The sequence below is a fragment of the Manduca sexta genome, chromosome 18 (assembly GCF_014839805.1).
Source record: "Manduca sexta isolate Smith_Timp_Sample1 chromosome 18, JHU_Msex_v1.0, whole genome shotgun sequence".
Taxonomy (NCBI): domain Eukaryota; kingdom Metazoa; phylum Arthropoda; class Insecta; order Lepidoptera; family Sphingidae; genus Manduca; species Manduca sexta.
This window is the reverse complement of record NC_051132.1, coordinates 14,744,509-14,888,687: the sequence shown is the minus strand read 5'-3', so window position 1 is coordinate 14,888,687 and position 144,179 is coordinate 14,744,509. Positions and strand designations below refer to the sequence as shown.

At 34.7% G+C, this 144,179-nt stretch overlaps 6 protein-coding genes across 13 annotated transcripts in view; 4 read left to right on the top strand and 2 right to left on the bottom strand.

The window, feature by feature from the left end:
* Positions 1-19,297, top strand: part of LOC115440301 (phosphatidylinositol 4-phosphate 5-kinase type-1 alpha) — a 50,237-nt gene extending 30,940 nt beyond the window's left edge. For 2 of the 5 annotated variants that reach the window (XM_037439827.1, XM_037439826.1), the window contains 2 exons: positions 3,422-3,496; positions 4,302-6,552. In XM_037439827.1, coding sequence (XP_037295724.1) covers positions 3,422-3,496; positions 4,302-5,416 — 1,190 coding nt within the window. In that variant the 3' untranslated portion in view covers positions 5,417-6,552. Of the gene's footprint in view, positions 1-3,421; positions 3,497-4,301; positions 6,553-7,996; positions 8,036-9,337; positions 9,578-12,760; positions 12,984-13,371; positions 13,467-13,549; positions 13,660-19,076 lie in introns of those variants that run through there. The other 3 variants (XM_037439828.1, XM_037439830.1, XM_037439829.1) reach the window with 3 other exon arrangements.
* A 9,513-nt stretch (positions 19,298-28,810) lies between these two features.
* On the bottom strand, positions 28,811-36,351 carry LOC115440295. The gene is made up of 4 exons (XM_030164542.2): positions 36,215-36,351; positions 35,197-35,656; positions 32,933-34,982; positions 28,811-32,684 (listed from the first exon to the last, which is right to left on the bottom strand). Exons 2-4 carry the CDS (start codon positions 35,555-35,557, stop codon positions 28,811-28,813), a joined length of 6,285 nt encoding a protein of 2,094 aa, XP_030020402.2. The 5' UTR covers positions 35,558-35,656; positions 36,215-36,351.
* An 89-nt stretch (positions 36,352-36,440) lies between these two features.
* On the top strand, positions 36,441-37,746 carry LOC115440298. Its single transcript, XM_030164544.2, has 2 exons — positions 36,441-36,546; positions 36,749-37,746. Exon 2 carries the CDS (start codon positions 36,763-36,765, stop codon positions 37,744-37,746), a length of 984 nt encoding a protein of 327 aa, XP_030020404.2. The 5' UTR covers positions 36,441-36,546; positions 36,749-36,762.
* A 120-nt stretch (positions 37,747-37,866) lies between these two features.
* LOC119189740 lies at positions 37,867-42,531 on the bottom strand. Its single transcript, XM_037440232.1, has 7 exons — positions 42,446-42,531; positions 41,851-41,968; positions 41,196-41,274; positions 40,105-40,220; positions 39,426-39,559; positions 38,461-38,955; positions 37,867-38,023 (listed from the first exon to the last, which is right to left on the bottom strand). The coding sequence occupies exons 1-7, from the start codon at positions 42,454-42,456 to the stop codon at positions 37,909-37,911; spliced, it is 1,068 nt and encodes a 355-aa protein (XP_037296129.1). The 5' UTR covers positions 42,457-42,531; the 3' UTR covers positions 37,867-37,908.
* A 16,092-nt stretch (positions 42,532-58,623) lies between these two features.
* LOC115440312 (PTB domain-containing adapter protein ced-6) lies at positions 58,624-129,797 on the top strand. Its single transcript, XM_030164569.2, is given in 13 exon segments — positions 58,624-58,949; positions 117,115-117,131; positions 117,134-117,157; positions 117,160-117,230; positions 119,261-119,425; positions 122,183-122,415; positions 123,807-123,909; positions 124,713-124,881; positions 125,481-125,595; positions 126,094-126,182; positions 126,540-126,662; positions 126,901-127,280; positions 127,712-129,797. Coding segments are annotated over 13 exon segments (1,662 nt in total). The 5' UTR covers positions 58,624-58,854; the 3' UTR covers positions 127,790-129,797.
* A 4,892-nt stretch (positions 129,798-134,689) lies between these two features.
* Positions 134,690-143,047, top strand: LOC115440288. 4 transcript variants are annotated; one of them, XM_030164526.2, is made up of 3 exons: positions 137,747-137,945; positions 138,868-139,249; positions 141,553-143,047. In XM_030164526.2, the coding sequence occupies exons 2-3, from the start codon at positions 138,871-138,873 to the stop codon at positions 141,645-141,647; spliced, it is 474 nt and encodes a 157-aa protein (XP_030020386.1). In that variant the 5' UTR covers positions 137,747-137,945; positions 138,868-138,870; the 3' UTR covers positions 141,648-143,047. The 4 variants fall into 4 exon arrangements, with proteins under 4 accessions (XP_030020388.2, XP_030020386.1, XP_030020385.1 ...); XM_030164525.2 differs by having other exon boundaries at positions 137,747-137,972; XM_030164524.2 differs by lacking the exon at positions 137,747-137,945 and adding an exon at positions 137,979-138,164.
* The last annotated feature ends 1,132 nt before the right edge of the window (positions 143,048-144,179 follow it).

The following is a 144,179-nucleotide window of genomic DNA, read 5'->3' as shown; positions in this document are numbered from 1 at the left end:
ATTAACAGTTTTAAAATTGTTAAGTTGTGGCTCTTTTTTTTAAAGTAAAAGTTTTGCAGTGTATACATACACAATATTTTCATATCTACATCAATAAGACCAATCTGATCCTCGGGGATTTAAATATTATGCAGCTAATGTTACGTCTTCATTATGTAACAATATTTACACAAAAGATTAAAACAAACACTGCAGTATTTGTGCTGTCGAAGGAAGTTTTGTTTTGATAAAATAAATACATACAGTAACACAGCTGTTGTGTAATGTGCAAGGATTAATTACTTAAAAGTTTAAATATGAGGTTTTTAAGAAATCGTTAATGTTATTTTCTTGTAATTCTGGGTAATTAATATTACATGAAAAACATTGCATTGACGGATAAAACATTATATTATTATTCTGCCACGAGTATTCCATTGCCACTAAATAACATGTTTTGCGTCAATTTTCTTCATAGCTGTGTTACTGTATCGTTTATATATATGAATAATTAAAAAAACGAAACTCTCTTCAACTGTTAACTAAATAACCTGCCTTCTCCGGCCAGTGGACCTCCCCGAAATCAAGGGCAACCACAGGAAGTTCAGAACTCTCGTCACTAGCTACATAGGTACTGTAGGGGATGTGTGTGTTGTTATAGTGTGCGTGTTGATTTGTAGTTACGGGGATCAAGGGGGTGTTGGTGGGTAACTGAAAAAAATGAAAAAAAAATTAAATAAAAAAGTTCATTCGTTTTTTAAAAGTCGTTAAATGTGGGTTATAGCGTTTTGTTGCCATATGCCTAATAATGGGACAAAAAGACGTAAGAAATATAGGTGGTAAACTATCCAAAGTCTTATAAAAAATATGCTGTTTCTATATTAGGGTTTCATTTTGTAGTTAGGTAAGGAATTTCGGAATAAAAGTTGCAACAGTGAATATATGCATAAAGATAAAATAAACATTATATTTATAAAGATATTTGCTTATAATGTTCGCTTTATTAGAATTAGCTAATATAGGGAGCATAGAATTGTTTATAATTCTGCTAGTAGTGTAAAAAATTAAGTAATTCGCAAATATATATTACAATTATTTATTGGTTGCTTTTCATACTATGAATTTAAAGTAGCTCTATTGAAAGTAAGTAAATAAAATGTTCATGATTTCTTTACTCGAAACGTCGGAAGTAGAATGAAATTAAATACCTTGATAAATTCCGTTAAACTGGAATAAATAAATAATATTAATTCATCAGCATCAATTCGATTCAAAACTTTCGAAGTAAAAAAATACACCAACACCCTCGCCCCATATTGACTGCTGAGGAATGTATTTTGATTTCTTTCTTTTTTCAAAGTTAACAAATAAGTTTCAGTTGTTTATAAACTTATTTTGAAATTTATTTAATTAGGCATGTTTTATGTACAGAACACATATTTTTTTCTTTTATCGATTTTTTTTAGTATATTTGTAAGTGGCGAGCATAAGTTTTGTTTCAACCCAATATAAGTAATGGGAAATATTTAGACAATATGCCTAATACGGTGACACTGCTGCAAATATTGAATATGTGCCGAAAATAATCTTAATATTTTATAAAAACAGTTTACATAGCGCATTAGGTAAAGTGCTGTACATTTTTTAAGCTGTGCAAATAATTATACGTAAGAGTAATCTTCTTCTTTTGCCATATTAACTATATTTTAAAACCGGTTGCAATTTTTTTTTCCATTTAGTTGCTAATAATTTTACTAAATGAGCCAAGACATAAAAATCATTTGTACATTTTTTTTTAATTCGCTTCACTATAATGTAAATTCGCTAAAGCAGCAGTGTAATGGAACCAACACTATACAACAAAATGTATAATTATGATTTCTTATTGCATGACAATATTATTTTATTTGAAAACAGTCATGCACGTCCAACCCAGAGTCCCGATTTTTTATTGATCACCGACACTATGTGTATACGGAAATAATATCGTATTTTTTTTTCTATTTTTCCCTTCAATTGTCCGTAATCGGATACTCGCTCGCGTCCGTGGAGGTTTGAGTAAGTCCCCGTGTTGAGATGAGCATGATGCCCTGATTGTCTTGTACATCTTCCATTTTGTATGTCATTGTCGTTTTCGAACCCAGTTTGAGTGTATGGAGTTGGTATTTTCGTGAAATTGTTATAAACTGTAGTATAAATTTTTATGTTGATGTATCGATCGGTTTATCGATAAAGTTCAGTTTTTGGGACGTCCTTGTTTTACAGCTTTTTAATATTGTCTGTTTTATTAATAATTTAAATTAAATAAACATACCTCGAAATACTAGACAAAATTTTATAAATACAACGTTCAAATCTAGATTTTTATTTTCAACTATCAAACATAATATTAAAACTAGCAAGGATTATCATCATTTTGCACTAAACAGTCACACAGCACCGCACGAAAGTTTATAACAATTTCTCCGTCAAGTGTGTTGTGAGTCTTGAAGTAGACCCCTCAGTCCATAATTTGTCGCCAGTGGCTCCGCCTGTCGAGCTCACCACTTCAGTAGTTAGTGACATGTCTGTCGTCTCTACTCTGTCATGTTTTCCGAACTTCGTTCTGAATTTAAAAAGCACGGTTATTTTTTAGTTTTCTTTTTTTTTATTTTTTTTTTCTTCGTCTTGACAAGCGTGCGTGTGATTGAAATGTAGACATTTAATAAGATTGCGGCAATCGATTTTTTATATCGATTTTTAATATAGTTTTTATGAATAGAATTATATAAAATATCATTTCGCTCGGATTGTCAACCGGTATAAGTAAAATGTTTAAGGTTTCTTTTGACTAGTTTATATTTCATTCATACCCCATGCAGAATTGAAATTCAGTTATGTTTGTTTATTTTCATTGAATAATACTTCTTTTTTACATGACGATATACCTTTTCTCTCTTTTTTGTTTTAATACACTTACTATCTGTCTTACATTGAAATTTAAGATTAAAATTTATAACTTCGATAGATATTTGCGCTTTTGATATTTAAAAAGTATTTTTTTTTATTTGCAATTAAAAAAATGATTTTATTTGACGCTGTTCACACGCTGAAGTTAATTTCGAAGCTTATTGGATAGTGCAATTTTTTTATAAAACTATTTTTTTTTTTGGAAAATAAATTGCGTGGCATTGTGATGCGTTAATAAATATAAACAAAATGCAAGCAACGTACTATTATCTTTTTTTTAATATCAACTGCTAATAATCTTATAAAGAAATATTTAGTTTAAAATCGGTTACTTAATTCCTTAAAAAATTTCAACAAATAACTCATAAAAAAAAAATTATTCGCCTAAAACATGTTTAAAAAAATTCACTTCCGTCATCACTCTGCCACTGCAAAAATACGACACGTCTATGCAAAGTATGATAAGTATAAATTTGTATATTTTCCCCACTAGCATTGAAACACTCACCGTCGAAGAGAAAGAGCATCGCCAAACCGAGCCGGCCACAGGAAGATATCGATACTCCAGGTATGATTATAGTTTTATCTGTACTTCGTGTGGAAAGTGAGTTGATATTTTATAAAACTATCAATGGGAATTTGTATTAATAAAATTGAGCGTCGGTGGGGTAGTTTTAAAACGGTACGACTGTTGTGCTAAGGTCTCCGGTTCGATCTCCGGGTCAGGAAAAGTGTTATTGGATTATTCTATCCAGTATCAGCCCGAAGTTTGGAATTTGTAACCGATACGGTGATAGGCTCGCCCCCTAACAAATCATGGGGCGGAATAATCTTGGTGAAAATTTGCGCCCCAGTTGCGGCTCTGCCTACCCCTTCGGGTATAAAAGGCATGGCTGCGTGTAATAATATTTGTTAACTCACTTTCCACAATGTGCTCGATTTAAATTAACATTACTTATAGAATTAACTGTTTTTTTTTATTTTTTTATTTTTAATATACAGTAGCTATAACCCATTCCTAACACTGAATGCGAGAGTTATTTTTGGTACCTATATATTATTATACATTTCAGTTTATTTTTTACCCCCCTCTTCCTCCTTCCCAATCCGAATCCCTTCCGGTGTTTGTGACCTGTTGTTATGCGTCCTATATATTATCCTAGTAGACGTTAGAAAAAATTGAAAAAAAAAAAAAGTTTTTCTCCGCGTTTGTACGTTTGTCGTGTTTTTTCGTCGAGTGATGTGTAAAATGTGCTAACGGTGTCGGCGTCAAAATAACAGCACGATCTTACCGGGGCGAGGGGGGGCGACGAAATAAACTGAAATGTATGAGAAACGACCTAAAGCAATGTTAACAACCGCCTCTTGTCCAGGACGTGTCTACATCGGCAGACCGATAAAAGATTACAATCCAGATTATCTGAGACAGTCAAGACTATCGCCTAGATCTTCCGTAAGATCCAGCATGAGCGATTTCACCGACACGACTATATCGACGTGGAACCAACGACATCCGCAGCCCCCCGCCGAATACCCCTCGGTACTTTCAGACAGATTGAAAATCTTGGACAGGGATAGAATAAACTTCCAAAGGCGGATAGAATTTGACACGTCGAATCTGAACGTGAGAGAACCGGGCACTTCGTACGCTGACAACGTGTACCGCACGTCCATCCAAGACAGGATGGAGTCCTTGTCTGACCAATTAACAAAGGTATTGAGCACTGGTGCAGGCAGTTCTCATATTAATGGCAGTTTGGCGGACAGCGGCATACAAACAGACAATACCAGCACCAGCGTGCCGCAGATATACATAGCAGAATACGCGCCTACAAGGGTGCTGAAAAAGGACGCCGCAGTCGACACCAGGAATGAAAATAACCAACAAGACATACCTTTTATAGACGATGACGAAGAAGACAAGTGGAGAAGACGATCGAACATTCTAGAAAAACATAAAAGCATGTCGAACATACCTGAAAGAATCGAAGAAGTCAGTTCACAGGAGATCTCACCGGAGAGGTTAACGAACAGTCTTAACAGAGCCAAATCACCGACTTTCGTCGAGAAGTTCAAGAAATTCTTCGTCGATATCGGACTAGTCAAAACGGAGATTGGGAACGTCGAAAGAGACACGAATACGCTTCCCAAAAGTCTAAACTCCAGTTACAGAACAAGAAGCGTCACCCCTACAACGAGCTTGGAGCCAAGAGACGCGTCGACTTTGCCCAAAGACATGAGATTTCGTAAAGTCAGATCGACACAAACCGTATTCATAAAACAGGAATCTCCACTGTTAAAAGAGACGGAGTCATCAATGAAGACTCACGTGTCTGTGGTGCAACTGAATGGAGACGAATATAAAGATGACGAATCCGAAAAATTCATCAAAGAAGTAGTGTACGTCAAGAGTAGTATAGCTACAGCTGAAATCTACACTACTAATGATTCTGGCAGTACCATTATAAAAGTCCCTCCAGCAGATTGAGTTAACTTTAATTCACAACTTGTGTAAACTTTTGTTTCGATATCGATATAAATTTGTAATCAAGAAATGCTACAGCTATCGATAAAATTGTTTGTGCAATTTTTTATATTTTTCTTAGCGTTTTCTTTCGACATATTCTCGTACGAGAATAAAATATTCCAAAGTAAACGCTGAGGAAATCGATATATCGATATGTACTTTTATGTTTGAAATTGTATCGATTATCGTGTTTGATTTGTGATTCCTATGTGTAGAATAGGTATTAACAGTCCCGGTGGAAGTTATTTTAAACAGCGCATAAATATTACAGTATTTAGTTAATAAAATGATTGTGGTTCTTTTTGAGATTCAAAGTGGGTTCTGTCAGTGAGTGTTGGCGGCGAATATCGCCAATTTTGTGTGCGTCTACATTATAGACTTGTCGATAGGCATAGACTGAGTTTATCGATTTCCTTACTAAAAGTTTGATATTCGAAATACAATCGATATAAATATATATTTTATCGATATAACATATTATATACGATTTCATGTTCGATATTGAATACGAAGACCAACGAAACAAACAGAAAATAATCGATAGTATTCATTCGATACTTTTGAACAAACTTGTAGTTTTTGCTTTGATAAAATATATATCCCAGTAATAAATATCTATCCAATCATCGATAAAGTTATTCTGTGCTTACACTTTAATCTACGGCCACCTGTCCACAGTTTAAATACAGTATAGAATACAATTAGCTTTATTATATTATTTCTCTTCGAAAGTAGAGGAAATAGAAGTCACAATTATGTATTTAGTTTTGGTTACCTAGTGGACAGTTCTTCTCGAGTCGATATGTGTATATGTGAAAGATATAATTTATTTTAAAAGAGTAATATATTAAACAGATGTTATATGTACCTTGTATTGTCCGCATTTGTATCTTAGCGTAGTTTTGTATAGTGATGTGACTGGACGGTTTATCGACTTTTACGCTAATGTCGCGGCTTTGGGTATCGATATAGTGAATGTAGGGAAGTGTTTACGATATTATTTAATACGATTCAGACAGCTAATGAGCTTTTTTAGTATTGCGTCTTTCAACGATAGAGTAGATATTATATCGATTGTTAATATATCGATAGGAAAATATATTAATATTGGGAACATAACGTCCTTTAAAAACTGACTTACGCATCGAACATGTTCCAAATATAAGTATCTGCTAACCATGCATTATGTACTTTTGTATTAAAATATTATGTAGTGTCAATAAAATGCCTATTAATAGTGTTTTACTATGAAAAAAATGTTAACACACATAATATTATAGTAAATAAATTGCCAGCTGTTTAATGCCGTTAGCATATATTTAAAAAAACATGCATATAAGGTCGTGTAGGAAAATATATTTCTTAGAAAAAAAAACGATATAGTATAATAGTTTAAAGTACGTCAAAGAGTATTTAAAATGTCACAAAATAAAACAATGCATGTATACCGTTGTCTATGAAAACAGTGATACAATAATGAAAACAGTGGAAAATATAAAAATGAAAGATTTAATAATTTTATGTGATTTTTTATTTTTGTTTTCAAATCATTAATGATAACAAAGATTTTGTAAGAGAGTTTGGATCATGTATTCTCTTATTTTTTTAAAATAATATTATTCTTCAAATACTATATTCCGGTTTCAAGGTGTTGTTAGTGCTCTTTCGAACATTAAGTTCAAAACGATAATGCTTTGTGGGATATCCCTCCCTAAAACGTTTTCTCAATGTGCCACTGTTTTTGTAAAGCAATCTGTTTTTGGTATTAATCGCAGCGATGACGTCGTGTTGCGATTTTTTTGTATATTTATCAAAATTTGGAACTTAATATGCAATACAGAGTCTGTGGGGGTTCGAAGTAAAAAAAAAACGGTATAGTGTTGGAAAAATATCCATAAAATATATTTTTTTATGAAAATGACTGAGTGTTCTTGCGCCCGCGCCGTTTTTGTGAAAGACACTTGTTACAATGTGTTCAAGTGAAAGTAATTAAAATGCTTGAATTTAAATTTGTAAGCTAATTGCTGGTATCTAAAATTGAAAAGGTGACAAAATTAATTTCTAATAATTGATTATTGAGAAATGAAAATTCAATGAAATAAATTTTACATTTAATTAAAAAAAAAAACAGATTTAATGTTGACTTTGTATTGCTATTAATGATATGATATAAATCAATTTTGATATATTTTTTGTATATGTTTTAATATATTTATGAATTAAACGCGGTTACCTTTACACTGTTGTTTTAATCATCAAGGCATCTTGGAAATTATTTATGAAGCACGCACTCATATTTTTTTTACTTAGTATTAATAACAAAGCGAAAACGTCATAATAAAATTAAATTATACTTGTTGCCATACTGGTTATTTAAAAATTACTATTAAATTATTGTTTCGATTTTTCCATTCCACAATAGAGTAAAAATAAAAAAAAAAAAACACCTCAGCTACTTCTCTACAAAACCATCCCCTACCACCGTCTATAGCATAATGTATCTACATGTACCAATATATTTCACGCCCTCCCGACGGACAGGCGGCGCAAGCTCCAGCGGTGTCGCAAGCGTGAAAGCAGGTGAGACATGTCGCTTTGCATTGTACCGTGTACAAATGGTAGGGGCGTGTCGTGCGTGTGCGTTCCTTTTTTAATTTGAATTTTTTGTTTTTTTTTTCTCGCGTGTGTTTTGATTGGTGTGGTTAGTTTTTAACCCGTCATGACTTGTCAAACAGCTACGCGTGTGACGGAAAAATAACCTTATTATGTAGTATATAAGGTTATAATCCCGTGACACACGCAAATGTCATGTAGCTGTCTTGGCTCGCCGGCGAGAGACCAAGAGTTAAAGGTAGTGATATTTTTTTAAATAATAAAAAAGTAAATGTCATTTGATTGCCTAACATAACTTAGAGATTAGGTGAAATTCTCGAAAGCAGTAAATTATTATTTGTAGATGTAACAACAATAAAAATGAAAAGCGACATTCTATTTATTTGATTTATAACTTCTTTTAAAGAAATTCAATAAAAATACACAACATATATTTAAAAAATAAAAAAGTAGGACAGCTAGGAAAAATATACTTTTTTTACAATATATCAAAAAGTTTAGCAATGGAGCGCGTAGAAATGCCAAATTCTGCTTAAACACACGAGAATCGATTGGTTTTTGTATCAAAATTTAGTAGCTGATGCTTCACAGTCATCGCTTTCTGTGTTCCTACGCTCCCTTGCTACGCTTTTTGCTTATGTGATGTAACTACAGTAATGTCCCGGAATCAAGTTAGGTTGCGTCCAAATTCGCATCCACGAATAAATTTGAGCCCTTAGAAATAAAAATTGTATTGTTAAAAATTAACTTCTTTTTATTTTTAAATTATAAGTTATATTTTTGTCCTTTTCATAATGGAATTGCATTTTCATTTTGCGTGTTCGGGGACATTGCTGTACCTACTTAAATAAAATGAAACAATAATAAAACCATAAAACTTATTTTCACATATTTTCTACTCTTTTCATGCTGCTATGACCTACATCGGATCTTTTTCTATTGGGTACACCGCCGGCCACTTGGATTCTTTATTTCTCTTCCTCCCTACACCTTAAATCTGCATGCATTTATTTCTTTTGACGATTGAACGTTAAATGCTGCACCAATAAAAAATACGATGTTTTAAACGGTCAAGCTCCATATAAAAAATATAAATTTAAACATGCTATTTTGGACATATAAACTTCTATACTTCGCCGTCTATCGTAAACTTTGCTTCCATTTTACAACACAAATCTTTTTTAAACTGTGCCAAATTTTCTTTTTATACATGTATATGTATCTTAATAAACCTATGTATACAAATGCGAGTGTTATTTGTGCCATTAGTTTCGTTGTCTGACGTAACAGCGCACATAACTCCCACCTCAGTCACGTCGCCGGTTTCAACGGCGGCTAAAGTGACTGTATCGTCAGCCAAAACGTCAGTTCCGACGGAACCTGACGTCGCTTTCCCGGCTGTATTGAAAGGGTCGCAAAAACAGAGAGTGCCACCTCCCGTCCCTCCGAGAGGCTCGCCCAAAGCCAAGCGAGGAGGAGGCAACTCGCAAACTAGTGTCGAAACTAAAGGTGAATATCTAAATATAAACCTATCTGTATCGGACATACCTTCTCAGACACCGATTACGAGTAGTGACGATGACATCTCGTTCTTTGGGCATGATTTTAAATATAAGCCTGCTGCATGTTCCGTGTCTTCTATATCTCAATTGCCTGTTAAAATCGCCGCATCCAACGCTTACTTAAATTATGCTGATGAAGGAGACAGTATTACTGAAAGGGCTCATATCACTAAGGATCTTAGTTCACAGTCATCGATGATGGCTAGCTTTGATATTCAGAAAATTCTTAGAGAACATTTAGATTCTGGTGATTATAATGATACATCATTTACAGAATCTAGTAGCGAAGAAAAACTTGTTACACACGATATAAAAGATAGAATTAAGCCTGGAATGACTCAAGACGTTAAAGAAGGACTGTCAAAGAGTACATCTGAAATCAATAAAGGCATTGGAACGACAATAAAAGAAATAAAAGATACACCTAAGCCTGTTGTTTCTCAAGAAGTCAAAGGAGAACAATTAAAAGGTCTACCTGAGATGAATAAGGGTATGGCAACGACAACAAATGAAATCAAAGATGTGCCTAAGCCTGTGGTGACTCAAGAAGTCAAAGAAGGACAATTAAAAGGCCCATCTGAGATCAATAAAGGCATCGCAACGACAACAAAAGAAATCAAAGATGTACCAAAGCTTGTAGTGACTCAAGAAGTCAAAGGAGAACAATTAAAAGGCCCATCTGGGATCGATAAGGGCATCGCAACGGCAACAAAAGATATACCTAAGCCGCTAGTGACCCAAGAAGTCAAAGGAGGACAATTAAAAGGCCCACCTGAGGTCAGTAAGGGCATCTCAACGGCAACAAAAGATAAATCTAAGCCGGTAGTGACTCAAGAAGTCAAAGGAGGTCAATTAAAAGGCCCACCTGAGGTCAGTAAGGGCATCTCAACGACAACAAAAGATAAATCTAAGCCGGTAGTGACTCAAGAAGTCAAAGGAGGTCAATTAAAAGGCCCACCTGAGGTCAGTAAGGGCATCGCAACAGCAACAAAAGATATAAAAGATATACCTAAGCCGGCAGTGACTCAAGAAGTTAAAGGAGGACAATTAAAAGGCCCATCTGAGGTCGGTAAGGGCATCGCAACGGCAACAAAAGGAATAAAAGATATATCTAAGCCTGTAGCGGCTCAGGTAGTCAAAGGAGGTCAATTAAAAGGCCCATCTGAAGTCGGTAAGGGCATCGCAACGGCAACAAAAGGAATAAAAGATATATCTAAGCCTGTAGCGGCTCAAGTAGTCAAAACTGAGGAGTTAAAAATGCCATCTGAAAGAAACGAAGACATTACAACTACAATAAAAGTTGAAACAAAATCTGTAATAACACAAGAAGTCAAAGTAATGCAGTCAAAAACTCCACCTGAAGTCAATAAAGGCGTTGCAACTACAATAAAACATGAACATAAACCTGCAATAGCAGAAGAAGCCAAAGGAAAACAATCTAAAAGTCCTTCCGAATTTGTAAAAGGTTTTTCAACTGCAAAACAAGAAATGAAAGGAGAACATAGAAATGTAGTGACCGAAGAAGTCAGAGGAAGACACTCTAAAAGTCCATCTGAATTTATTAGGGGCATTGCAACCACAATAGGAGATAAATTTTCCAAGAAAACGCCTAGTAGTGTTGACGAGAAAACCAGTGTCCATAATGTCAAATCGTCTGATCTCATTTCTGCGGCTAAAACTTTTAAAAGAACTTCGAGGTTAGACAAAGAAATGAATCTCCAAAGCGGGATTGATACCATAAAAACAGAGCCAAAAGTTGAAGACAAAGAAAAACCTGGTATCATATCAGGTATCACTAAGAAACTCAACATAAACCAATCAAAAAAAGAAAAGGCATCACATGAAAAGAAATCGAAACCTAAAGTAGAAATAAGGACGTATACTGAAGGGCGTCTAAAGGGTGGCATGACTAAAGATGAAGTCGTATGCCATAAGAAGGCTAAATCTCGGATTGACATGTTCCAAAAACAAATTTGGAAAGTGCAATCGGATTCCGAGAATAGTTCTAGACGAAGTTCTTTTTCGTCGACACAGGAAACCAAAAAACCTATGGACCTTGAGAAGTCGATCGCAAAAGATACTAAAAAGATTTTCGAACCTATAGAGTTTACTTATGAAAGTACAAGCTCTGTTGACAGAAAGCATTTCTGTCTAAAAACAACCGCAGTCCAACCAATTGTAGCAAAAAGTATAAGCGGCAATGTCCATGAGAAAATTAAACAATTTTCTGAAACTCCGATACACATGACTCCAAACAAAATACCAAGACAGAAGAAAAAGGGAAGCCTAAAGAAGAAGAATGAGAAGAAAAAGATTTTATTAATGAAAAAAGATATTGAAGAGAGTTTGTAAAGACTTGATATATACCGAACGAAGTATTTGAAACTATTATTGTAAGACGGCAAATATGTCGTATCGATGCAAATTTTACACTAATTAAAATGTTACGAAGGGTTTGTTGAGATGGTGATGACTAGATTATAGTCGTGACTAATTTATAAGAACCCTTTTCAATCAATCAGTATTTACTCGCGTACTTAATGTACATTTAAAAATGATTTCTATATTTTGTATTACTATTACGTACAGCGTATCTTAGCATCGTAGATGCATTCGCGTAAACATAATTCGGAATGTACATTTCGTTTGGAGCTTTTTTGTTTATCTGTATAAAGGTTTTGAACCACTAGGCAATGCTAGTTGTAGCATGAAGTAGCTGTGAATGTCCTTTTGTTGTGTTCGTACTACTGCCATTTTGTACTTTAACTATTTACAAGTTCATACCTGTAGTAATTTTATTGAAAATCCCGTTTGTCAATTTCGATAATCTGAATGCAGGTATCAATTGTGTTTTTTAAGATTTTAGTACTTTCTGGTGTTTAGAATGCGTCCGATTGTTTTGGTATAACGGGATTTGTTAATGCGTCTCGTATTTATGTTTTATCATTAACTACTAATATTTTTATATCTTACCGTTTATATTTGTATTTTTTTAGCGTGTGTGAAACTAGCAGTTTCATAAGTTTTGTTTGCTCGTTTGCATCCAGTATTGCACTTGTAAAAGAACCTTTGGTAGCAATAGTGTTTGCTCGATCCTGTTTGCTAAGTAGTAATGCTAGCCCGTCCTCAGCCGCGGCATCGTTGTCGTGCTGTTCGACGCCGCCGCCGCCATTCGAGGAGGCGCCACCTCCGCGCACCAGTCGGACCAACTCTTCATCCACGACGTCGTCGAGCGCGTCGGGCAGGCGGCGCGGGGCATCCAGTGCTGCTAGTGTTATGACCACGTCTTCTGCGTCGTCGCTGGCTCTTACGCCAGCAGCGCTGAGCAGTGCCAAGAGCAACGAGGCGAGGTAGTAGTTTTGATTTGTGGATTTTTTCTCGTCTTCATTTCGCACTTAATTATTTTAATATGTTTACATAGTAGTTGTCTTTATAAGGATCTCGTATTAATTCTGATGGTAAGTAAAAATTCTAAATATAGGAATGACAATTGACCGTCTTGAATGTAAGTTAAACAAAACAAACACGAATTGGGAATCTCCTTTTTTTATGAATATCTTAGCTTTGATTTTATATAACCTGTCTTCATAATTTAACCCACATTCAAATTGAACTATGATACGCTATGACAGAATGATAAATGTTTATTAAAATCTTAGCTACAAAGTAAGGAAGTTCATCAGTTCTTGGAATAAAGAAGCTATATTCTTTACCTATAAATATGATTTATAAATGTTATAGCGTATGCTGGACGCCACCGGCGTCAGTGGAAGGCTCCACGCCGACATGGACGGAGGGCACGCCGAGTTTCACGGAGTCTAGTAGTAGTGAACAAGGTATGAAGCCAAATCTCCATGTACCAGTCTTGGACAGACTGACTTGGTATGTAATATCAATTCACACTACCACAATATTCCAGGCTACCCAATAACTCCGGCGCGGTCGGAAGGCGGCCGCTCGCCGCGCCCGCCGCCGCCCCCCGCGCGCATCGCCCCCCCGACCACCATCAACTGTCTCACCAGCGAAGTGGTAAGTCATTGTGGACGAGCGGTGAAGCGGTTGGAAGGAGCTTTAATTTTAGTACAAGTAGATTCGCAACATTATGATTGGATGTATGTTTTTATTGGCGTGTCCCATTGTTTCGACGGTCCGACATTTCATTATTATGGTAATTTGAACCGAGACACCACATCGGTGTGAACCACATAAGGGTGATTGTTGTCCGGCAAAGGACTGGCATAATTGCTTATGGTTCATTTAAGCCTCACGGCTTTTTTTAGTTTATATCTGTAGTGGTCACCCATTACGATAATACTCTTTGTGAAGGTCTAATATTAAAGCTCCAATCAACTATTTCACTACATTGCTCTCTGAATACACAGCACATTTGGTACGTAATGTATCGGTGGAGGCATCCACAGTTAGTAACATATGCAATCGCTTCGTACTAACTTCATATTTTATGGTATAAATTTTAAATACTATGGCAACACCAAAATTCAATTTCAGTCTCTTATAACATAAATGTAGCCTTGTTGTCAGTATATAAATAAAATTTTTACTATAAAATATTTAATATTGTTAAACACCAGAAATTATTCATCGACCTAAAAACGACCACACTCTTACATCTCCAGTATTTATGGTAAATTTTATATAGAAGAAAAATATAAAAAAAAAAATATTTTGTCGCACGACATGAAAACATTTAAAATTTCTGGTGTTTTACAAAAACGGTCGAAAGTACTAAAGTTAGTAAGTCTTTTTAATAACGCGGTATGTATGAGCTATTTAGTACTAACCAACTATTTCTTTAAATGGACGTTTTCAATAAACAATCCCAACATTAGTTTTTATACGACCCGAGAATAAAGCAATCAAAATAAGTTATTTTTAAGCATGTCAAAAAACCTTTTATCTGATTGGTCAATTTCGACGATCGATAGAGAAACGCGATTGGGATCGTCTATTGAAATCAGCGGTGAGCCGTTTCGACTGTAAACTAGACAGCATAACACAGCTTAACCTAACACAATTTATTTACATATATATATTAATGCTGGCCATTTTCCTTTGGACGCTGCTTTGACGGTGGGTTACGCAGATGCATTTGAAAGAGCGAGTAGAGAGGGACTACAAATGATTAGAAACGCCACGGTTACGCTTGCCTAAGTTTGATTGACTGACCGAAGCCTCGTTCATCTGTACGCTACCTTAGAAAAAAATACAAACTAAATAAAAACCTTCTTTTTCAAAGTCGGTTAAATGTCGCTGAATGTCAGTGCATTGCCGATATAATTCAATAGAATACTGATTTAACATCGTATACAGCTGGATTCGATATTCAAATGCTCAATTTCTACAGTTATTAGTTATTGTACATATCAGTATTGTATTTTTGTTTGCGGAGGTTTTATTGCTGAGTTAAATGTTTGGTGTTTTCGACGAAAAAGGATCTGTGTCGTGCTCAATTAAATTAGCTGGTTTGTGGAAAAACATCATAGCCTATGATCAGTCAATGGTTATGTTATTTGACTATAATAATTTGTTACACTACAGAACTGGTAAAGTATAACGGGAAAAAATGAGCCTCAATATTTGTTTTGTCCAATTCTAAATTTAAAAAATCTCAATAAATACGATTCTGAATTCAAATTAATCTACGTATACTAAAAGTGAATAAATTGACGTGGCGTTAACATAAATCCAAAGATGACGAGGCTTGTCTAGTAAAGAATTAAAGGGCGGCGCGCCCGCCCAACCAAACTTCGGTGTTCATATTGATCTTTTATCGAAATTGTAAAATGTAATCTATGTTAAAATTTAGTCAGTCGGTATGTTTCAGCGCTAGCTTTTTTAGATGAGACACGAATCATTTGTCATGGCAACTTTGATACGTATTCGATGTTTCACTTACCGCGGTTTCCGTTAACACGGTTTCGATGTACGCGGGTACTTTACATACTAATTAGTGTTAATTATTAGCATTTTTCATTTAATAAAAACGTAAATCAAAACAGTCATTAAAAACACTGACTGAGGTTGATTTTTTTAATTTTTATTCCAAAACTAGTAAAATAAAGGTTGGGAATTATACACTTGTTTAATACCTGTGCATTTGTTATCTGTGATTTGTTGAGAGTTTGTCCGCGGTTAGTGAAACATTTCACAAACTTGCTTTCGTTATAAAGAAAGCGAAGTATTTTTTTTTTATAGTAAAATTAATATTTTAATAACATATTCGAGACCATAAGGTAAAAGTAGAGCAGAAATTAAAAAACAAATCGGCAAAAAAATATCAGGAATAGAATCAGCAAATTAGGCCTTTTTTTTTCCTTTTCAACTTGTTTTAGCACGTAAGGTAAGGATGGTTCCTTAAAGCCAATTTTTAAATATCTTGCGAAAAAATCCGCGGTAAAAATTCCTTCAATATAAAAAGTTTCCAAATCAAGTTAAGTCTCGAATGTGTTTTAAAATATGCGAATAATTCATAAAAAAATTCTAAGATTCCAATATGTTGGTAAATGAATAGGTGGCGCACACATAACTAATTATGCGACATCTTCTGCGACACACAAAATTATTCTCCATGAAGAAATAATATGAATTGTAAATGGCTTTTAGAAAATCAAAAAGTGCTCAAAACTTATTTAAGTTAAAGTAAAGTATTTTTTGCAATATTTCATAATTTACCTAAATTGGCGCCAAATCAAAACTAGCCTTAGAAAGTAAAAAAAACGCAATGTTGCCACAAAAATATATTTGGCGCGTCCATTACGTTTTGTTTTTACTAAAACCTTCTGTATTGAAACATTTTTTTTTCTAATTTTGACACATTTTATGGTCAAAATTATTGTTAATATTTTTTACAGTATCCATTATTCATTTAACAACATATTATTCCCATGTTATACTTACTGTTGATATCGTAAACTAACGCTAGATCTGTTGTATTATGGGAAACAATTGCCAAAATCGTGGACCCACATTATAAACTAATATAGGAAATTTTAAAGCTGATGGTAGGTGTAATATAATTTTTGGCCTTATACGTAATTAATATTTTTCTTAGTTCATATTTTTATTCCTATTATAGAGATAACTTTTTTGAATAGTACATACCAATTTCGAATCAAAATGACTGTCATTTTTTTGTTAGTCATTTGTATAAAAACATTTTACCGAAATTTACGATTTTCTAAGTAATGCAAATCAAAATTTTAAATTTAAAAAGTTTCTTCCTTTTGTATTCGTCTCCGATAACTTCCAAAATTTTATATCAAAATATAAAGTACGGGAAATATACTCATAATTTGATTTCAATACAAAAATGTTAAATGAAATTCGTTTGGTGTGTTATTTATTTAAATTTAGATAATAATATTTATTAGAAATATATTCGGTTAAATAGATTTTTCGTTGAACATCAGCTGCGTTAGTTGACGCCTATCTTGTAGTACAAATTCGGAAATAATTTTAAAATTGTTACATTCAGTGTTGCCAACTAAAACACCGGATTTCTATGATTTGCTGTACCTGTGAGGTAAACAATTATTTACACATTTATTTACGATTAAAGACTTATGCAATTGTGAAGGAAGATATGATAAAGGCATTTTTATGAATAGATTATTTTTTTAATTTTAATCATCATAAGTAAATATCCGAATATAAATATTCAATTTTGTAGGCTATTGTGATGACGCGAGTTAATTTGATTTTTCTTTAATGTGTTCTGTTTTTTCCATACCTCGAAGGTACAGACACATCTATAATTGCTATTATAATGTAATACAAAAATGGTTGTCTGAATAACGAAGCAATTAATCGCTTTTGAAATATGTGTAATCTGCTTTTGTGTGGGTGTGTGTGAAGTGTGCAAGAGATCTGCGAGTTTTTCTGAACTTTTGTAACAGACGTTGGTATTTGAAGTTGGGGAAATATATTATTTATAGGTTTTATTATTTTATATATTTTTAATGAGTGTTCGAGGTGCGGCGTCTCCTTATTTCCGCGCGTAAGGGAAGACGATCCAACCGTAGTAAAAATACAGGCTAATTATTCGTTTATAATAAAGTAATTGTAACAACAATCCTATTTCTTTACGATACATGTTCGTTTATTTTCTTGAACTTATACACTTTAAAAATTATTAAGCGAAGTAATTACATTTTTTTAAATATTTGACCAAGTTTTATTTGACAATATATGAAGATAATAATCGAAAGGAATTGTTATGTGAAATAAAATGTATAATTTGTATGCGTATTGAGAAATGCTTGCAGATCATTATTATAAATTTTCTTGTAAGTGGTGACCTGGTTTATAAATTGTCGAACTTTAGTATGAATATTGGCCCACATGTCAAAAACATTAATACTGAACCAAAAACTCTATTGTTAAATAGACATTACGATTTTATATTTTTCACAATCTTTGAATCTCAAATAACCTGCAGCATTTTGATGTTATTTTTTGTATCCGTATTATGATTAAATATAAGAATATCCGTGAAAATCCGCGTTTGGGATCCTAATCTTCTTAATAAATGTTACATAATTTGCCATACGTCGCCGGGACCTTAGGGTCCATCGGTGCATCCCAAGGTCACCCTTACAACGACGTGCGCCAGTGTATGAACTGTTATTCGGCGTTGTTACTATTACAATAATATTAATATATATTTTGTTGTTGTTAACTATTTAAGACCGACATGACTGTAGAATAAATATTTGAAATGGTACATATTTTGTTTTCATACCATGATAGTGTCATGCTTGTATGGGCGATTAATATTCTTAATTTTTTTCTGATTATAATTTTTACCTATAAATTATTTTTTTTAAAAATCTGTCGGGTCTGCTTATATTATATATCGTTATGAAAGTTAAGGTGTTTGATCCAAAACTTCATCGAAAACGAATGCATTGAAGTTTCAACATCATTTAACTAGATTTTAAAATATATTTTATTCTAAATAGAAAGTACGTGTAGCTAAATATCATTATCATGTAAACCAGCTTTTAGATAAATTATTTAGATTAACATGGAATTAATGAGAAAATCTACTAAAATAGTAGAAAGTGCTTTAAGCTTACAACATTGGATGGCTTTTAGCGATAAATAAGTAGATTTTAATTATTTGGAGTCTGCGGAATGTTTAAAAGGTAAGATATTCATAATTTCAGTAAAAATATTTAACAGTATCTATACTTAACAGTATTGTATAACATAACAAAATATTTTTAATCGTAAAAAATATCCAATATTTTAAGTGAAATTAAATGTAACAATATTTAATTAGTTGAAAACTATGTCATTTTTAATAAATAATATACATTTAACAACATATTGTTTACGCAATAATATATACCAATAATTATCAATACAAATAGAATACCGTTATTAATTATGAATAACTGTTATAAATAACGTTTTTTTAACAGGTTGAAATAACGCACCTCACGTCGGAGACGTCACGCATAACGATATCCACATACGAGGTCCAACAGCACATGGAGTCCGAGGATAAATACTGTTAATTATTTATTAAGCTAATAACGGTTATTCATTGCAATTGCATCAGTTTGTTTCTATAAATCCCACCAAATAAAATGACAAATATAACGCCATTAATCAAGCATATTATATAATAATCAATTGCATATAAAGACGTCTAGATACGTCAACGTAGAATCAATGTTGCAATGAATGACCGGGAAACCGTTATTTCCAGATTTTACAACTTGTTCAACTAGACGTTATGGATTTAGCTTTTCTACAATGTAACGTGCGCACGTGATTATGCAGTATTATAAGCGTATAGTGGTTTTAGGTGCTTCTATTGTGATGACGGGTACTGGAAAATAAGTTATTCCTAATAGCAGTTAAAAGTTGTGATTAAACTTTGAAATTGGAAATATTTTAAGCTTATTCAGTTAGCACATGGTCTTGGCTAAAAAATACACAAAATTATTTTTTTTAGTCTGAATTTTAGCAATGACGTATAAATACGTCGTGTCTAGCGAATCAATGATAGTTGCCTAAAATATACTATAGTGGATAATAGAACGTTGCTGGTTTTCATTCGATATGGGAGTCAGTTTACGGCTAGTTATTCCATATTCAGCATAATTTGATATGAGGCCATAAAATATATATTTTGTCAGTACCCGTTCACAAAGTATTTAATAGAGCACAGTAAGAGTTTCGAAATATATATAGAATCTCCACTGCCATTGTTGTATCTGATAAAGCTTTATGTTTAAGAAAATACTAACAGATATTTATACTTTTACTTACACTTTAACGAAGCGCAGAGAAAAGATTTGTATAAAGAAATATTAGGGTCCTAGGTTGAGTATAATAACTTGCTTCATGCGTGGTAGTGGAAAGGTATTAAATTTTCAGATTTTAATTAGGTATTTATTATACAAATACTATATGGAGTATAATATTCAGGTTTATTTAAAGCAAAAAATCATATAAGTGTCAAGGAATCTGTAGAAAATTGTTACAGCAGCAACGAACTTAGGAATTGTGTCAAAGTATTAATCAGTTACCTGCGCTTCGCTATGGTTATATACACTAGTAATTGGTTATCTTTCTTTAAGTTCAGCTCAATTTTTTTCATATGAAAATTTGCATGTTCGTTTGCCTCCGCAATCGATTTCAAAATATTTTCTTTTTTATAGACTGATTAATTTTAGATCTGATTTTATTTTCATTTTTATGTGCATGTCTCAAATTACTTAAATCGTTTTAGAATTTAAGTAGACCAATTTATAATCAATGCAATTTTATTTGAGAATAAACTTCTTGAACACGTGTATATCCGTCATGTCGTGACGTCATAATACGTCCACGTCAATATTGCACAATTTTGAAAGGATAATTTGAATAAACAAGTTATGACGTAATAGGGGACCGGACAAATTTTCAGAAGGTGTTTTAAATTGATCATTGTGGATATAAATAGCCAAGAAAAATAGTATTTTGCACAAATAAAGCTTAAAAAGTACATAAAACCATGCCTAAATGTTAAATAGCTATAATTCCCGCGCAAACGCTACATTATGTCATTTCGTCTCGTGTGACGTCATACGTGGATAAAGCAACTTTACAAGTCTTGTCATTTGAACAGTGATTCAATAATGCCAGATTAGTGTTATTTACCCGAGATTTAGGGTAAAACTGAATCAGCAAGGGTATTTTTATGGTAATTATTGCGGTAATTCTACGAGTTAAGGTATTAAAGCTATTGTTTCACGGTATTGTAATAAATATTGAGCTTAAAGAAAGATGTTTCCTACAAAAATTGTAGGCCATGAAACAATTATAATGTTTTATTCAATACAATTTTCGTGTACAGCTAGTTGTTCCTAATAAAATGAGATAATTAAATTAATAATTATTGAAGTGGAAGTGAAGAAAGAAGTGGCGTCTGCATAGATAAGGAAGTAGAAAAAAAAAGTACCGAATTATTTATGATTGGTTTAAGGGTAAAATTTCAAATTGCAAATAATCCTGGGGTAAGAGAAATTATGATCTGGCAACACTGCATAGACCGTGTTATCTCAGGCAATCTCAGGTTACTGTGTAACAACCAGAATTCTATATAAATAAATATTCTATTCCATATCATGTGGCAGCTAAAACATAAATAAATACATCTCATAACCATAACCTCCCTGGGTGTACAAATGATTTACTTAATTAATTGAAATATTCATCGATTTATTTTAAACCGAAACACTATTTTTTATTTACTTACATCAAAGTGATCCTCACAGAACTAAATCGGTGAGTCTGCAGACATTCCGTCGTAGGTTCGTCTTGCTAACTGCGGCCACTTTATTCGTATATCTGCTTTTCGTGGTAAGTACATCAATAAATAATTTGTTTGGTAAAGATATAGAAGTATTATTACATTCAGGTACGACGCACCAACGATATTTTTTGCGGTCCATTATGATTAACGATTAAACAATCTGTAAACGTTAAGCTGGAAGATAGTAACAACGTCCCGTATAAATTAATATTAATTATTAGAGCAGTTCTGTGTCAAAAAACACCTTTAAAGCATTAAAATAACACAACGCGGTATGACATCCAGATGACGTCTGTTTGTTTACATTTACCCACGTGTGACGTCATGCGCCGTGATTGGTGTTTCATTTGCCGTAAAGAATAGACTAAAAATATTATAATTATTGTATTTTATTTATTGATTTAAAAATACAAATCACAACTCTTTTACAAAAACAAATATGAGATAATATTTTTAATATTACAAACTTTACTTTAAACTGAATTTCAGATTTTTCGGTTATACCTGTCCGGTCCCCTATTATATCGCTGGCTAGAAATACAGGGTTCTATGAGTCTCACACTCTTTATATGACATAGAACCTTGTCATTTCCCGCCAGAGAGAAGACAATAAAGCGTTCAAGAGGCTAATTAATTGGAAAATTGGGTTTTATAATTTTCCTTACTTTGTAATTTAAAAACTATTTCTATCTAAAGCCAAATTGTAGCTTGCGTTTGGGTGTTCACTTACTATAGCGAAGTTTACTATGTAAACGAACCGAGTTGTTTTTGTATGTAGGGGTACGTATTATAGATAGTTCAATCAACATCTTAGTGATTTGCCTTTCCTATAACACTTCTTTAAACATTTTGACTTAATTCTACTGAAATGTATTGTTCTTATAATTCATCGTTCAATCAAATAAAATACAACTGAGTGTCTCTTATTTTGTGGATTCCGTAAATATTTGAAAATGGATTTCCTTCAACGTGAGAAAACATTTTTTTTTTGTATTAAACGTACCACTACATGCAAACGATTCGTTTCCTTATGCTAAACTGATTATGGTCGCATTTCGCGATGGTCAGTGATCAACCATGCCAATAATAGGATATGTCGAAGTATTAAGAATTCATGCTATTTATGGTACAAATGAGAAACTTGAAATATTTAATCGTGGCATTTATGGGCTTAATTTTTAAGGCTGGCGACACTATAACCAACACCATAGCGCGCAACACTGATTTAAATTTCAACGTTTTAAAAATGGAACGTGGATTGAGTGTTTTATTATTTCTATTTTATTGGATAATATTTGTATGTTATATACCATGAAACGAATTACTGTCATGATTAATTTTACATACAATTAATTTTGAACAAACAAAATGTTAGTGAAGAATGCCAGAGATATTAAAAGTATTTATTTTTGAGATATGTTGACGCTTAAGAAAACCTTGTTGATATGAATTATTTATACAAATGTTGGTTATAGTCCGCCATATTAGAATACTTTGGATCATGTTGCAAAAAAATTACAACCAACTACAAGTTGCAAAGTATAAACAAGTCTCTTTAGGATCTTTATATGATAGCTTCTTGTGTTTTTGCCACTAATGGGGTAAAGGTCTCCCCACTCATTAAGGGGTTAAGCCCATGCTGGGCCAATGGGTTGGTCGCCAGAGCTCCGCCTGCTATACCTCGTGCAAGTGAAGGTAGCTTTAGTTTATATTAAAATTAAATTGGGCATTATAGGAGTAATTATTTTACAATACAGTCGAAATTTTTTATTGAAAATATAACTGATATTCTATAAAACATTAGCAGCTTAGTGGTTTCTGTTTAGTTTTAAGCGAGTATTATTTGAAATTAAAAATATAAAGACGCTTATTAATGCCTACGTCATATTTAGAGAACGAAAACAAAATGTAACAAATACGTTTTTTTTTCTATTTAATAAAATCTTTAACTAATTCACTTATTTATGGACGTTATTTATCTAAGCTCTATCTTTGCTGTGATAACAAGTCTGTTTCTCAGTGCTGACGGCATGGAAGCCTTCACAGCGCGTAGACATAGGGCCGCTGTGATTGGCTAATATTGAGATACAACTTGAATCTAGTTGGCTGTCAGATAAACAAAGCTGAACAAACAGCAAGCTGTCAGTTAAACAAAGCTGAGAAACAGACTTGTTATCACAGCAGTGCTCCGTCCTTAGATAAATAAAGTCTATGAATAAGGGGGTAAATATTTTATTATCATTTAGTAATTAAGTTAAATGAGTTAGGGTAGATATTAGCTTAAATCTTATTTTGTCGTTCCCTGAACGCCATATACAGCTATCGAAGTTTATAAACTGAGTTATTCAAAGTGTACTAGATCTAACAGCTTTTCTGCAACGTGACCCGAGTTATTCAAACGAAGTATATTATGCGCTCTGGTGTGGCGAAGGGTGAAAAGGAACCCGGCACAACTTATTACTAATAATATGCATAAATGCAGTTTGCAAATCGTTCTCATGATAATTAGATTTTACATTATGCAAGGGAAGCCAGCAGTCGAGTTATACCCTTTGCCTTTGGCGCTGTGTCGTGTGTGGTACCATCAGTTCACATCTTCAACCGACATTCAATGTGTAGCAACTTAATGTGGAAATTTTGTTCCTGTACATTGTATGGGTTTGTCCTTTTTAAATTATCGCTATCATAACTACGTTATACTAACGAGCAATACACCAAAGCCGACAACCTATGTTACCAACTTTGTCGGTGGGCTAGTTGGCGGCTTCAGTCATTGCAAGTCGAAAAAACTTTGTCGGCTCGCGATGAGATGATCGCTGGACAACTGAGCTGAGCGGTTGCGCACGTAAGCCGTCGACGTGCTGTTTGCATGTTGGTGGGCACAACGCGCGGGCGCATGTTGCCGACCTGATTTTCTTCTTATAGGTTGTCGGTTTGTGTCGGCGTGTTTGGTGTATTTTGTGCAAACTTAAGCGTCATTTTTGAGATATTAAGTTATACATATATTTGGAGTCATTGTATTTTTTTAACTTTAAAAAAAAACAACTTAAGTATTGATTCAAGATCGTTTTTGATAACTGTAACCTTACAACCGTCAATTTATTATTTTTATTTACTATAAAAGATCTGTAGTTAATTAATCATTGAATTAATGCATGAAATCATGTTATGTTTATGAGAATAAGAGAGTTGTGGCTGCTTCACTATCTTGCTCTCGTCATACAATTTTAACTGACATTATCACCTTATACATTTAAAATAAAAGTCGAATACGATGTGAGCTGATACAATATTTTATTCGTATTTGAAATCCCGTATAAAGGTCAGTATTAAAAATATGATTATAATATAGTAAATCTAGAAACCGACATCAAAGATTCGTAATAAAATATAAAAAAAAATATAAAATTATCTATGACAATTTTAAAAATTCTGAAACTGATAGAGGCGCGACTTATGAGCACACTCGTAATTGGTCAGTTTGACGTTCAACGCGCCCGATTGGTTCCCTAGTCGACGCTCGTTGTCTATTGGCTTACATGAGTCATGCGGGTACTATATACTTGCGTCATTCGCCCCCACTTCATCTATGCTCATGACTTGTGCCGTTAACTCTATTTTAAAAACATAATTAAAAAAATACGATTATTAAAAATGCAATTTAATATATAGTGCCAGTATCAATAATGCTATTTAAAAATAGAATGGAATTAAAACCACCAGTTCTGAAACGGGATTTCATAAACGAACGTAGATATAAAATTGTTGTTTAATATTTAATGTACAGAGTTTTGTATTTCTCTTGTTGGACGTTTTGCTAGTGCTGTGAATTGTATTGTACTTCAACGTACTATACCTATTTGTATTGTATTGTGTATCGGTGTATTTGTATTGTCAATGTCACGTACTTATCTGTATATCGCGAGAAATAATCGAATTAAATGCGTATTTGAATGATTTTTGTGTTTTATTTTTACTAACCCTATGATATACACGTTAAATACAAGCATTATTCTCGATGTTTTAAAGAACTTGATAGCCCTAATTTGTATTTTGATTAATTACACCGTCTAATAATGTGTAATTTAGGAATATTTAAATAAAAATCTGCGATACTATTGTACCGTTTAAAAAAAATATATAATTTCTTTTTTAATTATTAAATTCATATAACTATTAAATCTTAATATAATTATTACATAATTTTGAAGCTTATAACTATTTATTCTATGATTATTTTTGTGTGGCACATTATTTTTGAAAGCACTTTGTGTTTTATGTGATATTGTGTGCTAATTGGTTTTGGTGAGTGTTGACAATTTCGGTTAAGGTGAGTTTTATGCATGATTATAAAATTAAATTCCATTTGAAATATTAAAGTTACTTGTACTTTAGGGGTGAGAATATTTAATACGCCCACTTTTTAAATTCCACGTAAAATATTATGTATGTCATTGGAGTAAACAGGCTGTTTGCTTGAAAAGGTTTGACTTGTTAATCTTTGCATTTTTACTCAATATAATTTTGAGGTCTCGGGTTCAATTCCCGGTCCGAGCAAAGTGATATTACGTTTATCTACTCATTATCAGCCCGGAGTCTGGAATTTCGTGCACCAGTTGCGCATCGGCCTACCCTTTCGAGGTAACAGGCGTGATGCGTGATTGTATGTGTGTATACTTAAATGTTGCCTCTATAATAAAAACAGTTTGTTTAAATCAACGGTGTTTCATTAATAATATTAAAAAGAGAATATAAAATAAAGGTTAATCGTAATTTATTCAAAAGCGTTCTTAGTTGATTTTTTAATGATTCACCGTCACGGGTGTGAACAGTAATCAGTTACCCAAAAAACAGAAAGTTAAAACTTTGACTTTAATCTTTATTCTCACGCATATTTATTATGTAACCTTCTCAACAACAATCTTTTGTTTAACTATTTTTTTTAATATTTCTTATTATAATAAAATTTAAAAAATAATACTTTTTTTAATTTATTTTGCAGACACGATTGTAGCTGGATAGCTGGTTGCAGAATTCAGTGTTATAGATATAAAGAATAGATTCAACAATACACCCCCAAATATTCCGCTCCTATAGAAAGCGACAAAACGACAGTGCGGCCAATAGCTGTCTCTTATCTGTAATCTTGTAGCATGTGTATGGGTCGATGGAAGCTGTAACTCTTTTACACTTCTGCCTGTATTCAGTTTAAGCTTCGCGTTAATTGTGACAGGTTGGGACGGGGCGGGCCGCTAAGACCCGTCTATAATGGACGCTCTTCTATACCATATGTAATGTAAATTAGATTTTTGTGCTATGACTCGACCCGCAGGGATATTAGCTAATTTGCAATACCTCCTCGCTCTTAGCCTCCCTCGGCTAGTATACGGAAAGGTCCAGTCCATACTCTATGTGATAGTAACAAGAAGCTTAAACTTATACGTAGACCACAAGCTTACACATAAGTGGAGTCAACTAAGAACTCAAATAACATTTACTGAGTCCTTCGTCTCTTTCTAAACATGACTGCTTTCATCAATTAGAAAGATTAAGATCGTCTACAGATTGGGACGGCAAATACGTTGTCTTTAGTTATCTATTCTGCTCTATATTTTTTTTTTATTTTGTGAATAGGAACTAATACCAAAGGAATTTCTTTAATTTCTGTGCTGTTTATTGTGCAGTTCCTTTACGTGCATTTATTACTTGAGATTTTTTTATGTTAGGATATTATTAAAAATAGTATAGTAAAAACCCTTTGTAACTTGTCCCGGTTGTCAGGCTGCCGCGCAAATTAAATGTTGTGTATACCCAAGTGTTTACTTTCAATGTTTCCTGAACTTAGGATATGTTTGCTGTTGGTGTACCTTATTAAATAAGTAAAATAGTTTATGATGTAGAATTCTAGTGAAAACACCATTGTGCTGTAAAATTACTGTAACAATTTTATTTTAATGAAATTTATATAAAACATGTATAAATACCCTTTAATTCTATACGAAGTAAGAAACCAAATACACCTTATTTTTTTGCAAATCGTATATTGAAAAAGGGTCTCGTAAAAATAGTGCACATCATTTTCTTTACATTTTCTGGAAGTTTTACACGAGATGTTACCACGGCACCTGCGCCGATTACCTAGCAACTGGGACCTGTCAAAATGGTTAGGCTAGTGCATTGCTGATTGCTGAATAGTTCTCTTATTTACGGAATTTACATTAGTGCGAAGAGGAAACGAGTTTAGCCCTTTTTTATATTCCGGCGTGGCAAATGATCCACTTTATCTGATGGTACGTAAGTGGTGTATGGTACAGATATTGATTCACGAGAGATGACCGATTATATAATTCCTCGCTAGTCAATATATTATGCCGATTCGTACAAACTTGTAAACACAGAATAATGAAGGTATTTTATATTATAATCGTATATTAAATCGTCCCCTGTTGAGCCCTCCCCGAGCAAACATCCTTGAGCATTCTCTCCGTACATTTACAGCGCATAAGTTACGGACGAGAATATACAAACTTTATGATGAATTTAAAAAAAGCTATTTTGTCTTTTTAAAATTTAAAATATTAAAGTGTTCTTTATTCCATTGTCTCATAGTTTTGGTTGCAAATTATGCGTAATTTAGGACGAGAAACAGGGAATCAACAATTTCAGTGGCATTTTCATTAAAAATGGACGAAAGAAATTCCACATTATAAATAAATTGAAAGAAACAAAGTAAAGATAATTAAAAATTGTAAAAATATTATATTATTTTTTCTATATATATTATAAATATCAAATAGTTTCTAAATATACGGCTAGCGCGCCCTTTTGCTGAGGATAGCGCCTTTAACATAGCATTCTCTACTAAAAAGAGAAAACATCTTTCAGAACTGTGTGGTTTTCCTACACTACTGTTAGGATATTATTCATTTCATAATGATACATGTAAGACTGTTTTACCTCACCGACCTATATATGTTTATTGCTGGGGTACTTTGATTTCTCATAATCAGGAATCCAACCAATCCTAACCTATCATACTAAATGTATAAATCATATCATTATAGATGATGAATGAGTTGAAAAATAAATAAAATTTTAATAAGCAATTATAGCGCATAAGTTCCAAAGATTTTGTAATTTGATATCAAATGGTGGTTTTATTTTTTTTATATTTTATATAAAAGTACAATAAATTATTTTATTAATGGGTGTTGTTTTATTTTGCCTTCGCCGCAAATTCACATATTATAAAATTTGGTACCTTATGTATTATTGAAATAATATTCATGTTAAATAAAAAATATATATTTGCATAAACATAAAAACAAAACAAATTGTGTGACAATATTTTTACCGCTCAACGGACATCATGACCACGTTCCTTTTTACACTATTGTAATGGCACAGTCTCTGCTGATATCTACGGATTTCACTTTCTTTATCATACACAAATTTAGGCAGTTTAGCGACCGTGTGTTCACCATCTTCTTCAATGGTTTTTTCAGCGTATATTTCCAATACAGCTTTCTTTGTTGCGTATGATTGTAATATGTGTGGTTTTCGAACAATTGTTGGTTTCCCTTTAACATTATTCGATTTTTTTACAGTCGCTGAAACATTAGTCGGAGTAGCTTTTAATAAAATAGCTCTATCATCTTCAGAAATATTAAGTGCAATGTTTCTGTTTAAAGTTTTCATGTTCATCTCTTTGCTATCTTTATACGATGATACAAACTTTTTTCTTGTTTCTATTTCAGTATTTTGACGTCTTATGTATCTAGTAGATATTTCTTGATAATGTGCTGATATTGTCGGCTCGTTTCTAATATTCGATTTTGTTTTATTGCAATTGGAATTGCTAGCGTTGGGTGGCCTATTCCAGAAATTTTTGGACTGTTGGGTTTCAACGTCGACTAATTCGGGAGTTGTCATGTTCATGAATAAAATATCGTTTTCAGTTTTTATATCGCAGCTGGTGTTTTCGCTTTTCATTTGCTTAACACGACAGCAGCATTTTCCCTCGCCTAGACCTCGGAGATTTAATCGTTCGGCAAATGTGCTACACATGCAACCTCTTTGCTTTTCTATTCTTTCTTGTTCTCCCTCACTCTTGCTGCATTCGCTATTTTGCTCCTCAGTTGGATAATACTTCGGTTCACTGTCCTCAACGAGTGACAAGATACTCCTAATATTATACGAGGTATTCATACTGTCTGTCTCATTTACAAAATTCGGCTGTAAAGACGCAAATGTGAGGTCTTTCAATAGTTCATTGCTAGTTACGGCCATTTCGTCGTGTTCACTGCTATCTGATGTCAAAATAACTTTCAACATATCACGTAACTGTTTTATTTTATCTTTAGATTTGTCTTTCGTCGCGTGTGCTTTCTCCATAACCTTCTTTAGTAATTCTTTCTTTTGTGCTTTACTTATTGGCTTTTCTATAAACGTGGTGCTGTCTGCATTACTAGAGGTGACTTCAAAGTTGTCAAGATCTTCTGAATTTGAATACAGTGACGCTCGTACTTCTTGGTTTGGAAGGTAACTTTTAAAATCTTCTTCATCTTCATTTTTTAGTTTCTTGTACGTCAAAGATTTTTCATCAAAATGATCAGTCTCTACTTTGTTTATAGATGGGTTGAATTTGGCATCAATCGATGGCGTAGTGATTTTAGAAACTTCTTCGACAAACTCAACTTTACTTTTGTTTTCGCTCGGGTTAGTCTGAGTTTTTAATTTTTCATTCGAACTTGTCAAATCTATTGTGGCCCGTTGTACTGAGAAAACATTGTCTAGAGTCGCTTCCGTACACACGTCACTATAACCTGTTGAGACTGTATGAAACTTATTAGATATATTTTGCGTGAAATCATCATTGTATTTGCCGTTTCTTTTTTTATCTGTTTTTGATTTAAAATTCTTTATTACTATTCGTATATTGACGTCATTTTTGGGACTTGGCTTTACACATAAATGGTTATCGTCGTCTTTAACTACAAATATGTCTTGTGGTGTCGGACTGATTTCACTTTTTTTTATTTGTCCCATGTGGTTATCATTTTTGTTTTTACCTATTTTTAATTCTGTGGTTTTATCGCCTTGCATTATTTTTAATTTAAATTGAATTTCAACTAAATTAGCAACGCTTGAGTCACTTTTGTTCTCTACTTCTTCGACTTTCTCTCGTTCCTGAGAAGTCTGCACATTCTTTATTGTGATTGGAGTTGAACAACGATTTACATCGGAAGTTTTGTACATGTCCCCTAACAGGGATGGTCGACAAGGCTTACAAGATTTTCTGTACTCTCTACGTTCATAAAGTGTATTTCCGTCGTCGTCTTTGACTTTAATGTTCATCCCTTCCCGTATCTCTTCTGTACTTGGTGTAAGTTCCTTCATTCTTATAGTAATTCTCTCCTTTGAGTTTAATTGTATTACACCATCTTCGATGTCATCGTCGTCGACGGCTGAACATTGTTTTGAACAGGTCTTTTTACTTGGTCGTTGCATCTTAAGGTTTTGATTATCCGGTAATATACGTTTATATTTAGATGGTTCTACGGGCAAGAGAGGTAAAACTGGAGACTCGGGTTTTTGGGGCGAAGCACATGGGCTAGTACATTTAAGGGGAGAAACTTTCTTGGGCGGTTTTACATCAATTCTATTCGCACAGTCGCCACTACATTCCCCTTCACTTTGTATGTTTTTAGGTGCTATAGTCTGCCTTGAATACTTTGGCGATAGTGGACAATCGTCATTACACTTGTACGACTTTGAACTTTGACTTTTCTTTGCTGGTGCTGGTGGTGGCAAAATGGGTAGATCCAACGTTGACTGATCCGATTTTTGGCTTTTTAATGGCCATGGAAATTGCTCGGAGTTCGATGGACTAGGTGGTTTCTTACATGATGGTCTATCACACGGTGAGGAAGAGCGTGATTCCATTTCTTCTTTTTTCTTTTTAACAAGACATGGTGGTACGGGGCAGACGAGTGGTTTGAGTTCCTCTTTAGCAACGCTTGGAATTTTTGGGCAATAGTTCGGAGTATTTTGTGCGTAATCCGTAGATTTTTGACATGATTGAGATTTCCTACATGGTGGGAAATGTGGACATAATATAGACGGCTGTTTTGTGGCTGGATTTGCCAGTGGTGGTGGTTTTTCGTCGGTTGGCGAACTGCTATCTTCGGTATCGACGTTAGGAGAATTTCCTTCTAGTATTGATCGACATTCTTGACATGGTGGTCCGTTTTCAAGATTATCGGCAGTCAGACAAGGAGGCATGACAGGTTCTTCAGGTTCAGGCGGAGGAGGTTCCATGCATTTATTTTTAATTGGCTGTAAGTCTTTCTTCATACTTGGTAAAGGAATGATAGGACTGCACGGTGGATTTGGATTGTCTAAGCACACAGGTCTGCAAGGTGGGTCAGGAATTTCACATGATACTGGATCCACAGTAGCATGTTTTGGACAAATTCCTGCAGCTTCTCTACAAACATCGCAGCCACTCGCACCCCTGAACATGAGTATGCCCGCTGGTGATCCCTCCGATTTGGATACGTATTCATACGTCCCGTCCTCTTTCATAGACACGTGCTTTTTACAAGGTCTTGGCCTTGTTTCCATCCCTCTACTGGCCATTGTTGACCTGGACATTTCCGCCGTCAGACCTTGCGCCTCCTTGTCTTCAATACTCGGTATTGAGTACGGTTTGACGTCACAATAGCTTGAGCACGTCCATTTCGACTTATCACTCGACGCATAAATCTTGCGTCTTTTAAATACTTCTAAAGAATCTTTAGGGAGAACTCTTTTGCCACAATTATTTATGGTAGATTTTTTTACTCTTAACTTTCTTAGCCATTTACATTTGAAAAATTCTATGTCTGCAGGCTTTAGTTCTTCGTAGTCCGTCAAGTCTTGACCGGGGCATACAGAGTCACAGCCGTTGCTTGAAGGAATTATAGCTGAAGTTTGAAAATCATCGTAAATATTTGGACATGACTTCGAACCGTCTCCTTGGTTATGATAACTGCGTTCAGATTCCTCTGAATTGCATCTTAGGTGAGAATCGCTGACGCACCACGAGAAAAGATCCATGCCTAGAGGAGTCCAGTGACGATAATAATCTTGTAAATAGCTCTCGGCAAATTCGCAAGTCTTTTGGTTCTTTTTTAAATTCGTTTCTGATTCTTCGTCGGTCAGGTAATCTTGAATTTTTAAGCTGGAATAACATTTGCAGTTGGTTTATTTTATTTTAAACATCGATGATTAATAGAAACTAAGGTTCTAGCTAGGGAGTATTACTATTTAACTTAGCTTCATTTCACTAGAATAAAAGTATAAATATCACATGAAATGAATTATTTTGATATGTGTTGTGGAAGCTGACTACCATATTCATACGAAACTTCTACACGAGATTTTGCGCGGGTTTAATTAGCTACGAGTAAGAGAGAATTCTTTACTTACATAGGCTTTCTAATTTCTCTCAAATCTCTCTGCGTTATAATACCAACACCTATAACGTCGCACCGCTTCGGTATATTTACATCGCTGCCCTGAATGACCACGTCTCTCCTCGCTGCCGGTCCTTTAATAACGGTCTCCAAAATATTTGGTTCCAAGACGTGACTCGTTTTTTGAACCATCAATTTAACATCGTCAGCCGGATGATCGCCTGTTGCCATATCTTTCTTATTTCGTTTAGAGTCAGCCACACTTTCATATTCTACGATTTTGAACACTTCTTCATCGCTTGAAGGTTTTCTATTTTCGTCACTGCTTGATTCGATAAAAAAGTCTTTCGGAATATCTATTCGCAAGTACTCTGAACTAGATTCTTTAGGAGAGTGAACTACATGTTTTGTGTGTAGAACAACTTCTATTTTCCGTGAAAATGCTTTAGCTTTATCGATGAACCATTTTTGTGCCGATGTTCTCATTTCTGTTGTTTGTTTTGATCTCATATTTTTTACTTTCCTACATTTTTGTTTAGGTGCATCTACAACAGTATTTGGTATCATCCAAGCCTCAATTTCTTGATGTGCAAAGTTTACGTGCTGTGTTTTGGACCTGTAAAATGATGATTCGCCAGTAGTTACTTCACTTCTTGATCTAAAAACAATACCAGTATCTTGGTAAACAGTATCCATTAGTTCAAAGATAGTGCTACTGCTGGTTGCATAGGTTTTGTTGTTCCATCTAATTTGGACACTGTTTTTGGATTCTATTGCATGAGTAAGGTACTTATGAAGCCACTGCTTGCGAAGCATGTCTTCTGATATATGAATTTTTTTCTTTGATTCATTGGGAGTAAATTCGTTTCCGTCTATTTTTATCGTAAGGCCGTCTCCAACTTCACAGCGTCCTGCTGTTAATCCTTTCTTTGATTTGTAAGGTTTAGATTTCTCTTTACTCTTCTTTTTGAAAAAGAAAAACTTTCTTCCGTCTTTCTTGACTGTTTTTTCTAATTTTAATTCTGCTTTCTTTTCTGGTTGTTTTGTAAACGTGTTTACTCTTTGATGAGAAGATATAGGAGATGATCGTTTTTTGTAGGTATCTTCTTCTAAATTAAATGTCTTACCCCACAATTTGAACATCCCTTTAACTCCTTGACAATCGCTGTCATCATTACCTATCTGAGACCATTGTAAGCTGTCTTTATCTTTCTTTTCAGTAGAGGATCTCTTACGCGAAGTACTTGGTTTGCAATTAGATTTTTCGGGTTCATTGTTGAAATGAAATGGACTATAAGTTTTTGTATTTGAGTAAGATCTTCCCTCTAAAGACGGAGGATCGGATGCTATAGATACGTCCTTTCTTATAGGAGCACCGACCTGATTGGACTCTTTATTAGGAATATTAGCATTCTTTTTAGAGTCTTCTTTCTTAACTTTACCTCGCCTTAAAGCTTCGAACCTACGGCGCAGTACTGAGGCACTCTTCATATCTGACATAGGTTTTTCATTGGGTCTTTTGTCTTTACCTTTTGCTGAAAACATTTTTCTATATTCTCTTTCCAATTTATTCTCCATTGGATCAACAGACGTACCACTCTGTTTATAATCGCTAGGATTTTCTAAGTTATGGACATGTTGTAGCAAAGAATCTGAGGAAACAGCTCTATTCACTAGATTTCCTTTTTTATCTTTCATTTGGGAATTTTCTGGTACAGGTGCTTGATCTTTGCTACATCTTGGATCTTGAGCATTATTAACTGGTTGTTTGATATCAGATATTTCTATATTGTCTGTATTTTTGGCATTCTCTTGAGCATTATCAATTTCAGTTTCAACTTGCGTTGTAATAGTTACCATGTCCTTACCAATGGTGTTGCTCGCGACTTCTGTGTTTATCCTCCAGTCGCTAGGACTTGTGGCTCCAGACCTTGTTTGTACTATAGGAGATAATTTCTCATTCAAAACGCATCCTGTATTGTATTCTATGTTGCCTCCAACGCATTTCGATGACGTTTTCTTCTGGTCATAATAACCACTTCTGGGGATAGGCCTTGTCTTACCTTGAAGGGGAAAAGTTTATATTTGCTATATCAATAAATTCCAAAAAATATTATAACGACTTATTTGGTATCGAAATTCATTGAACGTGAGCAACAAACAATATAAGTGCTGATATCTTAATTTTTTTTTAAGCTTGTAGAAAACACGTAGAGTTTTTTGAACAAAGTGTGTATAATTAACGTTGCAATTAGCGTGGTAAATGAAAATACTAACGTGTAACAAAAGCGGAAAGATCCTCACTGCCAATGCCTCTCTCATCAGTTTCAGGCAAATATATTCTTCTTACTCTCTTCCTTTGTAACGCCTTGATGCTTCCAACACCAATATCTGTAACACTTTTTGTTCCATGGTACGCGTAAACCTGTTTCGAATATCCGGTAAAGTACATGTCTCTCTTTTTTAATGTTCCTGCATTTTGACAAGCGCATTTCACGTTTCTTTTAACATCGTATTGGCAACCGAAGTCTTTGAAGTAGGGACGTCGCTCGTCTTGTATTTTATTATAATAAACTTCGTACACTCTCTCGGTGCGCTGCTCCTGTTTCGCAACAGAAACAGCTTTATTTTCTTTCATTTCTTCTTATTTATCATTATCATTTCATTTTGTATATTTTTCTCAATTTTCAACTGTTGTAAATACTCTTGTGAATTTTATATCGAATAGGTATTTAATCTTCCTTAAATAGAAAAAACTAACATTCAATTATTAATTCAAAGAAATAACCTAGCGCTAAACCAAAGTCAAGCATCATGTAACGACCGATTTTTTTGGGTGCGACTGCAACGTCCTTCATACCTGGCCAATGACCTAATAACTCAAGATCAGATCAAAGAGACTTATAGCCTTTAGCATGAATACCAAGCAGGTCGGTAGCTTAGTCGTAAGATTTACGTGTGTACGTTTGTACTGTGGCATTGGCATGCGCATATGTCCAGGAGACCTCAGAAGTTAAGCCTCATAATACTAGCAGATTGCACAAGGTACAATGTCTTTCAGACCGGCGAATAATAGAGCCGGTAGGTAGGTACAGGCTTCCGAGCAGTGCTACTCATTTACAGCCCTTTTCAACCTACATCCCAAAGTCCGTCTCACCACCTATGTATTAGCCTCTCTAGCAAGCCAAATATCTTTGATCTATTTTGCTACTGGACAAAGAACGTCTCGCTTACCACGTTTGGGATGAGATCAGAGCTACATATTCAATGATTTACATAAGTTTCTTTATCTTACCAATTTTCCAGAATCCTCTAAAATTAGATCTTGCAATTTTTATTTTTTCTAATACAGAGAATTTTTCTTTAGCTATCTGTCATTATATATGTGTCATGAAAGCGACATGAATGACAGCGTAGAAAAAAGAGAAATAAAATAATACATCTCAAAGAGTATTATAAATAGAGTTATAATTAGGTATGGTAACCTGTTTTCTTTCTACGAAAGACGCCTATGGAAAAACGGAAATAAAAAAAAATATTGTCGAATTTGACAATTTATTACACATTTTATATTCATGACAAACATTTATAAATGTTAATATACTGTAAATTCATGCCACATAAAAGGTAAGAAACTTAAAAATTAGAGTTTTTACATAAAATTTTTGGTTGAACTTTTACGTCGCAAAAGATGGTAGCTTTAAAGAATTTTGAGCAACTTTTTTCTTATTCAGAATTAAATTGAATTTAACATTACAATTATACGGATTACCTATTTGATTGCATTTTCGTTGTTAATTTTTATTTTTTTATTATCTTTGCATTTTAGGACTTAACACTCATATGACACCAAGAGAAATATACAAGAGTGTACACATAGAGATAACTACTTACAAAAGCAACATATATCAATCTACAGATATGAATGGACAAATATATCCCAAACCTTACTTTAACAGATTTATATGTGACCTGTGTCTAAATTCCAAACCAGAGAGAGAAACTGTACAGAATAGAAAGACAAAAACATGTCCAATTTGTCAAAGAAATATAACTGCGAATAAAATTACTAACGATATTGCAGAAAATAAAGAATTTAAGGTAAAAAAGAGTAACTCGAAAGAAGTCCAAACACAATCAGATACAAATCCAAATTTTGATTTGTTAGATGAAGTATTAAAAGCTTTTAAAAGCAAGAAAGAAATAGATGTGAAAACTAAACTTTCCAAAGATGTGGAGACATCCACAGACGATTTAAACGGCAAAGCAAAACTAACGTGCAGTAAAGTATTTTTGTACTCAATTGGTGACAATAAAACCGATTATAAAGTATGTACTGTAGTTAATAGCTACCCATCTGAAGGGAAAAAATCCATTGAATTAATCAAACATAAATCATCCTCCATACCTCAAATGAAAATGGATGAATTGAAACATGCATTAAGAGAGAAGACAAAATCCAAAGACGCAATAGAAGAAGTAAATAGAATGTTTGCTACCGTAAGAAAATATGATTTAGAAAACTCGAATGATAATAACAGACCCATGATCAGGCATGGACCTCGAGTGTTACCAGTCGTTAAAACTAAGCCGATAGTGGAGTGCAAGTATTGCCAAGTTAATTGCATGTCAAGCGGTGATTCGGCAAATGAGTGTTACCATAGAAAAAATGAGAATAAATGCGAGAAATGCGTTTATATGCTGTGTTGCCACTACAAAAATAACACGAAACTGATGCAAAATGATGTGGTACTGTGTGAAAATTGTAGAGAAAAACACTCTTGTGAAAAATGCATCGATTATAATAATTGGGAGGAAGCTAACTAATTTATTTTTGTATGTTTTTATTTTATTTCCTTTTACAATAAATAATTTATTGATTTGTTGTTTTTGAAAATCTGAAATTTTTTCCTAAATCACAAGTCATTTTATCAATGGAATAAGAAATAAAGAAATAATACAATTTATTAGTAAAACGTCTTAGAACATTTAAAAGTAAAAGCTCTCCGAAGATAATTTAGTCTTGTCTCCCCTGTTGTGTTTGGCTTTGTTTCTCTCTAATCTCTCGCTGTGCGCCTTTTCCCAGTCACGTGGTGTACCCCTACTGAAAAAAAAATCTATCATAAAATGATGTATCATGTATGTCGTTCCTAAAGGTGCATGTAATGCAGCTCAAATATAAAATTGATCAAGACGGTGATACTCTCTAGACTACTTGTACGACTCAGCGGTTGTCATTCAATTAGATTTCACCAGCAATAGTTAATTAATAACTGCTACATCGTCTATTGCAGTACAGCTTTGAATATTAAAGATTGCCTTTGTCGTCGTCGCTGTCATTTCGAACGTCTTTTCTCTTGCCTAAGGACATGGCATAATAGGGCGCGTCCATATCTGACGAATGATTGTGTATGCACGCACTAGCGCGCGCCTTGTGCGAAACATCTAGTAAAGACGCACGCAAACAGTTCAATTTGTTACAATAATCTCATACAAGCAAATTGGACGCACCCAAAATTAATCTAACAATCTTTAACTTACTCTCCAAGCCCCAGTTCGAAAAGCGTTTCATTGCCGCTCAAACGCTCCCGAGCACTCTTAGCATCGATTTCTTTTTTTAACACTTTCGTCAACGCATTTGAAGAATCAGCAAACTTGCACATACAAGCGTTCAACGTCTGCATCTTCGCCAATAACTCTTCTTTACCACTATCCGTTGGCCCATCTATCAACTTCTCCAGTTCTTTGGAAATCATCCTGCAGTTATTTTTCAAATCTGGTATATCAGACCACGTTATGTCAGTATTGGTTATTGCATGTTTCATTATTTTGATCTTTGGCGTGATTGTTTCTACTATAAATTCTCCATCTTCTATTACATCATCAAGCGGCTTGTAGTACGGTTGTCGGACTCCGTAAACTGTCGGCAAGGGATCTTCGGAAAGACCATCTTTTGTTTTAGCCATCACGAGTTTAAGAAGGATGTCGAGACCGATTTTATGGTCGTTTAGGAGATGACGATCTAGGGCTGTTATTCTGAAAATAAAGACCATTTTATTCATCTAACATCATTAAGTAAATTTATGAGACATATTTTAATGTTTGTGAATTTATCGTTCGCTTTAACGGTGAAGGATAACGTCGTGAGGAAACCTGCACATCTGAGAAGTTCTCTATAGGAATTTCGAAGGTGTGTGAAGTCTACCAATCCGCACTAGGCCAGCGTGGTGGACTAAGGCCTAATCCCTCTCAGTAGTAGAGGAGGGCCGTGCACAGCAGTGGGCAAGTATATAATACAGGGCTGATATTATTATTTTAATGTTATTATTAATATTTGTATCAGTATTGTTTTCACAATTCGACATCTGCCTAACGCCCAATCTAAGCGATGATCTATTTGATGTTGTGTGTCCGCATCAAATTGACTACGTCACTCCATGTCACTTAAATATACTGACAGCCTTCAAAGAGCTTATATAAAAGTAAGGTTACAACAAATTGCGTACCTGTCCGCATCAAAAGAGCACAAGTGACATCCATACGTTTCTTTATGTAGCTCCTTTGGGCTTGACACGCCACTCGTTCGAGAAGAATCTGATTTGAAAGCTTTTGAAGTGCATTCGCTGGGAACTGACAGTTCCTGAAAGGAATAGAGTTTATTACAATCAATAATTATGCCTGGAACAATTGGTAAAGGCGAATTAGTGTTCCCTGAGACTCGCCATCACCCCTCGGCGTTTAAAAATGGGTAGTACTGCCGATCCTGGTTTGCAGGAGTTGTGTGGGCGGGATAGTCTCTGTCCCACAATCTTCTTACGGAAATTGCTAAATAATCAATTTACCAATTTTTATAAACATGAACGAATCTTGGTAAGACTAGAAACGGACGTTTTCTTAAATCTTAAACTTATATTAAACAGTTTCATGTTGAGCTTTATAAGCCATTTATACTTGACACTCAATCTTAATTTTCAATCTGATCCCGAGAATAAACCAAAATAATTCATTTGAAAGTATTACAATAAAGCTTTAGTCTGATATTTCAGTTTTTGTCTTAGATCGAAAATAACTATTGGAAGTGTTTATTTAAATGAATGGTAAGCCGCCAATACGATATTCAAGCAAAATACTGTATAACAGCATTTTCAACTAAGATCACATATAATAAAAAAGAGCATAAAATACGTTTATATCAGTGGAGATGCTTCCACTCTCCTCTGGATGCGCGAACAACGTCCGACTGCGAGCAATCCGGGCACGAAGCTTGTCGAACAGCCGGATTGCAGACGAAGTCCGGGACACTGAAAAACAATTGTTTTTTTGCAGGAAGACTAAAAATCAAAAAAATAGAAAGCTTGGCAACATATATAAAAACATCAGACAGTGGTATCACGTATAAGACGCCTTAAGACTTTACCAATCTTACTTATAAAAATTTAGCAAAGCTTTGCTTAGTTAAAACACACATTTACTTGATCAGTGAAAATCAAAACCCGCCATCTTGCCTCTTAATAAGTTTTAAACTAACAAACCGGTGATGTTTTTGACAGCTATTTAAGCAATTCTTAACCACCTCTTAACGCTAAAACAAGTTTGTAAGCTAAGTACAATAGTGTAAGCAAAGTTAAGTAGGATTATATGCGTATATGCTTAGGGTCGTAGTAAAAGATATAATTAATTACGCTCTCAAGTGCTGTATCAGCTGAAACGCTGTCAAATTAAATTCAGTATTTTAAGATCGTCGCTTTAATGACAAATATCAACACCTCAAATATCTTAAGGCACAATATACAACGGATCTTTACAGCTAAGTTTCATCTATTAAACAACGCTGAGAACACGCTAAATTAAATAATTACATTGAATGTCTGCTTGAGATCTTACTCAAAGATGAGATCGATTTATGAATACGGCCCTAGGAGTCATAATGCCCAACAGTGGTGAAAGGTGAAATTTTCTGAAGAGGAATTCGACACAACAGATTGGTACTAATATGAACAAATGCTGTCTGCCAATCATTTTAACGCTAATAAGATTCTACATAAAAGGAGGCTGGTAGGAATGTGGTTATATGGATCATTCGCTACTGATACCCAGTGATTACCTACTCTGGCTATCAGTGCAGACCCCAACAATACTTGCTCTTTGCTGCCTTGCTGCAGATATATACATATCATGGTACATACTTGTAGCAATGCTAATATTCAAATATGTAAAAGACTTGTGTGTATTGTGGTGATAAAAGAAACACTTCAGATATAATTGTAACGTCTCACATTTTAATCCTTTGCCCTCCTTGTTGTCTAAATACGGCGAGTTCAAGGTAGAGGCCCGTGGCATGGTGTTGGATTTATCCTGAAAAATCAGGAAAATTTGATACCGTCACTCTTCTCTCATAAATAAGCATATACGGGGTGATAACATTGATTCGCAGAAAACTGACGTAACGGCAATTTTGCTATTGTGTTTCGCACGGCCTATGAGATTGGTGAACGCCACGAATTTCTACCCCCTGTATGTTTCCTAAAAATATCGAAAATTATTCCTCATATTGTATGAATAATGGATAGCGATGATTACTTAATCATCTGATGCAATAGCTCAAATTAATTAAGGTTTTTTGCTTAAAAAGAATGTTGCCACGAGAAATCTGTCAAAACCACACTGTTACCTCAATCATATTAAACGCAATTACATATATTCTATCGTAGACTTATGTAAATAAATTATTACTCTAACCGCACGTTTACTAACGTCGAATCTATCTGTGGAAGAGGTGTGGAAATGGGTTTTGGGCTTCTTAAATGGGACTAAAATAACGTTATCTAACGCCAATACTTATGATCTAAATATAAAAACTTATAGAATTATGTTGAATCATTTATTCAAAATGGCGGTTAACTTGCTACATACGCTTTAGATGACAATTACCGCTAATACATTAGTCTTGAGTGGAGCCAGCACGTCGTCCACTTCTCCCATGTGGTGAAGCTGCCGGTGCATCATGAGGGCGCTCTCGAACTGCGATGTGAACGTACATTGCGAACAACTGGAACCAAATCATGACCAATAGTTCGTGTTTTTGTTATTCTTTGTGTTGCAAAACCGAAATATACTACGATTTCTTGTAAGTTCTTATTTTATTATATTGTATAATATTTCGTTATAATTGATATATTGCAATTAATTCAAAGGTTATTTTTAAATTTTTCCATGAAACGATTTTATGATTTAAAATTAAGTGGACTTTCAAGAATTCCTTTACCTTGCTCTTAGATAGACAGAAACACGATTTTCGTACTAAGTTAAGGAAGCAAGAATATTCTACTTCTAAAAGCAATGCAAAAAGTAAGCAAAAAGCATTGATTGTATATAACAATAATAACAGCAGTTGAAATCATCGCAGCACTTCCTAAATGTGGTAATATCGCTTAGATAAATGTGCAAAACTAGGCTAAACGCCGCGGTTTCCATAAATGTTACACCACTTGATTCATTATGGACAAGACATGACAATTATACATACCTGTAAGACATAATTGTAAAGTTAAAAATAAAAATACAAATATTAAAGTTGACTATTTTGACAGCTTCGAGACGAAGTTTATATTGTCGTTGGTTGTCAAACGGATTGAGGAGGTGCAGTTTGATGTGGTGATCTCATTGGTGTAAATGAGGTTGCTGTGACCGTGAGGTTTTGCTTTCGATTTCCAGGTACAGTCACATAAATAGCTGAACAAATTCAAAACGTCAAACCTATATGATTGTGTTTTAACAACATTATTTTGTAAATAAAATTAAAATCGATTTACTTCACTCCAGAAAGAAGACAAATAATTTTAACGTGTATAGGCCATTTAAAACTTTCTATTTGATCGCTTACTTTTTTGCTGACTGTACAATAGTTAATTGTGACTTTTCGATTCGAATAAACACTAATCACTCTAGATAGAACTTTATGCGCCGTTTAAAAAAAAGCGTACTTCCTTACACAACATAGCACGGATACGCTCGGCGAAACGTGAATCCACTAGAATGCCTTACCCATTTGCGATATCAGCGTGAGCTTATGCATTTTTTATTATATTATGCCCAGTAGGCTTTAGACCTCAGCCTACCACGTTGACCCAGTGCGTGACATTTTACACACTCACAAAATTCTTTTGAAAAATTCTCAGATAGTTTGTTTGTTGACCCGATGTTCTATTTCACCGTTAAATCGTACGATACTTAATACACTCGCACCTTCAAAAGTGAGATGCGCATTGGGTTTTGAAACTAGACCATTGTCTTCGATTCCATTCTCAACTAGGCTATTGAGCTAAATGCATATAATAATAATCTCAGCCCTGTATTATACTCGTACACTGTACCATTTGACACGGGCTTCCTCTACTACTGAGAGGAATTAGGCCTTAGTCAACAACGCTGGTCTAATGCGGCTTGGTAGACTTCACGCACCCTGAAATTTTTTATAAAGAACTTCTCAGGTATGCCGGTTTCCTAACGATATTTTCTTCACCGTGAAAGCAAGCGATAATTCACACAGTGACACACACATTTTTTAGAAAAGTTAGAGGTGTGTGCTTTTGGGTTTGAACCTGCGGACGTTCGTCTCGGCAATCCGTTCCACTCCCAACTAGATTACCGCCTTCGCTATCTATCTACATATTCTAAAACAAAGTCCCCTTTTCTGTTCGTCTGTATGCTATCGTTTTGCTCAAAATCTACTGAAGGGATTTTTATGAAATTTGGTATAGAGATAATTTAAGACCCTGAGATGATTATAGGCTACTTTTTATCCCGGAAAAATATATAATCGGACTTTTATCCCGGAAAATACCTTCACGTGGGCGAAGCCACGAACAAAAGCTAGTGCTGATAATAAATGGTTCTAAACGGTAGTAAAACGCAGGTGCCACTATTTGTTTGGAATGTGTTATCGCGGCTTGATAGCGTTACTGAGTGAGAACAACGGAGATTTTATTATACAAAATAGTTTTTAGTTTTTTATTCATTTGAAAGGCAATATAGAGTGGTTTATATGATAATTTCAGGGATTTTAGGTGTGATATCATATCCAAATCAATTCGACGGTTTATATGCGTAGTTTTCATAAAGAAACAATGTTACAAAATATTACTATAATGAATACATCAGCTTCTACGTGCGACTCTACCCGAGTGAAAAAGTTCCGGGATACATTTTTATATGTAATTGTAATGATTCTAGTAGATATAAAGTAGTCTATAATACTCAGGAAAAATGTATCTACTTATCAATGACAAAAATTGAAAATCAGTTAGTAGTTCCTGAGATTAGCGCGTCCATACAAATTCTTCAGCTTTATATATTAATTTAGATGCAAATTACGATGTAATTTTTTCTCGTGAAATAATAAGAAGTAAGTATGTTAATAGGTTTGAGGAATCCGTATAATATAGCCATATGAGTTAAGTCTCAAATATAGGGACTCTACAAAATTTTAACAACTTACAAAACTGAAGTGTTAGGCAAGGGATTATCGGTTTCATAAAGATAGTCTTTATGTTATATAAATACCTAAGTATTCTCATAAACGGCATGAATGCATTTCAGTATAAGTGAAATAGATTTTTTAAACATTCAAATATTCTGATAAACCTGGGAACGCAACCGTTTCAATGCACATACAATGTCTTCACATTATTAAATACTCAAATTCAAATCTGGAAATTTTTAGGGGAGGTCTATGTTAAGCAGAGGATTTCCAAAGGCAGAAAAAAAATCTTACACAGGTAAACTTCTGTACGCAAAGTATTAGTTTAAGGATTGTTTTGCTACAATGTCCCTTAACCGGAACACAGCGGTGCTTAAACAAATCTGCTTAGCAGCAAAAATAGACATTACGGTGTAATACGGACTCCAGCACACGAGCCAATCCAATTCACAGCACATCCAGCCTTCTGCTAGATAAATGAGGCGAATAATAATATGTCCATACCGTTATTTATAGGACCATCGTATTGAAAAATATTGTATGACAAATTACCCGCATAAGTCCCTAAATTGGTTACAATTTCGACCCCTCGTAACCCCAATACATTTATATCCAGTCTATCGAAGTAAAACTTCCTTTAATATTTATTTTTGTTAAGAAACAACAATATAATACACCAGCTATGTAAATATTTTTGTACATAATTGCATTGTGTTAACTTAGGACAAAGCATCGCGACCTACTCTACCTGTTCGCGTTTTACCTTTTTTCATCCTCGCAGATTCATTTTTGTTATTTAACATTTACAATGTCATAGTTATCCAGCCGAGAATTAAACATAGCAATCTGTTAGCACGCCCTTATCGTTTAAGAACGTGTGGTATCTTTATTAGGTTCTTTTCTCATTGTAGCTTATGCATTGGCGACCGATAGTTCTTTTGTACGCGTTTTATCGTGATTTATCCTTGTACACAATCAGATTTCCACTCAGTATAAAACACAGTTAAAGCCTATTCAAATAGGGTTGCGAATGACTCGCGACAGAAAAGGTAACTTGGCTGAATGTAAAGCCTCTTTTTGCTCTGGCAACACCGGTGCACTCTGCATGGGGCCAGTTGCGGACGGGTGCCCGTTCTAAGCGCATGTGGTGGTTTTACATTTAATTATTCCCACAAGCAAACAATTTGGAACAGTAAAAAATCACAAAGCCGGTGACAACGCAGTTTTTTATAACGATAAAAACGTTTTTGTGACACAAAAAGTAAGTTTTTACGTTATAATAGCAACGTTCAGAAACCGGTTAAAGAGCGTTAAAAGGAAGTACGAACGTACAGTTATATAAATTTATTTACTGGTTACTTGTTGAGTGATTTTAAAACAAAGTTTATTGCGGAATAAAGGTGTTTGGAAACTGTTTTATTTTTGTTCTGTGTGAAATCGAGTTGTGAAAAACAGCCAGGTAAGTTTTTATAATGCTTTCTCCCTTCTCCGACAGGGTTGAATGGTTCTAGTGAATCATTTACGTGGAATTCTTTTGTGATTTTAAGTTTCGTTTTCGAACGCAGTATTTTAAAGGCAAAAAGGTTTTATTCAACGCAATGACAAAGCAATTTCTATGAAAATTATTTAGTTTATGAATATTAATTTTATAAATAAAAAATGTATAAATATTGTAATCCAAGATTAATGATAATGTTGTTATTTAGACACACTTCTACGATTTACATGATATAAATGCTATTTTTGTAATGATTTCTTAAATGTTTAAGATGAATAAATAAATTCTAGTTTTTCTTATTAGTTTATTTATCTATGCAAATATATATTCCATTTAAATAGTAGTAAGTATATTTGTTTGAAATTTTTAAGAAGTGATTTTATTTTTAATGGTGCGGATTCCGAATTTAAATTGACTTGAGGTGTAAATAATGCATTCAAATAGGAAAATCCAATGTGCAATTAAGCATAATATCAATAAGAAGGATAAAATAATAACGATTGTGTTACCAAGTGAAATTTACCTCTATCTAAAACATAGCGAGAATAATTACCAGCTTTAATATATTAAAATTAATGTTGTTCTCCAATCCAACAGTAAAATATGGATGAAAAAAAGACGATCATAAAGTAGACGACTGCAGATTTCGAGTTCCGTCATATTCCTTTTTTTATTTCCTTAACTTTGCTTTGATTGTTCTCTTAGGCAGTTAGACTTTAAGTCCATTTTCAAAATCTTGACTAACAGACGTAATTACTTGGTGGAATCACCTACTATAGATCAGTGGCGAAGGGTGAAGTTTTCCGAAAGAGAAGCAGACTCTACCTTAGGTACTAATTTGTATAAATGCCGTTTGCAAATCATTTTAATGATAATTAAATTTTATATGAAAGGGAAGCCGGCAGGAATCGGATCTTACGGATCCATCGCCATTGCTATAGATACCTATTAAACTAAATTTTAATTTCTTTTATTATAATTCTTATACGTTAGAGATATAAAAATTATATTGCAGACATTTTGTTACTTATGAATATAACTGTCTACAGATGACGTGTAGAAGTGCCTGCAAAGGTCTATTTACTGAATAAATAATTGATTTATTATTGTAGATTTATATATGTTTATCAACTCTATCTGGTACCACAGTGTCTTCTAAAAAACTGTGGTAACACTGATTGAAGCTAGAGCTAAATCTTTTACACCTCGACTCCACCATTTAGAAATTATAAAGAAAAGAAGCCATAATCAAATGACAATTGCATTTAGGACTTTCTAGTACTAGAATTGTTACATTTATAATCGTTTTTTTTTTAATAGGGTTGAAGGAGCCCTCGTACAACTAAATAAAGTTACGATCAACATGCTCAATTAGCCATTGTTAGGCGCTACAAGCTTAAAACAAAAGCATTGTAAATAGTGTCTTCACAACCTGACATAAGGTATAAAATATCTCCAAATCGTAACATTGTTAGCACACAACTTGACGGAATTAGAGACAACGGCACGTAATTGATATGTCGATTTTTTTTTCTTAAAAACTCATTTTTATTTCTCCATATAGCAATTCATGCTCATTAAAATATTTGCAAAGTTTAGCTAGTAGGAGCAGCGAGATTTCATTTATAACAAAAAAAAATGTTTAATCTTTTAATGTTTTTTAAACTACCAGTAAATTGACTAGCATACAGCCATAAAAATGAAATTACAATTGATTAAGAATTTTTCGATTCTGTTACTAACAAGCAAACACTTTCGCAACTCGGCTCGCAGGAAAAAAAATCGCCATCGCAAGGAGTTAGAGCTCATTTGATCTCTTCGCCAGTGACCTAATATGACCTATATGGATAGGTCCAGACAAACTAGCTGCTGTGGTTACTATATAAATAAATAATAATTTATTTCCAAAACAAAAGAATTGCACAGTCAGATTTACCAAAACATTCTACACTAGACACTGCCTGTATGACCTAAATAGTCTCAGTGGCTCAAAAGAATGTAAGCCGTAGATTATCGATGTATACTTTACGGCTTCAAAGTCTTTGCCTAGATCGGTACTTACTAAATAAAATATGGAATCCATTGTACTAAAGCAACTAATAATTAAATATAGTAGGCCTGCAGAATACATAACAATTATGTTCATAAAATGCATTGTTGCGTACATTTGAAGGATATTGGAGGCAGTATGATTATAGCGTATTATGAGGCTTAACATCAAATGTTTCTTGGGTGGAGCTATATAGAAACATAATATATGCATACCCACATATTATACACGAACTCCCGACTTTGTCCATGCAGGGGTAGGCAGAATCGTAAACACACCACTCAAGGGTAAAAATTTACCAACATTGAAATTCAGAAGGCTGCATAGTCTTCGAAACGTCGGGAGAAAACTAAAATATTAAAACCGCGATAAAATCCGAAAAATAGTTTAATTTTTAAACTGAAATTCAGTCAAATCTATTCAGAACTATTTCACGGCCATACGTTGCCATCAGCCACTTAAGTTAATTACTATATTATATAGTTATAATTCTAAGAAGCATTCGCCTATTAATGAACACAATACAAGAATAACTATTATGCATACGTTGCCAAAAAACAATAGAACTTAAGATGAGGGAATAAAGAGTTAATTCGACCTAAGCTATTTGCTAAAACATGCAAAAACAGAACTTTGTTAAATCTCGAATGTATTCAGTACATTGTAGATTAACGGTACAGTCGGCTTAGCGAAGCGTGCGAGAAAGACACGTATCAAAAAGTCAATGGGAGAGAAAGAGACAATGATAACCATATCTAAGGCCTTAGTAAACAAGATTCTGTACGGGCGGGTTATAGTATGCCTTTTGTATTTGACTTGAGATATGAGAGGATATGAGTTTGGATCTCTGAGCGGGCTTAGCGTTTTGAATATGAGGCATATTATCTTAGTACAATAGTAGCTCTATATTGATCATAATGCACTCCAAAAGGTATTTGAGGCGGCCCACAAATTACAGTACAAATTAAGAAAGGAGGAGGAGGTCAATGGAGTATACTTAAAATTATGTGACAACTGGGCAGGGTCATAAGTTACATGACGTCACATGGCAAAAATTACATCAAGGTGTCAAATGTGACCACGTCTAACTAGGACGCGGGGATGGGTCAAAAATCATGAAATGCGTATGACGTAATTTATGGATAGCCCCTTTACATTTTTTTTAACCGAATAGGCAGAAAAGGAAGTAAATATTTCATTACAAGTGTGTAACTGCCCATAAACATCATCAGTCTGAAAATCTGCTAAAGAAATAACTGAATGATAAAGATCTAAATAAGAATACTAACTTCGTCTATAGAACGGCGGAGGATCTATCGATCGATCTATTGTCTTGTTGATATTATTATAGGTACTATGGATAATGGATTACCAAACCAGGTATGGATAAGTTCCCTTTTTAGTAAAGTGAAAGTAATAAAGTCATGGGACAATATTCTAGGTTGTAAGTTTACTGAATGAGTCATGACAGAAAATATAGATTAAATTATTATATTTTACAATTTTCGGAAAACTAACAGCTAATACATGCATTTGGTAACTAAAGGCTAATTATAAGTTTCCATTTATAAAGACTCCTAAATTCTCATGGTTAAAGAATATATTTGTTTTTTTTTACTTTCCGTCTATGAATACAATTCCAAAAGAATTACGAACCTTAAAAATAGGTATAGGGATTTGTAGAGGATACTTGGGCTTTTACTGATTCTTATCCATTAAATCCAGTGTCCAGGAATACTTGCCCTAACAAAATACTATTACACTTCGGGTAACTTCAAACTGCACGTTAGGGAAAGACTGCGAGTACCTAACTCACAAAGGGTTTCACTTTTAGATTTAGCGCGTAAAAATTAGTAAATTCAAAACGTCGCAGACCAATCAACGGTCGCCAAAATTGGTGTCCGAGCACTGGCAAGCTACGTGATTGGCGTATAAATGTGCCCGGCGGGCTGTAATTGGTCACTACCGTAATGGCAAGCTTTCTCTAATTGTCTATACTTTCGCTGCGTGTCGCTCGGCTTTTTTGTTTTCTAAATCCCAAATATTTGCAAAGGTTGAAATCAATAGGGAAACAGTGATTTTTTGTAGACTACATAATTTTCCTTATATTTTCACACTACTAGATACTAGAAGCATATTTCTTACTGGACCCTTTGAAATGTTTAATTGGGGATTTTATAGGTGTAATGCTATTTATTATTAAATATTAGCCCGCGCATTCACCCGTGCAAACGTTTTCCGGATAAAAAGTCTGACTACAATTTTCCCCAAGCAGAGAGAACAGTACATATACAGTATTTACCGGTGTGAAATTTTCCGAAAGTGAAGCCGACACTAAATATTTTTAATAAAAATATAATTGATTTTGTGCTATAAATATGAATTATTTCTTTCTGAATAAGGTAGGTGCGTCTAAAAAGGGCCGGTTCCAAACAAGGTCCATCGTTTCAAACTTTACGCAGTTAATACTTAAATTAAAACGGATACCGCGCGTCGCCTCCCTAGTAACCAATCACAAAAGTGCACCGACGTTCATTGCTTTCGTGCCGACCATTTTGTCAGTGGCACTGTGTGTAGCCTTAGAAGCGGTCAAAGTGTCTCAATTTATAAAAGTTCTGATTCAATTTTCTGTGTTTTAGAAATAAAACCCTGTCGTTTTGTCATAATTCTAAAATAGTAATGTTAACATACTTTCAGAACATGGATTGGCAAGGTAAGTTACCAAATTTATTGCTTTTTTATCTTGATTTTGTTTGTTTTTTTCGGGACATATCTAAGTGCCTATGTAGGTCCACTTTTTCGGCCCAATAAGGGCCGGACTTTTATTAGGGGTACTTATTTTTAAAATAAGCATGATCAGTTACTTATATAAGTGCAAATAAGCACATGGCATTTTTTTGTCACGATAACGACAGTTCAGTACACTATGCACAAAAATACCACTTGTCTACACACCTTTTCTTCGTTGGATTTTTTCGCTTTCAAGTTTTTATAAAAATTTTATTTACGCAAATTAACAATACCTACCTTTTGTCAAAAGTATTTTTTATTTTATTTTAATTATTGTTCATCCATTAATATAAGTATATTGTTTTTAGTAAAGGCAAGAATAGAACCTTTGCAAAAGAAAATGGGGCGCAGGATGGTCTCAAACTGATTTTCAGGATGATATAAAAACAACTAAATATCTGAGTGTGCAACAGCGATAAACTACAACATACCACGGCGAACATTGAAGAAACATATAAAGTCTGGAAGCATGGTGATGAAAATGGGAAGAAAAGCTTTGATGATGTCATGCCACTATCAGAATAATAAAAAACGATCTGATATTCAAGAGTCTACTTTTAAAGAGTTTCTAACTAAGGCAAAGCCGAGACGAAAAGCATTAAATTACGTCAGACTGAAAATAACCAAAAATTTATTAAAAAAAAGTCATGCAATAATACAAAAAGCCCTGCCAGACTAAAAATTATAACAACAATACAAAAAGTAAGGTCAAAAATCAAAGGCAAGAGAAAAGTCACCTAAAGAAGTCTTAAGATTAAACCAGATGGAATCAAATCCAAGTAAAAAAATTAAACTGAAACATACGGTCCAAGCCAAAAATACAAAGAAGTAACAAATGATAATAATTATTGTTATATATTATGTTCTCTAACAACTTTAATTTAGTTTTTAGTTATTTGATGAACAAATTATAAGTGTAACGTTGCCATTGTTTAAGTTATTTAAGTTTATTTTAATTACATTTATGTTGATAACCAAGCAGAAAATATATAAGTACAATAAAAATATATATGCATATTTATTTTTAATGTTTAGGTTCCTAGGTGCAGTGGTTGTCATATTTGTTATTTTCAAGCACTTAATAAGGTCCAGACTGTGATTAAAGAAGTGTAATACCCAATAAGGTCCAAAGACAAAAACAAAAAAACTTGATTGATTAGTACATTTTATGATTTTCTTAGCTAGAATCAATAAAAATAGCATAAAACTACAATTTGTTTCATCTATAACTCGAAAATAAAATAGTTGTTACATATATACATTTCCTAATACTTTATAAGGCCCACGATACTAATTTATAATAATTTCCTTTTCATTATACGCAATCCACGAACTTAATAGTAGTTTAAAACCAATGCTTTCTTAAGATGTGATTTTTCTGGAATATAATGCCTTAGTTCCTGCTGTTCAATTATGGACCTTATTTAGAGCGCCAGTGCCCAATAAGGACTATAGACAAACTTTTAAAGAACTTTTTTTGTAAGCAACTGGCCACTGCTGCCTTGTTTTTGTACAATGTTTACTCTTCACATAAAAACGGTTTATTTGATCATAATGCCTTACATGGCAATTCACTTCCCAAAATTGATTTATAAGGATTTCCAAAAACCCGGCCCTTATTAGATGCAGTTACCTTAATATTTATTTTTATAGTTTGGTTACATAAATTACAAAAGTGAAGCCGGTAGGAATCTGATTATTTGGATCCTTCGTCACTAGTATTCAAATACATTCGAATTACGTACTATCATATGCCTTCTATATACGCCCTTACAATTTGGAGCATACGACCTAGTTCATAATAGAGCTTGTTATTCAGTCTTCTAATTTTTATTAAATTAAAAATAAATAATTTAATTTCCATAAATAAATACATTTTTTATGACGTTTTATGTTTACCCTAATGCTAGAGGTAAATTAGTAGACTTATCAGTCCGCCCCGTGACCTCGAAGGCTGCAAAGTCTTCGAAACGTCGGGAGAAAATAATAATATAAAAACTGCAATAAAAACTGCAAAATAGTTTTATTTTAATGTATTTTTTAATCTCTGGCAAAACACACGATTATTTTCCATGGTGCAGGTGACGTCACACCACTGTTGACAAACAAAGGCGCAGAAGTGTCAAGTGTGAGTGCTGTCTTGTTTATTTATTTCACTCTGTACGAATATTGAATTGTTTTTATCATGTGACGTCACTGGACATGTCATGTAACCAAGCGGTTATTTAAATAAAGCCCGTTATTTAAAGCCCATGAATAAAGCCCGTTATTTTAATCATCGGATGAAACTTATCTATCAAATAATTTAGGTATAAACGGAATATGTAAATCAAATGATATTCTATTTTATTCATGAAGCTGTAATTTTTTAATTGTTTGTGTTTTAATTTATCCTATAAATACATTTATGTAATAATTGAAATACCATCTCATTGGTAGTAAAAATTAAATTTTCCTTAAACGCATTTTCGTGCAAAAATTTATGCATATTTTAATCCATTTCCAAGATATCAACATCCTAAAAACTAAACACTCAAATAATCACATCCGTTTCCGTTTAATATTTTCAAAATAGGAATCAGCACCCACGCGCGGGATACGTTACTCTTTGAACCGGAAAATAGGGATGAGCTCACCGGGAATCGACCTCCGGAATACCGGTCTTATCTGAGCTACACTGTTCAAAGTTGTGACGCAGCACATCGTTATGACGTATAAGCAAAAACAAAGGAAATACACAAATAACAATGACTTTTTTCTGCGAACAAGAAACATACACAACAATCATGCAGATATTTTTATCTGAGTACAGGAAGTCAATTCAAATTGTTTATGCAAAGATCGACAATATCATTGTCCAGAAACATGAATGAAATTACTTTACTATCCTTTGAAGAAATTTTAAAAAAGGTGGGCTTTTGAACGTAGACGAACTGATATTGTATTGCGGAAAGTATTAGAACCTATTAGTATTTTCTGCTTTTAACTGACTCCATACATAAACAATAAACTGTTTACTATTTTCTATACATTATAGTTCGTATCGAATTATTTGTTTTTCTATAACCAAAATATTTTTCCCAAACTACCCTTTATCGACTATCTTTCAAAACAACGAATTATCAATACATTAAGATATTATACAGATATTTTGGCATGTAAGTGGAGTGAATTGGCTAAGATTTTGTTATTTATTCTCTGTTACACATAATAATTAGTATTTAATAATTTTATGTTTTATTTTGTTCAATGTTTATGATTGTTTTGTTTTTTGTTTTATACTTAATTGTTTTTTTTTTATTTTATTTTAATTAATGATAGTTACCCCACATTGTCGCATTGGAATAGTTCTGTAATGACTGTGTGTGAGAAAAATAAAAATAAATGAAATAAAATAAAAGATAATTAGGTCGTCGGATGTAGTATTGTATGCTTGTCCGTTCAAGTCGTTGTAGGAAATACCGAAATCTCGCAGATGTCGCCGCGTGGTACAGCCGATTAGCCGCCGCTGGCCAGCGACACTCGAATGGCGCCAAGAAAAAAACAAAACGCATTTACTTTTGTTACATATTATATGAAAATACTATCTTTTTTAGAAAAATATGAATTATATTGACGTGTTAAAAACTGAAATGAAACGCAAATAGGTAATATTATTGAATTATTTTACTAATTACAGTTCACATTATTAATGAAGACTACAGGTTTGTGCAGTACTTAAAGTGAATAAATATAAGTTTATACGCTAAGGAAACTATTTTTGATTATTCAAAACAAATTTCTGCCGGATTTATGGAAATAAAAATCTACTACAAGTTTTAAATCTTTTACTTGTAAACTCGTATGGGACAGTTTAGGTTCAAACTGCTAGAAAATTAATGACTATATAGTTTAATGTTTGATTAATGTATAGATTCCATTGGCTGAAGATATTTTTTGTTATGTATTTGATCAATATATCAATACGGATGAAATTAAATAATTTGTTTATATATAAGTATTTTTAAATATCTGGATGCAGGTTGCTTCCACTATATCGGCCTGGAAGTCTTTAGGGGAGGCCTGTTTTCACCAGTGGACTTCATATGGCTCATGAGGATAATGATGGTGGATTCGAAATTACTTCACTGTATTGTAAATAAATAAATATTATATTATAGACATGCCTTTGGTATACAGGTTAATTTTGACATTGCGTTACTAAATGAAATCACATACTTATGTACTTGAAAATAACAACTCACAATAAGTTACTTGAACCGTAGATGTAAAAAAATAGGATAGATCACGAAGAAAAAGGGTTATTTTTTATTCATAATTGGATAAAAAATAACCGTCATAAAGTCATGATGTGTTTTTGTTGGAGAGTATTGATACCGTGATAGGCCATGGCGTTACATAATGATTTATACCTTTTTTTCTCTATAAAATTTCCTTTGAATAGTCGATCCACATTGCACACACATAGAATTAGTAAATACACTGAATTTAATTCTTTTTTTGATAATATACAGGTTTTATCGCGGACATCTGGAGTCAGGAGCTACAAATTTCGATACTAGATCTATACTAATATATAAAGCTGAAGAGTTTGTTTGATCACGCTAATCTCAGGAACTACTGAATTGATTTTGAAATTTGTTTCACCAATAGGAAGCTACATTACTCCTGAGCGCTAGAGGCTACTTTTCCTCCCGGGAAAATTTAAAATAGGACTCCTAACTCGGAATAACTTTTCTACGAAGGCGGAGACGTGAGTAAAAGCTAGTATTTAATAATAGCATTACCTATAAAAATGTTCAACATTACCAAAGGTCATGAAGAAATCTGCTGCAATATCTATTAATATGAGAATACAAAGAATACAATATAGTCTACTGAACAAAAATTCACCATTTTTCATATTAATGAAATGAAAATGAGGAGCCACAAGTAAAAGATAAGTCAAGTCAGAGAGTACTAGTGCAGAAAACTTACATAGAAGTTCAAAAGGTTAAGGAAAATCAAAATATTTAAAGAAAGTGAAACCCTAAAAATAGTACACACTGATGTTTGCGGACCTGTTACTCCTACTGACAGTGGTTCTATCTTACACAAACCAAAATTAGGGATTTACGTAAATGGGCGTTATCTCCTCTACTTGAAAATGTTATTTTCCCTATCAGTTATTACCTGATTTTCCTGTTTTTCTGATATTATAATATAAAAACTAAAAAGCAATATATTTATCCCAGAAAAATAATTTCGGGCAGGCGGAGCAGCAGGTCAAAGTTATCTTAATAAAAATACCGGTAACAATAATTTGATACAGCATTGCATAATTTTCCGAAACTTGTTGAAATGCATAATGCTAATATGGCTGCTGTTTTAACTTCATTACTTAGATAAAATAATAATGTCTGGCAATAATACGACACTCTGCATTATTGCATAAATTAGTGCTGCTCTTATTAAATTATCTGAGCTAAATTTATATACTTTTAAAGTTAGTAATCCTAAAAATATGTTGTTAAGCCTGAAGTGTTAGTTTTTTTTATTGCTTTGAATGACTAGGCGAGCTTGCTGTTCGCCTGATGGTAAGCGATACGACCGCCCATAAAAAGTATAAATACCATCCAACACTTTGAATTACGAAATATTATTTGGTGTTCCTCTGCGGTCGCTATTCTGAGATATGAGATGTTGAGTCTTTTATGTCCAGTCGTTACACTGACTACAATGTCCTCCAAACCGGAACACAACAGTGACTACACACTGCTGAAACAGAAATTGGGGTAGTACCTACATAGGCGGACTCTCACATATGAGAGACCTACCACCAGTAAAGTTACTCTTGTTAGTAATTTAAAAAGGTATTAACTTCCATACCAGATGTTGCTATTTCCCCGTGAATAAATTTGCCCGAAATGAGAGTAGCGTCGTTTACTTTACGGGAAAAAAAGGTTCTATTAATCTAGGACATGTCTGTATGTCTGCACTGCAGACAAATAGCCATTGCAGGGCCCTGGAGGATGCTGGGAAATTTGGGGAGGAATGTGTGGGGGAAGAAGGAACCCTCTTAGGATAGGAGGAGAGGAGAAAGCCAGGAAATGATCGAGAGCCCTCATAGGCCTCAATGTGAATTGGCAACCATGAGGTATACACGCTTAACTGTATGCCTAGAGCCGCGGAAAATGTCCTCGTGCATGAGCGTGCATTCTGTGTGGAGACCGAATGCATAAGAATTGACTCGGGAGTAGGTTACATTAACTCTGGTGATATAAATATAAGCATACAATATGCTGATAGCTAAGTCGGCAAATGTCATCAACTGTGTACGTGGGAATGGAGTTTCAAGTTTCAATCAACTGTACGGTACCATTATAGCATATCAAGTTCATACTTATAATTATACAACAGTGATAAACAAAATATCTTCTTACACTTGCAAAAACCCCACTACAAGCCTTCACAGAGTCGCGTTAGTACCACATATTTCTTCAACCTTATTCCAGCAGTGCACTGCCTTAGTTCTTACAACTTCAAACCTCCTAACCTCATGAAGAAGACTGACTCTCTTGGGGGGATCTGATCTTGTCCCTCGTTGAATTGATTTATTATTTTAGGGTTGGAGACTAGAACTGTAAAAAACATAAAGAACAATAAAACTGGCTGTCTACAAGTTATATTCATTAATAGACAAGTGGCTAGATATTTTTCCAAGCCCAGTAAGTTCGTCTCATCAAGGTTATAAATTATAAGTTTACTTTGGAGCTTTCATTGCTTAGATCCCAGCCGTCGCGGGGGGCGTCTGGACAATTATGTTGGAGTCACTATGCCTACTACGACCCCTATTATTATTATTTACATCTGCCTACATTGATAGGTGAAGTCCAGCCAACATTTATCTAACGAATTGTCAATCCCCAGTTTTTGGTCACGCCAACGTAGACCTCCCTCAAGTCTTTCGTGGACCCCCTAAAGGTCTACTTCGACCTCTTTGGGAATCAATTGCTTAGGTAAACAAATTATTAAACATAACTGTTCGAAGATGTTTGTCTTAATTATTTATTATAATAATAATATCAGCCCACTGCTGAGAACGGGCCTCCTCTACTACTGAGAGGGATTAGGCCTTAGTCCGCCACGCTGGCCTAGTGCAGATTGGTAGACTTCACACACCCTCGAAAATTCCTATAGAGAATTTCTCAGGTATGCAGATTTCCTCACGATGTTTTCCTTCACCGTTAATTATTTATTGCGCAAGTTATTTTCCCTAAACCTTAATTGAATTTTGGTAATGTTTATAACCGTGTTTACAGTTGTTACTAGTTGTACATTGCACACATTTTTCCTCATGTCTATGAGTAAATAATTTTCCTTGATTTTAGCAAATCGGTCCTTTGTTTCCAAATCGTGGATCTTCATAAATATTAAATTATAGGTATGTAATATATTATGTTGGACATATTATCACTTAAAAATCTTTTTGCTGACAAGGAACGTAGAACGCTTTAGTAGTATAAGGACTTTCCTCGATAGAGTTTTGTAGGATACTCATAATTTATATTGCTTTGACTAAAATGTAATTATTTTTCTTTGTTGATTGACAATTTATTTCTTAAAATGAAAAATTCATAAATAATTAGGGGAAATAAAAAAATGTGTTCCTTTTAACATATTTACACAATAATTTAATCTTTCGTAATTCCAATTACCTCTTCGCTGAACACAATGCCAATTTAGTTTCTTTCCATTTTATAATTACACGTTAAAATTACTTTATCTACCAACATATCAAGAACAATATTATTTTTTGGTTTTATTAATTTGTAACATTTGCTTCAAGTTCACGCTGTTGCATAAACCCCTCCAATTATCACTGACACAACAGAACGTCCGAGCGGCCGTCACATGTTATCTGAGTTGTGCCACAGTACTGAGCGCTCATCATTATATTTACATCAATAAAATAATAGCCGCGAATCCTTCAGTGCATCGCCGGACGTCGACCACGCACTACGTGCGCACGCTCATAAAATTCAAATATTGAATCGCGGTTTAAAAATTTAAAATTCGAACTCGGAATCGCAGTTCCTAATTTGAAATTTTGTGCCAGTGTTGTATATTTTTTAAACAATGGCGGACGGTGATGTGCCTTTAGTTACCAGTTTTGGCGGTAGTGAAATTGAATTCGGCGCGAATGGAACGAAAGTCAGCAGAACTAATTCGAGGTTAGTTTTTTACTTGAGCGTTCGAAAACGAAACCGCCGGTGTTCGCCATGACATTTTACGATGGAATGTAAATATTATAAATCCTACTCGATTCGATAAGTCGTAAGGTAAAACGTACCTTATTCATGCATCGTAGAGTTAACAATTCCGTGTTGCGCGTGTTATTGCTTAGTCAATGGAACAAGGGCTACATCCATAATTATTTTATTACAGCTCATGTACCCGTAAATAAATCAAGGGAAAAAAATAATCGATTATTAAAATTGAGTTATTCCCGCTATTTGCTAGTGAATTATTGATTATGTGAAGATTCATTAACGGAAAATACTTTACGAATAAACAATGTATGTACACATTGAAAAAACTAGGGCTATAATCTCTTTGAAATGCCTTTCGTACGATACGAAGTAGTTTCAAACAAAATCATTGTTGTTATACACAGCGACATAAGGACGCCCACTTTCACGTCGTAGTTTAGTAATTGGACGAGAAACTAGATGTTGTGGATACGCTTACAACGCGGGGACAAACGTTTTTATTTTTCTAGAACTTTGTTTTATGCAACGATTTCAAATATTAATAATGCCAGCTATATACCGTCCTACTACTGGGAAGTGGCCTATACTAAAGGTTTGACTTTTTCCACTAAACTGACCATCGAAATCAATATTCAAACTTAAATATATTCAAATAGTTTCATTCTAATTGTATAGCATTAAGATCTATACGTACATAAGAATCTTTGTTCGTAGTTTTTTCTCACATGACTACCCACAATGGTTATTAAATGCAATACTGATGAGCATTGACTTCCTTGTGGTTGAAGGTTGTAGGAAAACGAGTTATTATCAGCGACATTTGATGCAATTACTGCGTTCAGAATCTGAATTATTAATAATAATTCAGATTAAGTAAATAATAGAACTTTAATTAATGGGTCTGCCCTGTCGATAAGCCAGCATGGACGTACTCTCGGTCGTAGAGGACTGCCCAGTGGGGCAGATATATTACAGGGTTAGTAGTATAATACGGTGACTTGACGTACTTAACGGTGAAGGAAAACATCGTGAGGAAACCTGCACATCCGAGAAGTTCTCTATAGGAATTTCAAAGGTGTGTGAAGTCTACCAATCCGCACTAGGCCAGCGTGGTGGACTAAGGCCTAATCCCTCTCAGTAGTAGAGGCCCGTGCTCAGCAGTGGGCAAGTATAGTATAATACAGGGCTGATATTATTATTATAATACAATAGTTACTTATATTGTGTAAAAAGAATTATTATATCTAACTTATCGAATATTTTTTAAGTTTTTACAAGTTAGTAGATAGTTAAAAATGTGTCGAAAAAAGTTCGTTAAATATATATCGATTGAAATATTAGCTCATGAAAACGCTGGATGCAGGCCGCCTTCGAGAAGTCCGTCTGGAAATCTTGGGGGGGGGAGGTGTCTATGTTCAGTGGACTTTATTAGGCTTCTTTAATTATAGAGTATAGAGACATTATAGAGATGTGTCGATTTTTAGGTGGTCGTAGGTAATTTCGTTCATAATCTAAATTCTGCAATATTTGATCAACGCCAAGAGCGTTGATTATCTGACCTCTACTGTGACAGTATCTCGCCAGGAGTTTCGATTATCAAAATAACTATATTCTTTTTATTTAATGTTTGTTTACATATTCAGAAACTTTTAGAAACGAAATAGATATTAATATCTTGTTATTCCTTTTACATCCGTATCCGACATTTTTGATTAATAGTATTACTTTTATTAACTGCCATTTTAAGGTCAATTCAGTATATATACATAGCATTATTATGCTATATTGCTGTGCAATATTATTTATAAGGCTGTAATATAATTTTTGTATGGTTAATAATAAAATAATAAGAGCGCATTGCGTTTTTTCCTTTGACCTACATTTTGTTTTAAATGAGTATCATGCTACGTTCCATATTCAAAATTTATTTTTTATTTTCTTTTTATAAAAACGTGTTTACCAAAGAGTTGTTGGATGTATTATTTTTAATGAACTAAACAAAATTGATTACACAAATAATTTTATTATTATTAACGGCTATAATAAATTTTGTTTTAATAAATAAATGCGTCATACTTTCACGGTACGTATTTAGTAACAAATAAACTTTATTCAACAATAATTGTGGTTAATGAATAAAATATGTTCTTGTGGAATTCAATATAAATATTTTAATTTCCTTTGTGTATAAAAACTTGGTAGATTATTTTTTTTTGGGTTCATTGTCTTGACAGACTGGACAATTTGTCCGGTTCCAAAAAAATATATTGCAAAAAAGCGTCAGTACCTGGCAGTTTTGAATCTGACTTTTTTAATAATTACTAATTAGTATTCTTTGTTTCCATAACTTCATTGTCATTACTACTGCAAATATTTATGACGTGCACATTATTGGCAAGTTGGTAACAATCGTGTCACGGATGACGGCCTGCTGTGGTCACAGACGGCCATTCCAGTCAATATTTACATCATTCTTGCCTACCCTCATTTTGTCATTCACCGATAATTTGAGTAAAATGCTGTTTTATTCTTTAATATAAGTAAATAAAAATATTTTTTACATTGGGTATGCAGAGGCGCAATCACGTTACCCACTTTTCGTCCCATGATGTGATAGGCTGCGAGCCTATCGCCATATCGGACATAAATTCCAGACTCCGAGCAGAAAACCCAAATATCACTTTACCCGACCCGGGATTCGAACCCAGGACCTTAGAGCGCTACCGTTCCGATATGCCAGTGGATATTCCATTGTTTTTATCAACATTAAATTATCAACTCATGTGTTTACATCTTTAGCAGAATATTTAATATAATCATGGATTTACCATAATAAAGACGTAGTGAGTAAAATGCTCATAACATTAGCATTTTAAGGTCGCGGTCACATGCGTGACGCAACATGTTGTGAAAGATGAAACTGTCTTGTCTCGAATGTGGAGACCATAAATAATTTCTTCAGATGTAGCTTAAGTTAGGGCTCAAGGTTGATAGCGAAATACGAAGGATAACCTCAAATATTTTCACGTTAAATGAAATGTAAGGGCTGTATTAGATGAAGGTGGTTTGGGCATTTGGAAAGGATGGGTGATAGGAGACTGACAAAGAAGATATATAAGGCGAATGTTTATGGAAGAGCCAGTAGGGGTCGACCGCACCGACCCTATGAAATAATAAAAGTACCTTAACCGGCAGGAATGCATGAAATTATTGATGAAGGTGTAGGAAGTGATAAAAGTATGCCGGAATCGGTAAAGTGGCAATTCATAGTCTCTGCCTACCGCTATGGGATAGAGGCGTGATACTTTATACGTATATAAGTATTAGATGAATAGATCTAACTCAATTTTGCTCACAACGATCAGTAGAGATGTCAAATTAAAGTCTGCATCTTAAGATCGTCGGTATTAAACAGATATCAACGTCTCAAACGATATCTTAAGTCACAGCATATGACAGATTTTGACCGTTAAGTTTTATATATTAAATTGTTTAATACTTTAAATGATTCCTTCCTAAATCACCTTCCTTTAAAGCACGTAAAGGTGTTGGTCCTGCGCTTGATCTCTCTCCGATCATGTCGGATTGTCGTACCACCAGAGACCATGAGAGTGATGGAACAGAGAGTGCACCTATGTATTGCGCACATACTTATGCACTATAATATGTCCAGCGTGAGAGTGAAGAAGCACTCTTACCTGTGTATTGCGCACATACTCGTGCACTATATCTCCTGTGTACTTGTCTGATCTCCGTTGAGATTGGCCGCCGTGGCCAAAATTCGGTTACGAAGGGATCATCTTAAATGTCTTCTTAAGATCTTACTCAAGTAAGATCAGTTTATTAATACGGCCCTAAGTGACAGAAATAGTATGCCCAAATAGTCGTACTAGCAGTACAACTTAAAAATATTAATTTAAAATTAAAGCCGTTCCAAAAGATAATTTGATTTTTGGGACAAAATGTCCGACGTAGTACAGCATCGCATTCAATTTTTGTATTTTAAGCGTTTCAAAAGATAATCAGATTTTTGGGACAAAATGTCCGACGTAGTACAGCATCGCATTCAATTTTTGTATTTTAAGCGTTTCAAAAGATAATCTGATTTTTGGGACAAAATGTCCGATGTAAAACAGCATTAGATTTTTGTATTTAAAAAAAATACTTTATTTATCACGTAGGCGAACAAAGTAGCACTTATGATACGTTAAAACAAAGCATAAGAATAATAATTATTTCTAAACAACTATTAAAAATACTTATATAACTAGGGACATTTTAAATTAGGGATAAAATTTATGATAAAGACAAGGTACAAACCGAAGTAACCAACCCGGGCTGGCTGGCTGGCTTTTTAGTTGTTGGCAACCCTGCCTGGGACCTATATGAGGTCATCCTGTCAATCCTTATGAACAAACACGCGTGTATAACTATAATTCCCCGTAGTCACGGAAACCTGATGGTTCTTTGTGTTCCACCGAAACGCGAAGGCCACGAGATTATAATTGATGCATTAATTAACACTAGTTTTGGGCCGCGACCTCGTCTGTTATGCAACGAGATGCCAGGATGTACCGAAGTTATTTTGCAACTGGGTTTTAATAAATAAATATTTACATTTAGATGTCTTACGATACGGTTAGACTAAATGATGGGTGAACGAATAAATACATAAAGAAATAAACATAAGAATATCGCCCTCATCCGTAGAGATGACACTAATTTATCTATTTTTAACGTCAAAAGAGTTTATTTATTTATTTAAGGACCTCCAACAAAGGATACACATAAATACAATGTCGTAGTATTTGTACAATTAACAATGTGACGTGCCTCTTCAATTATAGGAGACCACAGCATGCAAATTTATAAAACGAGTTCATAAAACAACTATGGTCTACCGTTTTAGATCACATTTTACCCTAAGTATAGAATTTAAGAACAATATGAAACTTCTCATATCCTAGGCCGAAGAGAGAGGTTCAATTAGTGGCGTTCTTGCCGCCCCAAGAAACCGGGCGAAAGTAAAATCAATGTATTTTTTATCATAGCTGGACAAAGTGACTTCACTGCCTGATGTCAACAAAGTGAAACCCAAAGATCATTTGAACAAAGCAAAAATAATCATGCGCCGTTCTCTTTGCCTATAGTACGTGCAACAAGTTTAAGAAAATATTGGTGTTATTTTACATATTTTGCAGCGCCTCTCTACAGGTGCCGTCCGCCCTAACTACGCTACTTCATTGGATTCTATGCGCATTACGTTATTCTTTGCTCTCGATTATTTTAGTCTCAAGTTTTTCATGTTTATATATAAGTAACCTATTGGATCTTACGACTACATTGCTAAGTTGCTCGTCCCTTCAAATGAGTTTTATAATAAACTAGCTTTTACTCACGACTTCGCCCGCGTGCAGAAGTTTTCCGGGATAATAGTCCCGCTATAAATTTGCCTGGAATAGAAAGTAGCCTATAACCTTCCCAGGGTCTTAACTATCTTCATACCAAATTTCATAAAAATACGTCTAGTAGATTTCGAGGAAATCGATAACATACAGAAAGACAAGGGGACTTTGTTTTATAATATGTAAGGTCAGTCGGGGTAAGTGCGCCATAAAATTATCATAGCTGGATTCAATGCAAAATAATTTCTTTTTGTGTTGACTTAAGAATGTAATTTTATTAATTTAAGAATATTTGGTATTTTGTGATAACGACCTATAGCCATTCAAGGAAATCAGACAATAATTTAATAATATTTTGCTCAAAGTAAAAAAAGATGGTAGTAGGCGCACTTGCCTCCGGAAATGGGGTAAGTGCGCCTGTGTAAAAAACTTTAATACGAAATCCATTTTATTTCTAAAAACTAAAAAAACATACCATTATGTAGGAATTAACATTTTTGAATGCGTTTTAACTCAAAAACTTACCCCCTTATTCATAAACGTTTTTTATCTAAGGACGGAGTAAAGCCGTGATAACAAGCCTGTTTCTCAGTGCTCAACGGCACTGAGAAATAGACATAGGGCCGTTGTGATTGGTTATTATTGTTGTGTTCAATATTAGCCAATTACAACGGTCCTACGTCTACGCACTGTGAAGACTGCCATGCCGTCAGCACTGAGAAACAGACTTGTTATCACAGCCTTACTCGGTCGTTAGATAAAGAACGTTTATGAATAAGGGGGTTAGAATTTGGCCTTATAACATTTCTCATTTCTTCTTTTGTAAAAACGAACCATTTAAAACAAACAAATATCTCACGAATTAACTAATACACCTTTTTATTTAAGTCGGCTCAAAACAAAATACCTTGAGTACAAAAAATTATGCTGTTACATTTTAATAATAATGTCATATTAGTAAAACTTATTCTCAAAAAAGGTTGGTAATATATGGTTTAGGGGTAAGTACGCCATACGACTATTAACTGTGGCGCACTTGCCCTACTCGACAATTTTGAGGTGCATTTTTTCGCATTGCTAAAAAAACCTTTATTTTAGTATATATAGATAAAATTCGGGCAGGAAGTTAAAATAAAAGGTTCAAACTATGTACTCTCCTTACTGGTTTACAGAAATATGTTAAATATCTTGAAATATTTGATGTTATCTTTCACGGGGTCATCTCTGTTTACAGGTCTAAATGACACTTAAAATAAAATGGCGAATAAATCGTATTAAAATGAACAGAGCCATTTGTCTTTTTTAGTGGAACTGCATTTCAGTTAGACGCATAGATATAAGATTGCGATAATTGTATAACATCAATAGTTTTCGATTTTTTTAGGGCAGGTGCACTTACCCCGTCGGCGCACTTGCCCCACCTGACCTTATACATAATCAGTTTAAAAATGTCATTAAAAGAACAGTTTTGAAGTAGCTCTTCTCAACTCTTGATCACTTACAGCAATATCTATCACAGACTAGGCACTAGAAGCGGATGAACATGAACTTATTTTTATTACGCGGTGTATCCGCACAAAAAATTAATAAATATGAACAATCTAGACAAACTGTGTCTAGCCGGAAGGTCAGAAAGCGAAAGGACCAGATCCTAGATGACGTCACCTCGTCAATTGTCTAAACGCCACGCAAATATTGTACACGAACTAATACATGACACAAACTTGATATTTTGTTTGGCTACAACATATATGTACTAGCTTTTGGTCGCGGCTACGCCTGCGTGAAGGAGTTTTCTATGATATTTATTTCGACTTACTTGATGTGTATCGTTATATTATGATCAAATTACATAACATCATTATAAATTGTAGCCTATGTGTTATTCTGATGTATAAACAATTTTACTGTAAAGTTTCATCCAAATCCGTTCAGTAGATTTTTCGTGAAAGAGGAACAAACATAAATACATACATCCATATTAGTAGGACTACGTATTAGATATGGCGTTCCGAACACTCACTGTGTTCAACTGAAGTGTACTGCAATCCGATATTAGTTGCCATTTTACTTTATTTAAAGCGCTTTAGCACTGCATGTTTAAAGTTTGGTTAGACGACGGTTAATGTGTTAGTGCTGAAGCGGACTTTAGTTTCTAACTCCAGATTTTGATCAAATAGTTTATATGGACGTTCGAATCTATAGAATATACGTCAATGGGCTAGAGACATTTTTACATCACTTTATTCGGCGTAGGTAAATGTATTAAAACAAATCTTTTGCTGACTATTTATTCAACCTTACCTTTGGCTACTTAAAACATTTATGAATAATCCGCTAATCCATCTATAATTTCTCATGAATTATTTCGCCCATTACTCAAAATCAATTAGGGTTGATGCATCCTCAGATTTTTTAAACAGAAAAGAAGCTATCTATTTACGAGATGTCAGAAAAGACCCTGAAAGTGTTGATTGAAAATATAATTATAAAATAAATTAAAATCAAGCTGTAAACTCAGAGTCAAGGATATGCGTGACCTCGAAATTGTATCCAGGAGCTCTCAGTTCACGGTCAATGCACACTGCCGGTGCGAGGCGATAATATACCTTTCCATATTTATTACACTTTTATACTATACAGGTAGCGCTGTGGTCAATTTTGTCCGCAACATCGGGACAATTTGATCCAGTAGGTACTTATGTGCGACTGAATAACCAATTCAAATATTTATCTATAGCTAGTACTATTTAATATTTGGGTTTTTCTACACAGTATGAGCCCGGAGTCTAGAATTTGAGCCCGATATGGCTATAGGCTCGCCCCCTATCACATCATGGGACGGAACACATTTGGCGAAAAGTGGGTGCCTTAGTTGCGCTTCTGCATAACCCTTCGGAGATAAATGCGTGATGATGTGTGTGTGTGCTAGTATTGTCTCCAGTTTTGACTGCATATTCGACTTTGAAATTAGTTGGTAATATCCTAATGTTCAGAATCGAATGACGACTTTTATTTTGGACTGACTTTTCACGTAGCATAAAACGTAAACTAGTACGTATATATATTTATTTTGTCGAAGATATGATCGCATTCAGTTGACAAAGATGTTAGTTTGATTCTCCTTATTAAATTCACTCGTCTTTGATTCGGTTATATTCGGCTCCGAAAATAACGATGGGTCGCCAATTCAAATAACAAGTTTGAAGTCATTATCTGAATGTACCGTTGGACATCGGTAATTTTATAACAGTTCAGAGTTCGGGCGGTTTCGGGGTTATTGTATCGACCTTGGAAGAACGGTAAATCAGTCTTTGAATGTTTCAAGTTTTGGCCTCAGTATTAGTTCGGAGGTGGACAGATGAGCTAATAAAAATTGCAGGACGTCGCTAGATGCGGTTCATCTGGAAATTTTTGGGGGACGCAGTGGACATCCTGTGGCTGATGATGATTAGTTCGGAGTCTGTATTTCTAGATATCTAGATATTATGACTGGTGAAATGTGGGTAACATCTTTATGTTTGTAAGTCTTTACGACTAGCAATTCGCTCGTCTAATCACTCGTTGCGCTCATCAGCAAAATTAATATCTCAGTACCCCAATGTGGTGGTAGAAGTACCTATATGGTTTTTTATTCTCTCGCATGCGATATACCAGTATTGTTTGGTGCCTTGAGTAGCTGCCTTGGACTAAACTGTGTGCGTCCATGCACACCTACATGGACTTCTGTAAGAGACCTTGGTCTTCCTGACGGTAAGAAGCCAATCCAACAGAAACACAGGATTGCGTTGCCGCCCCTTGACAACTCCTGGCCAACTTCAGTTTCAACGTAGATCGTTTTATTATCTGATTGCATATTGTGTTCGTTCTTTGTTATAAATGTGGGCGTTTCATTGCGCCAGACGTAAGGGGATTGTGTGTCTGTTTTGATAGATAAGGGTGCAGTCACACAGAATGATACACGTGCAATATTTAAGATATAAGTCTTTTGTGTGCATATGTTTATAGATCCATGATTATATTTGAGGCTTCACTCTCCATGAAACAAAAAAAAAAGGTGGCGAAGGGTCCATATAACTCATTTACTGCCGGCTTTCCTTTCATAATATATGTAAAAAAAAATTTTTTTTTTTTTTTAATGATGAGACGAGCTTGCCGTTTGCCTGTTATTATCATTAGAACGATTTGCAGCCCACATTTAAGCATATAATTAGTTACCTATGAGTCGTATCGAGATCCCTTTCGGAATATTTCATCCTTCACCACTGGGTAATAATTAGTTTATAGAAAAGTACTAATTTAATGAATACTGTGTTAGAGAAAGAAATAATCTACGCGCTCATAGAGACAGTAATGATGGCGCTAGCTCTTAATGATGATTGAAAAAAGAATTACTAACATGTTCTAATACATTTTAACACTGATTTTATAGGTTTGTTACGTATTTAGAAATCGAACACCTACCCATACCTACCATAATTTAGTGGGTCCTTTTCACGCTCTAAATCACGAGACGAGCAAATTGCTCGCCTGACGAAAATCTTCACGGTAGTCGTATCACAATCCGAATTGGACCGCGCTCGTTACTCAAGACATAAGACGTTAAAGGTCATATTTATAAATCAATCTTACCTTTGAGTAGGATCTTAAGTAGACAGTTAATGTATTTACCTATTTATTACAAAACTTAAGTTGTCATTTGAGAGCTTGTATGCTGAGTCGCATTATTTATTAAACAAAACTCCCCTGTCAAAATTAGTATACTGTGGCTTTTAAGATGTCATTTGAGGTATTGATGTGTTTATTAAATAGTGACGATCTTAAGATGTTGGCTTTAATTTGACAACATCCCAGCTCATATCGTACTTGAGAGCGTAATTAAGTTGCATTTAATAATGCGATACTAAGTCAATGGAGAGCTTCTGAAGATATTGTCGAGGCTCTTTGGTATCAACCCATGGACAGAAACAACAATCGGGACAATAATTGTAGAGTCCACATCCCACAAAATGAAATTTTCTAAAAGGGGCCCTGATACAATATAATATACGTATGCATAAATGCGGACTGCAAAACGTTTTAATAATAATTAGATTCTACGTAAACTCTATATAAAGAGAAGGCGGTAGGCATCGCGTTATATAGACTTCGCTATTGGACTGTAAAGTCTAAATTGAATAAAATAAAAAAATATATATGATAAATAATATAGTTGTAACTTTAATTCGGCACGTTATATTCAGATGTCTATGAAGATAAAACAATGATATTGTTTCGGTGTCGCCTCATCAGCACTTATTTGTAATCATGCTGTGAGTTATTATCTCTTCATTTGTTTTGTGACAAACGGCTTCGGGGCTAAAGGTCGACGGATGATTAATCTACGCGTTATTGGTTTCAATGTCTTGTAGCAGGGCGCTTGAACTGTAGGCCCTTCAGTTCGATTCTTAGAATTTATGATGGTTTTTTAATTTAAAGTATACGATGCTGAGGGCTGTGAATTTTAGTTTACGCTCTTCATATCTTTATGGATAACAAATAAGTTCCATAAACGGGTTCCAACAAGCCGGCATAATTGTGTCAACTGGTAATGGGTAAAGATCTCGCCAATCAACACTTCAGACTCCACTCCACTTTCCATCAGGTAAAAAGATCTTTGCTGTGCCCTAAAAAAAACAACAAATTTTTCCTTCATACTGATGACGCAGTGTATTAAAACGTATTGCGACTAACTAGTTATTGTTGCTATTATTTACATACATTATTACGTAATGGGGCTCCAATTAACGACGAGACGGCTGCCAGTAAACATTGAATATCTTGGTGACGTAGTTGTATATTTTGCGTGGTCCTGGTAGGATGATATTGGGTTTTTCTGCTCAGTATCAGCCCGGAGTTTGGAATTTGTGTCCAATATGGTGATAGGACTGCCCGTAATCACATGGGAAGAACACATGACGAAAAGGGGTGGTTTGGTTGCACTTCTAACTTTTTGCAGGGGTGTAGGCAGGATGCGTGTTTTGATTTGGTTTTATGAACATTATAGGTTATTTATAAAATAAAGCGGTCACCTGATAAGTGTACTTCCATAAATATGCGCAATATCAGAAATATGGGACTAGGTTTTGCTCCCGGCTGTTAATCCGCTAAAAGGTTTTCCGTCATAAAACTGTCGCTTTACATTTTCTCGGGATAAAAAATAGTCTCGGGAGTAATGTAGTTTTCTATTAGTGAAAGAAGAGCATGAGCTGAGATTAGCACACTCAAACAAACAAACTCTTCAGCTTTAGTATAATAGTAAAAATCCATTCCCGATCTTGAAGGAGTTATTTTGTATTAAGGAAGGTATTTGGAAATCCTTACAGAAAAAAAAATGAGTAGGCATGAGTAGAGACACTTGCCTAAACACTAATTTTAAGCAACTTAAAAAATGAAGTTATCAATTCGATGTGTTATTGCACAATATTCGCATATAACTTCTGGTTGCCGGTCGAACTTACAAAAAATCGAACCGGTAGTACACAAATAATAAAGACTGTAAAGTAAATAACTGCGGTTTTATCTTCCGATATTTACATACTTATTGAAAACGCTATCAAATTAATTGGCAGAGTGATTAAACGTTACTAAAAATAGCGAATTATTCGTAAACAAGCTAATAGGTCTTTAATATGCGAGAAGTCCGTTGGGTAGTAGTGGCGAAGGGTGATATTTTCCTACAGGGAACCCTACACATATATAATATCAGCCCTGTATACTGTCCCACTGTTGGGCACGGGCCTCCTCTACTACTGAGGGGGATAAGGCCTTAGTCCACCACGCTGGCCTAGTACGGATTGGTAGACTTCACACACCTTGGAAAATCCTATAGAGGACTTCTCAGATGTGCAGGTTTCGTCACGATGTTTTCCTTCCGCCTGGGTAGGTACCACCGCAATGTCTATTTCTACCGACGCAGTGTGTAGTCACTGTTGTGTTCCGGTTTGAAAGACATTGTAGCCAGTGTAACTACTGGATATAATAAGACTTAACATCTCATGTCTTAGCATGGCGAGCGCAGTGGAATACCAAAAAAAAAATTGTGATTCAAGGTGTTGGATGGTGTTTCTACTGTTTATGGGCGTGTCGTTTACCATCGGGCGAACGGTAAGCTCGTCTCGACATTCAAAGTAATAAAAAAAAACTTAGTACAAACAAAAAGTAATCATAATTAACATTATCGTGAAAGAAGTGTAAAAATAGCCGGCACAAAGAACTGCGACCTTTGAGTTATCTGGTGAATGTATCCTTGTCTACTGACACATTTATGCAAAACCTGCAATAATGCAGTTTGAACTCTAATGTAGTCTAAATACGGCTTTAAGTACGTTTTGAAATCATAATTTTATAAGTTACAACTTCCGGAGAAGGAGGAACTTAATTGAGACTGGCCAATTGAAACAATTGAATTTGTTGAATCGCCTTATTGTTCTACTGGCATTATTTTTGATTGTATTGCCAAGTTTGGCTTATTAAAAAAATATATATTGATACGATAAAAGACATCTGAATTGCCCGAGGCTTGTATCTGCCCAACCCCTTGAAATAAAGTCGTGAGCTTATATACATAATTACTAACGGCATAACAAAAACTGACATGATATCAACTCACATCATACGTAATTTTTTACTTCAGAAAATTTGCATTTTTGACACAACCGTCAATTTTAGATTACATTTGCATATTATATTATATGTACTACTTACTAGATCTGGCATTCCGTACACTCATTGTGTTCGACTCAACTGTACTGCAATCCGTACACCTGATTTAAGTATGATTTCAACATTGACAGCGTGTGGTTATACTGAGTGACGGTCGTAATATAGGAGTCTAAGAGTAAAATGTGAATAAAAATTATTAGTCAAATAAGTATAATTATTTGTTGTTCAAGTGAATAAATAGGTTAGAACAGTGACGTCTTGGTTGCCATTTTAGTTCAGATTTTGAACAAATAGTTTATATGAACGTTCGTGTCTATAGAATATACGTCAATGTTTGCATCAATTATTTTTTTAATCGCCTAATACGATTGTAGTTTAGTTGCTGGCTACGTTGCTTTCTTATTCACAAGTCATTTTTTGCAAACGCACTTCTTATATTCATAAGCATTAATGTCAGCCTTGTCAATAACAACAAGAATATTAAAAGATATATTAGACATTATAATTCATTGATAGTAATTTCACATCTTTAAAAATGGCACAAGAACTTATTTAGGTAATTAGGCCATTTTTTGCTAGCAATAGTAAAATGAAAAGTGTTTTTTGTTTATGAAGAAATGACATCTGTCATTTTAATTGGCGTATGTGATATGTTTCTTTTGGAACTAGTCGAGTGAGGGTAGGTCAGGAATTCAGTGCGTTTTTCTTTATGGTTTTACGCTTAAATTTTTTTATTGAATATTCACATACAAAAAAAACTACTATTGCATTTAGCAAACGTCGTATTGACATTAGATATGTGGTCTCATTCGTGTCAAAAATTCAAAATTGCCCCACCTAATATTTAAAATAATAATAAGTTAATTAACCAACTATAATGGTATTGCCCTGGAAGTGAATAATATCCATCATGGTCCATCATGGTTTCATGATGGACCTCACAGGAATTTACTGGTGAGGTATTCCTTTGGGTATTCCTAAGGTAACTATTTATAATATATCCGATTCCAACAGGCCGGCATAATTGTGTCGACTGTCGAGGGGTAATCATCTCTCGTCAATCGACATTCTATTCCACCCCACTTCACTTACCATCAGATGCAGCGGCATCCTATGTCATACCCGTACATAATAATAACAAGTCAAATTTTATTTATCGTTGCAAGTTACACTAACAATATTAAAAACATGATCATTCTAAGTATAATTAACTAACCTTAATAAACAACTATTGTTTAATTAACTTAGCGGAGATAATTATTTACATTGCACGAATATTTCGTCATATTTATGTTTGTTATGTAACAAAAGCCAGTATCTTAGGTATAAGCACATTTATAAATACGAGATTTTTTATTTACAGAGTTAATGCTCTTCTCTGGGTTATTTCAAGTCGTGTCGGAAAGGCCCAGTGTTGCTGTAGGTTTCGAACCTAGGAACTACTGTCCCAGACTATAACGCTACATATATACTGCCACTAAACTAAGAACGGCGGCAATAGTCTAGTTGGGTGTGGAACGGACTGCCGAGACGAATGTCCGCAGGTTCAAACCCAAGGGCACACACCTCTAACTTTACTATAAGTATGTGTGTATTCTTTGTGAATTATCGTTTGCTTTACCGGTGAAGGAAAACATTGTGACGAAACCTGCACATCTGAGAAGTTCTCTATAGGAATTTCAAGGGAGAGTGAAGTCTACTAATCCGCACTAGGTCAGCGTGGTGGACTAAGGCCTAATCCCTCTCAGTAGTAGAGGAGGCCCTTGCCCAGCATTGGTATAGTATATAATACAGTGCTGATATATTATAAGCCAAGAACGCAAGATTCTCAACGCGCGAGATACGCCATTATAATAATATGTATTAAACAATTATTACATAAAAATATTTAGACGTTGTGTGTGGGTGTTCGAACAACTTTTAAAAGTCGAGTTTTTTCAGTTTTACATTCATAATGAAAAGAGAATGGCGAGTTTTGTCAAGGATACCGGCAGACATTGCATTAGGATCCAATAATAACTAACGGCTTACGAAATTACTTTTGTCCTATTATTTCGAGCATTTTTCACATTGTGATCTAAGTCATATAGGTAACAAGAAATAAAAAGAATATTGTGTTATTGAAATAAAACTATTTTTCGGATTTTATAGTGTTTTTTTTTTTATATTATAATTTTCTCTCGGCGTTTCAAAGACTTTGCAGCCTTGATCACGGGGCGGACTAAGGTGTTGGTCGAAAAGTTAAAGTTACAGTTTCTACCTACATTTAATAATTATATATTTTTTATTTGGTTTTAATTATAATTTAACATGGTTTTATGTCAGAAGTTTCTTCAAAAACCTGCCGAATTCGTTTTCCTCAATAACTGAAGTTGTTTACGTTGCTGGTCGAATTGTCTATTCAAATTTGTTGAAATCAATGCAAATAATAACCAAGTATGGGAGAAACAATGTCGCTCTTAAGTCTTTTCGAAATGCTGTTTTATAAATAAAATCGTGTTAAAAGCGACAAAAACTCAATATCAAATCAAATACCATGAATGAGTCACCAGGTCACATCATTCAGTCCCGAACTAGTTCCCTAAGGAGTTACTCGAACGGATACGAGTAATAAATGGTAATACGCGGCCCACTTCCACTGCTCCACTTGGCATGTTCTAATTGCTTGCTCTTAATAATCTGATGTGGTTGAATAAGTTGTTTACACTGAGAATGGTGAGGTTTGGGTTCAATATGAGGTAGTACAATTGATGTTCTTTGAATTAAGAAATGTTACTGCCTTGTTTATTTCTTCTTGCTGTTTGTTTTTTCTTTGGGCAGTCTCTCAAGATGGCGAGCGTAGTGGAATGTCGAACAATACTTTGTAATTCAAGATATTTAATGGTGTTTCTACTGTTTTTTTCCGTGTTTGCATTATGGTGTGTCTGATAAGAGTAACTGTGCGAGTGTGGTGTTTGTATATGGGTGGTGGCCGGGCCAGTTTCTACTGTTTAGAGGCGGTCGTATTGCTTACCATCAGGCGAACGGCAAGCTCGTCGCGTCATTCAAATCAAAAAACCATTTAGGCCGGCTTTATTTTATCAGGTAGTAAGCTGCTAAGGCCATATAGCTTTTATTCGGCTAGCAACATCAATAATGACTGCTTTCCGCTTTGTAAGATTTTATAGTCAGTATAATTCTTTTGCATAAGGTACGGATAAAATTAAGAAGGTCCTATCATGTCCCCTACAAGACTCCAAGGCATGTCAAATTAGGCATAGTTTTATTGTAATAACCGATACAATAGCGTTGTCCCAGATCGGTCGCTCCACATAGCGTATTGTGCAAGCCGTGATTCTAATTGTTACGCGCCGTGCGGTCTCTTGTGTAACTGCTTTTGAGGCCAGCGCGAATCTAGCAACGCTATATAAAGTGATTTCAGGCGATAGGCATGCGATAGAACGTTTACGTTCCTTTTTTAAATTTTAGTTAAATAAAATTGTAGAAGGAATTATCAAAATTTTATTTTTTTTTTGTTTTTTCTCAACGCCCTCATTAAAGCAATAAAGTATATTTTCGCATAGCTTAGTTCGCCGACCTTGCCTGTGTGGATGTTTTACTTATGTAGAGCCTAAAATTCTCTTGTAACTGCATCTAAAACGAGAATGCTTTCATTAGTGCTTTGTGACTAGAGGTGAATACCAACTACACCCTTATTTCGTAGACTTTAGACTTTATAATAGTTTCGTCCAGGTTAGATGACGCGCAGCGTCGCGTGATATTGTACAAAGTTGCGTAACATGTTGCGCGTTATATTAGTTGTCGAGTGGACACGCATTTACATATATAATATAATTAAGCTCATTATTCGTATATGTAAATTGGCTATAAATTGTTTTTTTTTTCAGAATGTTTAGTTGAATATGATTAAGCACAAAATGAGTAAACAATTCGTATAAAAAAATTGCCAGGTGTTACCATGTGTGACAACAGAGTGACAAATGTAAATATTTCCGAGCTAATTTATATTATTATTTAATTAATTAATTCTGTAGCAAATTGTTTGACGTCGTTGAGAAATTGCGAGGATTTCGTCATTTTAATAATAATAATATCAGCCTTACATTATATTATATTTACCTACTTCCTGGGAAAGTCTTCACCATATTGCTTCTAATCCTTGCGGTCCTCCGTTATTTTTTTCATCCAATACCAAGTTGTCTTCGCTCTAATATGCCAAGTGTGGTGCCGCTTTCAAGAACACAGGCATCAGATTTTTATTTCTTATGGTCTCCCGGTATTTTCTTTATCGAATACCTACTTGCTTTCGCTGTAATACGCTGAGTGTCGTGCCGCCTTAAAGAACAAAGTAATCAGTTTTTGCAATTTAATAAAGGTAAATGAATATTTGTCGAAAAAATTAGAGACCACGTTTAATATGCTGTCGGTTAAATATATATGGTAAATATGAAAATTTTCAGACCCTGTTTGTAGTTTAGTGTGTTGTCAGTGAAATATAAAAGTATTTTTTTTTTTTGTAAATATGCAGAGACGTACTGATGGACTACCGGATACAGAATGTAGCTAATTACAAGATATTCCACTTACGATGTTCATTTGCATAGCATTTCTAATTCTGGACGTGATTCTCATACTGAATGTTGGTACAAACGTGTTGTATAACATTATCTTGTTTTTTGTCGATGGTGTTTTTATTTGATAAGCCTGTCATAATTAGGATTGTCGTATGATAAGCGATGTGTAGTGAGAAGAATTTTTACCACGCTACCAGGCTAAGAGAATAAGGATTAGAGACTTTCCCGCCCTAACACCCACCACTACAACTACTGTGAGCCAGGATCAGCAGTGGCACGCATTTTAAAACACCGAAAACGAGCTCAGCGAGTCTCAGAGAACACTTATTTGTTATTTTCTTACAACGAAATTAATCAAATAGAAAGATAGGGAGGAGTTGGAAATATTATTTGTCCAGAATACGGATTAGGAAGAAAAAGGGGTTGCTCAGGCTTACTCTACTTATAGAAACAGTAGTATATCAGATTTGTGTCTTGCATTTGAATGCCTAACACACCAATAACTGTAAAACTGTCTACCCAGTAGCGTGTTATGGGGTTTTGCCGTCCCCTTAAGGAGCGGCTTAAACCGGCGCGATGAGAGTAAAACAGTACCCTATTTCAACTATACTAAAAAAAATTGGGGTCCCCGTTCCCGTTCCTTGCCACGCCACTGGTCCTATTTTAAAAATGTGCTGGGAACAGATCAACGCAAGAGGACCCGCGAGCAAACCTTGATAAATATTGAACGAGCCTTAAATATAAGACATAGCGACTTCAAACCTTAATAAATGATATAAGTTAGGTACTTTTATAAATACTTGTTTGTTTTCCATTACGATAAAATTTAAAATGATGCTCAGTGGCTCACGTGTTCCTTTCTCCATAATTGTCCTTTAATCGAATCGACCGTGAGGAAGCAATTAACTGGGCCGGCGTAATTATGTTCGCGAGAAATGCTTCCGCTTCTCGTGGATCGTCTTAGCGCGATGACGTCATAAGATGACAATTAGTGTTTTTTTGCGTAATATACATATTTATTGCATTATTTATTTATTTTTGACATTAGTTTACGAATCCGAAGTGGCGATAGCCTAGTTGGTTGTAGAACGGACTGCCAAGACGAATCTTCGAAGGTTCAAATCCCAATGGCACACACCTCTGACTTTTCTAAGAAATTACGTGTGTATTCTTTGTGAATTATCGCTTGCTTTAACGATGAAGGAAAACATCGTGAGGAAATCTACATACCTGAGAAATTCTCTATTAGAAATTTTCGAGGGTGTGTGAAGTCTACCGATGCGCACTGGGCCAGCGTGGTGGGCTAAGGCCTAATCCCTCTCAGTAGTAAAGGAGGCCCGTGCCTAACAGTGGGACAGTATTATAATACAGGGCTGATATTACGAATGCTAATGACTTTCTGTGGTAATTGTATGGTCAGACTCTTCTGGAAGTTGCGACTCGTGGCATAATTCGAGTCGACCATGACCTGCCAGCATTCTAACTGAGCTACAAGTCTTTGTCAGGCCCACGCTTTGCACGCGGAAGTCGCTTGTAGTTATCCAACACCGGCCCGTGGCGTGTTTTAATTTTATAATACAGTCGTGTATGCGAGCCACTCGCGACGTTTTACTAAATAAAATGTTAATACAGGACATGGCCGGTATGCCATGCAGTGGTGAAGGGTGAAATTGACCCAAAGTGAACCCGACAGAATAATACAGGTACTTATATGCATAAATGAGGTCTGCAAATCTTTCTAATGATAATTAGATTTTACATAAATTACGAAAGAGAAGCTGGCAGGAATTGGCTTATATGGTCTTCGCTACTGGTGTCATGTATAAAAAAAAATGTATAAATCTGTTGAGCAAATTCTGTATTTACATAGTTCTAATATTAAAACATCTTTAGGAATGTTGTGTATTCCTGTAATGGCTTGTATATAAACTAATTGTTTGCTTATAATGTTTTCTAGACTCTATGTACGCTTTTGGTGTACCTTAAAAAATAAAAACAACTTTATAAACTTAAGTATTTATATAAATAAGTTAGCAAATTAGTATTACATCAGTTTTGTAAACTAAATTGACACCTAGAAGGTTTTTATTGTAGACGCGTGACAAGAGAGGAGAAAAAATGCAATTTAAACACTGGTAATATAATTATTTATACGAAACACAAGAGCAATTTGCCAATTTACCCTAATTTTCTATGAAACACTGTCCATTTCAGTCAAACCGGTCTTGCTGCAAACTACAACTTGACTTTGCTGTTTATAAAACTCATAAACAGCCAAAACGCTATTACGAACTCCAAATTGCAATCAAAAATCGATAGATTAACTCATATTTATTCTATTATGCAAAATTCACCTCAACGAAATTAACTTAAGAATCAACTATAAACTTGAGTGCAAGTTTATTATAAATATTATGCTAATTGAATCGGTGTTGTGCTACAGTACAATACTTTCGATTGAATTAATTATTATCGAGTTTACAAATTGCTTTGCTCAAGAATTTAATTTCGACATTCTAATTTTAAATTTATAACCAGGATCGTTATCTGTGGGTACAACAAAGAAGGTTTCCTTATTTTATACTGCCAGTACGAAACTGCCTTTAAATATAATAACATGGCGTGGAATTCACATTAACTGCACACCTGTTTAAACTTATTCTGAATTATAAAAACAAACTAGGTGGAATACCAATCTTTAAATACTACTATGAATTAACAAACAATACACAGCTCATGTTAAAACATGCAACACTGACCTATTTAAATAGCCACCGTTAGCTAAACACAAGTGGAAATCTGCGTTACAATCACACATAGTCGGTTATTGTTATGTCAAAAGTGCAACGACCCGGCCGCCATCTTTGATGTTACGGAGAACCTAGGCTTTATTTGGGTTTTACCCTTATTAATGTTTTACGTCTCTTGGGGCAGTGTACGGTTAATGCTAGTGGACAGCCTGGATCTGATTGTCAAGGCAAGCATGGTGTATTTTTCCATTCAATAATTTACTACGTGGTAGCTTCATGCCTGGGTTTTAAACTTCCTTAATACGACAAAATTAACTCTTTTTTTTATTTCAATAATGTACTCAAATTTTTCTCACATAAATGAGTAATAATTTAGCCACAAAAGAAAAAGTAGCCCAACTCATAAGCAGAACTGTCATTAAAACCTGATCTATAACATAAGTGAGATTTTCACTTCATATTTAACTACCACGCAATCTTACGAAACGCGCCAAAACGGATATAACAGCCATTATGGAAATTGTCTACGCAATCAAAATAAAGGATACTTTTAACGCTAATTTGATGGATTCGCGTCGTTTTGTTTCGTATTGATGTTGGAATGTTAGACTGAGAAGGCTGTTTGGATATTGATGAAATTATAATTCTGCGTGTAAAGGAAACGATTATTACTAATTTAAATACCTAATGATCATACCTTATTTATATTATGAATGTGAAAGTTTGTGTAAACGTTTCAATGTTTGTTAGAAGGAAACTCAGAACCCGCTGAACGGATTTGCGTGAAATTTGCGTCGCGGGTACGTCATATCACGGATTAACACATCGGTTTTTTTATTTTGGTAATTTGCTTACGTAAAAATAATAGCTGTTTAATCAGATTTTTAAAAAGATGGCATTAGTGTCGCACAAGTGGCGATATCATCGCTACAGTTTTAGGCACTTTTATAGCGAGAAATACTTTTCACCGCGAGCCACACATAGTCTTTACTCGATAATAATAATTTCGGATATGATAATCTATTTATTTAATGCTTTGATTTTCTATAACTAAACTGTTTTTTCTTTTCAGGTAAGTTTTACATCAATATCTACCAGCTGTATTACGGGTAAGCCATAACTTTACAATAAATATTGTAATCAACATCAACATCCGTGGACCTCAGTCCAAAGTTGAAAAGTTCCTCTATATGACAATGATTCGTCATAAGAAAAATATCCCAGTATGACAGATAGAAACAATGATCCTGTCATAGCACGACACACTAAAACAGTTCCCTTATCTGACAATAATTCGTCATAAATAATATATCCTACACTGACACTATAAATAAATGTTTTCTGCAATAAAGAGGCGTTATTTCAATCATCAGATTTGCAACGTTTCAATTATTTTATTCATAACACGGAATTTTTATACCGTATCTCAAAAATAACTTATTTGATGGTCGAAAAATCAGTTTTGATCATAGAGCAACACAGGTAGGCTCGCCGGTGGTCCGTGTTGCTCTATGGCTCTGATACATAAAACTTAAGCGTAAGTCGTCTAACCTTTGCGCCTTTGCCTATTTCTGTTACTCGCGTGAGTTTTTCAATTCCTAAACTGCTAGAGACACAAGCATAATGCCAGTTACAATCGCATGTAACTATATGTTATATAAGTAGAAAACGGAACATATATTACGTATGTCCGTACTAATCGATTTATGTTCCATATTGTTCGCACGGTTGTGTTATATTATCGATTAGTCATAAAGTTGAATTTACTCGTTGCAGACAAAAAATAGTTTTATCTCTCAAAGCTGTCAAAATTACATAATTGTTTTTGGTTTACGCTCAAGTATGAAAATATATCTCAGCTATACAAGCTTAAGATAAACTGAATTAGCTTAGGGCGGTATTAACAAACCACACTTTTAGGTAGGATCTTAAGTAGCTATTTAAGATATTGAATGTAATAAATAATTGAGCTGTCAATTGAGCGCCTGTTAGCTGAGTGACCGTTATATAACAAACAAAATCCGTACATCACAAGCCGTCATATGCTGTGACTTAAGATATCATTTGAGATGTTGATATCTGTTTATTATTTAGCGACGATCTTAAGACGATGGCTAACTTAACAGCGTCTTAGTTAATATCGCACTTGAGAGGTAAGAATAGCATCGTATATTGAAAATGGTAATGCTTCGCAAAATAGACACCTTGAATGGTTCGGTTAGACTGAGGTTATTGTCTCACAGTAAACTGATGTAAGTAATAGCTTGGTGATTGAGAGATCTGAGGACCTAAACAGATCCCTAATCTTTGAGGCGGATAACGCAACAAATTTTTGGTAGGATATTATAGGTGTTTATGATTGGTAGCAATTAATAACAAGTAATTCAGTATTTATTATAAAGTCAACCTATACTTGTAAATGCGAAAGTAACTGATACGCTTTCACGACTGAACTGAACCGATTTCTATGAAAGTTGCTATGGAGATAGTTTGAGACTCTGGGAAGGATATAGGCTACTTTTATACTAGGAGAATATATAGCGGAATTTTATTGTGGAAATCTTTAAGACGCGTTCGCAGCCGCGAGCAAAAGCCCGTATTTAATATAATTATTTCTGTATTCTCGGGCGAAGTGACGAGCAATACTTAGTTTAAAATATGTCCGCTATGTTGGGTGAAATTGTTTATATTACTAAGAATCTTATATAACATAAGTAGAGCGGTGTTAAAATAAAGAAGCAATTATAATAATTACATCATATGACAATAAGATTTTCCTCAGATCTTACATCATAGTCCTAGATTCTGTGAGATCAAAGCATTAGTAGGTGAATAACTTTTTATACAAGTTACTACACGCGGTGCATGGATAAATAGTTACGGAATTAAATTTTTGAAAGTATATTTTTGTTTATTTATTGGGGCATTAAAAAACTATATTTGATGGAAATACTGTATTCAAAGAATTAGAGAAATTTCACAGCATTGTTTTGCACTAACGAAGATGTTTTACTAATGAAAAACTACAGTATATAATCAACCCTGTGGCCTTCGAAAATATGATACTAAAGCACTAAATACAGGAATCTTAGACCACAAACATGTCTTCAAATCGGTAATTCACCACGCTAGCTGATTTAACTCTTTCCTAAACCAATTTCGAAGTGACAAATCCCCAATTTCGAAGTAACAAATGACACAAAAACTTACATCTAACTTATAAATACGAAAGTTTGTAAAATTATCTGGATGTTTGTTGACGCAAAATGAGCTGAACGGATTTGGATGAAATTTGACAAACGGATAGAACATAACATGGTTTTTATCCTGGCAATTTGCTTTGATGGGTAATTAGAGGAATTTTTATCAGGTTCTTTAAATAGACTGCGCTGGCGTCGAGCAAATGACGTCATGGGATAGTCGCTACAACGTTTTAGGAACTTCTTTAGCGGGAATGGATTTTGACACAAGCGAAGCCGTAAGCAATAACTAGTTAAGTAACAAGCATAAAAGAGACATAGCTATTTTGTAACTAGACCTTGAAACTATTATCGTCATTTCGCTATTATTACCGACGGAATCGGATTAATTCATTATTAAAAAAAATGCTCTGGCATGTTATTTAGACCTGATTTATATTATGAAATTAAAAACTAATTTATGAGGAATGTTTACTTGTTTATTTCGTTCAAAGACATAAAAAATATATTTATGAGGCATGTTTTCTTATTTATTATTTGCAAATTCCATTTATGTTGCCGAAAGAGGTATATTGCCTAATATTATGTAGTTCACGATTTTTCTTTTTATGATCACGCTTTAGTCTGTTTGCATATTTCGTTCTAATGATGTTTTAAAAATAACGGTTTTTAAAAGAGCAGTTTCTATCATGGGCATAGACCTTTTGGCTGCCTCGGTGACTTAGTTGTATTACCGTACAGGTGAGGTCTGGAGTTCGATTCCAGGGTCGAGCAACTATATTGGGTTTTCTACTCATGAGCCCGGAGTCTGGAATTAGTGCTCGATATGGCGATAGGCTTGCTTTATTACGTCATGAGACGGAATTTACAAGGCGGGAAGTGGGTACAGTTGCGTCTTCGTCTACCTCTTCGAGGACGAGGACATGGACAGCTAATATTACCAACTCCTCTATCTTTTTCTATTTGATTAATTTCGTTGCGGGATAATGATAAATAAGTGTTCCCTGAGACTCGCCGAGCTTCACTGCTCGGTGTCATACAATGCCACTACTGATCCTGGCTTGCAGGAGTTATAGTGGTGGGTTTGAGAGGGGAAAGTCTCTACCCTATCGAGGATAAAATGCGTAGGTGTTGTATATGTTTTCATTAACATTGTTTTTAATATTTATAACTTTACGTAAATTTTTTCGTCAACAATTAATTTAAAATTGGTTCATCACGAAAGCAATACTACAGAACATATAACACCTTTTTGCGTGGAGGTTAATAAAACACAAAAAAGTTTCTATTATATTTTTATTAACATATAACGACAAACAAGTCATATCCGCCGAGTCTAACTCGGCCTGACTAGAAAGAAAGTTGGTCACAGCGATTACACGTGCAATTTCCATCCGACATATCATTTATTCGCTTACAAGGGACACTTACGCTCTATTTGCGTTTCTTAACTTTATATCATACCAACTTTTGCTCGCGGATTTGCCCGCGTGTAGGGGTATGCAGAAGCGCAACCAGCGCACCCACTTTTTGCCAAGTGTGTTTCATCTCATGTGATAGGGGGCGAGCCTATCGCCATACCGGGCACAAATTGCAGACTCTGGGCTGATACTGAACAGAAAAACCCAAATAACACTTTTCCCGACCCGGGTAGCGAAGCCAGGACCTCAGAGCATACAGCATGCAGTACAACTACGCCACCGAGACAGTCAAAGTCCCGCTATATATTTTCCCGAAGAAAGTAGCCTATAACCTTCCGAGGGTCTTAAACTATCTCCGTACAAATTTCATAAAAATCTGTTCAGTAGATTTTAAGAAAATCGATAACATACAGACGGCAAAGGGGACTTTGTTCTATAATATGTATAGATAAACAATACAGGTGTTCCGGCTTAAAGTATATTATGGAGCTCATATCCAAATTGATTTTGACATTGCCTTAGAGCATATTCACTTCTTTATCTCTGTTAGCATCGTGCCACAAATCTCGACGAATAACAAATATTTTCACAAAATATCCCGGTTATCCTCCTTTATTTTTAGGAAAATATGCAGAATTTTATAATCAGTTTTCATAGTTAAGACGGGACGTCTGTCGGGTCGTCTGTCGGGAACGTCTGTCGGTCAGCTAGTAAAGATATATTTAACTTCTTTTCCATTCGTTGTGGTCATTCATTCGTACAGTAACCCGACGCCGGCTGTCGCTCTTCGCGTGTTTTGTCTTCCATTTACTTTCATCTGAGTAATGCGAGAAACGGAATATAATATGCTTGTCAATGGGCCTTGATCCGTCTATAATCTAGATAGCCATAGAAAGCGTCTAGGCAAGACAAATGCGTTTGTGAAAACAATGTTACGCAAATGAGTATTAACTGTTAACTGCCTATGATCGTCTTATGTTTTATGGCTTTGAATGACGAGACTAGGTTACCGTTCGCTTGATGGTAAGCGATACGACCGCCCGTAAACAGTAAAAACATCATCTAACACCTTGAATTACAAAGTATTGTTTGGTATTCCTCTGCGCTCGCCATCCTGGGACATGTGATGTTAAGTCTTATTATGTCCAGTAGTTACACTGGCTACAATGTCCTTCAAACCAGAACACAACAGTAACTACTCACTGCTTCTTGGCGGCAGAAATAAAATTTACAGTGGTACCTATCCAAGCGGTCTCTCTCATATGACAGACCTACCACCAGTAAAGTTTCTATGGTAACTTAATAAATTTCTAATCAGATACTCAAGATGAGATTTGTTACTGCTGATTGTGGTTTTGGACGTGATATTGACTCTACGCCTTGATCTTTGAAGTAGAAAAAGTAAAAGTGATCTCTAAACAGAATGGTAAAGATGGATTTGACAAGTTTCTTGGCTTACAAAACATTGAAAAATCATACGAATAAATATTTTGCTAATCATTTTATTATACTTATTTGTCAAATTTGTTGGTATTTATAGTTGAATGCGGATGAGAATTATCCCTACGTTGCGAATGTTCTTATTTCCTTTCTCTAATGTATCACAAAATTGTTAACATATTTCCCTTAAAATGAATAGTACTAGTGTCTTATAAGGGTGTTGGAAAGGGGGTGAAATTCCGCTATTTTATACATAGCTCACCCACTTTTTTTTAGCAACAATTGCGTACAATCATTGCTAGCAATAATTCATCCGTTTAAATGACGCATTAAGCTTAAATAGACTATGCACAGACACTCCAATGACAACGCAACCTAGCGTAATGTCAATCTATTCACAACTTTTAAATAACTTGAGTACACAAACACTTTTTGTAAAACGACCTCGGAAAAAATCCTTTTTAGAAGTTTAAAGTCCTCATTGGCGGCAAAAAGGTCAGCGAATCAAGATGGCGGCGTGTCGCTATAATGGCGGCTGAGGTTAAAAGTGAAAGAGTTCCCGCCTTCTATTGTTCATGTGAATTGTGTTTGTAAAAATGTTATGGCGCCAAAAAGGTCGGAATTTGTATTATCGTTGATTTGCACATCATTCCAATTATAATTTGACGCTGCTTGACGTCGGACCTTCTTGGAATTGATATCTGAGACTAGTCATTTATATACCTACCTACATTGATAGGTTTATACGTCTATTGCATTATTCCTTAGCCTCAAGGGATTTGAATTATAATGATGATCATACCTGTTATTCTGGGATTATTATGTTAAATATTCAATTACATTTCATTTGAATGGAGGTCATTATATTACATCTTATTCAAGCTATACAAACGAAATTTAGTAAGAATAATTCACTTGAATTATCGTCTCTTCGTAAACATATTTTAATAAGAGATATTCAAAATAACCCATAATTACACGAACCATGTCGTTACCTTTCATGGCATTTAGTTTGTGTCAGAATTCACATTGCCTTACGACACAACGGTTCCTGTTTGCAATACCCGAGCGACTAATGTACAAGTAATTATTGGATCAAATATAACTTTATAATTTATACTTACCTATATTATTTTTTTATCTTGCAAATAGGCATATAACAAGGAATTAGGGGACACAATTTTTCTTAATATTTATTTCATACTTGTGTATGAGTTATAGATGCATGCCAAAAAGGTCGATTGTTCAGAGATATATCTCTTCTGTTGTCGGTATTATACTGTTTTCATTTTTTACATTTATAACAGACCTCGTAACGTCACTCGGAACCTAGCTCCTCTTAGACATTTTACTACTATATTTCAACTTGCCATCAGAATTAGCATAGCGTGTTTACTAACACGCCATGATATGAAAACATCTTAGTAACTATTGATAAATTATTCGCTTCCCTAAAAAACTGCGGGTACTTCAAAACTCGAAGCCATAACAAATGTTCGTAGATTACACGAGAATTTGTTTCGCATCGGGAATTGATCACGTGATTCACAAACCCAAATCTGGAACTAATTTATGCGGATAACATGATTTGTTTCGGAAATGGAACCTGATTTTAGGATCTTTTGCCAGCCATTCGATAAGTTCATTGGAGGATAGTAAAGGAATATGCAAGGTGGACAGTCGAAATGATAAAGATCGCAGGAACATGTTGGATGCAGGCTGCTTTCGATAGGTCCGTCTGGAAATCTTTGGGAGAGGCCTATGTTAAGCAGTGGACTTTATATGGCTGATGATAATGATGATGAAAGGAATATGGAGAAATTTTAAAATATTAATATAGTCAGCGATAGCCTAGTTGATTGTAGAATGGAATGCCCAGACGAATTTCCGCAGGTTGAAAGCCCAAGGCCAGACTTCTGACTTTTCTTAAATTATGTGTGTATTTGTGAAATATCGCTTGCTTTGACAGTGAAGGAAAACATCGTGAGGAAACCTGCATACCTGAGAAATTATCTATAGGCAATTTGAGGGCTGTGTAGTCTACCAATCCGCACTAGGGCAGCGTGGTGGACTAAGGCTAATGCCTCTCTGTAGTAGAGAAGGCCCGTGCCCAGTACTGGGACAGTATGTAATATAGGGCTGATATTATTATTATTATACAGTTAGCTATAACATAATAGAAAAGAAACAAAACTTCAAATCCTCTGTATATTTTTGTATCCTTACTAAAATTTGTATAGGTTAAATCTGCGACTTTTCAGTCAATGTCAGATTAAAGTTTTATGTATAAATTAAATTAATTAATCATATCACAAAATAATTAAATGCTTTGGCAGTAATGTGGTTGATTTTTCGAGTCTATTATTTTGGTGTCATTTTCTTAACGCGGCTTTTTGAGATTATTATCATTCAGATATTTCGTCAATTTTCTGTCATCAAGCCATCAATCCAATTTGATAGAACGAACTGATGCAGGCTTCATCGGAGTATAGTCTACTTTCTTAACACTTGTTTCTCTATAATCAATTTCCTAAATTTAATTAATCGTTCGCTCACACGAACTTGCTTGCCAACTTGTAACCGCAGACATAACCGCAATTTAAATAACAAATATCCTGGTAACAGCGTAATAACTGCCTATAAATGAGTCATTAATGCACCAATCACTGATACTGGGGTAGGCAGTGACTTATCGCAGAAGAACGACATCCGTCTGCATATCTTTCGTTGCTTCATGCTGATAATGTTTACAGAGAATGTATTCAACTGCATTGATGATATTGATTTGGAAGAACATAGACCAGCACATGATCAAGTCATCAGATCTTCTACTGATCGAAATACCGATAAAAATCATCAACAGCATCAACTTCAAAACAGAAGTTATACTAAACGCATGCGATAGTACTGGATAGGAAACTCAACTAAGAGTTTCTCCTTCTCCAAACATAAGTGCTTTGAAGTAGAAATAGAGAATGTTATTAACGAATTATTCATATAAATCAGGAGTTCCACGCTCGAAGTAAGAGGTGAGACAGATAATGCATGAGTCATCGACGCCTACGTTTAAATAGAATGCCTCGTTCTGAACGATTGTGCAACCATCGCTCTTTAAATTCTATTGTTGCGGTGAAAACTTTGTATATCCTACATAGACGTCTGGATATATATTGAAATTCTCGTGAATTTCTTATGGAGTTAATACTTTTTTTAGATTTGAGGTTTTGTGAAACTATTTCTGGTGTATGAATAAGACTAGAATTGGAAACGAACTGGAGATCTTGATTAAGATAAATGCAACTGCAAATTGCTATTCCAGTTGGCTGTATGGTTCTGAAACTTGCCTGTCGAGGTGCGTACAAAATTCTGTATGTTTTAGTCTATACCAGCTAATTACTTTAACTGCTCCGATCATGAATTTTTTTTACAAAGCTGCATTGAAGTGAGGGCTACTGTATATCAGAAACAGAATATATGCAGGCGAAGTGTCGAGCCACAGCTAGTCCTGTATAGTAATGTAATAAAAACCTGTCTGCAGGTAACGCAACATGACTTCTCATGTTTTTTTTGGTCGCCAAATCATGATTGATGAAGTGTGTACGATACAAAAACAACAACAAAACAAATTCCTTGTAAATGAATTGAATATTGCAATCAATATTACATGAATTAATTACTTGGTAAACATTTTGTTTTCCATTTAATGACCTCAACTTTTTATTGCATTATGCTAATAAATCAAGATGTATTGCCAATGCAATTGTGTTATGTTTGAAACACATTATATTCGTTTCGTCAGTTTATATTTCCGATTACAATGACGCTATGTTTTGCATTCTGTATAGCAAACATATTATGTTTGCTGTTTCTTTGTCATGTTTTATTTTGCCTTTTATTACAACCGTATATTTAGGCTGACAATGGCGTAGGAAATGGGTGTTGTTTTGGCATCTCGTTAGTTTTAATTCTTTGATACAATCACGATACAAAACTTAATTAATGGCAAAGCCGCGCTGTAACCATATTTTATTTACGAATCGTGATGCCATCACATTTGCGCAAAACAATATTAAAATTTTGCTATCAAACTGGAATCTAGATCAGCATAACCCAATTCTTCAACCACGAATTAAGTGGCAATTAAATCATAACCTATAAATTCATAGGTGTGTCAGTCTGTAAGACTCGTTTTAAATTTTTCATCTCTAGCGAATGTTCCGCGTTCACAACTAAAACGGATGGGGCAAATTGTTGGTTGTATCCATGTGTTAGATCACCGGCTATTTAGCTGATAATGCCGGTGATTATCTGTCATCAGCCATGTTAATGCTTGACGTGGACTGACAACCATCTCGTATGGATAGGTTCAAGCAGTGTCAATACAATTCGATTCCTACCGGCTTCCTTTTTAGGTTTATTTACGTTTGTCTTGTTTTTGATTTCTGTTAAATTAGCCGCGATGTGTTAACTAAGGCAATTTCTATTGTCTCTGGTTGCCTTTTGAAATAATTTACCCTTCATCGTTGATAAGTAGCATTGGTCGCTATCCGAGGGGATATAAAGATATCCCATCCCCAGCAAATATTAGATACTAGCGACCCGCCCCGGCTTCGCACGGATGCAATATTTCTCCACTATTTAATGGATGTTATTATATATATAAACCTTCCTCTTGAATCACTCTATCTATTAAAAAAACCCGCATCAAAATCCGTTGCGTAGTTTTAAAGATTTAAGCATCCTTCAAATCTCCCAAAAATCCAAAAAGTGATATAAGTAATTAATGAGGTTTATACCTGAGTAGCTTTTGCCTGCGTCTTCGCCCGCGTGGAAAAAATCGTGATAGTAGTTTACCGCACTCAGAAGTAATGTAGTTTTCTATTATTACACACACACACAACATCACGCATTTATCCCCGAAGGGGTATGCAGAGGCGCAACCAAGGCACCCACTTTTCGCCAAGTGTGTTTCGTCCCATGATGTGATAGGGGGCGAGCCTATCGCCATATCGGGACCAAATTCCAGACTCCGGGCTGATACTAAGCAGTAAAACCCAAATATGACTTTGCCCGACCTAGGATTCAAAAACAGGACCTCAGAGCGCTGTCGTACCGCGCACGCAGTACAACCACGCCACCGAAGCAGTTCTATTAAAATATCAAAATAGCTTTAGTACTTGAGATTAGCGTGTAACAAACTCTTCAGTTAAATATTAGTATAGATTACCTATTTATTCGACTTCGTAGAAATACAAACTTCCTCTTTGATCATCACTTAAGACGAGCATAACATTTTACGTAACACTTCAACAGGTATCGACGCGAGCTAATAAAAAATAATGGCCGTCAACAAAAAGAAAATCGCTTCTCAGAACTTGGCAACTTTGTACGTGGCTTTTGTTTATAAGTATATGACAAATGACATGTCCCTGCCTTCCAGGAAACAAAGTAAAATTTAACCTATGCTATATTGAGATAGTGTATATTTTAGTAATTAAATAATTATTTGAATCAATATTGGTCGTTACCAATATTGATCAAATGTTGGTTCCAAATCTGCCAATTCTGGTGTCAAGACAGTTCGTTTCCAATCATTATCAATATGGTGCTAGGTTAATGTCACTATTAAATTTATTATCGCTACTATATCTAGTTAAGATATAGAGAAAAGAAAGCATTTAGAATATCATGAAGAAGAGTTTTTGTAGACTTGGCCATACATAACAATATATGACAGGCATTAAAACATTGCGCCGAAAATAATGTATTAAATAATTATATGTTGTAACTTGTTTAGTATTATTTTTAAACGGGTTCAAATTGACCATTGTACCTGATGGTAAGTGAAATTAGGTCCGATAGAATGTCTCCTAACGATAGATTACCTCTCCGCAGTCGACAGAATTATGTCGGTCTGTGGACCTAGATACACAGGTTGATCCCGGAACGTCACTACGTGGGTCCCTATGATATTGACATTCTTTTTAAAGTCTCAAAACATATGTTTTGAACGTCTTAAACAAGGCCTAAGTATACTTCCATAACATATTAATAGGTGCGTATATTTTAGTGTTTATTTTTGTTGTTAACGCGGTTAGAGCTGCGACCTAGACACGGTTGTTGGAGTGTGTGTATCACACCAATGTCACCTGTAGGGTTGTCTTGTCACTGTGCAATAGCTAGGGTCTAAAGAGTATATCTCGGAAAATGGTAAATGATACTTCTATAATGCTTGTTAGGAACTTTAAAAGGAAAAGAACACATTTTTATATCAGGAAACATTTTTGACGTCAGGAAAGTGAACAAATAAAAAACATGGCATGGAACAAATAAAATTAATATCAATGATATTTCTTTTAAATATTCATAAAAGAAATATCATTGATATTAACAAATAAATTGAAAATTCTTTGAGTGATTAAGTAATAAAGTATTTATGACTAATTTTATAGTTAAATGTAACTGCGAGCTAAGAAACCCACGACACGAAATTTTCTGGAATAATTTTTAAAACGCCTGACTTTAACTGACATTTTAAGGACAGGTTGATGATTTATAAAGAGCAATCTAGGGTTAATGCTATGACAAAAAATAAATGTTATCATAACAAAAATATTTATAAGAAATGTCCATTAAAGAAATAAAATTGGTATAACTTTATTTTATTATTATTGACAACCCTAGCAAAGCCGGCCGGCTAGTGGGCACTGTTTGACAATATTACATGTTATATCGACATGTCCTCTACATCTAAGACAGGCCACACACTATACGACGTTACACAGACCTGCACAAGTCCCGTCGAATTACCTGACAAATTCGAACGTATATTTCGTACGATTCATACACCATTGAGTTTGTCTTGCTATAGTTCGATGAGACAATTGATTACCAAAGTGGTCCAGGGGTTCACGGGAGACCCAACGGGGATCTACGTTGGCGTGAAAAAAAATGAGGGTCCACGAAAATTTATCGGGTTTTGTTAGTAAAGTACTAAAATGTTTGGCTTGACTACACCTATCAATGTAGGCGGATAATATTTATAGAGGTTGTAAGAGGCACGGGGACCACAACATAGCCCACCGCGATGTCTGGTGAGTTGTAATGCACTTTCTCTGCAAAACCAAAAAAAATGTTCCACTGGAACCAGCAAAATTTTGAAATGGCTCTATGAGAAAAAAAAGTTTGGGAACTTCTGGATAGGACAGTTCGTGCGACCGTCGTGTAGTGTATGGCCTGTCTTCGATTCTAGGGACTTGCGCACGCTGTCCAGCTCATAAACAGAAAGGAAAATATAGCTGTAAGTGACTTTTTTGAAAAATTCTTTCTAAGTACTTGTCAATTACACTGAATGAAAAGGTAATTGTACTAAGAAGATTTTACTTTTAATTTTTCCTCCTCTAACGATACTATCAGATATTACTTGCACTGTTAACTCCTAAAGTCTCTGATTATAACTTTAAGAGGCTGTAGCTTAAAAACAATCCATTATTTATAACCATTCGAAGAACAATAACATTCATTATGTAATAACACACTCAGGCCTTTTATCCCCGAAGAGGCAGGAGGCGCACCTCGTGCACCCACTCTGCCGTGTGTATTCCGTTCCGTGATATAATAGAGAGCGAGCCTATCGCCATATCGGACACAAATTCCAGACTCCGATCTGATGCTGAATAGAAAAAGCCATATCTGTCTGCCCCAGGAATCGAACCCAAGACTGCAGTCGTACTATAATACAACGCCACCGAGGCAATCATTTTTTAATCTTACTAATTTGAAGTCCCAAACCCACGTTTTTCGTATATTTTATTCTTATTTTAAGATTATCCGATGACTTTGATAATAGTTTGTCTTTACCTTAGTATGACCTAAGGGTCATAATTACGTTCACGCCTGAATGAAGATAGGCAGAGATGCAACAAGATTGAAATACGTTAGGCTACTACGTTAGGTTGCCGCCAAGCAACAGTGTGTAGTCACGGTTGTGTTCCGGTAGGACATTGTAGCCAATGTAACTACTGGACATAATGAGACTTAACATCTCATGTCTCAGGATGGCGAGCGCAGTGGAATACCAAACAATACTTCATGATTCAAGGTGTTGGATGGTGTTTCTACTTATAGGCACGGCATGACCACACAGCACCTGATAGTAAGTGGAGTGAGGTCCATATTATGTCGACAGACGGGAGATGATTACCCCTCGGCGACCGACACAATTATGCCGGCCTGTTAGAACCGTATGTACACAGGCTGATCTCGGAACGCAACACAATTACGTGGGCCATTATGGCGGGTTTTAACACCTTGTGTACTGTCGCTATCCAGGCGGATATAAAATATATCCTACCACCAGCAAAATAATACGTTGGTGAAATATAGATAAGGCCGTTGTTTAAATTCCGCGTGGAATCCAAGTATAAAGAATACAATCCTTAAGTAATCAGTAGTCATAGTTGATTTAATTTATCATGTTTTTGTCATGGCGGCCTTGGCTCGGATTATTCGGTCATTGTCAAACTAATTTTTGCATAAGGCAAAGGAACCCTTTAAGGCCAACGTAATTTTAACATGTTCATGAAAAATATAACCATTTTTTATTGCAATATATCATTACATATTATAAAATTGAATAGTAAAAGAACTAACGAAACGTCGTTCTATGTTTTTGATCTACAACAAAAAGAGTAAATACCAAAAACATGAATGGTGGGCCTTGTTAGGAACCGAGCTTTCTTCCGTCCCATTTATTTAGAATATTTTATAGCCAAATAGGGGTTGCTTGCGGCTTTACCATTGTTAATGACCTTTAGCAGGATAATAACTGTGTTTTTCCGGAATGTAATCTAAGATATAGTCAGCCCGTGTGTTAAATTTCATCCGAATCTGCTTACTATTTTTGCGTTTGCTTCTAAAGATTGTACAAACATCGTAGCATCGTCTTATTCCCGAAGGATTAGGTAGAGTCGTAGCTAGTGTTTCCACTTTCCGCCGTTTCTATACCGTCTGATGATCTGATATAGAAGGAGCCTGTCTCCATATTGGACAAATTCCAGACTTCAATCTGAGACTGACTAGAAAAACCCAATATTATATTTGCTGGTAGTTGTTTATAATATAATATTTTATATCCAGCCGTATAGCGACCACCGTACACAAGGTGTTAAAACCCGCCATAGTACCCCACGTAGACGTCGCGTTCCAGCCTGAGCATATCCAGTTCCAACAGGTCAACATAACTGTGTCGTCAACCGAGGAATAAGCATATCTCGGTAATCGACGTTCTATTGGATCCCCTTCTACTTACCATCAGGTACAGTGTGCTTTTTTTTTTTGTTTTCGCGGAGAAAGTGTCTCATGACTACCGCTCAGCCTTCGTGGGGGGCGACTGAGCGGTTATGTTGGGGTCACCGTGCCTTACGACCCGGCATTGCGCCGCCCGGATTTGATGTCGACCTACAGGCGACCGCCGGGCCGAGTCCCTAACCTATATACAACGCACGGCATACCAACTAAAACTCCGCGGTGGCCCTCTTCGGCGCATTAGGGACGACTGCGGGCTTCCTCTGACGGAAATGTCTAAGTCTACTTCCACAGCCGCCCCTGAACTTTACCATGCACCTATAAAAAAAAATATCACTTTCGCACCTGAGGCCTCATATGTATACAAAAAAGCCACCGAGGCAATCTTCTTTCTTAATTCTCTTAATACATTATTATATTACAGTTTTAGGAATACAATCTATAATAATAATATCAGCCCTGTATTATATACTTACCCACTGCTGACCACGGGCCTCCTCTACTACTGAGAGGGATTAGGCCTTAGTCCACCACGCTGGCCTAGTGCGGATTGGTAGACTTCACACACCTTCGAAATTCCTATAGAGAACTTCTCAGATGTGCAGGTTTCCTCACGATGTTTTCCTTCACCGTTAAAGCAAACGATAAATTCACAAAGAATACACACATGATTTTTTAGAAAAGTCAGAGGTGTGTGCCCTTGGGATTTGAACCTGCGCACATTCTTCTTGGCAGTCCGTTCCACACCCAACTAGGCTATCGCCGCTTTTCTAATAATACAATCTAGTCTTAATGTAATTTAGTACTTAAGTATTCTTTATAATGATTGTGTTCTGTGTTATGTCTATTGTTAAATATTAAAAAAATATATATCACAATAGCTATGCTTAAAAGATAAAATAAGTAGAAAATAAACTTAAATCAACATTTGAAAGAAGACCGCATTATGGATACATTTATATTTATTAAAGAAAAATATAAATTAATTGAAAAAATAGCACGAGCCAAAATCCATTTCGAAACACGTAATTCGTGTTTTATTTTCCATACTGATGATAATAAAAACATTTGCATGTCTAATTTAATTATTATTGATCGAATTATGTGCCATCTTAGGAGGCAACTTTGCAATGTGCATATTTATACAAGGAGTAATTGAAATTATTTTACATAAAACAATAATATAAATAATGTGAGGTCAGATGTACATTTAAATTTTTTATGTTACCGGTTAGAATAGTCTCCGTAAAACATATCATTTTATTTTACTAGCTTTTGCTCGCGGCTTCGCCTGCGTGAAAGAGTTTTCTGGGATATTTTTTTTCGCCTTACTTGATATGTATCGTTACATTATAACCAACTTACACAAAATCATTATAAATTGTAGCCTATGTGTTATTCTGATGTATAACCAATATAACTGTAAAGTTTCATCCAAATCCGTTCAGTAGTTTTTTCGTGAAAGAGGAACATACATCCATCCTCACAAACTTTCGCATTTATAATATAAGTAGGATTTAGATTCGCTGTCCTTAGTTCACAGTAATATGTTAACCAAACAAAAATCTACACTAATAAAACTGAAGAATTTGTTTGAACACGCTAATCTACACAACTAATCAATTGTGAAAAAAGTTCACTAATAGGAAACTAAATTACTTCTGTTGGCTATAGGCTAGCTAAAGCCCGTGGCTCCGTCCGCGTGAAGAAGTTTTAGCGGGATAAAAAATAGCACATAGCACTCAGGTAACATAATTACTATTAGTGAAATAAAAAAACAAAATTTCTTCAGTAGTTCCAGAGATTAGACCCTACAAACCTACCAAAAAACATTTTCTCTTTATAATAGTATATCGCTGTAAGGAGATCAAAATTTTAATTTGTGCTTCATGTGGCGATGGGTTCGCGACGCCATGAGAATTGTTTTTAGTTTTGGAGAAGCGTATATTAGTATCTTATATCTCAGCTTACTTAACAAAGAATAGAAGCGTGAGCTTACATTAGTAATAATCCAAGAATTTAATAATAAAACGCATTCTTATGCTTTATGTTACGTCAGCGTTGCAACTTATTTATAGAATATTTAGAATTGTACGTGCTATTTTACGATTAGGGTGTGGTATCTAATGATGGAATCTTATAAGCAGGGGCGTAGCTACCGGCGTATCGTCCGTGTGACACGAGGCCTCCGAGCTTTGCGGCCCCTCTTGGCCCATACCCATATTAAACTAAACAGGCACCCAAAAGTTACCACTGCCCTGAAGGGCCCCTAACATTTTTATATAGGATCCCTTATAAATTATGACTAATTATTTTTAGTCCTGTAATACTATTTACCAAATCTTAAATTCACTATCACAAACAAATTTTAACAGTATTGTAAGTCGGCTAGAGTTCTAGGTGCCTAGCGTAGTAGTGTTTTCCAAACATTCTTGTCACTGCTTATTGACCTTATTCTATCCAAAAACAAATCCATATTGCAAAAATCCAATATCCCTCTTGCGAAGTCGGGTAAAAACAGTAATTATCTAATCCGTGGGAACTGCACGTTCTTGTGCATTGGCACGGTTTTGCGGTACGTCTATGCGAACTAACGCCTGAAATGAATACATTCGATTATACTGCGCGAGATAAGTGCCACCGCACACTACCGTTTGCGGCTATATAGTCGTACTGTAAACGCTAAGGAATTCTTGAAGATGCTGGTTTAGATTTATTCTAGACTTGAGTTGTGTAATGTCGTTCTTCGATCTTCAGGTTAGGCAGCTCGACAAATTGGGAACCAACTGGGAATCGAACTTTGCACGACTTCGTGCACGTGAATTTGCTGGTATAAAATTTCAGTAATTTTACCGAAAGTATACAGTCTTATATCATATGCTAATTCAAGACTTAGTTTCTTTGTATAAAAACGCAACCAAATGCTTGTATAATTTTTATATTCGGGAAGAATACGATTATTCTAAGATCTCCTAATTTTTACAAGGGAAGCCACAACTACCTTTTAGTTTTTTCCCTTTTTTTTCATTTTATAGGTTTCATTTATTGCCTATCTTTAATAAGCTCAATTTTATAGCAACTTCAAAAAAAGGTAGCAAACAAAAAATTGTTTTCCGGCGATTGCCATAAAGTATCAATTTTGAAATAAGTCATTATTTTATTAAGAGTGCGTGTTGTCTTTGACTGTTTATTGTAAGAGTATTGACATATTTATGTAAAACTCTCAGACATACGACCTACATGCTTTATCTAAACCGTGACCTCGGATCCGTTCTCCCGGCCGAACTTTGACCGGACAATTGACCAAATTGTGATTTGAGTCGACCTCCGAAATGACCTCGATAGGGTTATGTCCTTTCTTTAAATGATTTAAGAACACTTTAGTTCGCAGCGGTTGGTACTCTAAGCTAAGGCGGTATTTCAATTTATCATTTGATTTATTACAATATTTTTACGTATGCGGTAATGGGCGTTAGACCTTAGTATACAAAATATTCATTAATTTTGAAATTATTTTCAATAGTTTTTCAAATTCATAGGTTACCTCGATCCTTTACATCTGATTATAATAATATCAGCCCTGTATTATATACTGTATTAATTCTATGCTGGATACGAGCCGCTTCTAATAGGTCGATCTGAAAATCATTAGGGGAGGCCCATGTTCACCAGGGGACATCATGCGCCTGATGATGATGATGATAATATACTGTCCCACTGCTGTACACGGGCCTCCTCTACTACTGAGAGGTTAGGTCTTAGTCCACCACGCTGGCCTAGTGCGGATTGTTAGACTTCACACACCCTCGAAATTCTTACGATGTTTTCCTTCACTGTGAATGCAAGCGATAATTCACAAAGAAACATATTTTTTAGAAAAATCAAAAGTTTGCCCTTGGGATTTGAACCTGCGGATATTCGTCTCGGCCTCCATTCCACAACCAACTAGGCTATAGCCGCTTACATTCGATTAGACCATAAAATGTTTTGGTTATATCAAATATATCAAAATAAGCACAGCTCAATAAAATAACGGAAAAGTCTCCGTCAAAATTGAATATTTCACTAGTAGATAAGTAAGATATCCATATCACAAATACGTACATATATACACCTTTCCAAACAACTAGCTCATACACATAAACTCTTGGTACAGAAACTTACTACTGATCATGTTATGCTTTAAACTTGTTTCAGTGTATCCTTTGATTTGTTTGCTCACCTAATTTCTACAATATAATTATTATTACTTATTATTATTTAGCTTATAGTTAAGTACTATAAATTGCATTGTTTTGTGCTTGCGGCTAAATATTTATAATGTAACTTTAATTGTGGCAACCCAAGATACAAACATAGCTTAGTTTGGGTGCCACTAGCAAATATTGTAAGTAAATAATAATACTGTAAATAAATAAATAAAATAATGTTGACAAGCTTGGAATTGGACTTGTGCCATCCTTATAAGCTTTATTTATCGCCTCATCCACTATTACCTCATAAACAAAGACAAAGGATCAACTGCGCAGTAGTGATGCGCCACGTGTCGATAGCACGACCTCTGCACGTGTCGATAGCCGGTATCGAAGCCGGCGTTAATGGAAATTAGGTTATCTACGCGGATGAGTCCAGTGGTGTCTCAGTACGGTAAACTGTACTTGATGAATAGTCCACATATCTTTCATCTGCGCATTGCAAATTTCGTAAATTTTTCGAGCATGCATGGATTTTGCGATTATATTACGTCTGGCGCCAATCCGCTTAATAATATCGATAGTTTTTGATAAGTCTAAAACGATTTCGTTTTGTAAGATTATTTTTAACTTCAGAGTTTCTTTAGAACTATGATATTAAAACTCCTAGAATAGAACAATATTAATGCTGTACCAGGATTTTTAAAATAATTCGGTCTAAGTAAAATCGGAAACAATTTAAATAACAACAATTAGGCAACGCAATCGATAATATTATTGTGCATCACTTTCACTGCGCGAGTTTCTCGGGGTGTTCGTTCGGCTGTAAATACTTTCTTACTTGCGGTTTTTTATTTGAATTGCTAATGCGAAATCTTGCTGTACTTACTTATAATGGTTATAAAATAGGCAAGACTTGGGAAGCGAGTAAATTACCTGAATTTGTTGTAATTTGAAAACCGAGGAGATTACGACAGAACTTAAAATCTGGTAAAACTCATTTATATTCAAAACTCAGGGTATGGTCAAAGGAAGTCAAATTTAATCATGAGACATATATCATCAGCCGCATGATGTCCACTGTTGAACGTGACCCTCCTCCAAAGATTTCCAGATCGACCTATTGGAAGCGGCCCGCATCCATGAGACATGTATATTACTTTCAAAATATGTCAAATATCGTAGTCAAGGGCGCCGTCAGCCGATGACCCAGAGAGGTAGGGGCTAATTGATATGGAGAATGAGAAAAGTATGAATTGTAGGTAAAGCCGAAAGCATATGTTCCTGCCCCACTCTTTCTCTCCTGTTTGAACAATAACATAGAGCAGAGCGTAATTGAGCGTACGGAATATTAGGAATGGAATTGGTGAATTCATTCGAGTTTCGACGTACGGGAATGATCGATCAAGCAAGTCAAGTCAAAGATTTAGGAGTTTAGTTGCTTTACGTTTGGCACCTTTATTAGGATTTCTAGGGGGGGTAGCTGACCAGTATCAGCCCGGAGTCTGAAATTTGTTCCCGATATGGCGATAAGCTCGCCATCTATTACATCATGGGGCGGAACACACTTGGCACACAAGTGAGTGCCCTGGTTGCGCCTCTGCATACCACTTTGGGGATAAATGCGTGATGTGTGTGTGTAAGTGTGTTAATACGGTCCTTAGAATTTTCATAATCTATCCCACTCTCATCGTTGTATATCTAGAAATAATGGCTTCAAATATAAAAATTCTGTTATGTTAAAGAGCGTGCTCATCAGTCTGTCGGTAATGGCGTAGGTAATAGGTTCTGTATCTAAGATCATGTACCCAACGCATACCAGCCAGCTGACTCACACAACACGAATAGATTGTTACTTAACCATTGCTGCTTTGTTTGAATATTTACAGAAATACTCTACATTTATAACCTAATTGGGAATATTAAAAACCGCTTTGGTGGCGCCATTTTTAAAAGTAACGTTAGTACAAGAAATTAGTTTCATATTATTTTACAACATGGCGGGGTGTTTTATTTTTTTGGACAAGTTGTACATTGTTCTGAGGCCTGGGATTCGGATCGTGCAAAGCGCTGTCGGGTTTTATAGGTCAGTATTATCCCTGAGTCTAGAATTTGTGCTCAATATAGTGATAGAATCGCGTTCTATTACATCATGGGATGGAATACACACGGCAGAAAGTTTAACTAGTAGCGCCTCTGCCTACCCCTTCGAGAATAAAAGGCATGTGTGTGTGTGTGTTTGTGTGGGTTCGTGTGCGTGCGCGTGTGCCTGTGTGGGTACAGACATTGAATATAATGTCGATAAACTTACATTATAGTGTCATCGAAGGCATGTTACTGTCAATCTTGCCTTACAGCTAGTACAGTCAGCGACAAAAGTAGCTGGACAAATTCTTGAGTTTTTTTTTTTTGTGTGAAGTAAAGACGCTTTTATGTCATTTTTGTGAAGAGAAAACAAGTGTATCGGCGATTTGAAGATTTGAATTTGTTCAACTACTTATCTTGGTGACTGTACATTTGGTGTATTAGGTGTTTCGAAGTTATTCTTCCTTTTAGTAATGCAATCATGAACGCGATTATTCCCCAGCAATGTATAAACAACAATAATTATGTACGAATCCTTTCACCGAGACTAAGTTGTATGCGAAACACGAATTCTAATAACCAGACCTCTGTGGGGATGTAGGTGGCTTGGTATTCGCTCGGTGTTATTAAAGACTAACTTTTTCCCGCAGCTCTGTCTGCAAAAAGTTTTCCGGGGTTAGCCCTGCTTTATATTTTCCCAGTATAAAAAGAAGCTTATAGTACTCTAGAGTAATGTAGCTTCTTATTAGTGAAAAAATATAAAAATCAGTTTAGTAATTCTTGAGATGAGCGCGTTCAAACAAACAATTTTTAGCTTTATATATTAGTATAGATATGACAATTAATATCTATATATATAAAAGAAAGTGGTGTTAGTTATACTATTTATAACTCAAGAACGAATGAACCGATTTGGCTAAAAATTGGTGGAGAGGTAACTTAAAACCAGGAGACGGACATAGGGTACTTTTTATCCCGTTCCCACGGGAACGGGGCGTGACATAAGACGTGGTATAAGAAAGCAAAATTTGGTATGGAGATAGTAAGTATAAGATCCTGAGAAGGTTACAGGCTACTATCCCGGGAAAATATATAGTGGGACTTTTATCCCGGAAAACTCTTTCACGCGAGCGAAGCCGCGAGCAAAAGCTAGTTTTATATATTTGGAAGATAAAATCAACTCCAATCAAGACTATCTCGGTGACAGTTCTATTACGGTACGAATGCAGTGCTGAGGTATAAGGTTCGATTCCCTAGTTGGGCAGTGATATTAAATTTTTTATACCGTATTAGCCCGGAGCTTGTAATTTGTGCCCGATATGGCGATACGCTCGCCCTATAACATCATGGGACGGAATACACACGGCGGGAAGTGGGTGTACCAGTTGCGCCTCTGCCTACCCCCTCGAGGATAGAAGGCATGCGTCTGTGTACAAAACAAACATTAGGTACAATACCTAATTTACAAAGAATACTTCTCGGAGCCTGTCAATCAAACAATTTATAAGACGCTGCGCATACGCTGTCTTACTTGTTTTGCATTCAGTTATACAGCCATCTACGATATCGAACCTTCCTAAAGCGGATAGGGAAAATTTATTTTAAAAATATATTCGAAGTTTTTACTTTTTTCTTTATTGGTTTTACAAGGAAATCTCACCTATATCTACCCACGGGCTATTCCCGAGTTTATCATTCACCTAGTCAACTTGTGTAGGTACCAAGTACCAAAAAAGTCAGCTGTCAAACCCGTTATGTGTGACTTAAGATATGACTTGAGATGTTGTATCTTAATAAATAGACACGACCCTCAGATGCGGGCTTTAACTACAACGTCTCAACTTAAATCGTACTTAAGAGCGAAGTTAAGATGCTTCTATTGAGGCCCTCAGAAATAATTTGAATGTTTTTTTTTATTTATACTTCTCTACTACTGAGAGGGATTAGGCCTTAGTCCACCACGCTGGCCTGGTGCGCGTTTGTAAACTTCACATACCTTCGATATTATTATGGATAACTTCTTAGGTATGCAGTTTTCCTCGCATTGTTTCCTTCAACGTAAAAACAAGCGATAATTCACAAAGAATATACACAAAACTTCAGAAAAGTCAGAGGTGCGTTCCCAACTAACTATTGCCGCTTAACAAACACGTGTAATAAAATAATATGAATAGATTTTGATATTTAATTACACGATAATAAAGAATTGTACGTAATAAAAATTTGCATTTTAATTATTTGTTAATAATACAGGCACACAAAGGTTGCAACTAGTTGTGCAAATATTATATGATTGTTTATGAAAGCAAGATGGCGTCCGTATTTTTCCCGCGTATTATGTGACAGCACGAGTTTATTAAATTAGTTATAAAGATTGAAGTCTTGGCGCACGGCAAATTTATTTTGTTAAAATTAAAATAAATTTATATTTGAAATATCTAACGAATAATAATATAATTCCGAACACGCGTAGTTGTCAAATGGCGAAAACATAAAAACAATTTTATTGTTTCATTCGCTATAATTAATGGATGCTATTTTAAATATAGTTTGGTACTTATTTGGTATTTAGTATTCTAAAGCTTGAACTATTACCATTAATTAAAATAAATAATAAATAACAGAGAAAATATCTATAGGCTCATAACAATAATTTAGCCTCTCTATTTCAACAAGACTACATTTTTGTATAAAAGCAATCGTGAATACATGATATGTACCTATTTCTTGGCCATTATTTTTTTTAAAGCACTCATCGTCATTAAAGCAATCAATTCAGTGTATAAATATCTAAGATATACTTAAATAAAAATAACTAAATACATTAGTAGCAGACTAATAATTTTTCGTTTAATTAATCTCGAAAATAACGATTAAAAATAATTCAAAGACGCAATAATTGCCCATAATTCAAACATATAATTTGTTTTTTTTTGTATATGGCTATAAGCACTGTGTTGCTGTGCTACGCCAACATATAATTTGTTTTTCTCCGCCAATTTAAATAAAGAATAGGTAGAAATTAAAAACAAACTTATGCAACATTTGTTTGAACAGCCGGCTACAGCGCAGAACCAAACTGCCTACCTCCAGTTTTTCCCGAACGAGTCGAAAGGAACACGGTAATAGCCCACCGTGTAACGTGTAGCGAATAAGCTGTTTGTGTGAGTGTCTTGTATGTGTGCCTTATGCAAGCTAGGGACGGACTAGAGATATATTCGATAAATTATCGATTTTTTTATTTTTGTAAACCATTGATTGAAATCAATAACTAAGTAGGAATTGATTTCATAAGATGAATTTCTTATCTAAACCTTAGAAAGTGTATTATTTCCCCGCTAAGGAAGTCTGTCGACAGCAATGAAGTAATCTTTGTAAAATTAATTGGTAATTAACTCATACGGTCACTAATCTATATCCAAGCAATGTTAAGTCATCGGACGTAATTGCTTTACCAATAGACATAAAACAATTATTGATATTGCATATTAAAATCGTTCAAATAAGTATTTTATGTTTTTCTAGGAAATTACCTCTAGAGCCTAAGATTGGGAGGCATGCAAATTGTATCTAGATTATTGCTTCACAACGCTTCTCCATATAGCCAAAAAACTTTAATGCACAGGAAACATCAAATAAATAATTTAATAGCCAGCTCATCAATAACTAGTTCTATGAGAGATTTATTGAATAATTAAATATGAAGAAGTTGACTTGTTGACTCAGATGTAATTTTATTAACGAACGCACTCCGAATGCCGTCTAACTAGAGTACTACGGTTAAACTATACTGGTAAAGTATTGTATTATCTGATTTTTGTGTTTTTAGTACTCACAGTATATCCATAATTATTATTTATTTGAAAACATTTTGTGAAGATATGAGTACTTAAGAATTCTTGGGAATGAGAATATTTCGAAGGTAGATCACATTAATATATTTGTATATATGTATGTTTTATTTATGTTTTATTTACTTACACCCAAAGGTTGACTGTTAGATAATGCCTTGAGCATTGTGTCCACCTGTATACGTCTGTTCTATATAAAGTTTAAATAAATATTATTAAGTTATCAACATGCGTGATAATTTTTTTCATACTAGAGTGCCGACCGCAAACTAAAGTAAATGTAATTGTCTCAATTATACCCAAGCTTGACTAACTTAGCTCAGTTCTTGGTTTTCAACTGGTATTAAGCAGGTGTTGTAAAATGACCCATATTTCTTGTGAATTAAAGAACTTCTAGGTAAGGTTTTTCGACTCTGGCTCCATCTAGACATTCTCATTCTAAAATTTGGGTTTTGAGGTGCTTGCATTTTACTTTTTATTACTATTGACATTCGTTTTAGTTTGCACTAGTCACGTTTGTATATTTATATTCCTAATTAATATTTGTTATTAAAAAAAACTTATTTATTTAAATGAAATTCACCGAGTCAAAGAAATTACAGTATAGCATAAGATTTATATCCATTAAGCAATTTATTTTTTTGTAAACTACATTAAAATACTTTGAAGAAAACGTTACTATTATTGTTAATTAAAACAAACTTATCATATGAATTGATACTGGAATAATTAATTATTTATGCATGCCACATATTTTTTTTTAAGTCGTAAAGTGGCGGTTACATTATAAATTATTACCTTAAATAAAACCTTTATGCAAAATAAATTTAAATAATGTTACGACTTACTAGCAAATAAGAGCTTATTAATTGGCTTAGTGTTGTGGGCGGTTTTGTGCTTTATTTTTACATAATTATTGACTTCGTTTATCAAATTAATCAAAAAGAAATCTAATTCTTTAAATTATAAAATTCATGAGCCGTACCGAATAAAACCTTGCAATACACAATAATTATATGGACTCAATCTTAAGAAATAACAAATAACAATTCAGTTGATTGCTATTAGCATTTTTTACCGATTAACTATTAGCTTTAATCCATCTGTAGCCTCTCTAGCCAGTCAATATTTTGTACAGCTGAACAGAAAATAGAAACTGTCGATTCATCCTGATATTTAAAATATTATGTACAGTCAGCCACAAAAGTAGATAAACAAAATTAAAAGTTTAAACTCTTCTAAACATTAACTTCAATTGCAATGTTCTTTTTTTCATCTGAAATAAAATAAACCATTTGACGTTTGTATTAGTGAAAAAGAAACGATCGTTTATCCGCCATTTCCAATAAACGATCCCAATCGCTTTTTTCGTACTATCTCAAAACTATTTTTATATTGGTGGAACAATGTGATTTGACGTGCAAATGATTTAATTACTTTGATTGGCCCATTCCAGAATCGGATTTAAGATTAGAGATTGCAGTCGTTTGTGGAAAATGGCTTCATATGGATACAAATGCGGTTTGAAATTTTCGTTCAGCTACTTTAATGTCTCACGGTACATCCTTATAATATAGTAACATCTTATAAAATAAGTTTATATACTTAAATTACATAAATTAATACATAGTCCCTAATCCCCACTTATACTTTTATCATAGTTAATACGTGGGTTTTCTGATCCCACAACTGATTTTACCTATGTCAATAAAATGTTTATATTCATGAATACGCATCACAAATATTTGTTATTATTTGCGCATGCTCAAAACTGGTATTGTGAATAATAAAATTTATTCAAATATTATGATTGTTGTTAACCAACGAAATCATTGTGTAATATGCGAAATGTGGTCGTTAAATAAAAAACAAATTGCGTAGGTTTATTTGTTACTGAACTATTTTTTGTCCTGGCACGGCAAATATCTACACTATAGCCGGAGTTTAAGCAACGAAAAACATTGTATATCGTAATGGATTACTAATTAATTGGCCAGGGCTAAAATGATCATTTTGCTAAGTCGATGGCTCCTAAGAAACTCGGATCTGAAGAAAAAGCTATTTTTACTTTTTATCTAGCTACTGTTCACTACCAAACCCATAAAAAAATTATAAATGATATTTTTTCGATACGATAGACATCGAAGAGTATCTTTATTTTTAAAATATAATTGAGAATCACAGAGATTGACTGGAAAACACTTCTTAGCATGATGTTACATCAGCGGCGAATCGTCTATACAACCCAATTCCTACCGGCTTCCCTTTTAAGTTTATTTAGGTTTGTCTTAGTTTTTATTTTTATTAAACTAGTCGCGATATATTAACTAAGGCAATTTTATTTTGCCTCAGTTTACCTTTGGAAAAATTTCACCCTACGTCACTGTATAATACATACAACAGATTGAGCTATGCTTTCATTGTGTGCCAGCCACTGTGTGACTGTTAAATGTTGTTAGTGTAATAATAACATAAGTTTGTTTTCTAAACAAATTTATATTCGAAGAATTGGCAAATGAGCAAAACATTTTAAGCTTTCAATGCATAATTAGCTGACATTTTAACTTACAAGCGTATATGTTTTCGTCTTAATGACGTCGGTTATTATTTTTAGCAGATTGTTTTAAATTATTTCAGTGGAGTATAGAGACAACAAATTGCTACTGAGTAGTATTATGGGTAAGATTACCATGAAGGACTTTTAGCATCTTCATCATCATCTTAAAATGTTTACCAACACGGGTTTCTAGAATGTGAGACTTTACTTAAATATGTAAAGAAGGGGTATTTCGAAACCCCTAATTTCTAGATGACTGGAATACTAAAATATCTGATACTGTCCCATTCTCACATCTGCTATGATAACTCGCATCTTTTAAACTTGGAATGCCTCTTGATAGAGAGAAGAGAGTTGATAGAGAGAATGAAAAATCTACTCATTTACATATCTTATGCGCCATATTGGTTTAGTTACTAGTACTAATTTTCTGGTGGTAGGTATCTCATAAGTGAGAGTCCGCCGGGTAGGTACCACCGCAATGTCTATTTCTGCCGCCAAGCAGCAGTGTGTACTTACTGTTGTGTTCCGGTTTGAAGGACATTGTAGCCAGTGTAACTACTGGACATAAGGAGACTTACATCTCATGTCAATACAATACTTTATAATTCAAGGTGTTGGATGGTGTTTCCACTGTTTATGGGCGGTCATTTCGCTTACCATCAGGCGAACGGCAAGCTCGTCTCGTCAATCAAAGTAATAAAAAAAAGTTAATAAACAAACAGTAAAAAGTTAAACCATCCTCACATGTGGGATTTACCCAATAAATGTTACTTATTAATTTTCCTCATCTTAACTTCCAGTTAAGTTAGTGACGATGTAGCAATTAAATCTGATAGCTAAAAATAACTACACCTTGGCAAGTACCAGGAAAACGTGTATCAAATGATTAGATCATAGAATCATAACAATATGTTATTGTTGCTATCTCAATTTTAACTACATAAAACGACAATTCGGTCAGTTTTATATTAGCTGGTGGTAGGATATATCTTATATCCGCCCGGATAGCGACAGTACACAAGGTGTTAAAACCCGCCATAGTGGCCCAAGTAATTATGTCGCGTTCCGGGATCAGCCTGACTATCCGGTTCCAACAGGCCGGCAAAATTGTGTCGACCGTCGAGGGTAATCATCTCTCATTGATCGCCATTCTATTAGGCCCCACTCTACTTACCATCAGGTGCAGTAAAGTAAATTTTCCGTGTACATAAAAAAAACAACTGACAACTTGTTGCAAGAAATACACTACCATGAAACTGCGTCTCCGCGAGGTCTGAAAATAGTGAATTATTCGAAATATATAACTTAACAAGAGAATTGACTTGGGTTTTTTTGGAAAAAGGTGTATGCCTATCATCTTTGAGGAAAACTTAGGTTTATGTTATGGTATTAGATCAATCAAGAATAAACGTCCTAGAAAAATCAAATCCAGCCACGTATATTTTCTTTACAAATTATGCAAATAGATATTAAATTTTGATTAGATTTGTCAATATTAATTCTTTTGTTAATTTTGCGTCATACTTTGAAATTGGCATTAAAATATAAACAGGCTCATCTATCAAAACAGGGTAATCATATTCTTAATCTATATAAATAAAAATGAATCGCCGAATTGTTTGTACGCTCATAACTACCAAACGACGGCACCAAATTGGATAAATCTTTCTTTTATGTGTTCATTATTGCCAGGAGGTTTGAATCAAAAAAAAATAAAAAAAAATAGCAAAAATTTAAGAATCTCAGCGAAGAGAGTGTGCTAATGACACAAAAGAAAAAATATGACAATACGAAGTTCGCCGGATCAGCTAGTTATTGATATTATTGCTTCATATCTTATAGAGTATATCCGAAGTCCTGTTGAACCCACATAGAAGTTGTTTCTACAAAAAAAAAATCGCTAAGGTTTTTACCTTTTCAAATCGTGATACAGTACTCAACTTTCGAGAACATACTATAAAAAAGTTACGACGCAAAACGACTACTCAAAACACTCGTATAGGTTATTCAACCGTGGTGCAACGATATTCTATGAAAACGACTTGTTTCCATATCGTAAATTATATAGGAAGGTTAATAAAGAGATCATCGAACTCATATCCTGATATTGATTTTAAGTATGGTTTCTGGCCTTTGTTGACCATTAAAGTTGAATAGTATCTAAATAAGGTGATAGATAACGATGGAAGTTAGGAATGTTGGCTCCGAAAATGTCGCTAATAAAAGATAATAGAAACGGTCATGTTGTCTCAAAATCTTGAATCGAAAAACCGATAATGCATCCACCATTAGTACCCCTATACTGAAGCTATTATTCACGCTATACTGGAAAAAAATTACCCAATCGGTATTCTTGCGATCGTTATTATAACACAAGGATATATAAACGGTAACATTTAACGACAAAAATAGTTCCAAAACTGTCAGATTCGGTATCGAATTCTTCACAGGACGTGCTACGTGGTATATATTTTGTAGACTCGTTCACTAACGTGAAATAAGTAAAAATGAATTTACTATACGAAGTTCCTATAGCACAAGAGGTCCTTTTACAGATCAGGAAGAGGCCTTCCTGGCCTTATTATAATATTATAACTATATATCCGCATAATACATAACATATAAATGTATATTATGGAAGTTGTTGAAACTTATTTAATGTCTGTGTTTATTACTAGTCTGCGAATTAGATAATTAGATGTTCTTATTATGTTTGTGAAGCAATAAATTTTAATGGTAAAGCAAACTAACTTCTCTTATCAATAGAGTTGTATAAGATTTTACAAAAGCAGTTAACGTAAAATGTGATTTATTGTCATTATAATTAAGGACCAACAGTTGACACTGAATTGTGATGTTTCTGTTATCATAAGAGAGTTATTACCTCTACTTTGAAGGCGTATCCAAGGCATCTCATAGTAATTAAAAGTTAAAAGAATAATATATTTATTCCCGTTATGAACACAACAGTATTTTAGAATTCGTAACAGACTGGAAAAGTAGCTCTAAATAACGCTGTTTCGCGTAAAATAAAAGAAAGAAGAGCTGAAGATGCGACAGATATAGCTTATTTATATTAATATATTCTTACATTCCTTACTGTTTACTTGTTTATAAAAAAATGTCACGATGATTCATAAAAAGTGCGCGACTTCACGATATACAAGCTGATTTGTTCGCGGCCTTGAACATTGTGACTTCAAAACAAAGGTGAGGTACGACTTTGTTGTTCTTAAATAACGTATTTTTGATAAAGAAAAAAGTTCCACGGTTAAAAAATATTTTTCCATTATTTTTGTTTTGTAAAACGAACAAAATGTATAAAACCCTATCTGTTTTGTACAAAAAAATGTCCAACCGAATGTCAAAAGCCTTAATTCAATTACACAATTTAAAAGTTGCTTTCAGTTTGACAATGGGTAGATATATTAACCAACTTTAATGACACTACTATATAGAATGCTAGTTTTGCCAAAAAACATAATAAAATGTTGTCATCGTTATAATTATGATTTACAATCTGCAATATTTCTTATCTACCCTCATGTCAAAACGGGCATATTCTATGGACGATGTCCAGGAGAGCATCACCAGTTGCACGAGATTTATATTAAAAATAATATTTACTAACTTATCAGAGGCTAAAATTATTTCTGATAACACAATACGCTTATTATCACATCCTGAGACGAAAATATTATAAGCAAATTGTCACAACGCACAGCTTCAGAGTACCAACATGAAAACATAAAAACATTATTTTATTGAACGCGGGTACTTCAACGACAATCGAATTCAAAATAGAAAAACGATCGACGCGTCCGTCGATCGATACTGGCCCGTCCCTAGCCTATACAAGTGTGAATGAACGTATTGCATCAGTGTGATCGAGCCGCGCAGTCGCCGTGTCAGTCCGTACTAAGTACGGAGCGGTGTGCCTGCTCATTTGCAAAAGGTCGTAAAAACGTTACCCATTGTACACAAACGTGTGACTTAAGTGGTACGAATAAAGTGGATATTAATATAAAGTGAAGTGTAGGTCCAGATAGAATGCTGTCGGATGAACTTCGTACCGATTTGGCCCATAGGTATGTTCTAAATTTAAATTTGATTTTTTTCCTGTATTCGTAGAGCGTACTGGCCCGTGATAGTTCCAGGTATAATCAGTCAGTAGCGCTGCTGACGTCATGGAGGTCAGACGATCGCTGTCAGGAGAGACTATTATAGGTATTTTGTTTTTATTAAATGACTCCTTGGTTGAATGCTAGCTGACCGTGTTCAGTCTCAATATACATTTTTTGTTAACAATAACATGCGGGTAATTAAAAATTCCTTACATCTGATAAAATCTTGTTGCCTGCTGTAAAATAGTTTTAATTTTTTTACGCGACACAATAGAATAGCTTTGTTGATTTTTCAAGAATCTTTGCATTGAAATTTGAAGGTAATTATTTAAGTTTAATATACGTTAACATAACTTCTGTTGTCTATGATCTATTGTCTATGAAGGCGAACGGTATTTAGCCATTAGTTGGTCCATCCGTTAGCTGTGGCTTCTTGTTTAGCCAACAAATCTAAAATGCCGATTGCCGTGCATTTTACTACTTTACCAGCTTAAGAATATTAATTGCTTTATACACAATCAAAAGGCGTTGTATGATTATATTAACAACATTAAATATAACAAAAGAATAATAATATTATTGTAATACATATTACTTAACGAAGACAACACAAGAATGATTATTTGAAGAGTCTTAATGGGGAACACAAATGCAACAGGGCAAGGTGTGACGAGGGTCAAAATGGGCTTTATTGCTGTTATTATGGTGCTGATCGTTAGGTATGCCCTTAATTAGGGGACAGTGGGCAAATCGAGCATAAAATAAAATTCAATTAATAATTATAAATAAGAATCGAGATCCCACTTATCCCCAGATTCGTTATATCTGATATGCTTTTGCTGTAATTGGCAGACATTTTAAGGTTTAAACAGGCATGCGATATTATCGAATTAAAAAAATATGTTCTCTTAAAAATATGGGTCGTCATCTTGGAAAAACATATGATTATTGTTTGATAGATTTATTTGGAAAATCGGGCATTCTGGACCCCCTTGACAGACATTCGTCCATATATATGGACACATGGCAACACTATCCTGAGGCGACATCAAACTTTTTAACTTGTCAACTTACTGATCAAGAGAATATATTACGGCACGCCTTCGCAATATTTTTGACATTATAACCTGGTTACAATATTATGTTAATTTTAAACTTCATGTTATGCCTATTTTCTAAAGGCAGCGACGATTTTTCCCGGTTATTTCCAAGGGCGATAGCGTCTACGTCAGCTCGTCCACCTTAGTCCATAAAAATGTAATTATTAATCAGTGTGCACAATTTGATGTAGTTATTATAATCGTGATGACGCAAATGTTGCAAGAAAAGATTTTCTGATAAACATTGTGGGGAAACACGCTCGTTAGGTTTAAAGACTAAGGCCAGGTGGTCAGTGAAGGGAGAGTACTGGGTAATGTCTCTAGTAAGTGTACATTTCTATCGCCAAGCAACAGTGCCACAGTTGTTTAGGGACGATATATAAAACAGTACTAAGTTGTTTTGCAACTATTTATTATAATAATTAGCCGTGTATATTACTGTCCCAATTCTGGGTACGGGCCTCCTCTACTACTGCGAGGGGTTAGGCCTTAGTCTACCACGCTGGCCTAGTGCGGATTGGTAGACTTCACACATCCTCAAAATTCCTATTGAGAATTTCTCCGGTATGCATTTCCTTACAATGTTTCCTTCACCGTTAAAGCTAGCGATAATTCACAAATAATACACATAATTTTAGAAAAGTCAGAGTGCTGCCTTTGGGATTTGAAACTGCGAACATTCGTCTCTGCAGTCCGAGCCATATCAAACTATCGCCGCAACTATAACGATTTAGCTAGTGAAATAATTGGGCATTGTGGGATCTAAAACGATGCAGTTATGCATAAGTTTGTGATTAGAAGTTCTGGCTTGGGTTAATGAATAGATTAGTTATGTTACCAACCATCAAGTATACTACGTATCGCCTAAACTTTTTGTTGTTTCATACCTTGTTACTAAGCCGCTAAAATATCTTACTTAATTACCCAATTACAAATAATTACGTGTTTAAAAATAAACATGAAGAATAAACGACAATTGAAGGTCGTAAAGACAGTCTGTTATTAGGAAAAACCAAGAACGAACGTAAATAAAATACTTTTAGCTTTTTATGCACTGAGATTAATTGTTGTCCTCGAGATTTTAGGTAACAGTACAGAGTTTAGAGACAATAGAAAATGTATCTATTTCTCCTAAGAAAATATAAGGCACACACCTCTGACTTTTCTAAAAATTATGTGTGCATTCTTTGTGAATCATCGCTTGCTTTAACGGTGAAGGAAAATATCGTCAGGAAACCTGCACACCAGAGAAGTTCTCTATAGGAATTTCGAAGGTGTGTGAAGTCTACCAATCCGCACTAGGCCAGCGTGGTGGACTATGGCCTAATCCCTCTCAGAAGTAGAGGAGGCCCTCGCCCAGCAGTGGGACGGTATATAATACAGGGCTGATATCATTATTATTATATAAATATTATAAGTGTTAGAGTTACTCTTACTTTTTCACGGCTTAAATAATTAATCGTTTTGATGAAATTTGGTATGGAATAAGACAGAATGTCAAGAAAGGATAAGCGACCATTGTTCAGTATGTCCATCTGTCCCCGTCTTACCCTATAAGGTATACAGAATTAAGCTTTAAATTTTTTCATGATAAGTTTTGAATCCAATGAGTAGTTTTAACATGATAGGCCAAAGAAGATTTGAGAAAATTGTAAAATTTTCCAAAATTATTATTCTACCTTCTATTACTTATTCCTCAGTTATTTTCTAAACTCGACGTCGCGTTATTTATTTATATATTCCTTAGTGATAAATTAACAGGTGTTTTCAACAAGTTTACAATAATAAATGACGTCCCAATGTTTACAACGCATGGCCTTGGCGTTATCAATCTTTGAATACTAATACTGTTTTGCTATTTGGTTCACGTTTGTCGGCAGATTTAGATTTTTGAACATTTCCGCGTCTCTTCCGGTGTTTGCTAATTTATTTGTTAATGGTTGTCTGTATGAGGCTGTAAAAGAACTGTAATTATTTGAATGCTGAGAGGATTTAGGAAATAATTCGTGTCTTATTGAAGAGTGACTATACATGATAAATCCCTACAGGGGTAGGAGGGCCATCAAATGACCCACTTGCTTGCTTACCAGTTTTCCGGGATAAAAGTCCCGCTTTATATTCTGGGATAGAAAATAGCCTATAACCTTCCCAGGGTCTTAAACTATCTCCATAGCAAATTTCTTAAAAATCCGTTCAATACATTTTGAGTAAATCAATAACATACAGATAGACAGAAAAGGGGACTTTGTTTTATAATATGTATAGATGTTAGGTGCACGTGTCCTTGATAGTTCGTGCCCGATCAGCCGATAGAGAAGTATTAGCATAATTATATTGTACATCACGCGAACGGGATGTTAGCAAAAATGTATTACTTATTGATAGTACTAATATCGAGTATTTTTAAAAGTAACATATTTTCTCATGAAAGAAATGCTATTTTTAAAACATACTAGAAAACTGCTAACTTATTCTCTTGGAGATAGTCAATAAATCCTCAAGCACCGCCATTTCTTTACAGATTACACTACGATTTCTATTAAACAATTATAATAATTGATTTCATTGATTAAATACCACGTATTTTCCACGTCTGTATAGATCACGGTAATTTAACATTAATTATGAATGCCACGCGTAGGGCAAAACTGATGGCACACGTTTACCTCGTGTTGGAACTGACACGTAAAAAATATGGAAGATTTATAATGTGTATTGATTTCTATACAAAGGTGCAGGTGAGGTGCAGAATTAGGTGTTTTGCAAAAAGGCTGTATTCATACTTGAATTACACTAGCGTACCGATCAGAATATATCAGAATATATTATCACCAGAAAGAGTTGCCGCATTCATGCATATTTTAACCTACATGTTGTGGCGGGTACCCTTTTGCAAAATTTCACCTTTCGCCACTGTAATTATGTTAAATGTGTTTCCCGGTTATTTTGTTAAATGTCTTCCTCCGCAGTTTGCCTGCAACGTTATTTATTTTTATTATATAATGCATTTCCGACAACGCAATATCGCATACTAGGATATGCTATGACGCTTCTTTGTTAGCGTAATTGTAAAATGCCATGACGGTAGACTTTACTTGACAGGTGCTTTGTTAAAACGTAAAAAGCAATAAATTCTTTGATATTTATCAATTATTCAGATCAAAGGAAAAACACATTACCCGGAACTTCGAATCACAAATCACTGCGCGACAATATACTGCGCTAGCACCTTAAGTTTTTTTATATAATCATGCTACAATGTCTTTTTAACCAAACAGCAATGCTTGTATAATTCTAATAATATTCATCCAACACAACATTTGTCGTGGTAGTAATATATAAACTAATATATAACTAGGTAACCCCGCCCCCCCGAACATTCTAAAAAAATTGCCAAATATAAAGCAACCAAAGTCCTAAGTCTTTGACTTGACTTGCATGATTGATAAATCCCCTACGTCGAAACTCAAATGAATTCACCAATTCCATTCCTAATATTCCGTATGTTCAATTACTTATTACCCTCTGCTCTGTTATTGTTAAAGCGGGAGAGGCGGAGTGGGGAAGGAACATGTGCTCTCGACTTTACCTACAATTCATACTTTTCTCATTGTTCAACTTCCCCAAAATATCCAGCAATGTATTAAAATAAAACTTACATATCGGTGAGAAAGACAAATTTATTTCCTTGAATTTGAAAACTTAAGTATATTAATAAGCGAATCTTGACATCGCCATTCAATTATTTATAGTTTTTATTCAACACCATCTATTGGCATATCTATGACAATATTAATTATAATCAAAATTAGTACATGATTGGACACTCATTCTCCATATCAACTTTCCCAACCCCCCACTCCCCCTCCTAGGCCATTGGCTAGCGACGTTCTTGCGTATCAGTGGTATCAATCATTAATGCGATGTCAAAATGACCCTAAATAAGTAAGGAATATGTTGGCACCTCTCCAGAAGGACTCTTATTTTTATTTTATTTTTATTTATTAGAGATCACCAACAGAATTTACAATATTACATACGAATAACTAAAACAAAAAAAAACATCTGGACTAATTGCAATTCTAATAACAGGCAACCACAACATGCGCAAGGTTAGAAAAAAAAATTAAACATATAAAAATAAAAAAGAGAAATAGTTAACAATATAAATCTATATTCTAGTATACCTAATAACTAATATTAAAGTTTATTATAATGAGAATGCATATTATACCTCATCAATATTTGCCAAAACAGCTTGTTTCAATGTAGACAAGGAAACATGGTAAATGTCTAAATTTTTTACTTTAATAGACAGCCGGTTATAGACAGCTGACAGACGAGGGATGGGTGAGATGACTCTTACATACAAGACTTATCAATATGTATAATTAAGCAATGTTATTGTTTCAGGATGTCGACCCTGCTTTTTTGCAGGGACGTGGCAAAGCAAACGGGCCCCCAATGGCCGCAACTGGCTCCACGCGCCCGATGCCCTCGTCAAAGGACATGTCGCCTATCTAGTTAAGGTATGTTATAACCCTTATATGAAGGAGAAATATAGGTAACAAGACCTCTGCACAAAAATGTCTCTGCACTTTTGTGTATATAAATACACGTTCAGGGCATCAGAGCGGTTCCTCCAGTTCACTCAGTCTTCGCGCGGCTACTTACCAGTCGATATTTTTCAGTTTTCTTTGAGCGGATATATACATTTTTCTTGCAAAATACTTTTTTTTTTAAAAGACTAAATTTGGTTCACGTATAACAGTTATTGGTCACCAACGAGTTGGACAGAAGACCTCATAAAAATTACAGGAGGTCCCTGGATGCGGACCGCTTACAATAACTGGATCTGGAACTCTGGAGGAGGCCCATGTTCAGCAGTGGACATCTTGCGGCTGATGATGATGATGACTATAGGTCTTCTGTTAAGACTGAGTTTAAAGCGGCGATAGCCTGGTTAGGTGTGGAACGGACTGCCAAGACGTATGTCTGCAGGTTCAAAGCCTAAGGGCACACACCTGACTTTTCTAAAATTATGTGTGTATTCTTTGTGAATTAACGTTTGCTTTAACGGTGAATGAAAAGATCGTGAGAAGACCTACAAACTTGAGAAGTTCGCTTTAGAAATTTTGAGGGTGTGTAGTCTACCAATTCGCAATATGCCAGCGTATTGAACTAAGGCTTAATCCCGCTCAGTAGTAGAGGAGGCCCATGGCCAGCAGTGGGATAGTATATAATACTGAGTGTAGTCCTAGGTTTGATTCTCGGGTCCAAATATTTGACGGTTCAATGTAGTTCAAGTAGCAATCAAATGTATCACAGAGCTAACAGGAAGTTTAAAAAATAATTTGTCATATTTGGATTTGCGATCGATTCAAACGCCATTTATTCTTGAAAAAAATAACTTGGCATAATACTAAAGTGACAATGTAAAATAAAGAACGAATATTTCTTAAAAATTTAAAACAATTCTTAAACAAAGATGCCGGTATTTTCCTACAGCGGGAACATCAAAGTGAATCAGTCTGGGAACATCACGTGATACAGCGAAAGTAAATAATTGTGTTTACATTGTGCATATCAAATGAAGTGCATTGCACCGAGCGTTAAGTCTTCGTTCCCTCGGAAGATTATTACGTGATAATACTGGGACGTAATTAGAGCTGCAGTGGGGGTCATAATTACAATCGCTAAAAAGAGAATGGGCTACATTACAATTTTTTTGGCATACCGTAAATTCATACACTCAGCCCTTTATCATGATATTTATAATGTCGACTAATAAGAGATGTTTCCTTTGACAATCGCCAAAATATATCGAACTTTTTGACTGAAAGTATACGGGCTGACAAGCATTAAACTTGGAGAATTCGCTACGTCGTGTTTTATTTTCCTTATTATTTAAGGGGAATAAGAGCCAATTTACCTAAACTCCTATCCGTACTTGACACAACCAGGCACTGTGCCGCAATCTTTTAAGGAATCGTACGATTAAAACATAAAAACATCATTCATACACAAGAAAGGCGTGCTGGGAACAAAACAATGGATTAAAACAACGATTAAGATGTAATTGCAGCTAGTTTGTGGAAAACAAGCAAAAAAGAAGGTCATGGTGGGGTCGTGTGAAAAGGCTTAGACAATTTCGTATAGAATGCAGTCATTTATTTTTGCTATTTTTTTGTATACGGGAACCTCCCCTCTGCAATAATGGTATGTGGAGTGGGGTCCAATAGAATGTCGACTGTTGAGATGATTACCCCTCGGCAGTCGACGTAATTATGCCGGCCTGTTGGAACCGGATATACACAGGCTGATCCCGTGGACACTTACGTAGGCCACTATTGCGGGTTTTAACACCTTACGTACGGTGGTCGCTATCCGGACGGATATAAAATATATCCTACCACAAGCAAAATGATTACTAATATATTTTGATTTGCATGTTATCTTGATTGTCAAAGGTCCATAGGCCCTCTACATTTGTTCCTCTTGTCGTAAAACTGCATATCCATTGTGATATTGAATTGATTATTATTTTTTCTTTTTTCAGTTCCTCGGCTGTACGCAAGTCGACCAACCCAAAGGAATAGAAGTAGTCAAGGACGCAATAAAAAAACTACAGTTCACTCAGCAACTAAAGAAGTCGGAAGCGAAAGACGGTGCCAAGTCCAAGAAAGTAGAGATCACCATATCAGTCGATGGAGTTGCTATACAGGTGCGTATTTGGAAAAGCAAGTGGGGCCCAGTCCCCCTGGATAGGTGCTATTGTCTATTTCTACTGTAGGTAGTAACCTGTTTATATAATACTACTGCATTTCAGTTCAGAGACATTGAATCTTAGTTTTTGGATGACAATGATGAGCAAAACTTAGTGCAATGTTAAGTTTTGTAACATAATTTTTTTTTAACAAAAAATTAAACCGCCTTCAATCCTACTCAAAACCAAAAAATAATTTCACATAACAGGTATATATTGGATACCAATTTTGGAGTCGGTGCATAATTAAAATTGCTAGTTAAGCTAGATAAATACATGAACGGTTTCAAATCGGTTCATAAATGCGAGAGACCTGAGGTAACAAAAATAAAAAAAAATTAAAAAAACATTCACGTCGAATTGATAACCTCCTCCTTTTTTTGAAGTCGGTTAAAAATGATTATTGTTGCTACAGTATATGAGTAGTAGTGAAGTTTACCAACAAACCTTCTCCTCTGACACAGTTTTTTAAAAAACACTTACCACCACACTAACCACTTAATCGTCTCGGCAGTTAGTTGAATAAAAAACAATGGAATTGAATGTCGGTCAGTGAGCACGGTCTAAGCAGTAGGTCTGTTTCAACACAACTTTGATTTGCACCACACTGGCTCAATTGTATAGCGTATAAACAAGATAAGGATTGGGTTATGTACTCTAACATCGATTAAAAAGTTCATACTATGGCAATACTAGGTTCAATTTCAACTATTACTGCAATCAAGGAATTTAAAAAACATGACAACAAATAAAGCATATTTTTGTTAAGTAAAAAATTTAAATAAAACTTGCATACGGATTTTACTGCAGTTATGATATTATTTTGTCCTGATGTTCGAAGACTTGTCAGCCTTCATGGTCACGTGGCGGATTGAACAGACTCGAATAAAATACGTAAACAGTTTTATTACAATGTCTATTCGCGTAAACATAAGAAATCATTAAAGTTAAAAATGTTAAGATAAATTAAATACGTTAAATATCTAATGCTGTTGTTAAATTACTGGAAATCGTAGCCACACCTATGTTTTATCTTGTTTAACGCAAAATTAAATAACATTAGACGTAACCATGACCCATAGTGAAACCAAACAAAACACTCGTAAAAATGTAAATAATCGTTCCCTTTGGCATTATTTTTAATTGATTACAAACACCATACAATAATTATGAATTAGTCTTGCTTATCAAACAATCCTCACTGTTTCGCGTTACGTAATGTGTGTTCACACGGTATTATGTAGTTTCCATTGATTTCTCTTTCACACAGGGATGGATTTAGGAAGATAGTGCGTGGGGCAAGACTCCCTTATTATGTCAATATTATAACTTAGAATAGAGGTCACACATAGTTAAAAATATATTTTGTAGGTATATTTCTGTCACTCAAGATACAAGCTTTTGCTTAGTTTGAGAGACAGCGATCCATATATTTGATTAAGCCTTAAGAACTAGCTTTGCATATTTATGTATTTTTCTCTTTTATTTTTGTGGCTAAGCAAGCGTGTAAGTAAATAAATAAATAAAATTTACTGTCAGTCAAAGTCTTTGACTTGTTAGGACTGATTTTAATTAGCGAAAATCACACTGTCCATATTCCGCCATGACTATTATTGTGAGATCAACAAACGCTTTCCTAGTTCTAAAGTTAAAACCTATTTCTACATACCGTTTTATGACTACCACTTAAAATGTAATAAACCCGTAATTACATTTAATAAATTAACACTTAAATGTAATACATAAGTACTAAATTGAAAGCGTCATAGCGAAAATTTTCCTCCGTCTCAACAATAGATAAGTAGTATGATTACAGGAAACCATTACTGTAATGGACGTTGGCAACATTACAGTTTGTGACACAACGTGCCCGCTCGGACGGAATGAACGGGCTTTAATAACTGCGGGCGGTTGACCTCACGTTTTACACGTACGGTGTTTATACAAAAATGATAATATTAATTTTTGATAATTATTCGATCCTTCTTAGGGTTGATATCACACACAATATCACGCATTTATCCCCGAAGAGGTATGCAGAGGCGCAACCAGGGCACCCATTTTTCGACAATTATGTTCCATCCCATGATGTGATAGGGAGCGAGCCCATCGCAATATCGGGCAAAAATTCCAGACTCCGGGCACTGAGCAGAAAAACGCAAATATCACTGCCCGACCCGAGATTGAACCGAGTACCTCAAAGCGCTGCAGTATGCATGCAGTACAACTACGCCACCGATGCAGTCAATCAAATCAAACAAATTGTTTGAAATCAAACAATGCATTATACACTCACCTTACATTTATGACATCTTTACGGCCACTATAAAGTAACCCCTCTACACCCCCTTGGGATCGAACTTAATACCTTAGAACGACAGTCGTACACTACAACTATGCCACCAAGACGGTGGCAACTAGGTTTACTATTGTATGATAGGTATTTGCCGTAATTAACAGGTATTTTATTAGACCGGCGTGTGCGCAACATTAGTCTAAGATAAGCATTTTTTTTTTAAATATATACTGTGAAAATTATGTCATCTTAAAAAAAAATAATTACAATACTTGTCATAAATATTATCTATTGTATTTTACTTGCAACTTACAGCCTTTTTTGGTAAATCAGGCATCTTAAGCAGACATTCGTCTATTTATAAATATTACCTAATCTCAACTAAGAATATTAGTAAAATCATATTCATTTGATTGCAGGAGCCACGGTCAAACAACATAATGTACCAGTTCCCTCTCCATCGGATATCGTACTGCGCGGACGACAAGGGCGCCAAGAAGTACTTCTCGTTCATAGCTAAAGGTGGCAGCACTGTCAACGGGGTTAATGGCCACGACGTGCCAGAGAGACATGAGTGCTTTGTCTTCATCTCCACTAAGCTAGCTTCCGAAATAACGCTTACTATTGGACAAGCATTCGATTTAGCTTACAGGTAAGAATATTCTTGATTACATTGTATAGAAGTGGCGAACGGTCCATGTAACCCAATTTCTGTCGACTTCCCTTTCGTTATTTATGTAAAATCTAATTATCATTAGAATGATTTGCAGACCGCATTTATGGGTACCTATATGTCGCGTCGGTTTCCCTTTTGGAAAATTTCACCCTTCGCCATTGTTGTATAGTAAGAAATAGAAGTGTTTTTTATTAAAATTATATAAACTACAAAATGATGAAACAATTAGAAAAGTAAAACTGGGATTTTTGGTGAAAATATACGTGGATGATTTTTGACACTATGTTAGCAGTGGCAAAGGGAAATATGGGGTTGCATTTATCAACCCAATGTCAAATACAAATTGGTATTCCACTGCGCTCGCCATCCTGAGACATGAGATATTAAGTCTTATTATGTCCAGTAGTTACACTGGCTATAATGTTCGTTAAATCGGAACACAACAGCGACTGCACACTGCTGCTTGACAGCAGAAATAGACATTGCCATAGTACCTACCAAACGGACTCTTGCATATAAGATACCTATCAGTCAAATGTTAAAAGTAGGTTTTAGTTAGATGAAATTTGGCACACCATGTCCTGAAAAAAATATACTCTATTTTTATCCTGTGAACACAGTGGGTCTTTTGACTTTCATACGAACAAACCTAACACCATACAATTGATACAATTTACAGCATATTTTGTACACTGATTTTTTATTAAAACATTTGATAAATAAACAAAATCTAATTTGGCATTCGAACAGCGGAGCGGCGTGTTACAAAATGTTAAATTATGAGACGTACCAAGCTTCCTTTCGGAATACTAATCATGGGGTAAAGAGTTCAAAAACCCTCAGAATGATCATAATAGGGTATTTGACTTATTTTATTTATAAATTTTATAAAATATGTACGTATAAATTCTAAAACAGTAGAAATCATTGAAATCTGGTGGAAAATATACAAGTTATAAACCATTGAAGTTAGGTAGTAGGGGTGAGTGTGAAAAAAAAGGACGAAATAGTTGCATGTGACGTCATCGGGAATAACGATGCGTGCGAAAGAAAGAGACGGAGCGACATCTCCACTTCGTACGCACCTGCGTGTAGCAACGTTTGAAATATGAATTACTGCCTTATTTCTTATCGAATTTTAATGCTATTTTCTCAGAAGAACTTGTTTTTGTATTAATTGCTGTTACATATAAAAAATACACAAAATCAAACATAGTCGAATACCTTATTCTGGAATACGAAATCAATTCGGCCAATCTGCAAATCGCACATTATATGCGAATGTTATTTTGACATAATAAATAGAGAGAGAGAAAGCTATATTTATAATGTATTCCGTTTTCTCAACATAATTTTTTACCTTCCAGGAGGTTCCTTAACGACAACGGCAAGTACATAGAGATGCAGAAACTGTCGCTGCAGAACAAGAAACTCGAACTTCAAATGAACACGTACAAAAATCGTTTGCAGGTGCGTTAATTATTGTTCTTTATACAGCCCTGACTTCTTATAATACATAATAATGTCAGCCTTGTGTTATATACTGCCCCACTGCTGGGCACGGGCTTCCTCCACTACTGAGAGGGATTAGGCCCCAATCTGCCACGCTGGCCTAGTGCGGATTGTTCGACTTCACACACCCTCAAATTTCCTATGGAAAACTTCTCAGGTACGCAGATTTCCTCACAATGTTTTCCTTCACCGTTAAAGCAAGCGATAATTCACAAAGTATATACATATAATTTTGGAAAAGTCAGGTGTGTGCCCTTAGGATTTGAACCTGCGGACATTGGTCTTGGCAATCCGTTCCACACACAATTAGACTGTCGCCTTTACTTGCCACGCGTTATTTACAGTTCATAACAAGCACGTAACGCAACGCGTTTATTACAATTGAAATTGCCATACAGAATCCCATTCTATGCTAACTTCACCAAGATAATGTATCACGGACGGAGAATCCATATAACCAGATTTCTGTCACCTTCCCTTTTCGTAATCTATGTAAAATATAATTATCATTTCACACACATACACAATATCACGCATTTATCCCCGAAGGGGTATGTAGAGGCGCAACTAGGACACCCACTTTTCGCCAAGTGTGTTTCGTCCCATCATGTAATAGGGGGCGAGCCTACCGCCATACCGGGCACAAATTCCAAACTCCGGGCTGTTCCGTCCCAATTATCATTTCAACTATTTGCAGACCGCATTTATATCTATCAGTACCTATCTTACGTTGTTACTGCTACACACTGAATGTATTCCAGGAGCTATCGAAGATCACGTACAAGGACGACTTATCGGCGTACCTGGCGCGCAACAGTATTGCAGACATCACCGAGTTCCGCCCTCCACACGAGCTGGAGAAGCAGATCGCTTCCCTCACACTCGCCAACGGCTTCAGCGCTATGAACGGGAACAAGACTCCTGAGTTGGGTGAGTGAAGTTTAAAGGCACTGTATAGACTAAGGGAACTCGAAAGGGGGTGTGTGCGTCACTGAAGGCGAGTTGAGCAATTCCGATCAGTGAACTGACTGTAAAAATATACAAGTGCTATTTGAAATTTGCATATTCGGATTTTATAGCTTTAAATGACGAGAAGAACCTGCCGTTAGCCTGTTGGCAAGCGATACGCCCATAAATAAAAACACCATCCAACAAGTTGAATAACAAAGTATTGTTTGATATTTCACTGCACTCGCCATCCTGAGACATGAGATGTTAAGTCTTATTATGTCTAGTAGTTACACTGGCTACAGTGTCCTTCAAACCGAAACACAACAGTGACTATACCCTGCTGCTTGGCGGAAATAGACATTGCGATTATATCTATCCCTAACTCTCACATACGAGAGACCTACCACCAGTATCCTACAGTACTACTAGTTTAATTTGTAAATGGCATAAAGCGCTATTTTCGGTCAAATGGCAAAAATATATGGTTTCATTAAGAGCAGCATCACTGCCTTACCAACTTTGCAATTAAAGTTTTGAGTAGTAATCACTTTTTTTATTGTTTCTTGTTTACACCACAGGCGCAGACGCATTGTCGAACAACTCGACAGACACGTTCAACTCGAGCAACGACAACAATTTGCTGCTCTCCACGCCGCCGCCCACGCACAACGGGAAATCAAACTTCGGTACTGGGTACGTCGTAAAAAGCCATTCTATAATAACTGGCATGCCCTAAAATGTTTTATTACATAGATACGTTGTCCGAGCTCAATACTGGCAAGACGAAAGTAAGGTAATTGCCCGACTTGACGGCCAGTGAGCGTGCGGCACTAACGTTGTTACGTAACTGTCGATGTATATAATATATCCTTTTCTAATGAATGTATGCTGCATCTTTTTATTCCTTTTCGAACCAATTTGTAATTATATGTACAGGTACGTGAATATAGCAAATAGTGCGCCGTTTTTTTGTGCCATTTTGTTAGTGTATGACGCGTCTATTCGTAAAACGTCATTGGGCATGCCAAAGATTTTTTACATACGTCATAGTGATCCTACTGTACCAGATGGTACAGGAACTAGGGTCACCTCACGAGTGATTTCAACCGGTAATCGACATTATGCTGACCTGTTTAAAATCTTCGCGTTATTTTATTCTATATTTTGATTTACTTATTTATATAATTGCAGCAAGCTGATCGGCGATCTGCCGTCCAATAAGAACCCCGTGGTCGGCCCCAGACTTGAAGAGCTGTTGCTTAACTCCGATTCGGACAGTGGTAAAGTCACTCAATAAATTTTTTAAAACCTTTATAATACTGTTTTGAACATTATTTTGATGTTCTTTAAGTTTAACATTTTATGATTATTATTTAAAAAAAATATAAGTAAGGTGAATTAGGGTAATACCGGCTTACGGGGTAACATCATCGTTGCAAAATTACAGCTTAATCCGACAATACTTCCCAATACGGACAATGCAGTCTGAAGAGCCATTTGGTAATATACCAATTGTTGCCGCTGTATTAATTTTAGTTATAATGTGATTACAATCAGTTAATCCCATAATTCGATCTTACCCTAACTAAACTCATATTTAATTTCGCCATATAACGTGTCGTATGTGCATTGTCCAGACTTCGACCCCCGCGCCCACGAGTCGGGCCCGGCGTCGCCCGCGTGCCCCGCCGCGCCCGCGCCCGCCACCCCCGCGCGGAACCCGCAGCTCATCGATGCGCACGCGCACACGCCGCCGCTACGTACGTATACATTTCAAATATTAAATGCATTGTAAAATGTATTGCCATTTCCAAACCAACCCCTTATCATATCGAGACTCAAAAGTTACGAAAATTGAAATAAAATCTTAATATAAAAAAAAAATTAACGTTAACAAAAAGTATAACGTTAACACTGGGTCTAACCAAAATAACTTATCAAAAATAAAATTTGTGAACACAATAGTCCAGTCGAATATAAAAGTGAGTTCTTTTCCAGTGGCGCCTCCACCAAAAGCCTCGAAGCGCCAGACGCCTCCGCAGCCAATCCAATCACCACAGACGATCAACGGGAACGACTTATTCGGATCCACTCCTTTCTCCACTCCAACTACAGTCCAACCCGCTCAACCTTTCGCGCAAAACAAACCCAACTACGACATTAGTGACTTCAACCTGCAGACCTCCGTGTTTAACAATACCACGTCATTCACCAACGGCCTGAGCGGTTACGACCCCTTCGACACCCAGAAGAGTGGCAACATCTTTGGCAATGGGTTTGGAACTTTCAACGGGTTTGGAAACTTGAGCGAGAAGCAAACTGTTGAACTGAACAGCAGCTTCAACGGGTTTTTAGATAAAACTATCTCGGAGATGAAGGTTAGTTTTGTTAGATTAGTTATTTAGTTCTGAAATCCTTTATATATTCATTGATAAATGTAATGTATAATTGTGGCGCGCGACTTCGCTCGCGTGAATGGCCCTTCACGATAAATATATAAAAGTATAGAAAAAGTCTAATATTTTTCACAGGAGTAAATGACCAGGATAAAAAGTAGCCTATTTATTAATCCAAAACATAGTCTAATTATTTGCCAAATTTAATCCGAAACCGTTCAAGGGTTTCTGTGTTTATTTCTAACAATCATCCAAACGTTTCCACCAACATTGGTATTTATAATATTCCTAAGAAGTGACATAGCATTAATATTAACAAATTATACATCTATTCTAAAGATGTTATAAACTCTACAATTTTAATCATACCAAAGACGCCATAAACAATATTTAATTTGTGTTTTTATTTTCAGGACGGCTTCAGTCGAGGCATCACTTTTGGAAACGACGATTTCTCAATAGACAATCTCGATCCGCTGAAGAAAAATTAAACTCATTCCCATTCCATGAAAAAACAATCAAATAGATGAAAATTATAGTTAATACAAACCTTTTGTATCACACAACATAAATACTATTGGAACTCATGCTTAGAAATATCAAGTATTTTGTATCATTCGAGAGAAAACGATAATGCCAACTTAATCTTAGTTTTAAATTTATTATATTTCGCAAGGTCTTTGAAATATTATTATCAACATAAATTTTTTTAAATTTGAAAGTAGCTCTTCCAGATAGACCCGTATAAGGACTTTTTGTTTGGTGTAGCACAGCAACACAGTGCTTGTTGCCATATTAAAAAAACACTATTAGTTTGAGTCGGACCTAGAATTAAATTGATATGGGGGCTAACATATAAAATATACATGTTTTTTTGCATATAGAAAAATGGTTTACATTATTTTTATTTTTGTGTTCAAAATGAATTGTAGGTCTTTTGTACTTCCATGGAACGTGCCTCTAATTTTTTTATGAGTTTCACTGAGTTCCGTATCGATCTTAATTCGTTATTCGTTGTGTGATCAAATAGATTCGATACTACAGGTGTTGCCATGTTATTGGTTACAAAATTGATGAGTTCGTGATAGTAGAATTTATTAGAACGTATTTTTATATTAAACACTTTTGTAATCTCCACTAAGCATCTCGGAGGTTATGCCAGTAACGTGACAATTCGTCGGCTGAGTTATTACATTTTCTGAGCTGGTAACATTAGGAAAATATATTTATTAGGTACTAAGTGGAGTTATGAGTATTTTTATAAAGAGGACGATTTACGAGTCAAATAAAATAATAAAAAAATATTTAAGTATGAAATTGGTTTATTGAAAAATAAAGTAAGATTAGTGATTTTTTTTCGTCGTTCAAAGATATCTTTTCGTCGTGTAAAGGTCGAAGAATATTTCCAAATGGCATAACTCAGTTGACTTTTTATGAAATGTTCAACATTGAATGTAATGCGCTCAATGTCATTCCAAAAGTGCCTTAAACACTGAGACAATACGATCAGAAATCATAAACATTTTCAATCATTCATTTCACCAATAGATTTTTAAGACAAAAAATGTATTTTGGTAGAAATAATTCCAAATTTTATACGCGGGGACCAAATTTTGTTTATGTAAATTATCGAAAATATATTTGGAGTTTACCTCAAAGTATTCTGTGATAATTCTTTTCAAATTGAGGTACTTCAAATTTTGTAAAAAAAGTTTGAAAAATCGACTGAGCGGAATGACGTGTGTATATAATTTTCGTCGATAAAAAAATGTAACACTTATTAGTGTTGTTCAATCGATTATTTTTAACATCGATATGAATATCGATGACAAATTTCGACATCTATTTGTTGAAGTCATTTGATACAATTTTTATTTAGTAGAACAGACATTACATGTCAACATTCCAGGAACATGTTTTTAATATTTTAATGTAGCAACACTATGGACATCGGATAGCGTGAGACCAACACTGTGAAGTTAAATACATTATGCAAATGTATTTATCTTCGTGGAAAAAATATTTTTCCTTCTTTAGCATAAAGCTACATCCTACTGGCTTTTAATAGCAATATTTTTCCACGTCATGTAAAATACTTAGTTTAAAAATGTTTACATAAAACTTTTTTTTAATACTAAATGTGTGTTCGTAACGTTCCTAATAAATACGCAAAAATATAATCTTTTTTTTTACCATTAAATATTTTAACCAGATTCTATAGGTCGAATATTTTCATTACCGATAATAGACGGCATTTTAATCACACTTCAAGTGCCTTCCCATTTTATTCTGCAGCATGTCGGTTGGTTTCCATACTATCCGATGTCCGAATATTATAATTATAATAATTAATATTTTAGTTGTTTATAGTGGGCGTAAACTGTTGTATCGCATGTCTCTTTAGTGGAATATTTGTTAAGTATTGTGTACACTAATGTTACTCTAAGGCCAAAAGATATACATAATTGTGTATTTTCAATAATAAATTTATGTTTATTATGTTGGTTTATTTTTTTTCTACTCATGTAGGCTTCCTCTTAGGAAGTATTTTTTCCGTTTAGGCCAGATTTCACCAGTTGCTGACCAGTTAAATTTTCCGAATCTATAAGGAATCGGTAAAAAGTACTTGTTTGAAATCGACAAATGCTAAAAATACTGAATCGATTTTGCAAAATATTTAAGTAACTAACTAAATAAAAAGTTACTTTGTCCCTGGGTAATTTATTTACATTATTAATTTAGTAACAGTTCATTTTGTCTTATTTAAATTAACGGATTGTAGGTATTTTAAAATAATGTACTCATTGTTTTATTCTGACGCGCGGATTTACCTGTTTACATACATTTATAATTTTGAAAGTGCATATTGGATACTTGCCTATGTTTTTGTGTTACTAAGAGGAAAAAAAAATAGAAACTGGCTTTAACGACTAAATGGCGGGATCCCGTCCGAAGTTCTATGTAAAGTAGAAGAGTAAAGATCTGCGCAAATTTGAATGAATGAATGAATCCCTCCTACCCGAATTTCGGACACAGCGGTCAATCTTAACGAAGATCAACCAGGTACGCAGGAAATATTATAGTGCACAAGTGCGTGCGCAATACACAAGTGCATTCTCTGTTTATTTACTCTCAAAGAACGATGAGACGGTAATCAGAAATGACCGGCGAGAGATCAGGCGCAGCACCAACGGATTTACGTGCTTTCCGAGGCATGGGGGTATCACACCGCAAACTTCCCGCCTCCAAGCTGCGACTGAGTATGTAAAACAGACGGAAAAACCCAGTCACAATTATTTTTGTCCTGACCTCGGATTCGAACCCAGGACCCCGGCGCCGTAATCGTACTCGTACCTTGTACGTACTGCAACTACACCACCGAGTCAGTCAACGCAAATATGTGTCATTCCCCCGGCGATAACCATGGCATTCACTAAAAAAAAAAAAAAAATATGTGTCATTATTTTCTAACTACTCAAAAATGTTATTTTGGTTCTTATTTTAATACTAGCTTTTGCCCGCGGCTCCGCCCACGTGATAAAGTTGTTCCGGGCTAAAGTTATCTAATATAAAAGACACACTATATAATTTCCTGGGATTGAAAGTTGTCAATGTTCTTCTCAGGGTCTCAAACTATCTCCATACCAAATTTCATCTAAATCATTGGATCGTTTTTGAGTTTAACGCGTCAGACAAGCATACAGATGCAGCGGGGGACTTTGTTTGATAATATATTTTATTAGAACTTTTTAAGAAGAACAATTCCGTCGTACATATTTCTTTCGTAACTTTACTAAGCGCGGGCAACGGAAGCTCTCAAAAGTAATAAATTTCCCCCGTTTTTGCAACATTTTTATTACTGCTCCGCTCCTATTGGTCATAACGTGATGATAATATATAGTCTCTAGCCATCCCGATAAATGGGCTATCTCACTAAAATCATTTTTCAATTCAAACCGGTAGCACCTGAGATTAGCCCGTTCAAACAAACCCTTCAGCTTTATATAATAGTATAGAGTACCTATAGATAAGAAGTCATAATGACATAAGAAATTATTTTATTATTAAGCATGACATTTTCAACCTCTACTTTTTTCCATATTTAGATATTGCATAAAGTAAAGGTAATGTAAAACGCTACAGTGCAGCGCGGCGCAGGGATCTCTCATTTGGTCCTTATTAGTCCCTCCCCCCCATCCCTCCTCTTTCAACAGCCGAGAAATACAATAGCGACGGTGACTTGAAAATTCCAAAAAAAAAAGCTATTAAGTATTTGAAAACATCTCGCTACCCAAACTCATTCTTCATACATTTATATAATTACTTTTTTGAAACGATTTGCCCGAGATGTTAAATATTATCGCTCAGAGAGGGTTGATGTGATTGCTGTTGAATTAAACTGAGCCTCTTTGGCCAATACCATCTTGTAGTAATATGACATAAATCCCAGTTTTAACTATTCCTCCCCCATTACGCCACAAAAGACTTTTGCCTGTTTGAATAGAAAAACAAAACATTGTTGTCACTGTCAATTGTCAAATCTTGTTTGCTTGCGTTGCTTGTATTGTATATATATACGTTTTTACAAAATTTTGCATACGGAAATTGTTCGGTTTTGACCATAAAATGGTATTTGTCGTGAATTGAAACAGATGTAATAGTATTCTATCAGTATTAGGAGGTCCGATCTCGATATTATTACAAAAATGGTTGATCTGAGCGGTGGATCTGATGGCCCATTAGAGCATGCATTTTCAAACTCAGTTTTCATCGTTCCCGGGATTATAGTCATTGGTTTATCAGGTAATACATGTTCGATCACTCTTCTTACATAGTTTGATAAAGATATTATACTTTTAGTAGTTTTTTTCACTTACAATTTGATAACATTTGGTTTCATAAAGCTATCAGTTCAACTACATTTTGTATGTTTTGTTTCGCTTGTTCTAATTTTTTATTAAAAGTAAATTTGGTAAGTACCATTTTTATTTAAAACGTAAGGCTTTCTTTATCTATAGCGCCTATTTTTCCATATTTTAACTTTGGATCACAGTTGATAATTATTGTCAAACATTTTTATTTTTCTATCTGTAAGTATTTTATGACTTCAAGTATTTAGCTTTTTCTCAAATTTTTATGGTGCGATTGATAATATATACTTCTGAACCATTCTTCATATTAATTCAAGCTTCAATAAATATTGGGACTAAAATATTCATGCACACATCCACAATTGTTTGGGCTAGAAAAGGATTATTTAAAAAGTCCTTAATATATATGTTATAAAGATTCTAGATGGGATGTTCTGTCAAGCAATAAATAAGTTTTAACGAAATGATATTTAATATATGAAAGTATTTTTATTTATCAAATATATTAATCCTATCATGCCTATATAACACCATTTATGATTGTCTTACCCATAAATTAAATTCTCCAATAGCAGCTGTGCAGTAAGACATAAGAAATTGTATTAATTAGTAATTAATTTATTGTTAAATTAATGCATAATTAAATAGTCACATAGTCCTACAAATAAAATGGTAATTTGTACAACTTCTTCAAAAACTGGTGAGAACTGGCTAAGAAATATAAACTGCAGATTTGGTTGAGGTATGGTTGAGCTGACCCATTCAACTTGTTTACCGATGACTATAGAATTTTTGAGAGTTGAGATGAGATTTGAATTTTATTATAACATATTTAAGCCATACTGGCATTTTATATATGAAACTTGTTATTTATAAAGCTATTTCACAAGATCATTTAACCATCTTTCAATTCTCTCCATGTAAGCTCAAAAATAATAACTTTATAAAAAATTTAAGTATGCGCTATTACTAAATACCAGAACGAGTAAAAAGTAACAGGAGGTCCCTGAATGCTGGCTTCCAATAGGTTGATTTGGAAATCATTGCGGGAGACCCAAGTTCAGTAGTGGAGACACAAGAAGTCTCCACTAAATATAGACACATCATCACTTACCACCAAAGTCAGTGATGTCAACTTACTTTTAATGACCATTAGCTTTTGTAATCTGGTTACATTCCTATATAGAGTGGATCAGACCTATTTTTAATAAATGCAGGAAAAATAGAAAATGGTGGCATTTTAAATTTCTTCCTTGTAAATAATTAATAAAAAAAACCCTAAAGAATAATTTAGAGAATGCAATTGTTTGGAGGCAAGAATTGAATGCAATCATTGCTTAAAATAATTGTCTGGAAATGATGGCATTATAATGTTGAGACACAAGTGAGAACTCCTCAGGTATGCTGGATTACTCATGTTCCTTTACCTTTAAAACAAGCAGTTATTCACAAAAAATACACACATAATTTTATTAAAGTCAGAGGAGTGCGCTCTTGGGATTTGAACCTGCGGACATTCGTCTCGGCAGTCCGTTCCACACCCAACTAGGCTATCGCCGCTCTTGCGTGGCTTAATTCCTAGGCATAGTGAGTCTTTAAAGTATAATGCCTCAGGGTGAAAAGCGCAATGCAATCCCATGCAGTGTTTTGTAAGATCGGGTGGAGTTGCTAATGCAGCAGTCGTGTCAATTAGGTGTAAGGTGCATTCGGCTAATTTCGGACGGTTTTTCGATGCAAGGAAATATTTTTTTCTCATAAGCTATACCGGCATTTTAAACTTGAGACTGTTTATGATTAAAGCTATTTTAAACTCCGTGTAAGCTTAAAAATTGGTGATAATATCTTTATAGAAATTTAAAAGCCCTATGATCGGACGTTTGCAGGGTAAGTTCAAACTTCGTTCTAATAACGTTTCTAAAGCTAGTACAATAAGGTCTACAAAATCAAATAGCCCCGATCGATCAGTGAAAGGATAAAATCCACCTTTTTTATTTTACTGCACACAACTAAACAAAAATAACTATAGTTTGGTGGCATTTTTATGTTATACGATCTTAGCCGAATGCACCTTATGCGATTACCTTGATCGTTTTGTCATGCATCTGTACATATTTGATTTAAATTTGTCGAGTATTTAAAAGATACTGAACGCATCCATAATGAAAAAACACTTGTGTAGTCAATACCTCTTCGGTGCCACCGTATTCCACAGGCTGCAGGCGATTTTTTATTTTTTAATATTTTAGTTTGGTAGATATCGTAATTTTTATTACAAAAAAAATTATATATTCTAATGTTCTGGTATGGGCACCATAGAAATGGTTTTCCTGTTTAATTTTTTTTATCAACCATTTACCTAATCGTTTAAACAAAATATGCCATAAGCAAACTCCAAACTAGCCACAATTGAAAACTAAGTATCCAAGACTTAACCTTTGAACTGAGTATGAGAGCAGTATTTCACAAACTATCTTCAACGATTAAAAATCGCTTTAAACTCTTATCGCGAGCCGCGTTATCAACGCATCCACGTACAAGCTGCCGTCAGATAAAACCCACCTTCCACGCGGCTCAGACTCGAAACATGTCCGAGATGGAGGAAAATCTCGAAAAGTTGACGAATTTGGACGATATATTGAACTCGGACGACCCCTCGAAGTTGCCGTCCACGAAGGAGATATTGGAGATGCTGGAGACGGCGGATATGCCGGACGAGATGAAGGAGAACTTGCGCGCGATGCTGACGGGACATGTGCCGCAGGTGTTTGGAACTTACGAGTCGAGGCTGGCGATATTATTCGTGGTTCTGATGATTGGCGTTATATGTAAGTTATTAAGATTAAGCTGTCGCGTTGGATCCAACGTTTGGATCAAATGTTTGTTTTGTAGTCCTTCGCTTGTAGATGATTAATAACTCTTGAAGAATGTCGTTTAATAACGGTTTGTTTTCAAAGGTGAGATGTTGGCAAATTTTGATAAGATTTATTTTCGGTGGAGTTGTGTCCCATATATTTAATGTGTATAAACAATGTTTTTATGTCTTAACTTTTAATTAAGAGAGAGACGAAGCGAATGCGCGTAATATCTCCTATTATTGGAATTGACACAGAAAAGGTGCTAGTGTTGGCGTCACACTTGCTTTATCACTTTCTATACTGCGGTCAGATTTGTGAGGTTATCGCTTCTGCCGTGCTATCGATGTACCCATGTCTTATATTTTAGTACTGAATTACACGTATAGTAACTGATGTATTTTGATAAATTATTTGTTCGTTCGAACGATTAAAATTATTTTTACAATTATAATTGCACAATACTTTTGGAGTAAGGGGAATTGTGTGCACTTTTTTCCTCAATTTAATACAATACTACTAAGTTATTTTTAGAGTATTTGCCTACATTCATGTATGTACGTTGTAATTCCGATTTTATTGACTTTAAATAAAGTCCAAAATACTTTCTAGTATATCGTTGTTATTATCGTGGCAGCTGACTTCAGGCGTAAAGTCTGACTTAATTTCGATCTGTTTGATGGTTTTTATTTAATTGTTTTATTTTCATACAAAATTATTATGCGGATAAATATACGATATCTTTATTGGCTTGTTTATTTCAAATTTCGAGGATAGGGCAATCGCTTAACAGGTTTTCCCCTGCGAATTCTGAAAAGTAATTATTTAGTTATACAGCTTGTTTATACACACTTATCTATTAACTGTTTCTCTGATTCTGAAAACTTTACTAATAAGGAGATATTATTTCTATACGCAACTTTTAACCATATACCAAATAACCAATACACGACAGCAGGTAAATACTGGGTTCAAATGTATGTTAATTACTAACATTTATGTAAAGAGGTTAAAATTGGAAGTACGTTCGTTTTTATCCGTTTCTGAGTAATTTAACAAATCATTTATTTTACGATTTGATTTCGCGTTCGTAGTAAAAACCAAACCAAAAACACGCATTTCTAAACGCACGCTCTTTTAAATCCCTTTAGCAAATTATAAGTATATTTTTACAATAATTACAATTGTAATAATATGAAGAATAATAGCCCTGTATATATTATATGTAGTCGAACTGCTGGACACGTGCCTCCTACTGCTGAGAGGGATAAGGCCTTAGTCCACCACGCTGGCCTAATGCGGATTGTTATACTTCACATACCCTCAAAATTTTAGAAAACTTCCTAGATATGCAGGTTTCCTCACAATGTTTTCCTTCATCATTAAAGCAAACAGTAATTCATAAAGAAAAAATACATAGTTTAAGAAAAATCAGAGGTGTGTGCCCTTGGTATTTGAACCTGCAGACATTCGTCTCGGCAGTCCGTTCTACACCCAACTAGGCTATCGCCGCTTTAATTTTGAATTGTAGGTAAACATAATACAATTTGACCTAAAAATAAACGACTGATCTACAAAACAGATGGACAAGTTATCGCTAGTTATGTAACGTAGGTATATAACAATGTAAATAAGATAACGCGCGACCCAACTTTGTTAATTGTAGCGGGAAGTTGCGAAATCCTTATTTTAGTCAAACATTTTATACAATTACTTCATTGATATTGAATATTTTTGCTTAAATGTTGTTATATCTAATTAAAATTATACAATATCAATTAACAGTTTACTTACGTGCTTGTAATGAGACAATAAAATCTGAATTATTTTAAAGGTCATTTTTGACGTGGCGTTCAGAAATGTAAATTATGTAAACCATATATTATTCTAACCATAGATGTAAAATAAGTTTTTTTCGAATAAAATAAATGTTAAACAGTAATTTTAATTTAACATGACCTATGGCCTTTATTACCAGACGAGAATTTGTCTGAGCGACAACATTATACTCTCAGTGGAAAATACATTTACATCATATCTATACAAAACTAAAAAATGTAAAAATAAAGAACAGAAAACAAAAACCGGGATTTTTGGCGAAAATATTAGTTATTCATGGATGATTTTGGCATTGTGCTAGAGAAGGTACAGACGAATTTGGTTTAATTTAGTAATGCAGTGTAAAAATTACGTAATAATATTTATCTAATACAGGAATTCCGACTTCGCAACACAACCAATGCAATTTCAAACCGCTATACGGGTAATTGTATTGTCAAAATAGTTCGTATGTGTGCTAATGTTATGTAGTTTGCTAGTATTTTCCAAAAAACTAACTTCTTATAAATATTTTTCGTTGAATTTATTTTAAATAGTTAATCTATAAATATTTTATTTACAAATTTTTACTTAACATCAACAAAGCTCTTTAAAATGGTGTCTGAAAATAAATACATATATTTGGGTGTATACTTATAAAGCATTATGAGTTCCAAGAAAAATAGTACTGTATTTTGTAAAAAAAAAATGACTTCAAGAACCGATATAATTTTTACTATCGTTTTTTCCCCTTTATAAGCTACTCCAAAGCCAAATTTTAAAGAAAAAAAAACTAGTTGTGTATGTATATTTGCGATTATTAATTTATTTAATTGATTTAACTGATTTTGATTTTGTCTGCGACTATCTCCAGTTTACTTCTGATGACAGTATTAGTATCATTATCGACAGTCGCTAACGTGTTGGTTTACAGTCATTTGTTTATTTTAAAACCCTAAAACTCTATGCTTTTAATTCCTGTTTTTTTTTAATATGTGTTACTGAAACTGCAGTTTAAAAAGTAAAAACATAGATAATAAATATTGTTGTTTATGGAATTTATCATTTAAGGTTCATATCAACCAATTCATCTTTCTTAATCGAAGGTAATAAAAACACATTTAGACGGGAAGGTAAGATATACAGTTTTATCGTGTCTGTTATCATGAAAAAAATATCTATAGATTTTCGGTAAATGAGAATTGTTATCGTACAATTGTAAACGTACACGTAACGCGTCGGACGCGCTTACGATAAATCTCTGAACGAATATAATAATTAACGATAACACTTTAGTTTATCTCAAGGTGTCATTCGAAATTGTGGTGAGTTTATTTTTTTTAATCGATTTTTAAATAGGTGTTCTGGAATTTTTTAAATTTTGTTATGGTTGTATAGTCTGTGTTTATTGTAAAATGAGAGATAGTTTTGTTTTACTGTAAATATACTTCTAAATATTGTCCCTACTAAATAAAAACTTGCATCTTTCGATGGCGCTTTCTTGAGTGCCTTCAATTGGAACTACAATACTCTTTTATGTCTATTACTAGTGAAGAGAGACTAAAAGTTCTAACAATTTTAAGCATTTTCTACCACTCACTATGGAACGAGAGCTTATTGTCCGAGACACAATAACTTTAAAGTACTGACATATAAGAGGACATTGTTACTCCGAGACAAAGAACACTCGAGTGTTCACTATCAGTTTAAACTGACAGTTTTATTTCACGGCTGTAGATGGCTACTTCAGTTTATTTGTAAAAAAAACTTTAAAGCGCCCGCGAAGTTATGAATGTTAAGTTCTCTAAAACGTTTTGTTATTAGGTTTGCCTTATTTTTAATTTTGTGTTCTAGAATTTATGTCGATACATCAAAATTATAAAGTTCATTATAATGATTGAACTGTTTTTATCGTTGATTAAGTAGATGCGACAAGTGATAATACACGGACTATCTAACCACAAAATTATCTAAAAGGAACATACTTAAACTAAACGCCATATTAAAACAATTTTCCCGCGCAAACAGAAAATGGCGGATGAAAGCGCGGCGCAACCGTCGCTCAACCTGGGCGGCGTAATCAGCGAACAACTGACAGAGTCCATAAAAAAGATGGACCTCCTGACAGTCTTGCAAAAAATGGTAGCCACCACCCCTGAAGATGAAGAATCTGAAGAAATTCGTGATAAATTGCGTGGGGTTTTGAAGCAGTATGAAGATATGGATCCTGCCGACAAGGAGCGGTTTACAAATCAAATTAAGGAAGGATTAGTTCAGAAACTTAGTATGAGATTGAAAGAAGGAGCACAATCAATAAAGTTAGATGGACTTGAAGATGCCATAAGAGATGCTGTTGTTTATCGCCTGTATCTTGTAGGGATTGGAGTCTTCCTTTTCATTTTGTTGCTTGGTATGAATTTTACTTGTATTTCATTACGGAACATGAATCTCATCATGGTAGAACGCGATGACTGTAAACCTAATAATAAAATCCTTGGTTTTCGTAGTCGGGTAATTTGAATGGAAACGAAATGTTGGAACAAATATAGCTGAATATAAAATTTTCTAAATTAACAAGGAACTCAAGCACATACATAGTACATCTTAGAAGTTTATAAAATGTATATTGGTTTGTTATTTTCTGTTAAACAGGAATTTTGAATTGGAATTGTGACGGCAAAAAATCTCTAGATACTCTTAAAATACATTTAGGCATACATATAGATTTTTTTACATTTGTTTTTTGCTGCATATCACCAATTAGGTATTTCTGATAAAATTGTAACATTTTCTTTTTAAATTTGGAAGGTATATACGCATACTATGTGCTCTCGGCCTCTCTGAGTGATGGTGATAAATCATTATCTAGTGACTTATTCCTCCATGTAGACCATAGATGTAGTAGCGTAGCCAGCTGTCAACTCGGGGGGAGTAAGTCTTAAATTTTGATTCTTGGGGCCAAAAAAACGGATACCTACATATAAATGTATGCAGTAGCCCGAATAATCTCATATAAGTACAAAAGGACATTGAAAAGTGTGATCGTGTTGAATCCAATCCTCGTGTGGCAGCTACCCTCCCCTGCTTCCCCTTGCCTTCCCCCACAAACCTACTAACGTTTGTAAGCGCTGTGCTATAAAAATCAAAACTTATATTATTACAGATAAATGTGTTATGACCAGTAGCAAATGTTTTTAGGAGTAAGATTGATATAATATACTGATAATGGGTGTACTCAGGTGTTAAAACACGTAATAGCCAATCAGTGCTATGTAACAATTTAATGATGTGTATTTACTAATATACCTAAATGTGAAATTTGTATGCATATGCTTAAAAAAATAGTTTATTTATCACGTAGGCGCACAAAGTTGTACTTATGATACGTCAAAACAAAGCATAAGAATAATTATTATTATTTCTAAACAACTATTAAAATTACTTATATAACTATGGACATTTTAAATTAGGGATAAAATTTCTAATAAAGACAAGGTACAAACAGAGGTAACCAGCTCGGGCTGGCAAGTAGGGGCAAATAGAAGGGTAACGCGTCGCGATCCTCACCGGCGAGGACATGAGCCCTAACCTAGCTAACCTACCAGCCTCTCACTAGCTACCTAAGTGATGACTACCTGAAGAAGAAAGGCAGAAAGAAACTCCGCTTGACATATAGGTCTATTATATTTATTATTATTATTAAGTTAAGTGTGCCGTTTTTTATTCTGGAAAAATATGTCACCCAAACGGGGCCACAAACAAAAGATTTACCAATAAATTACATAGGTTTTGCTGGTGGTAGGGGATATATTTTATATCCGCCCGGAAAGCGAACACCGTGCACAAGGTGTTAAAACCCGCCATAATGGCCCATGTAAGTGTGGCTTTCCGGGATCAGACTGTGTATAACCGGTTCAAACAGGCTGGAATAATAGGGTACCGGACTCATTTTTGTTCTTTACTGTTATCAAACATTGAAATAATATAAATTATAACACAGAAGGAATTATTGAAATCCGGTAAATAATCAGCAAGTTATAAGCCTTTGAATTTCGGTAGAAGGGGTAATTAACAAGAAACAGAAAAGAGACGAAATACCCACATGTGACGTCATCTGGAATTACGACACGTGCAACAGAAAGAGATGAAGCGATATCCCCACATCGCGCCCACTTCGGCACTTTACAATATTTTAAATATGAATTACTCGCTCATTTTTTAAGCAATATTTATGCAGTTTTCGGAGGAGTGCTTCTTTTTCGTATTATTAACCATTACATATAGAATAATGTACAAAATCGAGCATAGGCCGGTCCCCTATTGTGTTGGCTGTCGAGGGGTAATCATCTTGTCAGTCGACATTCTATTGGAGCTCACTTCACTTACGATCAGGTGTAGTGGGATCACTTTTCAGTGACCGTATAATAAAATACAGAATTTATGATTTATTAAATAAATCCTTACTCTTTTCAAATACAGCGATATATCGTTTATTCTTTTTAACCGACTTCAAAAAAAGGAGGAGGTTATCAATTCGACGTGATTTTTTTTTCTGTTTCATCTTATAATACACATAAAATGGGCGCCAAAATTCGATGGCTTACTAGATTTTGCTCTGTTAACCAGGGGACACATTGGCAATATAGATGGGAGATCGCGGAATTCATCTCGATATACTTACAGTTTTATAAATATATTCTTCTTTGTTTTCAGTTTTCTTCGGCTACAAACTCTACAAATCGATAAAGGAAAAAGAGATAAAGCGGGAGGAAAAGAAAAAATTAAAACAAATGAAGAAGAAAAAGTGAACGAAATCTTAAAGAAATTTTATATTGATGGCGTTTTTGATAAAATACAAAATATCGCAATATCAAATAGGATTTGGTATATTTTATTATTACAAATTTAGCTATTTTTACTCTAAATATTTAATAAATCATCAATTATGTCACATAGGATTTTAGGATAAATCGTTAAATATTTTTATTATGTTTTTAACAAAGAAATATATTTTTGTAGTAATTATCAAAAACGTCATATTAGGGGTTAAGAATGGCACGACATGACGGCTGATGCTATAACGGCTAGGCGTTTGGAAAATTATGCATAAAGGTTTAAGGATATTTTAGAAATGTATTAAGTCTGCGAACCCAATATTTCAATATTTTGTATTGCATAACGTCAAACACTATTTATTGCATAAATAATATGCACAAATTTAATATTCCGATCATTACGAAAATAACACCATTACATATAAAAATATAACGGGAAACACATAATACTATTGCTAAAGAATTTGAATTTAACAAGTGTTGGAAATTCATTCTTCTACAACTCGAAGTTTTGTCACCGAATAAGTTCGCATTATTTCCATAGACTACAGAAAACGTAGAACGCTATCTTTGAACGAACAAAATAGAAACGTCGTTGAATTTAAATATGTGTTCTTTTCTCCAAGAAATTTTAATAGGTTTAAATCGATCTAAAAATTAAATATGTTCATTATATACATTTCTTTTAAAGATTAAAAGCATATTTAATCGAAAAAAGGCTTATTTGATAAACATTGCACACATATTTTTTTTTATTAGTGATGTCAGTATTTGTATCGTAACTGGTGTGCCAATTTTCTAAATTTCTAAATTTTGTGTAATATATATGTGAGAGTGCATAATTTTTCAACCGTCACTCTTATGAATGACTGAATTAAATATGTAGCATAAATATTTATTGAAGAGAATTATCTTTTTGATGATTAAATATTTTCTTTTATTTAAGTTGTTAAACTTAAATCGCCTCTCTACTTGACCGGTGAAGATTTTCCGCATTTATATTTAGTAAATGGAATTTCGATTGAACATGCAAAAAAACGAATTGGATACTGAAAAAAATATTTTTTAGAGTAAAGGCATTATTAGTACAAATATGTTTTTTTTTCTGGAACTTTTTTGTCATCGCATAGTCGATAAGATAGTCTCCCAATATTCAACATGAGACAGAAATTTTTTATTCATCTATGGACGCGGGCCGATTTCCCGTTTAAAATATCACAGTTACACCATATCACATGTTACGAACTGCCTAATTTTCGCAAATTCCAGCTGTTTTTAATATATAGACATTTTCTATTGTTTTCGTTGTTTTGAGCGTTTTATGTCAAATGATTATGTACGGATAAAATATATTTATTTTTTACAATAAAAAATGTTTTATTGATACTGTGACCTATTGCTAAACAAACACCAATTATAATATAGACGTTTACTTTATTTTGCCTCTTACTAAATGGATTACGATGAATTTGACACACGATTAGACCATGTCCTACATGTTTGTTTATTGTGATTTTTTAAGTAGATGTCGCTGGCATCATAGTTTTTTGGGCTTTTTGTAGCGAGAAAGGATTTTCACACGGGCCAAGCCGCGAACAACACCTAGTATTTTATAAGTATAGTAAGTTTTAAGTGCGTCCAGTAACTTGCCTTTTTGTCTTTTAATAAATAAATTGAACATGTTACTATTATAATAATATCAGCCCTGTATTATATACTTGCCCACTGCTGAGCACGGGCCTCCTCTACTTCTGAGAGGGATTAGGCCTTAGTCCACCACGCTGGCCTAGTGCGGGTTGGTAGACTTCACACACCTTCGAAATTTCTATAGAGAACTTCTCAGATGTGCAGGTTTCCTCACGATGTTTTCCTTCACCGTTAAAGCGAACGATAAATTCACAAAGAATACACACATGATTTTTTAGAAAAGTCAGAGGTGTGTGCCCTTGGGATTTGAACCTGCGGACATTCATCTTGGCAGTCCGTTCCACGCCCAACTAGGCTATCGAAACGAACATGTTACTATTACTAAGAAGCAATATTAAATGTATTAATTAAAACACATTTTGCGAAAGAATACCTTTATTAAACTATATTTACATGTCAGGGACATTCCTCCGAATTTTTCTACAAAAATAAATTCTGAACATACATCTTTGGAAAATGAATCAATTTTAAAGGACTGCGTGGCTGTTTCGCAAATAGAAAATTTAATTTATATTACACATACAAGAAAATATCTAATTCTTTTTAATTTTAAAATCTACGGCCGTTTATTTTATAATTATAATGTAGGTTTTGTTGCTTTCCACCAAAGTTCTATTATATAGGCCGTTTGCGGTACCTTTGTATTTTTAACCGACTTCAAAAAAGGGGGAGTTTGTCAATACGACGTATTTTTTATCATCGACACTTAAGACAACGCCATAATGCCGGAACTGCACGCTTGCTAAGCCTCTTCCAACCATCACAAACTGGGTTTATATTATGTTACTGATCAGGTTT

What these genes read in the sequence shown, in the direction of transcription:
- LOC115440298 (XM_030164544.2), top strand. Translation starts at nt 36,763, where the DNA reads ATGACACCAAGAGAAATATACAAGAGTGTACACATAGAGATAACTACT.
- LOC119189740 (XM_037440232.1), bottom strand. An exon ending in GCATCTCCACTGATATAAAC is followed by an intron (nt 39,560 to 40,104) that starts GTATTTTATGCT and finishes TATTCCTTTCAG; the next exon opens with GAACTGTCAGTTCCCAGCGA. An exon ending in TTCGAACTGGGGCTTGGAGA is followed by an intron (nt 38,024 to 38,460) that starts GTAAGTTAAAGA and finishes TTTTTTTTTCAG; the next exon opens with TAGGGGTACACCACGTGACT.
- LOC115440288 (XM_030164526.2), top strand. Translation starts at nt 138,871, where the DNA reads ATGGCGGATGAAAGCGCGGCGCAACCGTCGCTCAACCTGGGCGGCGTA. An exon ending in CCTTTTCATTTTGTTGCTTG is followed by an intron (nt 139,250 to 141,552) that starts GTATGAATTTTA and finishes CTTTGTTTTCAG; the next exon opens with TTTTCTTCGGCTACAAACTC.
- LOC115440295 (XM_030164542.2), bottom strand. Translation starts at nt 35,557, where the DNA reads ATGAAAGAAAATAAAGCTGTTTCTGTTGCGAAACAGGAGCAGCGCACC. An exon ending in TCTTTCCGCTTTTGTTACAC is followed by an intron (nt 34,983 to 35,196) that starts GTTAGTATTTTC and finishes TTCCCCTTCAAG; the next exon opens with GTAAGACAAGGCCTATCCCC. An exon ending in AGAGAAATTAGAAAGCCTAT is followed by an intron (nt 32,685 to 32,932) that starts GTAAGTAAAGAA and finishes ATGTTATTCCAG; the next exon opens with CTTAAAAATTCAAGATTACC.